Genomic DNA, 144179 nt, shown 5'->3' on the forward strand with positions numbered 1-144179 from the left:
TAAGGTATAATTTATGCACACTAATACCTATATAAAAATATTACAAATTATGAAATTGTACGTTTAAAATAATTAAGTTAATAAGTTAATTTCTTTTGAACTATTTTTAAAAACGCACCAAAGAGGAAAATAATTTATTCTTTTATCATAGATTCACAATGTCATTCACATTGTACTAACTGTTCATTATTGAGAGTTTTAATCGATTTAAATATTCTTGTGAGATTCAAAATACAACACGTTAGGCATAGAACATTTTACTGCGACAGATGTCATAATAAAATTTTGATTTAAAATATTTGAAATTAATAATAATAATAATATTTGAATAATTACATTCTGTTTACTCATAATGGAATTGCGTGTTAATTGTTTAAATAAATAAATAGCAAGCTCTACATGTAATATGCGCCGATAAAATACACATATATTATTATAAGTAATATGAATTGAATAATAGGATACGTGTCATTTTCACAATAGGCAGTGACGTGATTACTCCAAAGTTATATTTTTGATAACAAACAAACAAGTAATAAAACATTATTTATTTTCTCAATATGCAAAGTAATATATAAATTTCTTAAATAAAATCAGTAATACATACATAAATAAGACTTGTTTACATAAAAACTTAGATAAACGAAATGGAATGTTTTCTACTTTTACTATTCCCCTTTGAGACTATTGGGACCTCTGACGACATTTACTTGATGTGAAGACTTCAATAGTCAGTAATGTAAACCTTTTGACTTTGACAAATTGATTATCCGTCTGTGACAGTAAATATCTTTAATTTTTGCATATACAGTCCCGCTAAATTACCACGAGACCAGTTGAACCAAATATGTCTATCTTTTTTCTTTCTTTTTCATTGATGCTACCAAGAACATAGTAAATATAATTAAATATTACGCTTATCACTACTGGAATGAGCCAAAAATATATAAACAGATCCGGAGACAGAGATAATTTAGTGTTAGAACTAATCAAAAATTCACTTTAAGATTGGCTAAATTACTCAACGCTGTCACAGACTTCAATTCATGTTCGGCTGAAGTGATAAAAACGTTGGCAACGAAGAGATCGAAGCTAAGTTTTGTTTATAATCTAGCTTACTCTCCCGTGCTTAAGGATCATATCTAAAACATCTAAGAGCACTCGATTGTACACGTAATGAGACAATAAGAATACTTGTTCAACTTTATTACACAATATCTTGTATTATTTATGGGTGTGTCTGATGTCGAAACGATGTAAAAGTTCCTTTTGAGTGTCTAGGTGTCAAGTTTGTACCAACGTCAGACTTCATACGCTGCACTAAGAACGTTAACTGTAGCTAATCATCGAAATTTGTGTTAGATGTATATTCTGTATTACTTTAGTATTAATCAATCGCTTTGGCACAATGTTTAAGAATAATAGTTTAAATGAGTGTTTTTTATATGTAGCTAAACAAAGTATCAATAGTATCATAGAATCAAAAAGTAAATTGACGTCTTTCTTCAATGAAACCAAGAAGATGATTAGGTCCCAAATCTTATTTTAGAAGTATTCATAAAAAATACAATACATTTATAAAAAAATTGAATTTGGAAATTGAATTGAATAAGGAATCTTATTAACATTTGCTAATTTCCTGATCAATAATAATGCCATATAATTGCAGTGTGCTTTGGATATAATAACGAACAACTATAAAATCAATACATTTTTAAATAAGTGATCCAGTACAAACTAATAATAAAAACGCATTTTTTATATCTCAGCCTCTAAAATCAACACAATAGATCAATGAAACAAGTTCAACATATGACAATAACATTTCGCCACGTTTAACTTGATTTGCTCTTTGTGGCGCATGCGATGTGAGTTTCAGATCAGAGAAAACAGAGTATGATTAGAAAAGATAAATATTGGAGAACTGAATCATATTTTATAATCGTTCGCGGCGGCGGTAAAATGAAATTACTCAGCGGCTAAGAGCTGAGTAATAACGCCATCATGGTTGTTATTTCTCTCTAAAACTCAAATGAGGCAAATAAAAAAACACATTTTTCTTTAATTATTCATATTTTCTACATACGAGAACAAAGCTCATTGTATAATCGTTGTATTGTTTCAGAATTACAATGCAGTAAGTATAATTTTTTTTAATATTTCCACTGTATATTTGTATTTGATGTGTGGTTAGAAATTTGAAATCACATATATAGAGATTTAGAAGGAAGCTCAGCTCTGACGCAACACTTGAGGCTACGATTGCTGCTCAGTGAACACAGTGACATGAGAACGAACGGGTGTCAGGAGACAGGAATGTGTTACAGTGTAACGTGATATGTATTGTATTTCTTTTATATCTGAGAAATGTTTGTATTCCTGGTAAAAAAGTCCTTCTCATATTTATTTACCGGTTGACTCTTACCAATAACGTATTTATATTACTGTTACGTTTTAATAATGGGTCAATAAATATTTTGTTATTTCTAATGGTATGGTTACAGAACACTAATTGAAAAGAATATATTAAACGTGAAAAAGGGTTACAAATAATGTTTTACAAAACTATAAATTAACATAGTGAAATTTATTTTAATATTTTAATGAGTTTGTGTGAACGTCTATCAAGCCCTACATATTTTAACTATGTTTTTTCTATGTACTGTCGATGTTTTTTTTTGTATTTTAAGTGTTTAAGAGATTAAAATTGTAGGATTAGTCGTGGAAATCAATAAGTAATTAAAACATGTTTTGTAAAAATGTTTTTGTAAAAAAAGAAGAAACTGTTTTTTTCTTCAATTTGATTGAGACATTTTTTATAACTCATCGATGGTCATCTACCCCAGAGTCGGTGGAGGTTTATTAAATTGATGGGGGTGAAAGGGGTAAAATATAAAACATAATTCTTTTATAAGATTACATATTTTGTAGCTTGACAGTCTAAGCCTACCAGCAAAAAACACAAATAGTCAGCTTTAGATATGGGGATAAAAACAATAATACCACTAATTACAAAATAAACGTTGTTGGCACATTGCGTTTATTTAAAATATTTAATTTTGGTAATTGATAAGTCCTAGGATCAACTTCCTAAAATTTAAGATTTCACTTAGGAATAATTCTTTAACATATTAGGAAGAGAATTTTAGATGGCTTAGTAGTTTTTTTATATACGCATAGGCATCAGTCAAGTGGATTCGTTTTAAACAAAGAATGCGCTAGTAACGCTAGTAAGTTAGAAACTAGTAACAGATCTTCTGAAGTGACGACGTACCTCCGCTAGAGTTTGTACTAAATTTATACGCACGTTTTATAAAAAAGTATGTATACTTTTTATTCAAATGTTTCTTTTCAATATTTTACTGATACAACTAAAGGAACTTCTTTTTTTATGAACTGATATGAAATCGAACTTTTATATAATTTCTAAAACTGTTGATATATTATTTTAATGCGAATGACTATAATAATTTCATTATAGTTGTCCTTCATATACTATAACCATAAAAAACTGGCAATTGTCATTGGAATTTACAACAAAAGTATTTAATAATACATCAAAAGTAAGTAGTTTTGTTTACCTGAGCTTTTTAATTCGTATAAAACAGTGCGGTGTAAAAATAAGTTCTATAGTAAAGTGTACTTTAAATAAATGTATTTTTATCGCAGGCTATATAAAAAAGACAATTGAAACGGTTTGGATTCATGAATATGAATGAACCGACACAACTCTCTTCATCGCAAATAATATCACTGTGAAGAGCAACAGAACCGATTAAGTTCAGCTTGGTGAAGAGATCTGTAAACACTTCAAAAGGGAATGTCAATATTTCGCCAGCCTAAACTCTTCTGAATAGATATCCATTGAATATTTCTTATAACCCTTAATGCTTTTCGGGTTTATAAAAGGCTTGTAAAAAATAGAATGGCTTCAACAAGAGTTTTGATTCCCTTTCACACATTAAACAAACCTTATATGACACCTTTTTAATTTCTGTTTAATAAACTACAAAATATATCCAAACTTTTATATTGATCTAATTAACATGAAAGAATTTTTTTTTGTTTTCAATGCTGTAAAACTTTTGTACTGAATAACATGTTTTTATTGGAAAACTTTTAGGTAGCAGAATAAAGCTAGCTCATATTAATAGCGTGAAGATTCTTATTTTATGTAAGAAGTCAATTGACAAGTTGAGAATAAAATAGTATTTAATCTCTATTTTATAAAAACGTTATCCTTTGGACATGTACCCCTGGTATTTAAATGTAATATTTTGTAAAAGTCTATACTCAATTTAACCTCTAGCTATATTCTCACTCTTCTACTCTTCAATACATAATGCTGATTGGAATTGCATATGTATTTATTAGTTGACTTATAAAGGTAATCGTATTCAAATTGTTCCTGAAGGTTTATGAGAGGAAAGCGTATCTTCAGAGATTCATGAGATCCAAAACTTGAGTTAAATTTTTGATTAAAGGTATTTAAATCCCAAGTGATCAATGAGGTTTGGTGACGAATTTCAAAATAAACGTTTTGATGACAGAAATCTCGAAACTCGGTGTCTTTAATGCAGTGGCATGTTTTAAGAAAGATAAAACCGTGAAACGTGTGTTAAATTTGTGGGTATTAATACTGTAAAACAATAAAGAAAATTAGCAACACCTGAAAAAAATGTATGAAAGAAATTGAAGTTAGAACCACCAGAAGTTAACATAGCCACGAAACATTTAGAAGACTTGTATGAACAGAAGGAAGATCCGTATAACCACAGTTATGGTATGCACGGAGTTTATTAAGGAGCATGTAATCTTTTAAACGCGTTTCTAATACTATATATATTAAAAAAGAATAATATAGTCATCCGAAAAAAATAACTACAAAACGTCAAAACTAAGACTAGATGAAGTCCTAAAAATTAAGGACGCCAGTTTTTTGTACTGTTTGCATTTAAATATTAAATATACCTGATGCCGCCTATCGCATTAACTGGGTGCTCCAGTTGGCGTGTTTTGGAACATGATATGGAGTAACGTGAGAGAGAGAGAGAGAGAGAGAGAGAGAGAGAGAGAGAGAGAGAGAGTGAGAGAGAGAGAGATAGAGAGAGAGAGATAGAGAGAGAGAGAGAGAGAGAGAGAGTGTGTGTGTGTGTCATCGAATCCAATCACTGAGTAGGCTGACTCTATTTATGCCTTGTCTACCGGAGGGATGTAATATTTTTTTGTATGATTGTCTGTATGTCTAACGGTGCGCAGGACATCTCGGAATCAAAATGACCTATGCGTTGATATTTTGCATGCATCATCGGTGTAGCCTTTTACGAATCACGTGATGTGGAGTAAACCTTCTTGTATGTAACAATATCATGGCAGGTAATAGGCAATATCATGGCAAACAATATCATTGCTGGTCAAAATATGTCAATTCTATATTCAACATACGTAATAACAATGTACCTTAAACAAACACATAGTAAAACAACAAAAACGACAAGTAAACATATTGCCTGTGTACATCTAATTTGTCCGAGCACGACAGCGTAATAAACTGGAGAATTATCAGAGCGTGTTTTACTACTTCCAACTAGGTCACATGTTGTCATGTTTTTAACCGACTTCAAAGAGGTGATGTTATACAAATCGACCAGTTTTTGTATTTTGTTTTATAAATTCCACTTATTTTCCGAAACTACTGAACCGAGTTTGATGAATCATTTCAAACTACAGAGGAGTGCTCCAGGGTGTTTTCACATTGAATTTCGCGAATTGGACAATTGATTGGACCAGGAAATCACTTTGAAAGTTTTACATGTATGCAGGTAAAGCAACTTGGAGATGTCTTTTGCCCACTGTTACTACAACTTATCTAAAACACATTCTACGAAACGAAATCTTTCATTTTTGACTTCGGAATGAAGTTTCAATTTTAAGAAAAATAAATAATCCGCCCTGAAGCAAAGATATTTGATGCGAAGATTTGAATTTTTCTAATTCCTATAAAGCAACCTCAGAGTTGTTGCATGGAGTTTATGATTCTACACCAGGGTTCCAAAAGTGCTCCAGTTGGAGTGTTTTGGAACATGATATGGAGTAACGAGGTGTAGTTTTTTTCGAATAGTCATACATTTCCTCACAGGTGCTAGGGAACATATTGCTATTAACTTATATAGTTTGAGTGACATACCTGTTGGAACAAGTGTAATAAATGTGTTCCGGACCAAGGCCTGTAGATTGAATACGGATATTGGATTTTTTTAAATATATTTGATAAGAAATAAGTGATAAGAAAAATATTTCTAAATCACTATAATTTACCCAGATTTACTGTGAGAAGATTACTAATATACATCAGGATTGCAGAAAAGAGTGATGTAGGAGTCCCCTGATATAAGAGGGCTGTTGTCATGGAACCATGAGACGGAGACAGATACCCGGATTGAATTTATTTCAATAACTAACTATAAAGTACCTCATATAACTTATGCTATGAAACATATCGTTGTTTATAATAATGTTAGGAGTACAGTCCTTGTGGGTAGCAGTGTGCAATTATTTTTGGAGAAATTAAACAGGTTTGTGCGAAGATTAAAATTGTTTTAAATCACTATATGTTGCCTCAGAATTGTTATAGGAATCTTTATATTGTACATTACGTTTCAGCTAACACTTTGAAGTTACTTTGAATGTTCATGATATCATCTCTCTAGGGTAAATTGTGAATGTGAAATGGACTAACGAGACCGAATGAGGCGATGAAGAGTATTTTTCTTTCAACTTACCATAACTTACCTGACAAATTGTAGGGAATATAATATATATATTATAATATTTTATATATATATATATATATATATATATATATATATATATATATATATATATATATATATATATGAAGCGGTGCAGTGTTTCAATGCTGATCTGCGTAGGGTTAAAGAGTGGTCGGAGGGACATGGCCTAAAGTTGAATGCAGATAAGTGTTCTGTGGTGCATTTTTGCTCACCATCCATTAAAGAGACCATGAACAGGAGTATTCTCTCTGTTTCTGTTGAGGGTATTTGTTTGGAGGATCGTGTTTTTGTTAAAGGCTTGGGAGTTATAATTGACAATCAGCTAAACTTTCTTAAAGATGTTGAATTGATTTCTCAACGTGCAATGTGTAAATTGAGAGTTTTGAATAGATACAGAGCGTTAATTCCAATGCTTTCAAAGCTGCATATTGTAAATTCTCTGCTATTTCCATCAATATATTACGCCCTTCCAGTGTTTGTTAGCTGCTTAACTCAAGAGGCAAATGTCATCCTTGCACGGATACAGAACAGTGCGCTGAGGTTTGTTTATAATCTAAAAAAATTTGACCACATCTCACCTTATCGCAAAAGGGCAAATTTACACTCTGTTCAAGATATTTGTAGGCTCCAAACTGTGACATTGGTGCATAAGGTTTTGGTAACTGGTGAACCCTCTTACCTGAGACGGAAACTAGTGGCGCGAGCGACTCTAAGAGAACGGCACACTCGACAGGACGACAAGCTGCAACTGCCGCGTGTGCGGTTGGAGGCTACACAAAAAGGTCCTTCTCGTACTTTGGACCCCAGGAGTACAATGCCTTACCACCAGTTATAAAGACTTTGTCTGTTTAAAACTTTCAAAAAGGAAGTTAAAACTGTATAGGTACCTTAATGATGTATTGTTGTTTAAGTATGAATTTTCTATGTAAATTACCAGCACGCAATATTTGGGTGTCACAGATTTAAAATACGAATTGTACTGTTATGATTAGTTTGACGTGAGTCGATTTGTAAAACAGATTGTAAACTGAAATCCGCTCAATAATAAAGGCCTTATTTATTTATTTATATATATATATATATATATATATATATATATATATATATATATATATATATATATATATATATATGGAATCCTTTGTAAGATGTAATGTTTCAATTAAGCGTAACTCACCATATAAACATTTGGGGAATATTTCCACTTAAATCACGTCTTCTCTAGGATGCCTTTAGATTTGGAAAGAAGCAACGGAGCGGAATATGCTTTTTCTAGTAATTTTCCTGTGGGAGGAGAAACTTTTTACATAAGAAACCCGCAGCCCGTGCTGGTAGATAGTATCAGATTCTTACTGACTAACTGAATAAAAACCTCCCCCCTCCCACTACTCTACCCAAGACTGGGACTGCTTGACGCATTACTTCATCCTTGTAGTTGCGGGCTATTCGACTACACCACTAAGCTCTTCTTTAATCTTAGCTTGGAGAATATCTGTCACCTTGTTATATCTATTAATATCTAATGTTACCTTAATAATCAAAATTGCCCTAATGTTCCAAAGAAATATTTTACTTGGGGTGACAAATGACGTAATTTGTAAGTTAGATGTGGATCGGTAACCGATTTAGCTAGAATAATGAGAAAGGAACTAAAATTAATTTGATACACTTTTTATTTTTCAAAATAGTCTCCTTGTATGTACACACACTTAATCCAACGTTGTTCTAGCTGGTTGACTCCTGCCGAATAATAGGATTTGTCCAAGGCTACAAAATAGCCAATTTTTTTTTTTTTTTGTATCACCTCTAAGATTGAATGAAATCTTCTTTCCACCAGCCATTTCTTCCTATTAGGGAACAAGTAATAATAAGTGAAAAAATATTTTAAGAAACGAATTGTATTGCAATACGTTTCTTAAATACAATAATATTGTATTTTAAGAAAAGAAATGTATTGCAATACGATATGCACTATAAACAATACCAATTCCACAATTCCAAATGTGATTTTCAAAACCCAATTATACATAATCTAAAGATGTAAAAAAACAAATGGACTGAAGGAAACTCGAGTCACAAAATCTAGGAGCTGCAAAGAAATGTGTTTCCAGTTCAGTGGCTTGAGAAATTAGAATAATTCCCATTTCCAGACTTGGACCAAACAAAACAATCATTTCTCATTTCACTACTAGACCTGAACCAGAATAGTTGAGTAAACGTTTTATATCATATAAATTACCTGTTTACGGATCTGAAAATAGTTCTTTGAAACAACGAAAGTGTTATAAAACAACACAAGGAAACAACTACAAGGAATATAAAAGATTTCATTACTGAACAATTTTTTTGTAGGATGCTAAAAGAATATAACAAAGGAAATCTCTGTCTCTGTCCGTTTTATTAAATAAACTTAACGTTCTTTAAATCTTCCGAATATCGGACATAATTGTTAATAAATAGTATTAAAATATGCGTTACAGGTATAAACCATTTATTTTAAACCATTAAGTTGTCTGTTTAAGAGGAATAATATTTTTCTAGAAAAATATACTATTTAATATTGTGATAGTAGAAATATATTCAAATGAAGGCCTACATAGACAAATGCTATCAATATCCACCATATGACTCTGCCATTAAATAACTGCTATGATTTACTCACTTAAAATAAAACCTTGACATATTTATGAACTAATGAAATACAATGACTGGATTACAATTTTTACTATAAGGAATACTTTTACTCAAATATGTTCTTTTATATTCACCGTCGTAAGTTACATTTGTTTCAGGTGCTCAATTATCTAACGTTACTTAAAGAGTCAGATTTAATGACATTTTTCTTGTGATCTAATTAAAATCCATCCATTAAACTAAAATACTTATCAATACTATAAGCTGTGTTAATATATACTGCATTCTCTTCCAATTCTCTAGCATGTAATAAATTTGAACAACATCCATTTATCATGCTTTTATGAAAATAATTTTGTTTTCAAATTTCTTCCAGTGGGTTTAATCAGTTGGGATTGAATAAATTCGTATTTAAAATTTGAAGACACACAAAAATTTACATTTTAAACTAAGCTACAACAGTCACTTTATGGCTTAGCTTTTCCTTAAGTTTCTGTGCTGCAACTTGGATTTCATTTAAAAGTTCCTATTCGTTATTTACAGCTGTTTCATACACCTCAGTCTTAAGGAATCCCCACACAAAACAGTCCATGGAGTTGCAGTCAAAAGATCTTGCAGCACAAGATACAGGTCCTTCTCTTCCTATCCAAGTTGGATAGTTATCATTTAGCCAATTTCGAAAGTCAATAGTAAAGTGAGGAGAAGCACCATCTCGTTGATAAATACTACCTTGGAAGTGCATATCCAATATATGAGGCAAATTGAGTTCCTAAAATTCAACATACGTAACTCCAGTTCAACAACCTCGAAAATTGTGAGGTACCAAGAAACAATCGCCAATCACACGTTCTGCCCAAAAATTAATACTAAATTCCTGTGAAATTACTGCTCTCTTGTAACTTTTGAGTTTTCAGTAATCCATGCACGTTGTGAAAGTTAAATACTCATTGTCTTGTAAAATGAACTTTGTCTGTCCATAAGAAGTTTTTGAACAATGTATATTGTTTAGTTTGAGAATTTGATAAATAGCGTCAAAGTATCGTCTAATAGCATGATAATTAGGTTCAAGGGCGTAAAATTGTGTACAATGATAAGTATAGAATTTATTTTTCTATAAAACTTTTTAAACTATATTTGTATTCACTCTAATGTCACCTGCAAGATCCCTGCTACTAATCTCTAGGTCTTGTCTAAGTCTGTCCAATATTTGCTCTTCTGTGTTAAAATCCAACGCTGCTGCCCCCAACTCACTCTGCCCCTTGTGCACAGATCCACGTTCTACTAAACGTTGATGCAGCCAATTTTGGTACCACCAATAAGAAATTCATAGTAACAAAATACTTTGTAAACGGTAAAGTGCACGTAAATTTAAGTAGTAGATATGACAGATTTTTGTTATTGTAAAATATTGACTAACGCCTATCCTGTGTAATAGCTAAACTTAAAACTAAATACCATCAAGTAGGTCAGCTTGCTATCATTTTAATTTCTACAAAATTAATTGCTAGTATCTTTAAATTGGCTACGTGTACACACCTTGAGAAGTTCTCTGTCAATAGTTATGAGTTCATGAGTTTAAATATCGGTTTTAAGTGCATCAGGCTAGAAAAAATAGATTCAGAGAGAATTTTTAGTTTCGTATTTGGTTTCCCCTCCACCAAAACTAGCGTTGCTGAGGGTCGATTTCTGAGGGAAATTCGTCTATCAAGGATAACCAGATTTTGAACTTGTAATATGCAAATTAACTCTCGGCTCCTAGCTTTACAAGACGGCTTGGGTATAAAAAATGTTGATGGAACTTACCGGACCGGAGAGTGGAGGTATAAACAAGAGATCGCCAACCCTGAATGCTGATCAGTCGATTGTAATTCTCTACCGAACTCTAGACTCCCCTGGCCTTATCATAAATCTGCCTATAGCCTAATGTATAAATTATGAATATTTCTATATTTATAATAAGTAATATATTGTTAACTAGTCTTTACCCGTGGTTTCTCACGCACTTTAAAAAATCTTTATTGAAAAAAGTGTGAAATACCGTGTAAAAGCACTTTTAATGTAATATGTATACGTAAGTAGGGAGACAAATTATTATTGTTCATATTATTTAACTGTTTATGGTTAAGAGTATCCGAATTTAAACTGAGTCTTACGTAATTTTTGGAACGTATAGAGCTTTTCTGGATCAAATGAACTACATTTTTAACGTCACAGCTTAGTTTGTCTTGATCAAGTTAATATGCAGATCTGAAAACCCTATTTTGGTAAAAAAGCGTTTACTACTAGCCGTTGTCGTACAATTCCGTTTTAAGATATGTTATATACTATAGTAGAGTCTGTCTTATTTTCGTGATAAAAAAAAAATATAAAGGAGGTAAATTTTACACGTGTGTAAGCCCTCAGAAGTATACTTTGTACAAAAAGAGTCTACTTACGGTATTTGTAATCTACTTTAGTGTAAAACATTTTCAGTGCTATAGTTCAATTTGTCTTCTTGTTCCAATGAAGAAAATATATAAATACATAAGAATACGTAAGAATTAGACTCACATTAAAGCCTAGGGGGAAAGCCTGCCTACTTGTTATCTTACTCCGGTATAACGGGAAAATCCTAATCAAGTTCAAACAACATTATAAGGTTTTGCTATTTAAAAGTATCGATTTTTTCAAAATCTAGTGTGGAAAATAATAAAGCGTTGAGGCATGTTTATTTTTCATTTTGATAAAGCCGCTTTTTAAATGCTATATCACAATGTTCAAGGAAGCCCACGAGTTCGTGAAAACATTCACATATTTGTTCATTAAGGTAGGTTTTGTAACAGCGTTTAAAAAAGTATGTTAAACTCATTAGATGTTTTAAATTTGTTACTAACAGAATCCGGGAAATTGTAGATGGATTACCCATATTTTATACAAACATAAATTTAAGTGGATGTTTTAGCCAACAGCTATTTAGTGCCAGTTAAATTTGGCTTATTATACGTAAATACCACCAATTTTCTTAAATTTAATGTATTCCAGTATTATTTTCAAATTTTTTCTAATATAAACCTAACTTGATTATAATAAATATTTTTTTAAACCAATCCTCTGAATTTGTCCAACTGTTCTCAAGATTACAGCTTAGCACACAGATTGTCCAATAAATTTTTATTCACATAATTTTAAAACTTATAATTTAAGTACAAAATAATTAAATTGTATAACAAATCTGTTTAAACACAGAAAGGGGATTAAAAAACAGAATAACATCTTTTAATCCAATTAAAATTTTACTGAAATTTAATTATCACGAGTTTTAATAAATGCAAAGATACCTGTTGCATAAAAAATACGTGGATCGTAAATTATTGATTCATGAATAATCCCAAACCGTGTTACACTCTTACTACGATGGATTTGTGAATGTTGGTTATTGTTCAATTTCACCTTCGGCTCAATGGAGCGGAGTCAGAAATATGACAATTGTGCACCTGATAAAACAATAAGAACACCTCTTCATCTAAATTACACTGCGGCGTGCCTGAATTGAACTGCTTTCATTTATTACACAATATAATTGTTTTTCTGTGCAGTCACGTAAAAACATTCAATACATAAAATACAATATTTTTAACAACTCTAATCACATAAAAAAATTATTGTTGCCTGTAAAGTCGGTTTTACGGGCGAAGATTTTACGTGACAACGTCTTTTTCTCGGTAGAATATTTATTGATATGAATATTATTAAATTGCACAATAGGAACAAGGAATTGAATGAAAATAAGAATTGCACAAATTTTAACTATAGAAATATATTTTGTTTACTAAAACATTGTACATAATTTGAAATTAATAAAAATTTGTTATTGTAAATGGTAAAGTTGAATAAAACATTTACTAAAATTGGAATTTGAAATTCTTGCTAAACACAGTTAAATTCTAACTCCGCGCGTGGTGATTGGTCGGTTTAGTTCGTTTGTTTGGTCGCACTGTTATGACAGGTTAGAGGTTATAATTTGTTATTTTAAATTTTTGACTAGCAATACGCGCTGTTTCTTCTCAATCGACTGAATTACGATTGATTGCAGAGTGATTTAAACTAATAATTTACTTAACACTATCAACATTTGTCAATAGTATGACATAACCTATAAACTCAGTTTCTCAACTTTTGTGTCAATCTAACAATTAATCAATCAATCATAGTTTACGATAATGAAATATCAGTGTACAATTATTTACCTTTATTGTTGTAGTTGTTGTAAATGACGAATCTAAGCACTCCACATTTTCACGAATAAACATAGTTAGCTGCTTTATCCCGTGCGGCGGACCCACAGTTATCTGCTTTATCCCGTGCGGATCCCGTGCGGCGGACCCACTGGACGGGCATCGTCAGGTATCATCAGCAAAAAGTGTAAAGGAATTGAATTATTACAAAGTGAGGACATTATAAAACTGGGTAAATCTTAAATATATATAAAAATATGAGGGGTTCTAGAATTGAACCCTGAGGTACACCTTTGTTAAGAAATAAAAATCAGACACTCATAACCTTCCATTACTTTGGATTTAAATTTAATATAACAGCCCTTTGAGTAAAATTAAAAAAAAAACCTAAGCAAGCAACCACGGTTTCCGTGCCATTGCAGTTTATGTAAGAGAATGAAATGGTCAAAAACGTCGAGAGCTTAGCTAAAATCGCAAAAGAGGCCAACTGTGCGATTCACAGAATAAGTAAGGACTGAAACCGTACATCGCCGCTCGCACACCCACAGCAAACCATCAGGGAAGCGCGCGCCCATGGTGGCGAACGGGATGCCGGATCAAAACAAAACTAGGTAAAAAAGAACACCGTGGTCAGTATACTCAGGTTCATTTACTAAGACACAGCATAGGCCTATCCAGTCAATATAAATATATATATATATATATATATATATATATATATATACTATAAATAAAAAAAAATAAAAAAAAATAAAAAGTGCCTGCAGTAGTATACCTCAAACAATCCTTGTTAGGTGCACCTGCATACAAAAATTAGAAACGCCATAATTTGAAACAAGATATGCCAATTCCACCCGGTATCCTTCGGCTAAGGGCGGGCTCCTAATGAAATCCAAGAAATAACTAAATAATATCTAAAAACTAACTTAAAATTAAATAACAAAATATAAACTATATAAATGGCAACAATAACAATAACAAATAAATAAAGAATATGAGCAGGGTATCACAGATGTTGACTAGTAGAAATGTCCATCATGGTGACCGTCCTTCAGCAGAGCGCAAAAAGCGAAGGTTCTCTGCGACCACGCATGATGGAGAGATGACAGCAGAAAATCAACTCATCTCCTGGACCCTGAAACCAGGTTTCAGCCTAGTACCCTTTTAAAGTTAATAATAATTAATAAATAGTTGCCAAAAAATATAGATTTTAATAAAAGTAAAGTTGCCAAAAGTTATCTATCAAGAATTTTAAGTTAAGTTAAATTACCAAAATTTCAAAATATCACAGACCAATCAATTACTGATAAAAATTAAAATAAACCTTAATATAGAAGCTGGTAACATTAGAAAACAATAAATAAACAAGATATTCCATTTAAAAGACTAAAACAATAAGTTATAAAGAAATTTATTTGAGGTATACGCAGTAGCCTACCATACATAACAATTTGGTTAAAACATTTTTAAAACAGGCATTTATTGACAGAATTGGCTCAAAATTGGTGAAAAGCAGGGGAAGGGCATCCTGCACTTAAAATAAAATTCTCAACTCAAAACAACAACCCCAAAGAAAGTTAGTATGAAAATCCCCTCTGTCACAGAACAAAAATTTAAGCGTTTTTACTCTTAAAAAAAAAAAATTAAAATTATTAGAAAAAAAACTGATGGCCATAAGTAGCAGCCTATTAACAGGAATCTAAATTTAAAATTTGATGGCAGAAGGCCTTAAATTAACCAAGTAGGCTATAAGGGGGAGTTATGGGCTAAAAGACCCGAAGAACGTTACATCTCTCAGAAAGGCTTAAAAATTTAGTAAAATGAACCTTCAGCAGTCTCTCTGGGTTTGTTTACAAAAACTACATAACAAGTTACACATAACAAACAATATTGGCTGCAGAATAAAAATGAACTGTAACATATAGCCTAGGACTGGTCCTCACTGAGAGACAGAAAATTAATTTAAGCCGAATAGAAAGGGTGAAAACTAATAAAAGTGTAAGAGAATTAATTTGAAAGCCAATTTAAAAATTAGTTAACAGCCAGAAGTACTAAAATTTAATAAAAGGCAAAACTACAATTTGGAAAACCATGTGCTCTTAACCTTCACAGTTTGAAAAATAAAAATAATCACTAAAATTTAAAAGAAAGCAAAACTTACTCATCAGTGAGGGGCCGTAAACTTAGCCGCACATGTCAGAAGGAAAACAGCTCAGCAAAAACTAACAAACACTTAATTAAACAAAATATTAAACTGGAGCTACTCCTAACTTGTACACCACGGCTCGGAGTCTTGACGCCACTCTACCGGAAAGGCCAAACGCCTTCAATGGTCAGTGGGCTCTGCAGCCAATAAACCACACACACACATACACTATATAAAACACACGAGCCGGGGAGATATAGGTATTGAACCGGCTCAGGACCCTCCTTTAAGCAAACGAAGTAGCATCCGATGTCTTTAAATCTAATCGAAAATAAAACTGGCATGGGGACTGTACATTTTTCATACACCGAAAATCAATAACGCTTTTATTGTTTCAAATATATTTGAAATTGTTGAAAAAATATAGGGGAAAATCGCTCCAATTGATCACAGAATAATTTAATATAACGGAATCAAAATTTTAATTGTTCTCAAATTATTTAATTTTCAGATCGATAACTGTTCATACTTTCATAAATTAAATATAAATCAAATATACAATAATTTTGGATTTTCTATATTTGTCTGGTCAAAGCCACAATCATGTTATTAAATGCCAATATTATTATTGTTAGTTAACAACAATACTATTATTGTAACACGATATCGCATTAAAAGTGTTTTCCCAACTAAAAGATTCTTTAATGAATGCATTGCGAAAATGACTTTTTTGAGGTGCCTGCTACATGCTGAGACCAATCCATCTTAGATTTAATAAGTACAATAAATCTAGAATTTAAGTAGTACGGTATAGATTTCCGTTCACTGTTACGTTCTGTATGTTGTTAATGTCAATTATGTTCTGTAATTTGAGGGTGGACAATTAATACAGGTTTATTTTATTCGAGTTAAGTCCATGATTTTTGTTTATTTTATTACATGCGCAATAACCTCATTGATACCATCAACGGCTATAATAAACTAAAGTTGCATATTAATTATACATTATAACATTCAGTGGATTTAAGAAGAGATAAAATGTTAGAACATATAAGTTCTTTTAAAGGCTATATCTAAACTCAAATTGGCATGGCAAATATATTACGTATGTTCAGATAATGTTTATGCAATGTAATGTACAATGTTTGAAATTTAAAAGACCGTTTACTGGTGCATACCAATTAGTGAATAGGAAAGTATTTGTTACTCTGTTTAAATCTTCAAGGGAAATAGGCAATAAAGCATGCATGTAATATGTACCAATTAAAAACAAATAAATATATTTCCTTTCCGTTTTAATCAAAGAGGAATTGATTGAAAGTACATTCTATGCCGTTTTTATGATAGACAGTGACGTGATTTTACTCCAAACTCATCATATATTCTGTTTCTCTACTTGAAATGTTCGCCTTCGATGCAAATGTGAGTCTCTGACGATCTCTAGATGTCAAAATTCGAATATTCAATAATGTAAACCTTTTGATTTTCACAAGGAGATTATCCGGTTATTACGGTGAATATTTTCATTTTTATGTTGAAATATATAACTGATGTCGTTTTGTATTTCTTCATTCAAATATTGTTAGGAGTTCCGTAAGTCTATAATTTTTTAGCTATGTTTTTCAATTATGTTATTAAAATATACTGAATGTCCATACCTATAAAGGCCAGCATTATGATAATCATAAAAAGGTACATAATTAGATTGATTAGATTGAAGACATAGATAGTTTACCAATTGACCATTATTTTCTCCAAGATGCGCTAAATTGCACATATATCCCCACCCAAAACTTTAATTACTAGTGAATTATTCATTCTTTGGTTTTTGATGCATTGGAAGAAAGGGGAATTATTTACTTTCTTCTTTTCCAAAGATCGTAAAATTTAAATTTTCTTTTTAAGGAAATTCTGTTTTTTTTCGGCCGGAAATTAAAGGTCGTTCTCATGAGTGAGAATATTGTCAAACAGAATAAGATGGAGGTTCGCCAAAATAAAAATATTTGTATTATCTAAAAAAAAACTGTCAGAGACAGGATTTAATTTTACTCTATTTAAAATTCATATTCAAAGTTTAACACCTTAAATTGTGTAGAAACTATCCCACCCGGTTTATTCACCTAGTTTGTAGACTTTATTTTCTTATATGCTTGCGAGCTGATTTATACACTTGAACTTTGATATATTTCATTGATTATACTCTGTTCGAAGGACCATAGTCTCTGAAGAATTATAGACACTTAGACTCCCTCAGTTAATCTTCATACCTGCTCTGATTAAATTTGTATCATTGGGCTTGAGAGCTAGGTTCTATCTTCTTATATTTATCTTAGATCTTCATGAAAAATCTAAATCTTTTTTCAGTCTGCTAAGAGTTAAATCTGGGATATCCCTACTTCATCGTTCTAGGATAACGGGGGGTTTCAAAATTACAGTATTTCTAGGGATTGTAATCTTACTTTATCCCTTCTTCGTGCTTGATCTTCATGAAAATGTTTTATTTTTCTTTTGAGAGCATGACGCAAGTTTGTCAAAATTACATCATTCTAGGATAGCGGGACCTTGGTCTTTATAGGCACGTGATTGAACTTTTTTATTTATATTTACGTAATGTGACGGTTAAGTGTATGTCAAATTTCATTTTTATAGGACATCGGAAAGTTTTTTTTAAATTTCATCCGTAACGGTTGGTTGATCTGCAAAACAAATTTTATTTGTCTGTTACCACCTTTTATTATTTTACTCTAGAAGTTTTATGATTCTATGGGTTCTTCAGAAAGTGCTTTAGTTTTCCTAGTATAAGTCCAAAATTTTTATCTTTATATGCGTTTCCTGCACTGTTTTGAATTATTTCTCGTATATTTACATTCATATTTTGCTAGGTTCACGGGAAAAATGAAGATAAATGTTGAAAATACTGCATACAAGCTTCGATCAAATGAGTGCTGTTATCTCCAGTATTGATCGCCTACAAAATTTCACCAAGATATGTTATTAATCTCAACACGATGTGCCTCATCTGGTTACAAGAACAGCGATTTTTCTATCGTCTGGTTACATGCACAGCAGCTTACATCTCCACAATTAGCATACTCCATACTGCAGTTTAATTTCGGTTTAATCACGGTTATATATGTAATAGACCTTTTCAAATAAAAAATATAGTTCCGAAGGGTTATTTATAATACAGTTACGAATTTACACGTTTTTGTAACCAATAACATGAACGTAATAATATAAATTAAAAAAAATTAAATATATCACAATAATGTTTCGCCACTTTTAAAGTTAGTTTTATAAGGAGCTCTGTTTGTTATGTATAAATTGTGAGTTTACTTCCTGAGAAAAGACAGTATGATTAAAAAGGAGAAATGTTGAATATTGAAACATGACTGTATAATCGTTCACGGTGGCGTGTCTCCAACAGTAGAATGAAAAACGTCAGCAACATTGTTATTTCTCTCTCAATATAGGTGGTCTCTTTCTAAAAGATAAAAATTAAAATAAAACAATTCTTTTTTTTATTCTTGCTATTTTCTAAATATGAGAGCAATGTTCATTGGCTTTATCGTTGGACTATTTTAGATCTAACTCTTTAAACCATCAGAAAACATAGGTCCTCTGTATATGTTCTTTTGAAATGTCGTTAGAATTTTGAAATGAATACATCTGGTAATTTAGAACGTTTTTTCTCTCAATCCAATGATTGAGGCTACGATTCTTGTTCAGCAAACACAGTGACATGATAACGAACGGGTGTCAGGAGACAGGAATGTATTGCATTGTCACATGGTATGTACTGCAATTATTTATTTGTATCCAAGGAAATATTTATAATTCTGCGAAACGTTTCTCTCGTGTTTATATAACGGTCAACTATTACCTGTACGTTTTAATAAATCTATTTTTAATGTGTCAGTATGAATATTGTTCTTTCTAAAATTGTGGTTTTAAAACTTTCAGTGAACATTTTATTTACTACAAGGTATCACTGTTGGAATTTCCCACCTATATATTAAATAATCATCAATGGCGCAGTGCAGCGGATACACTGGTTATCGCAAGATAATCGGATCAAGCAACGTCGAGCGTGGCTGCTGTTTGGATGGGTGACCGCTGAGCAATCCTGTCCTTGCAAGCAACTCGCCTGCCCAGCCGTTGGTGGTGGTTTGGAAGTCACCTTTAAGCCGTTGGTAACCAGGTTAAATGTTAGAGAGGGTTTCTTAGCCATAACTTCGCCTGGTAAAATCCAATTTCTTCAATTCAAATACATCAGCCCTAAGAAAAAAGTTTGGAAATAAAATGTAACAAAATAATTGTACTTAAACATTATTTTAACGAACATAAGCAGCTTTAATAAACATAAATTGAAAGGATTTCGAATCATGAAGATGAATGAACTGACAGTTACTCTCTTAATTGCAAATAATACAACGGTGGAGAGCGACAGAATCGGTAATGTTTAGCTTGGTTAAGAGATTTGTAAACACTTGAAAAGGGAATGTCAATATTTCCCCCATGCTTCTGAATAAATGTATATTGTATATTTCTTAGAGTTCCCTAACAATTTTGTATTTTGTGGGGAAGGTTTATATCAAACATATCAATGTTTACTAAAATAATAGTTTAAAAACTTTAATTTTGAATTTCCTCTTGTTTCATTTATTTTCATTCATGTATATACAGTAATATATCAATAAACTAATTGTATTTAAGATTTTAAAATTATTTTAAACTTAGGTAATAAATTATATGCACAAAAAGTTTTGAAATCTTAAAAAAAAAACAAAAAAAAATTAATTTTGACAATGGAAATTTTTTATATGCACGCATTTTTATTCTGAAACACAAACGCCTCACAAAACGAGATTGCACTGTTCACTATGTTTACTGTGATATAAAAACAATATTAAATATAAATATATGGTCTGAGTAAGAAACATTAAAAACCAAACACTCTACGACACAGGTAACTAAAAAGGTCTTCTCAGAGAAAGTTTAAACGGGAAATTCCAAAGCCTGTCTATTGTTGGCTACATCCCAACCAATACTGTGGAAAATGTTTCCTGTCACGTTTTCCCTCTCAATGTTAAACCATTTGTCTTCAACATGTTCATATGTGAATTACAACCAATACGACAAACAATCCATTCATAAGTAAGATGTATTATGTGTGTAATGTTCTCCGTCTTTCATATATACTTCCATTGAAATACATATTAAGCCGGACATTACGTAACTCTTTGATATGTGTAGAATTTTACACTCCAAACACATGATTTAGTAAAACAGTTCCTATGCGTATTACTTCCCCAGAAACCCAAACAAGGTTTTGGAAAAGTGTGTTAATACCCTTATATATTTTACCACCTTATTCAGAAAACAGCGGTCTTAGCATATCTTAATAAGATAAAAATCTCACCCGCCTTAATTCCTATTTTCTTAAATTGATAGTCTGAAAAATATCAAAAACTTCGATTTTGTATCCAATTAAGTCATACTTCCGGGATAAAATTTAGGTTTCTTGGATAATTGAAAATATAAGGCATTTCCATTCTTGAAAATGCTCAATAAAACACGTTAATATTTCTAATAGTGTTTTTTAGCGAACTCACTCCAACATTAAGTGCCAGATACACATGTAATATCATCTCCACTTATAACAATGAAAACCTATCGATGAAGCTCAGTAAAAAAAAAGAAATTAACGGAAAATCCTTAAATTGAATGGTCAAAAGTAACTTTTTAAGTATTTATTTCGGATTAGCTTTGTATTACGGTGTATTATCTAACTGTACTCTAACAATTGTAAATACCTACTTATTACTCTCGCCATATAATTAATGTCTATTTTGAATCAGTCTATCTATGTCTCTATCTTAGATTTTCGACCTCAATATTGGCATTGGTTGTCACCATTTATACTTTTAACGAATTAAAAAGAGTTATTTACTTGTGGTACTTTTTTCATAAAAAGTATTTTGATATCCAAAAAAACCCCGTTTTGAAAAAGGGATGGAGTTGCAATATTCACTAAATATTTTACTTTATTAGGTTATGCTAACTTTAGTTTAACTGATTGAAGGGGTGAGAAAGGTTATACAGGCTTTTAAATACATTTTCCAGACGATTTGTAAGACCATAACTCACATATGCCCGTGATTAATACAAGTAATGCATTTGTCTCGATGTTAAACACAGTTACTGCAATACGTATTTAGGACAGCTTGAATAGTAATTTGCGTTCACTCCAGTCAATGGTAGATTGTACAATTAGTGATATAGTATTTCACGTCATAACACCAATGATAGAAAAAACTGATTATAATTACATTTTTACACATAAATATTTCACACTCCCAAGTTTATATTTTAATTAGCCTATACATAAAAGACTAATATATTATAACCATGTGGTTTAACTTTAACAATCAATTAAATAACATTAATTTCTATCACAATAAAGTTGCAAAATCCGTATTGATTTTAACGCTCAAAATATTTGCAGTGAAGTTAGAAATGATGCAATACTGTTAATCCTTGCTCCTGTGATGACGAAAGGTAGTTAATAAACCATACAAGGGTATCATATAGGTGCCAGTATGGCATTGTGGGTTAATACGCTATCGCTCCTCCAACTGTTGATTGCAACTGAGAAATGAAAAACACTTTTAATGAAATCTAGATTGATAAAATAGAAAATCCTGTCCGATTGAATTTCCCCTCTACAAACCCGCACCCAACATTGTTGACAGTTTTACATGTACTGAGAATGACAGATTCGTCTCAATATCTCCTGCAATAAACAAACGCCATCAACCGTTACCGTTAAATGTATATATTTGATTTCATAAATGATTTGCACAGTACATGTATATCAAGAAGTGAGTTATACAATAGTCACCACTCTGGCTCATTCTGACCTTTGGGAAATTCGGACGCGCGCGTGCGCGTTTATGTGTATTTATGCGTGCTTTCTGCCTGCCTGCATGACTGCCTGTCTGCCTTTCTAAATTGATACGTAACATGATACAAAATAAATTGTATACAAATTAACACATACATTATAAAATTATTAAAATATTTTAAAATTTATTAAGACCTCTTTATTTTTTTCTACATCGTTGTTGGCTGGTATCATGATATCTAAATTTTCTGGCTTGCACGAATTCGAAAATTCATCATACAAATACAATTTTGAGCTGTATCAGTACTTTTACTTGTTTTAATTTTCTGTCATTGGTCAAAATATCTTAAACTGAAACTTCATATATTTTGACTGGGAAAGAACATTTTAACTTTAAGTCTTAAGAGAGCAATAAGTAATTACATACAAAAACATTAGACTCGACTTTAAGACTCTCAAAATATTTCACCTACTCAAAACATAAATACTTTACGAATAATAAATGTAGCTATACAACTTATTCTTCTAAGGTTATAGAAAGAATGTTCCGTGAACATTTTGAGACTGGCCACATTTAAGCCAATATTGCGGAAAGCAATTCCCATCACGTTTTTCTCACTTTCTCCGGCTTCCTTCGACACCTTCTTGATATTGAGCAACCTATCTTTAACACTTATATGTAGGTTTATAATTTAATAAGTTATTATAACTGATTATGATGTGTTTTAAAAACCCAAACTTAGTTTCTGCGAGTATATAAAAACACAATAAAAGTATTAAGATTGCTTTATACACGATACATATTCATTATAGGGACTACGCATTGAGCGTAATTGAAGAGAAAATTGAATAAAAATCTCTTATTAAAAGTGTTATTTTTCAACACGAAGTAAAAACGACTGTAACATTATTAGTTATTAAATAAATTAATTCTCTGTGGAAACGAAAGAAATGGATTTTGATATTGTTTTTACTAGGTGTACAATGCCACTGATTATAACCTCCAGTTTAGTTGACTATCTGATCGGACAACTTCCGGTTCCAAGGATAAGGGACTGAACAAAAAATACGTTTCGTATATATATATATATATATATATATATATATATACGTATCAAATTTATTGATTTATATATAATTTATTGATATATTATATATATATATATATCAATATTTTATATATATATATATATATATATATATATATATATCAATAAATTTTATAAAACTCATCTAATGCAATGACATCTAGACATTTTCATTACTTCGACTAACATATTATTAAGTTATTATATTCTTCATAATATAACTATTTAATTTTTCCTAAAATAATCTCGGTGTTTGTAACTAGGCAACAGTTTTAACGTCTTTACAAGATGTGGAGCAAACTAGTTGAGAAATGTTTAATTTGAAATATAAATTCCGATAAATCATATTTTAGATTAAGTTAAATATAAAATCTTGTTAAATTCAAATACAAAGTGAGCTTAAGGATCATAAAACGTGATTTAAGAATTGCAGATCCTGATGAACAACCGTATTGCTTTCAAATTTACATATAAATGAAAGCCATTTAAAGGTACAATATTTATCTTTACTATGTCAACAACAAGTGTAACAAATTCTCTATTTATCTCCCAGTGTTTGTGAACATTATCCATGTTTCATACGTGAACTCGTCACCTATAGAACCAATTCTTGTTTTTTGAATATCTAAGTATAAAGGTCATTGTTGTGGTTTGAAAATTCCTGAAATATTGTTGCGTAAGTATTTAATTGACTATATTCAAAGTAGTAATTACCTACTCAATCATTCTCTTCTCGAAACATGAAGTGACATAATAAGACGACACGAACATTTGAGCACAAACTATGTAAATTAATATGAAATGTATAATTATCTTTGATTCTTTTACCTTATTATCACTATAAAAAACATTAGTAATTTAAATATAATTATTTATATAAATGTATAAATATTGGAAACATTGTTTTCCATCTCATTACACTTCCAAATTTTTAAATCTCTGTCTAGTTACACTAACAGGCTCATCCCCAGTAGCTTACACTCCACAACTATAACTGGTTTGAATAGAAGTAAGATGTATTCAAATTCTGAAGCATAACTTTATAATCGTTTGCATGAATATCTCGTGCAGTAAAATGAAAATATTCAGAGCTGGAGAACGGATTGTTGTAATGATGCCTGCAACATTGTTATTTCTCTCTCCCTGAATCCCACAGCCCCTTTCTAAAAGTCAAATGAAGTCAAATTTAATATTTTTTACAAATTTTTTGTTCTGTATAAAAGAGGGCAGATATTATTGGTTTGGTAGTGAAAAAAAAATTAGTTAAAATTAAATTAAAAATATAATAAATAAAATAAAATTATTTAAATTAAATATCCAAAAAGTTTAAAATATATACTGTTTGGATTTTATTTTGAAATTATTGTTATATCTGGTGTTTTAAACCATGTTGAGTTGTTAATGCAGCGCTTGAGACTGCTCAGTGAACACTGTGACATGAGAACGAAAGGGTGTCAGGAGACAGGAATGTGTTGCAATGTCACGTGATATTTTCTGTGTTTCCTATATATCTAACAGATATATTATACTTCAGAGGAAAATTTTCTCGTATTTAGGTACTAATTGAATATTAATAAAACGCTTCTATAATTTATTAATAAAAAAATTGTTCTTTTTAATGTATTGGTCAAATTCGATAAATCAAAAACATTTTAATTATTTTTAAATCTCGATAAAATATAGATTGATTATGTTGCAGTAACTTTAGTAATATCATGCCTTCTTGTATGAAATTCCTTTCAGATCTTCGATATTTTGACAATATATTTTTTCCTTTAATCTGCCAATTTTAGTTATTTTTTTAATTTTTCAGTGATTAAGAAATTTTAAAATAATTGATATATAGATATATCTTGTTTCAGTAACTTCGTATTTTATTCGTTTTACCACGGATAGTTAGTAAAGCACGGGATCTATTCCAATCAAGTAATTGTGACTTATAGCGAAATATACTGATGTTAAGATTTCGGTTTGACGGAAATAGTGGTATTAGTAGTAATAGCCTACTATATACTGGTCTGGGTCTTTCTACGTAACAGTGGATATTCGGACCTACTAATGTCGGAGGGTATGCCGTCCCAGTCTACAGTGGTTAAAGTTAACCAACTTACTTGTATTTTCGGGGGGGGGAAGCAAAGCTAGGTAGTTTTTCTATATTTTTGTTATCTCAAAGCACAGTCCTACCCATCTCACAATATATAACGTAAAATAAAATGTTACTTTTAAAACCAAAATTAAATTTTACCCATTTTTGTAATAAGGAACAAACATAGATAAGCTGATGTTTGAACTATAATGTAATAAATTATCAAAAGAAAGATTTCAAACCATACCATGCACTAAGTTGATAAGCAAATATTCATGGTTTATGTGCATTTTACAATCATAGTATGATCTATGCATAAAGGTTTTAAGTATTGTATGATCTACTGTATGTCAGGCATGGGTACATCAGCAAAAATAATATGTAACGGATTTGGATTACAATAAAGATTTAAGCGTTTACAAAAATTGTTTAAATTATTAAATAACCAATGCAGTAGTTTCCATCGTTACTAACCACATATTTTAAATAAAACAATGATATCTAAAACACTGTAATTGGTAAAGATGCGATATTTTAACAATGTCTTATTATTTAAGGAAACTTGAACATAAACGTGTTAATTAAGAATCCACCTTTAAAGTAATTGCTGATCCAGGAAAATGAAGAAACATTCATTGATATTTTCAAACTGGGAATATTTCACTTAATATTGTCAAAAGTAATTATCCTCTCAATTTACCTTTATTTCGAGAAACATTCATTAAATAATATTGGACTATAATTTACATCAGCTACATTAAAACGTTTGTTATACCATATATAATATATAAATAGAGGCCAGCCTATATATATATTCACTTCGAGTGTATAAAAGCAGAATTGCTCTGTTATATCAATTATTAGACATCTTGATATAAATTTCGGCTTTTTGCCGTTTTCAAAAAGGTATAATAAGGTATAATACAAAATAACAAAACAGCAACAAGATTTACAAAAGTAAAATAAATAAAAACTGACATAAATAAAAATTAAGTTAAAAACTAACGACAAAACTAAGTCTGAAATGAGCGAAGAAATAGATAAACTCTTAACAAAAAATCCGAAAAATATCATTGATGTCGAAGTTTTATCCTCTATACACGGTCTTTTCAAGCAATACATTTTAACAAACTTGAACGACAATTCCATGTCAATTTACAAATATCTATCAATTATGAGGCCAGAAATTAAAAGTTTAATAGAAAAATTTCTAGAGAATGTGAAAAATATGAAAGGTTATCTATCCTTAGAATGCGAATATGAACGAACTTTAAGTTGAACGGTGAAACACAAACGTGTCCAATGTACTTTACTATAAAAGCAGACGAAATCTTCGACGTAAACGACTTTATTACTAAGCAATTTAATAAATTAAACACATCGAGAACAGACAAATCATCCAAATACAGGTTCTGGATGGACATTTAAAAGCTGTAAAACAACTAGTTTTGAGCATTAATAAACACGAAATAATGAACGCAGGATCATATATCGATTTACCAAAGAAAATCAAAGATAAAAAAGCTTGTATAAATATAAAAAATAAAGATGACTATTGCTTTATTTATTCTATTCCGATGCGCTATTGAAAAACCCGAAAGAGACTGTGAAAGATCAAAACAATACGAAAAATTTGTAAATGACGAAAATATTTTCGGAATTTTAGTATCCAATGTCTTTAAATGATATACAATTATTTTGAAAAACGAAGTCACAATTCCAAGTACAAATACCAAAAATGTCTATAAATATCTATACTTATGACGAAAAACTCAACATTGTACCGTTGCAAATTTCCGAAGTTTATAATGCCGAGTTAGAAATCGATTTATTGTATGTTAAACAAGAAGACAAATCTCATTACGTCTTGATAAGAGATTTAAATAAACTCGTGAGTTCTCAGTTATCCAAGCATAAGGAAAGAAAATTTCTTTGTAGAAGATGTTTAAAGCCATTTCTACAAATCTGGAGATTTAACAGATCATTTAGAAATTTGCAAGCAACATGAAGTTTGCAAGCCAATTATGCCGTTTCCTGGTCAAACAACTAAATTTACTAATAATCAAAAGAAATTTAACCATCCGTACGTAATTTATATGGACTTTAAGAGCATATTAGAAAAAATTCCGACATGCAAGAACAATCCTCTAAGATCGACTACAACAAAGATTCAGAAGCACATTCCTTATGGTTTTACTCTATATTTAGTGTCGAATGTGACCAATCGCATGTATAAAACCGATATGTTATCGAGCCAAAAAATGAAGAAGATTAGCCAAATGTTCCTACAAAATTGTTTGGAAGAGCTCAATAAAATATCAAAATACATAGCTACAAAATATAATTCTAAGAACAAAAAACCTATGAAATTGACTGAAGAAGAAGAAATTTCGTATCAAAATTCTTAACATATGCCATATTTGTGAATGGTCTGCTTATGATGTTCAATATGTTTTACTCCTGATAATTGGAAAGATAAGAGTTATAATAAAGTACGAGATCATTGTCATTTTAACAGGTAAATTTAGAGGTTCAGCTCATTTATCTTGTAACTTGAATCTAAAATTTCCTCAACATATTCCAGTTTTCTGTCACAATATGTCAAATTACGATACTCATTTGTACATAAAAGAATTGGCTAAACAATATGGAAATGTTGATTTGATCGCAAACACAGATGAAAAATATATAAATTATTCAATAAATTCAGGATATGGGTATGAGTTTGAAGATGATAAACCAAGAAAGTTCATCAAGTTTTCTTTCGTAGATACGTTCAGATTTATGGCATCGTCTATTGAAAAAGTTAGCTAAAAACCTCAAAAAAGATGATTTCAAGCATACAAAATCATTTTATACAGGATGGAAGAATATTGAATGAAATTTTAACAAGACTGCCAAAATGATGAAGACGAGATTTTTAAAATATTGTCTGGAAAAGGCATATTTCCCTATGAATTTATCGATAGTATTGAAAAAACTTGATTACACAGAAGAGCTGAAAATTCAAGATTTCTATTCACTTTTGACATATGAGAGCATTATCTGAGAAAGATTATCAACACTACTTGAGCGTTTGGAACAAATTAAAAGAGAAAAATCTTGGAAATTACTCTGATTTGTACAATATCCAAGATGTACTATTGCTCGCTGATATATTTGAAAATTCAGAAACATTTGTCTAAATTGTTACAAACTTGATCCAGCTCATTATCTTAACTGCTCCAAGTCTCGCATGGGACGCTATGTTAAAATTAACGAAAATTATAATTACAATTGATTAGTGATTATAATATGTATTTAATGATTGAAAAAGGTATTCGTTGAGGTATTTCTCAATGTATTAAGCGATATGTTAAAGCAAATAACAAATATTTGAAAGATTTCGATCAGACAAAGCCCGAAAAACTATTTACTTTATGTCGATGCAAACAACCTTTATGGTTTATGGTCTTATGCAAAATTTACCATATGGTGATATCAAGTGGATGAATCCTAAAAACATATACAAAAGAAGAGTGGCAAGAAACAATTTTAGAACTCACTGGCGACGAAGATTATGGCTATATTCTCGAAGTTGATCTAGGATATCCAACAAAATTTACATGAACATCACAAGGATTTGCCTCTTGCTCCCGAACATTATAAAAACAAACTTTGCACAACTTTACTGGATAAAACTGAATACGTTGTTCATTCAAGAAATTTGAAATTTTACCTCGAAACAAGGGATGGTGTTGAAACATGTGAATAGAGTTTATAGCATTCGATCAGAAGCCTTTTATGAAAAAGTACATTGATTTTAACACAAACATGAGAACCAAAGCTACAAGTGACTTTGAGAAAGATTTTTACAAGCTGATGAACAACTCTGTTTTTGGAAAATCTATGGAAAATGTGCGAAATAGATGCGATATCAAACTAGGAAATGAAGAATTTTCAATGAAACAAGCTAAGAAAACAAATTTCAAATGTTTCAATATCTTTGACGATAACTGTATAGCGAGTCACATGTACAAACAAAAGGTTAAATTTAACAAACCGATCTACATAGGATATTCAGTTCTTGACCTATCAACATTGTTAATGTATGAGTTTTATTACGATAAATTAAAGAAGTTTGACCCAGATTTGAATCTGTGTTACATGGATACAGACAGTTATTTCCTAGAATTGAAACGAGATCCTTTTAAAATGATTAAAGTAAATATAGATGACTTTGATACGAGCGATTATCCAAAAGATCACGAATGTTTCACTACTAAAAAATAAGAAGGTAATAGGGAAATTCAAAGATGAGTTAAATAGCGAAGTTTTAGAAGACTTTTGTATACTGAGATCGAAAATGTACTCGTACAAATATCTAGACAAAAATCCAGTAAGATGTAAAGGAATTAAGAGAAGCGTTGTAAATAAAAAACAATAAAATATCGAAAAACTTGAAGAGATGTTTGTTCGAAGGTAAAGAAGAATTTAGAGAGATGACTTGCATTAGAAGATATAAACATGAGTTGTACACAGTTACCATAAACAAGTTAGCACTGAGCGCTAAAGATGATAAGAGAATTATCCTAGAAAATAAGATCGATACAGTACCGTATGGCTATAAAAATGAAGCGAAAATCTGATATATTAGACGAATTAAATAATAAACTTGGAAACTTTGAAAATTGAGAAATAACCGGAAGTTTTTACGAATATGAATTGAGAAAGTCAAAGCTGTAATTTTTTCTATATAAATGGAGGCCCAAAAGAAATGTTCCCATGTGTCAAGATTTTAAAGATTTATCAAAGTTTTGTCAAGATAAGACTAGAAAAGATGGATATATACTATTATTGTAAGGATTGTAATAAGAAATATAGAAAAGAATTATTTAATAAAATGGAAAAATTAACTTTAGAAGAGAAAAGAATGCACACGGTGTAAAAAAGTTAAGAATATTTCAGAATTTTATAATCTCCATTATAGTAAAGACAAACAAACAAGCATATTGTAAAGATTGTGCTAAACAAATCTTTGCTAGACCAGTTCATTGCGTATGTGAAAGAGAAATTCAACATTTCTATAGTCTTAAAAGACATTTACAAACAAAATATCATAATTCGAATGTTTAGTAAAATTTATAAACATTTTCATCGTGTAATTTAGATATTCTATAAATCAGTCGAGATTCTGCCATATTTGTAGTAAAGTGATTTCCGTTGTATAAAATATTCAAAGATTCTTTCATTTGGTTGTAGAGATTTATACTATTTGGATCTCCATATCTTAATAAAATTTCCATTTCTGGGTAATCAATTTCAAGTTCTTTCAATCTTTTCGGTATTTCTCTCTTTTGAGCTCTGATAACGTAATAAGGATATTCCCACATGTGATAAGAAGAATCATGGTGTTTTTTTCTTATCCAAATCCTTACAAACAAGGTCTGGTTTCATTAAGTCAATTTTTACACTTTGTTTTTGCGATTATTTCCGTTTTTATTTCATCTTTAATTTGCAAGTGTTTAACTTCGTCCTCTAAATATTTAATCTTGTTTTCAAGTTTGTACTCACCAAATTTTCTAATGGAGGGTAATACTTCTTCTAAAACCCAGTCTTGAAATAATTCTGCTTTCTTCATTTTAGATTTTAATATTAAAGAATATATTCCCGGTTCATTAATGAAAATAGTGTTTTCTTGAAAATTTGAAGGTAGTAACGATTCGTTACCCCCTTTGTAAATGTTTTTCTGTACTTTTCTTTAACATTGTCAATAATAGCTTTATTCGTATTTTAAAATTCTAATATTTCTGCTACATCTTTTGCTTTGAACCAAAATTCATTATTATCATCCACAATTGTAAAGATATGTTTGTTTTAAAATCTAAGTTGATTATTGAGTAGGTCTACAACTGACTCCATTTAGATAGAAAAGAAATTTAACTAGTAATTTTTATTTCGAGAATAAAGGCCAGATTCATTGATAAAAAAAACAGTGTCGGGATGAAGATTGTTAAGGGGCCATTCGAATAGCCCCTTGTTTTTTAAGTAAAAATATTGAATTTTGTCATCATCATCAACTCATTTTTATTCCTTTTTCAATCTTTATATATTGTTGTTTTACTCTCATTATTTAATAAATTTCCCTCAGAGTCTTGTATAGTTAGAACGATTTTTTGATTTCTTTTTAATATTTTTTCTAATTGGAATATAATCGATTTCATTCGGTTTTTCACTGATTTTTGATCCATAAGCAACATTTGGTAAAAAAGTGTACAAAATTTCAGATTCTTTGTGTAAATGTTCGGTATGATTTTCAAAACTAGGTTCAACGAGATTACAATGTACTTCAATTACATCGAACGGTCTAAATTTTGGCGTTTTATTTCCTAAATATACCTGATTTGGCTCAATAGTTTCTTGAACAAACCCTAACAAATCTACAATAATTGCTGAAAAAATTATTCTTACTGGTGATTTTATTTGAATTTTATTAGAGAGATAATTTTTTTTGCATTTCAAACTTGTTTTCGTCAAAGTTTAAAGATTTATCTGATTGTTTGAATGTTTTCAGATAATCTTTAAGGGAATTTTTTATTTGATCGAAGGTATAATATCCTTTGTTTAAACCATAATATTTTGTTATGTTCTTCTCACTAAATCCTATACAATAAGGAGAACTTTCACTAATATTTATTACAAAAATTGTCAGAATAAAAAACCGCTTAAACCGATAAAATAATTTGATTCTTCCTCTAAATGAATAGGATGTTCCAAGTTTTAAAAACTAATTTAGAGCTTTCTGAAGTCAACTTGTACAGCTTCATTTTCGCTATTTAAATGGAGAAATTTTTAAAGCAAAAAGATCAGATAAAACTTCAAACGTTTGAAGAAAATAAGAAAGATCAACCAATCAGATTGTTAATGTTGGTTCAAGTGGATGTGGAAAAAACAACTTTATTATTGAATTTTTATCTACAATAGGTTGATTCCTTATTCCAATTTGTATGTTTTTAGTAAATCTTTAGAACAAGACGCATACAAAAAATTACAACAAAGATTCAAAAATATTGAGAAGAACTTAAGCAAAGAAATATCACATTTTTATAATGCTTCTGAGGACATAGTTCCGTTAAGCGAATGTAAACCCAATTCGTTAATCGTTTTTGATGATTGTAGTTTGGAAAGTCAGGACATTATTAAGGAATATTTCGTAACGTCTCGTCACACAAAAACATATCTTGTATCTATCTTTCCCAATTGCTTTTCAAAGGTTGATAAACAAGTTATTAGAAATAATTTGAATATGTTGTGTGTTTTTAAGCAAGACGATCACTATTCGAGAAATATTTACAACAATTATGTGGGATCTGATATGAGTTTTAACCACTTTAATGAATTATTGTGATAAAATTTGGAAAGAAGACTATGGATTTTTTAACTATTAATCTAACTTTGAAGCCTAAAAATGGTAAATATATGAATAAATTTTCTAATATAAGTGCTGCTCAGTGGTCTGACAAGTCTACTTGATAAAATATTTGTTACAATTATTTTTTACATTATCTTTACTTTTTATTTACATTATGAAAACAACTGAAAAACGGTAAATCTGTTCACGTTTTACGTTCCACGTTTCACGTTCACGTTCCACGTTCACGTTTTACGTTCCACGTTCACGTTTTTACGTTCCACGTTCACGTTCACGTTTTTTACGTTCCACGTTCACGTTTTTTACGTTCCACGTTCCACGTTTTACGTTCCACGTTCACGTTTTACGTTCCACGTTCACGTTTTACGTTCCACGTTCACGTTTTACGTTCCACGTTCACGTTTCAAAATTGTTCTAATTAAATGGGTGAACGTAACTTCTGAAGAAGCGAAAAAACTTGATCAAATCGAAAAGAAATTAATCGAAGAATTTAAAGAACAGATTCGAATTGATGAAAAAGAACAAGAATTTATTCAAAAAAATTAATCAACCTGTAACTTCTGCAATTAAAAAATGTTGAAGGTAAAATTGAAAACGTTTTAAGCGATAATCAAAATATGATGAATTTGGTTCCAGTTGTACGACAATTTGCTGATATTTCGATTCCAGAATCTGAAGTAAAAGAGTTTGAATTGCCAAAATTACCATCTTCAACACCTCGAATCATTGAAGAATCTACAATAGTTGAACCAATAAGTCCTAGAACAATGGATATAATAGTTGGTCCAATTGGTAGAAAGGTTCTTTTTAGAGTAAAAGATGATAAATTTGGTTTGTATTAGGATAAAAAAAAGAATTGTTTTAAGATTGGAAATTTGCCCGTGAATTTTGAACATAATGATATCATTATTAATGAAAAAACATATGAAGGCACTCAAGGTTTATGGAGATTATTAACAGGACTATGACGCTCCAAAAGATAATTTATATTCTGAAGAAGATTTGAAAAAAGTATAGAGAAATTTTAAGGGAATCTGACTCAATTTACAAAAATAATGATCCATCTACTAAGAAGCCTAAGTCAAGTAGAGGTAAAAAATATATGAAATTAATTAAACCAATTTGGGAAAAACGAATCGAAGGATCAGGTGTAAGAAAATACAGTGATAATAAGATTGAATACAGGTATATCGACGATTTGACAAAACTCGATGGAATTATGAATTATATGTATGCTCAAGAAAAGGCAGGAAACAACAATTTTTTGAACGAAAGGAAAGCGATTAAAGATTTTATTTCGAACAAACTTGATGAGGTGATTGAAAAACCTGATGGAATTAAATATTTAAAACGAATTTTGCCGGCAATAAGTTCATCTATGATTGAGGGTAGCGGACTTTTGAATGATTTTATCAACAATTTACCTTTTGAATTACACGTACCAACTTATCAGTATCTGGGGCCTGGCACAAAACTCGAAAAAAGACTAAAAAGAGGAGATCCTGGTGTGAATAAATTAGATCAAGCTGCAATGGAACACGATATTTTTTATGCAAAACATAGAGACACAAATTCCAGACATATAGCAGATAAAGTTGTGCAAGACAAGGCAATGAATAGATTTATATCAAAAAGATGCTAGTTTAGGTGAAAGATTTGTTGCGCTTCCAACAGCTGGAACAATGTTTTTGAAGAGAAAACTAGGAATGGGAATCGAAGAGAAACTTGAAATTTTTAACTATATAAATGGAGGTGAACGTAAATTTCAGCAAAAATCAGAAAGAAAAAATAAAATCCGCTTTTAAGAAAAAAATACCCGTTAGTATTCAATTTAAAATAGATCAACTAAAAAAATGGCGAAGATAAAATATTTTTAACAAATAGACAATACAATAAACTCGAAAAACCTAAGAAAAACAATAAAGGAACCAGAATAGAATTTTCTTATAATCAGTTGAAAGAACTTAAAAATGGACTTTTGAAAGATTTATTAGATTTTGGAGAAAATATTCCAGTTGTTAAAAATTTTGTTCCTTATGTTAGTAAAGCTGCTCCAATCGTTAAAAAAGATGTGATTCCTATTGTTCGAAACATTTTAAATTGGTTTTAGATAAAGAGTTGGAAGATGTTACAGGATCTGGATTAGATGAAAAAAAACTTTGAATTACGTGAAATCAAACATTGAAAAAAAAATGTAAACCATTAACATTCGGGGAATTGGAAGAAAATCTGCAAAATATTAAACATTTTAGAGGAATCTTCATGAGAGATACATTACCTGAAAAAGTTAAGCAATTTGAGTGTGGAATTGTGAATTTAGACTCGATTATGGGAAGTGGAACGCATTGGATTTGCTATTATAAAAATGATAAGAATGCATGTTATTTTGATTCGTATGGAAGAATTGAAGGACAAACCACCTATAGAATTGATTAAATATTTGAAAAAATCAAGCGTCTACTACAATGACTCTCAGATTCAAGACTATAAAGATCCCCCAATTTTGTGGACATTTGTGTGTTCTTTGTTTTGAATGAACTGAGTAATGGTAAAGATTTTAAAGAAGTTGTTAACAAATTATTGCTTAATAAATATGGATTCACAAAATATTTTTGATGTATTTGGAACACAAAATTATTCAAAATGTAGATAATAGTTTGAATTTTGATAGTTTGAGAAATGAGTTTGATAACAAGTTAGAAAATTTATTACAAAACCTTCCAGATTCAGATATGTTTGCTGTCGAGATTGAAGATTTTAAAGCAGAATATGATAACAAACTTGCAAATTTCATGAGTTCAAATGAAGTTGCTGATAAAATAAAAACATTGAAAAAAAGAATTTGATGATGATGCAAAACAAATATTTACCAATTTAATGTCTCATATCGCAAAAGCTGATAAAATTACTGAAGCGATCAAAGTTGAAAAGAATTATGTTAGTTTGGCTAATAAAAAAAGAATTGTCGGTGTTCGACCTGGTATTGACAAACATGATGTTGTTGTTAAAGAACAAATTTTAAAACCTCTAAAATTATCAGAAAACATCGATATTTACATGATCCGAATGTTAAAAATGCCTTAGATTTTAAAGGAAAAAGACTTAGCAGCGTTAGTAAGGGAATTTATCCGTTTGATGTTTGTTGTAATGATTTAATTAGAAGATCATATTAAAATGTTTAATGAACTAAAAACAAAATTATGAGAATCATAAACAGCATGTTAAAGATTTTTACAACAGAATTCTATGACAAGTTAGAAGTCTATGAAAACATGAAGAAAGAAGTAAAAGATCAGTAGACGATGTTGGTGAAATTGCTGAAAAAAGTTATACAATTTGAGCAATATTATAATTCATTTACAGATTCTGTTAATGAGCAGTTGAGAGAAATTGCGCAAAGTTATCATACATATGAAGATAAACATCATGAAAGTGTTGAAAAAAATCGTGAACTGCTTCAAAGTATAGTTGATAAACTCGATAAAGTAAATAAACTAGAAGAAAATTTTAATACATTTAAAGAAGATGTTAATAAAAACTTTTGAAAATATTGATAACAGATTTAATGGATTAGATGGTTATGATGACAAAAATTTCTCCTTTATAAATGGCGCTCATATATTGTGTGAGGTGTAAGGCAAAAACTGAAACAAATGATATAAAATACTATGCAAATATCAATGGAGTTAAAAGAGTTTCTGGAAAATGTGCTAAATGTAACGCTAAAAAGAGCCAATTTATAAAAACTTGATTTTGAAATTTTTTCTTAAGAAATAGAGATGGCGGGACATTACAGTGCTTTAAAAGATCAATTCAAAGATCATATTAAAATGTTTAATGAACTAAAACTAAATTATGAGAATTATAAACAGCATGTTAGAGATTTTACAACAGAAGTCTATGAAAAGTTAGAAGCCAGAAATAGAAGATCAGTAGACGATGTTGGTGAATTACTCGATAAAGTAAATAAACTAGAAGAAAACTTTAATAAATTTAAAGAAGATGTTAATAAATCTTTTGAAAATATTGATAACAGATTTAATGGATTAGGCGGCTATGATGACTAATTTTCCTTTATATAAATGGCGCTCATATACTGTGTGAGGTGTAAAGAAAAAACTGCAACAAATGATATAAAATATTACGCAAAACATCAAAGGAGTTAAGAGAATATCTGGAAAATGTGCTGAATGTAACACTAAAAAGAGCCAATTTATAAATATTTGATTTTGAAATTTTTTCTTAATAAATAGAGATGGCGGGACATTACAGTGCTTTCGATCTTTTTATAATGCAACACGAAAGAGATTTGAAAAAAATATGGTTGCCTGTAAAGTCGGTTTTACGGGCGAAGATTTTACGTGACAACGTCTTTTTCTCGGTAGAATATTTATTGATATGAAATATTATTAAATTGCACAATAGGAACAAGGAATTTGAATGAAAATAAGAATTGCACAAATTTTAACTATAGAAATATATTTTGTTTACTAAAACATTGTACATAATTTGAAATTAATTAAAATTTGTTATTGTAAATGGTAAAGTTGAATAAAACATTTACTAAAATTGGAATTTGAAATTCTTGCTAAACACAGTTAAATTCTAACGTGGTGATTGGTTTAGTTCGTTTGTTTTGGTCGCACTGTTATGACAGGTTAGAGGTTATAATTTGTTATTTTAAATGTTTGACTAGCAATACGCGCTGTTTCTTCTCAATCGACTGAATTACGATTGATTGCAGAGTGATTTAAACTAATAATTTACTTAACACTATAAAACGTTTGTCAATAGTATGACATAACCTATAAACTCAGTTTCTCAACTTTTGTGTCAATCTAACAATTTAATCAATCAATCATAGTTTACGATAATGAAATATCAGTGTACAATTATTTACCTTTATTGTTGTAAGTTGTTGTAAATGACGAATCTAAGCACTACACAATTTTCACGAATAAACATAGTTATCTGCTTTATCCCGTGCGGCGGACCCACAGTTATCTGATTTATCCCGTGCGGAACCCGTGCGGCGGACCCACTGGACGGGCATCGTAACGTTACCGGGCGTTACACTTTTTTCATGAGTGACTCCGAGCCGCAACCTAATTTAAGAACGTTGTCACGTCAAAAGAACATTGGGATGATATTTCTCAAAAAATATGAATTATCCGAAGATATGATGAGATTATAGGTAAAACAAATTGAATTGGTATAACATTGCTAAATATCAAACTTTATCATCAGAGTTTCATTCAAGAAAATATACATTATCAATTAAAAGATCATATGTCTGTTCTTTGTCTCTATCAACACTTGAGTGTAAAGTTTTTGGATGAAATAAAGATACAGTTGATTGGAATAATAATTATAGATAGTGGTTACTATCCTGTGCAGATTTTATTGAAATATGTGACCGAGATCGCAAAATTTAAGGAAGTAGAATCCTGAATATGACGAAGTAGATCATTAAAAAATTACTAAAGTCTTTTATTATCGACTTATACGTGATTAAAATTTTCGTAAAAAAATCTTGAAATTTTTTCTATATAAATGGCAGACTATAAAAAGTATTCAGGCGATATTGAAAGGGCGGAGTTTAAAAATGTCTATCCAATTAGTAAACAACATTTGAATGAACCGAATAAAAGAACTGAGTTTAATATTGATTTTGGAGATAATTTTTGCTCGTCTAACTTCCAGTTTTATATTTCTGGAACTTTAACAAAACAAGATGGTCAAGCATATCTTGGAACTGATAATGTTAGATTAATCCATAATTTTATACCGTTTTTATTTTCTAAGATTGAAGTAAGAAAACACAATAAATTGATAGAAGAAGTCGAAACTGTGGCCAATTAAACACTATTAAAGGAACCATTTGTTATTCAAAAAGTTATGTTATTTCTCAAACTTCTAATGGCTTTGAATCAGATTTTTTCATCAGATTTTAAATTTGGTGTTTTTGAAGCAGTTGGAAATTTATCTCATTTTGGATTAGGATTTTTTGAAAATGTTAATATTCCGATCTATAAAGGAGGATTTTTATCTAAGTTTTATAAGAGCAGAAGACGATGATGTGATTCTGAAGACTGCAACTGGAAAATGTTATGCCTGTTGATGGAAAATAACAATTACAGATTTTTTTATTAGAGTTCCAATGATTGATTATAAAACCACGAGTAAAATTAGATTGATTGATGAAATTACAAAAAGTCAAAACATTATGTTTAATTTTCTAGATTGGCAATGTATTGAACAAAAAGGTATTTCCGGAACAACTTATTCGTTCGATATTACAAGTATTTTATAGAAATATCTTCAATCCCAAGTTCGTTATCATAGGTTTTCAAACAGATAGACAGAATAATCAAGAAAAAAATTCCTTCAAAGTTTGATAGTTTGGATGTAAGAAATATCACAGTAAAATTGAACGGTTCCTTTATTATCCAGATGAATTACAAAATTTAAACATTTCAGGAGGTCTTTTCAGAATCATGTATCAGATGTATCAAGATTTTAAGAAAGTTTACTGTAATAATAAGGAAATGTATTACAATCCTAAAGAATTTTTAGCGAATAGACCTATTTATGTCATTGATAGAACAAAGAGTTTGACAAATATTTCTGGTTCAAAGAACGATATAATTATCAATATGGATTTTCAAAAGCTGTTACAAACGCGATTTGTTATGTGGTTGTGGTTTCTGAGAAATTTTTAGCCTATGATGTGATTAAGAACGATATTAGAGAAATTCGGTAAAAATCGCTTTATTTTCACTATTATTCATCGGATAATTTTAAAACTTTACAGAATTGTTAAAGACATTGATAAAAGTATTCATTTTTAAATTGCATTAAAAAATTTTGAAAAATAGGGGATGATATTAGGAAATAAAAAACTATTTCAAGGTCATGGACCGGAAGTGGTGATTTTCAAAAATACTTTAATATTTACTGATCCTATATACCAAATTTCACCAAAAAGCTCCAATAGTTCTCTAGATATAAGAGTTTAAAGATAAGGGATGATTGGGGTCGATTTTGAACATTTTGTTATTTTCATGAAATTTTAAGTTGAACTCGCTTGTTTTTGAATTTTCCTTTTTTTCTGATAATTTTTTATATTTTTTTATGAGTATTAAGAAATAGGGGATGATTTCACCCTTATGGATAAGTTAAGTCGGAAGAGTTTAAGTATTTACTATATGTGTACCAAATTTCATTAATATCGGTTGAGTAGTTTTTTAGCAACAAGGTTTGAAAGAAATATTGATATTCACTTATTTAATATACATTGGAAACTATAACAGTTCTATGGAATTGAGACATTTCATTTTAACATGTTGGTAAACACTACATCTCGTCTTCATCTCTTGCTGGGCGTTGGCCACGTATAGCTAGCCATGTGTGATCCTCCTCTATTTTAACGAAATTTAACAAGATATATCATCATTTAGAAGATTCTAATGTATTTGTGAGTTGAAGAAAGAAGATATAGACTTTATATGAAGTAAGAAGATTGTGTGATGTTCTGTGTTTCTTGTTAAAAGTGAAGTGAAGTGTTCCACTGGGCGTTGCCATTCATAGTGTTATTATATTTTATAAGTTACTTTTATATTTGCGACTAAAAGAAAGGAAAATTGCAAGAAGATTGTTGAATTTGTGTAGACATTCTAAACTGTGATAAAAACATTGTGTGAAATAGTGTTCATAATAATAATGTTCATTTGTAATACAGAATTAAGTGTTTTTACAGTGATTTCACTGTCGCACACGGTATGGGTGTGAGCAAACCAAGGTCATTGTGGTGTGAGCAAAGCAAGGTCATTGTTCACGGCGGTGAGCAAACCAAGTTCATCGTGGAACGCCGACGTTACAAAAATCTAGAGTTGATTGAAATAAAACATATGATACCTTTCTTCTTCTCCCATTCCCAATTTCTTAGAAGTTAAGTAGATATCGCAAAAACACGCACACTAACAACACTCATTTTGTATGTCTTTCATTATATCGTAATGAATTGCTGAATGGCAAAACGTTTTCTCTTTTTCTTCGTCAGAATCACACACACACAATATATCTGTTTCGTAAATGTTTTTTCCATATAATTTATCCCAATCTACAACAAAAGCGTGATCTCTTATAAATTCCTTTGATAAATCTTGTTGTTTACAAAGAATTGTTAAAAAAACTAGCTGTATGCATATTCCTTGGCCAGTATGGATATTGTCTTCTCAAGATTTCAACAAATAAACAATGAAAATTTAGCATAAAAGCGATGAAAAATGTCAGATTGTTGGTGTTATAGTTTATTTTGTAAAAATCGGAATATTTTTCTTATTTTTTCTATTATTTAATTTAAAATCTCCTATTACATTTAACATATTTATACTATCTAAATTGTCTGTAATAAATTGCATTGAACACTTTTTAGTACTTAAAAGTTCTCTGAATTCGTTTTCATTTAAGGATTCGTTTTCACTTAAGGAAAATGTCAACATTTGTTTAACATATTTAGGTAATTCAAAGAAGTCTTTATAACTATTTCCTGTGGTAAGTTCTTTAAATGCTAGAAAACTGAAGTGATTTTGGAGAGTTCATGTTGTTTGATGACTATTTAGTAGAATAGATTTTTTATTTAAGAAAAATAATTTGCTTAATTCATATTATTATCTTTCATTCCTTCTAAAACTTCAAAAATATACTCTTTCGCTGATGAAAAAATCTCGATTTCTTCCGGAATAATCTTTGTAATCATAGACAAAAATATCCTAAATAGTTGTACAATAGAATGAAATTATTTTCTATTTATCTCTGTTGTAGAAATGTAAACACAAACATTTGCGCTGAAAAATTTATATCTCGGCAGACTTAGTTCCATAATCTCCATTTATAACAAAAAATCTTTCTATATTAAATGAATGAAGAGTATAATGCCAACTGTTACAAGTGTTATAATAGAGGAGAGAAATTATTGATAAAAGATATTTAGTTTGTAGAGAATTGTAATTTAATTTTGTATGAAAGACCTAAACCTAAGAAATTTCGAAATAAACTAACACATTTGAATAATCTGCTTATAACATTACAACACGGAGGTGAAAAACAAACAAAATTTGTTACAGAGTTTAGGAAAATAAATAAAAATTTTTACTTATCTCTCATAACCCTTGAAAAAATTATTTTCCTTTTCAAAGAATACATTAGGTTTGTAGGTATCGATACACACGTTTATTATGAGAAGATTTTACCTGTATTTTTTCATTATCTGGATGTTTGAATTTGTCTACGATTTTAAGCCAGAAATCCTCGATGATTTTATAGTACACTTGGAAAAGATAAATAATGAAACCTAGTGAAAAAGATGTGGTTTTACTCACAATTCTCCCCAACTTCTCGAGTGATTGTTAGCAAATTCCATCATTTCCGTCGTAGCAGACCAATAGATTGATTCTAAGGAGATTTTACATTAAAACTGCTCAAGAAAGTAGAAGCAAACATCTATAGATTCGGTAATTTTTCATTCGTGGTTTACAGATTCGTTTATTGTCCTTTAAACAGTATTTTCCATTGATTTTCGGTTGGCTCCAAAAGTGCGCTAAGAAAACCATATTCATATCTACTCACGAGTATAATATATGAAAACTTAATTTAACAATCTCTCTACGAATTATAATTTTGGTATCAAGTTTTTAATTAAAGGCAGCATCATAGAAGAATTAAAAAAATGTAATACCCCTTGGATATAAAGTTAGTATATGTGTACTTAATTTAAATGATTTATGACTTTATGAACTTATATAACTGCCATTACGAATATATTTATAATGTAAACTCGATTTGAAAAAGCTTAAGATTTTATTTTATCATGCAAAATAAAAATATAAATACAGTACACCAATCTTAATAGAACAGTAGATTGTAAGATTGATTTTGAAATAAATAATAAAGTTTTCGAATGATAAATTTGGCAAGAAACTTACAGACGACATTTAAAGTACTAGTAAATTACCCAACAACTAGTGGTCTAAGTCAACAACTAAAACAGTGCAGTTAAAAAATGAAAGAATATGGCATTACATATAATTAATATTCAAATATTTATGAAAGAAAAATCCTGAACTACAAAAGTAATACAGGATTATTCCAGGAGCCGAGAGCCGATTTGCTTAGTGTAATCACACAACCCGCCTCTGGGATTAAAAAAAAAACAAATTAATCGATTAGCAATACTATTTTGCTACAGGTTGAAATAATAAGAGCCCAAATTATGAAATAATAATTTTTCCTCAAGTCAGACTAAAATATTTGTATTTTGTTATTTATCCTACGCAAAACAATGTTCTTTTATAAGCACGTTTAAATTCACCTTTTATTCAAATTACATTATTTCCAGCATCCTATCCATCCATTAACATTTACTCATAATATGTTTTTATGCAACCCTGACTATTTCGCCAGCATATTTATACGGAACAGCTTATTTTCCCAGATTATGTGAAAACGTTTTCAAAACGAAAACAGACTTTTGTTGTATTTTATTTATGGCCCAAGCATTAAGCAATTGATGTTTCATTTTACACTCCATTGTATTATTTAAATACGCCTTCTAAATATAACATTTTTGTGTACATATTTAGGTTATCTCTCTTCCATAAAATTTACACAACTTTGACTAAAGTCTTAAGATTAGTATATTTATCAACTGACAATGACTATACCTCGTTACCATGAAAACACAATTTGAAAAACTAATATTTTTAACAAATATTTCAGTACAGTGGCATCTTAATATATATTGCTTCAAGTTGATAAGGACAACCTTAGCTGCGTTCGTGTTGTCTTCTTCCGACCAGTGACCCTGACACCACGATTGACCCTCTGTCGTTTAGGCTGCAATGTTCTTCAACTGGATAAGTCAAAACATCCAATTTTTCTTGAATATAACCCACATAGATGTTTTGCATGTATGGCTGTAGATATTATCTGAATATGTTAAACAATTAAGGCTTGAGTTAGATTTTACGAGTAGCAACTCATGAACTTGGATTATTATCTGTAGAACAGCAGAACTACTATAACATACTTCTTTAATGTATAGCTATACTTAATTAGTGCATCAAATTCAGCCACTACGCTACATACTTTTCAGTTATTATCAATACCGCTGTGGCAGTTGACTAAATAATTTCATAAATTTAAAACATAACTAATCACTCTTACACACTTACCAATAAAGTTATACACGCGATTGTTTTACATTATTTTCCATTCAAAACTCACTTGTATTTCCTCAGAGGTAATTAATTTTGACTTTTTGACTTTACCAAAGTGTGTATAGTAACATAAACAGAAACAAAGGAAATTAATAACGTTGCGAGTTTACAAATCTAATAATACACGTATTTAAGTGACAAATTTTGCTATAAAATTTTGTTGCTAGAACTTGTCCGAAACTTTTATTCCTGTGATATTTACATTGGAAAGTATTCCTTCACTTGTTTATTTCTTAAAGTGGTGTACGTTTAATAGCTCAGAGCTAATTTTTATAGTTCAAATACACAACCTAGTTCTAGAACGTTATACTAAATTTTATCTTAGGAAAACATTAATTTACATGTTTGCGAGTAATGTTAGAGGTAAAAATGGGAGGGTATAATAAGGAACTTGGATCAACGTATGCTACCATGCAAGCTACAAAACGGAACACAAATGGAGTAAGTTCTTTATTTATACAATATTATTAAAATAGCAACTGAGAATCAAATAAGTTTTCTTTTTATTTCAAACGTCTTTTAAATATACTCTTTTCTTGTTTAAGTTTACTTGCACTACAGTAATTATAAGATTAATACATAATCCAAAAACCCAAAACGCAGTATTTATACTGTAAATTTCATTACGTCACGGTGAGAATTTAGAAAGCTACCTAATTTTCTTGTCGTCTATAATTTCTCCGGTAGGTAGCAGCACACGTGACGTAAACAGCGATATACCTAATATCCAACCTAAATAATGGAGGGGAGTATTGCATGGTAAAAGGGTGACAACCTGCCCAAGGACTGGCCCTAGAACTATGTAATACTCTAACCTGGGTTCGCATAGCAGTGTCACTGCAGCCAATGCTGTTGGTTCTAATAACAGTAGTGAATGCAAGGCAACTGTTTTAAGCACAGGCAGTCCCAATCCCTGCCAAGGATAGATTTTTAAAGTAAGTTTTTTAATAGATCTCATAGACATTTTTTTCGTAAAATATTTTCCTGAAGAGGTTTTTGGATTTTTACCATTAATAAAGCGCTACGAGAAATACATGGTGAAATTGAATAAACTTTTGTATAAAAAACACAACATGGCCGAGAAAACATGTTGCTTGGCTTAATATCTATACAATTGTATATTATTTTTTACTGTGTTAGGAACGTATTAAAATATACCAACACAATCCATCATCATCTACATCCATTAAAATTGTCTCAATAACCTATTTTTAATTTATAATTTACTTAACTCAAAGTAAAATATATGCTCTTTATTCACGTTTTTTATCCACACAAATTATAGATTTTATTCTAATAATTTTGTAAATAAGTATTTGCTATTTACAAATTTAATAAATGCGATATTAAAACCACTCTTGTACAATGTAACACGGTCCGTTAGTCGTACGAGAGTAATTTACATGAATAATACCTACATAAACTGTGACCTCAAGGACATACAACGTTCCGACTGCGATAATACTCTGCACATGACGTCATTATGACGTCATGAGCCGTTCTACTCAGTGACAAACTATGACCATTAGGGGATGTTACAATGGGCATAGTATTGCTGCGATGTAGTCAAATTAAACTGCAGGTTATTTCCTGTATATTACTATGCATTTCCGCTCGATATCATGAGATAGAACTGACTTACAAACTTGAAATTTTGCATGAATCTTTATTTTTATATGCAACATTGAGTTCAGTGATGGTGCATGTCACTACGTGGAATGCGGCTGAGTGTAGATGAAAATATTTAAAAGACAAATATAGCAGTATAATACAATTTTAACACCTGAGTAATGTTACACTCACGATATTTTAACATGTGAAATAGTAAAAGATAGTTTATTGAAGTGAGCAATAAACTCTGAATTCTGCGTATAACCTCAACGAAGCCTGTTACGTCACAGGTGGTGTGGCGTAATCCTAAAATGATTTAAATATTATACTATTTCTCTCCGTTAGCACAGACACTAATCTTTGGCAGCTCATTTCGTTTTGAGAGAGGTTAGAACAGGTCTTACGTTTGATCAAGCATTGATTCTGAACTGTAGGATTGTTATCAAAGATCTTCCTTGGCTATTGATAAACGGTAGTTGCCTACTGTAATAGCAAGTGATTAGCAAATATTCTGTCTACTTTAAAATATTATACGTACATTTTAAACGTATTTAATGAGTATATATTAATAATCTATTATGAACAGTTTTGTACTAAACTATTGATGTAACGTAGTTAAAATTGAATAAATTATAAAAATATATCGTATTATTAAAATTTTTTTTCTATATAAACTACCAGTCTTTGTACCGTAACTTATTTTGTTGACTAAAACAAAAATGGCCAGAAACAACTTTTATAGTTTAAAAGTCAAATTATATATAAATATATCAATAAAATATTATAAACAATTTTTATGATATAACGTAATTTAAATAGAAAATTATAGAAATATCTGTTGTTTTTACTCTTATTGGTAAACTACCAGTCTTTGCACAGTAGCTTATTTTGGTATTTTGTAATTCATATGACAGTTTTCAAATAAAATATTTAGTACAGTGTAGTTTTTGAGACCTGTTTTATTTTTATGCACATGGTAGCCTCATAGTAACTACAGACAAAAATATTTGTTATAATAACGTTTAAGTTTGGATGGCACACGTATTATACAAGATTAAATCTATTAAAATATTAACACAAATGAATTAAAACTTTTCATAATATACCATCATTGCTGTGACTCATAATATAAGTTATTATGTTCATCATAATATACCGATTTAAAATTTGTTTCCCGCATCATCTCTTGATGACTGTAACGCAATAAGTTAATATGACTAATAAAATGCCAATAAAACAATTTAAGGATTTTAAAGTCCAATTCCAATGAATTATATCCTACCAAATCATAATAACTTCCAAACTGAATTTAAAGTTAGCTTAAGCACGATAAAATTAATTTAAAGAACTGCAGTCCTTGGTAAATAGCAGTATCGGACTTATATTTACATATAAATGAAAGCCATTTGAAACGTACAATATTTATCTTAACTATGACAACACCGAGTGTAACAAACTCTACCCCTTTCTCTCGTTGTTTGAACATGATCAACGTTTTATATATGAAGTGGGTTGAAATATACTTTTAACTTCAAAATACATAAAGCATGTTTGTTGTGCATTTCCTATGTAAACTTTACAAGTAAATAAAAAAAATCTAGTCAATAAAAATATTATAATTCATTATTGGCAAATGAACTTATAGTACAACAAAATAAGCCACTTTATTTTATGAAAATTTCCAATAAACAAGTGTATCAAATTTTTTCATCGTTCTATTAAATTAAAATTCTTATTTACCTGTTATAGTTGTATATTATTGGTACGATTTCCATATTAAGCTAGTGTGTAGATAAGAGTATTTCCTTAAATGAGAATAATAGAAAGTGGCCTTCTTTTGGACACATATCATACAGATAAAGGTGATTTCTGTTGGTGCAATTTGCTTCTAGCTCTGTGGGTAGGCAGACACCATAGGGTGCGTGAAGTTCAATTACAATTGTAACGCCATACAATTATAATTATTGACACCTCGTAGGATAGTGCGAAATCGATGAAGATTTTAATTCTTTACTATTTCCAAGACGCCTATGAATTTCCAAGCCTATTTCAGAGATTTGAGGTGAATTATGCTCTTGATCGCTATCGATGACATTAGCACTGTAAGCAACTCATTAAATGTCAGAATAGTTTTACCTTGTTAAAAAAACTGTTGCTTTTTGTTGGAAAGCTGACTGTATTTATATTAGCTCGCTGTCTTTGAAAAGTCTTTTATTTATTTCTGTATGTAGAAGACGAAGCAGTCTTAAATCTCATTCCTATGTTGAATTTCGGTGGCACATGAGTGTTTTAAAATGTGTTTTTCTTACAACTGTACTCGTAGATAGGTAAACACTACAAGAGAAGTTTGAATCTACATTTCTTGATTGTATTATAATTTTATTATGTAGGGTATTTTTAAAATCTAAAAGTTTCGAAACTTATTTCACTCTAAAGGACTTCCTATCGGTTTACAATCCGTAATATTAGTAGTATTATTACTATAATTAAATGAATGAAGTATAATGAAAGTGTAAATGTATAATAAAAAGAAACTTCATATGTTTTGGATATAATAAATGCTAAGTGAGAGATCAAAGTTGCGTTAGCAGAATTTTTACCGATTTACTGGTTTCTTAACAAAGTTTAAAATATTTGGGAATGAAGAATGAGATAGCCGGATGGAGGAAACAAAGACGGGTGAGAACATAAGTGTTATAAGTGGAATATCGTAAAATGTAATATGCTATCCATTCCATTATATTTTTTAGCGTTACATATTCAACCTAGCAATTAACTTAAAAAGAGGAAGTAAAATAAGTTAAAAAAGTACAAAGGTTTCTTAAGTGACTACACGGTACTGAAAATTAAATTTTACTTAATCTAAAGGGATCAAAATATTATAGTACAAAATACAAAAGTGTGTAGTACAGAACATAGGATACAACTCATGAAATTTAAATAACCGGGCTCAGTGTTCAACTTATGTGGGTAATAAATTGTGGTTTAGATTTAAACAGGTTCTTTAGTTAATTTAATTTTAAAATTTTATGTGTTTCGATAGTTTATCTGATAAACCTTGGAATTTCTTTTTAAACATAATCGGTGAGAGAATAATTTAAATACTTTAAAAGTATACTTACACAGTGAAGATTCTTGGAGCAAATGGAAAAATGTTATAAATAATACTAATTGTTAATAAACAATACTATTCGAAATGGATTATTTTTTTGGACGAGGTTTTTCGAAACCAAAGGTTTCATCATCAAGCGACTCCATAAATTAATATAATTATTTTTTTTGGGGGGGGGGGGTCGCCTGATAATGAAAATCTTTGGTTTCGAAAGGCCTCGTCTAAAAAATAAGCCATTTGGAAAAGTATTCTTTTATTAACATTTAGTACTATACTTACACAGGTATATTTGGCATCAAAAATCAAGGCATAGCAAAAATGAGTGTTCGGACGCCACCCGTGGAGTATGAGGTAAGGTAACAAATAGCTGAACGCAAGGAATAACAGTAACGTGGCGCAGTCTAACGTCGGACCTCTGAACTAAATGAAATAATTAGCACACTTCTTTGTGTATATGTTTCACCTCTTATATAAATAATAGGTTTGAAGATTATTTTAACAATGGAAGGATTGTAAAGGAAAAATGATTTTTCCGGATATTTGCCATCGTTTATTGATACAAAAAATCAGTAACACTACGTTTCGAGATCTGCAATTGGATCTCTTAAAAAATAAATACAAACTAGTTAAAATTTAAAAAAAAAATTATACCAGGGCGTTGTGACACGCCTAAGACAGGAATAGCACCCACCATGTTGTGTGTCAACTTCACTATCTTTAATCTATCTTTATGCACTTAATAAAAAACTAAACACATCACAGAAAACCTAAGGATAGTTATGTACCTGAAGAAGAGACCAGATTGCAGATCTCGAAACGTAGTGTTACTGATTCTTTTGTATCACGGAACGATGGCAAACGTCCGGAAAATCCTGTTTCTTTCATATATAATAGGATTAAAGGCAGTATTGATTAATTCAAACTTAAAATTGCCTAATTATACAATTTTAAATGGGTTCGAATAAAAATATACATCTCCTTAGCGTAAAAAGTCTCGCCAACAATTATGATTAATTACGGAATTGTTGCTGAACCACGAGTAGGTTCCGTTTATTAGATCACTAGTTTGTAATCGACATGTTATATTTAGTTATATTTATAGCTAATTAGGGTTATAGTTGTGTACACTAATTTTTTATTTTACGTAAAAAGAATGAAATTGACAAAATCACTGTACGTCCTGCTTGTGGCCCATCCCACTATAGTCAACCGATTGTATTAGTTCACTTATTTATTTTGCATACTCTCATTTTAAATTAATTATATCATTCAATTGTGTATAAATAATTTACTAAATATTTAAATAATTAAGGAATACATTTTCCACAGTTCAGTGATAAAAAAAATTAGTAATGGCTTTGGAAATTTTAAATATTTTAAGAAGTGTGTGAATAGCGAAGTAAAGATTTCTTGGAATGTTTTTCATTATACTAATAACGGTTAAGAAATACTTGTCACCAAAAGACGCATTATCATAAATTAATATTTCCTTTATGAAAAGATGTTTAAGGAAATCTTCAAAGTGCAACAACGTGGGTTCAGAATTCTATTACACTATTTTCACATCAAAAATATTATTTCACATCCTATGAATATCCAAGTTTTATTTGTCAATCCGTTATTAAGTTGTTCATAAAACACCTTTGTTTATATTCTCTTAAATTTTTTCAATGGAAAATTAAGTTTTTATCCAAATCGTTAATTTAGTTTTTTAATGTTCTTTCAGCCTATTGTGACATGAATACGTACATATTCATATAGCTGTTTATTTTGCTAAAAATTATTCAAAGGGAACTTATTTGTTTAACTACAACGTGAGTATTCCGGAGCGATGTAGTGATTTAAACATTTCTACACCTAGAGAATCAATTCTTGATTGTTGCGTACCTAAATTTAAAGTCCATTATTTTGGTTTGTAAATTCCTAGATATAGTGTTTTGTAAGTCCTTAATGACTATATTCAATGTATTAGGTGCCTATTCAAACATGTATTGCTAGGGAAATGAAGTCTCAAAATTAGACAACACAAGTGTCTAAGAACAGCATTTCTTAAGAAATTGTAATTTCCATATTTAAAATCTAGAGATCAGTTCAATATTAATTTGTATTGAATCTTTTAAATGAAGTTGGACTTTGTTGAAGGGGAAAACGTTACTTTGAACGTACTTTTCAAACTATATGAATTTGGTAAGTTTTAGTCGTAAGTAAGACATTTAAAAACAACTGAGGAATGTTAAGGTATTCTTCATATGATTTCACTATACACACCATAAATAAAAATTAGTATTTTAATTTAATTACTACAGATAAAAAGTTATGAATATTGGATATATTCTTTTACATCTCATGAAATTTCAAATTTTAAAATCTCCATCTAGTTACACTAACAGGTGGTTGCATTCCCGTCTGGTCACATCGACAGCAGCGTATACACCTAGAATTACAGCTGGTTTATATGAACTCAAGGATACTTACAAACTACATCATGTGTATAGTAATTAATTAAGGGCAAATAATTACTTGTAACAAAAATAAATTATATTCGATTTGATATCCAAACAAATCAAATCAATGCAACAGTAAGTAACACTGTAACAAATAAAATATATAACAGTTGCATTTTGTCTCTTTTATAGATAAACTTTGCAAAGAAATGTATTTGATGCGTATAAAATGCGGAACTCGGTTTTGAGAGTTTCATTAGAAGTAAGAAATATAGAATATCTGGAGCATAACTTTATAATCGTTTTCCATTGCGTCTATCCAGCAGTAAAATTAAAATATTCAGCGGTGGAGAGTGGATTGTTGTAATGACGTCAGCAATATTGTTATTTCTCTCTCTCAATATCACCACCCCCTTTCTAAAATTCAAATGAAGCAAAACAAATTCTACATTTTTTGCAATTCATTTTATTTTTTTACAATACGTAAATGTCATTTAGGTATGTATTTATATTGTTTTTATATCTATTCAGACCAAAGCAGGTAAATATATATGTTTAGATATTATTTTGAAATTATTGTTATATCTGGTGGTTTATAAGCATGTTGCGTTGTTAATGCAGCGCTTGACACTGCTCAGTGAACACAGTGACATGAGACCGAACGGGTGTCAGGAGACAGGATTGTGTTACAATCTCACATGATACGTATTGTACTTTTTTATATCTGGTGGTTTAAAAGCATTTTGCGTTAATGTTGAATTCAACGCTAAACACTGCTCAGTGAACACAGTGACATGAGAATGAACGGGTGTCAGGAGACAGGATTGTGTTACAATCTCACATGATACGTATTATACTTTTTTATATCTGGTGGTTTAAAAGCATTTGGCGTTAATGTTGTATTCAACGCTAAACACTGCTCAGTGAACACAGTGACATGAGAATGAACGGGTGTCAGGAGACAGGATTGTGTTACAATCTCACATGATACGTATTATACTTTTTTATATCTGGTGGTTTAAAAGCATTTTGCGTTAATGTTGCATTCAACGCTAAAACACTGCTCAGTGAACACAGTGACATGAGAATTAACGGGTGTCAGGAGACAGGGATTGTGTTACAATCTCACATGATATGTATTGTACTGTTTTATATTTGGTGGTTTAAAAGCATTTTGCGTTAATGTTGCATTCAACGCTTGAGACTGCTCAGTGAACACAGTAACATGAGAAACGAACGGGTGTCAGGAGACAGGATTGTGTTACAATCTCACATGATATGTATTGTACTTTTTTTATATCTGGTGGATTAAAAGCATTTTGCGTTAATGTTGCATTCAACGCTAAACACTGCTCAGTGAACACAGTGACATGAGAATTAACGGGTGTCAGGAGACAGGATTGTGTTACAATCTCACATGATATGTATTGTACTGTTTTATATTTGGTGGTTTAAAAGCATTTTGCGTTAATGTTGCATTCAACGCTTGAGACTGCTCAGTGAACACAGTGACATGAGAACGAACGGGTGTCAGGAGACAGGATTGTGTTACAATCTCACATGATATGTATTGTACTGTTTTATATCTGGTGGTTTAAAAGCATTTTGCGTTAATGTTGCATTCAACGCTTGAGACTGCTCAGTGAACACAGTGACATGAGAACGAACGGGTGTCAGGAGACAGGATTGTGTTACAATCTCACATGATATGTATTGTACTTTTTTATATTTGGTGGTTTATAAGCATTTTGCGTTAATGTTGCATTCAACGCTTGAGACTGCTCAGTGAACACAGCGACATGAGAATGAACGGGTGTCAGGAGACAGGATTGTGTTACAATCTCACATGATATGTATTGTACTTTTTTATATTTGGTGGTTTAAAAGCATTTTGCGTTAATGTTGCATTCAACGCTTGAGACTGCTCAGTGAACACAGCGACATGAGAACGAACGTGTGTCAGGAGACAGGATTGTGTTGCAACTTCGCGTAGGCCTGATATGTTCTCTGTTTCCTATATATCTCACAGATTTTTATACTTCAGAGGAAAGTCTTCCTCGTATTTATATACTACTTGAATATTATTAGATCGCTTTTATAATTTATCAATAAATAACTGTTCTTTTTAATGTTATGGTTCAAATTAGATAAATAAAAAAATGTTAATTATTTTTAAATCTCCATTAAATTATAGATTGATGTTGTGGAAGTAACTTTATCTTTATCATGCCTTTTTTATGAAATTCCTTTCAGATCTTCGATATTTTTACAATATAGTTTTCGTTTACTACTCTTGCCAATTTTGGTTCTTTTTTTTATTTTTCAGTGATTATAGTTCCAAAACGCTAAATAAAAACCTTTTTTATTGTTTTTAAATCAACAGATATTTATGGATTCATACTGTTGAAGTAATGCCTTTTTTGTTGAAATTCCTTCTACTTTTTGTCAGTATAGTTTTTCTTTACTATGCCAATTTTTTGTTTTCCATTTTTCAGTGTTTAAGAAATTTTAAATAACTGATGGTAGCTAATTAGTACCTGAAAGGTTTCAGTTAATTAGTATTTTATTTGTTTCGGCTCAGTTAGCGATTCAAGTAAGGGATGTATTCCAATTAAGAAACTGTAACTGCTAGGGTAATATAGTGATGTTTAGAATGTATTTTAATGGAAATAGTGCTATTAGTAATAATGGTAGTAATAGTGTACCATGCAATGGTCAGGGTCTTTCTATTTAACAGTGGTTATTGTCAGCCCGACTAATGTTGCAGGAAACGCTATGCTAATATACAGCGGTTAAATTTAAACAACTTACAAATGTAGGGGGAGGGATGCACAGTTAGATAGATTTCCTATAATTTTTGTTTTTCTTAAAGCACAGGATATCCTTAAGCGTGTTATTCCTTAATTAAATTAGTCCAAATTTTATAATAAGAATTAACCATTTGTTTGACAAGCCTGGAAAGGACACAAAGTACAATTTGTTGATAGATAACCTAAAGTGATCAATGAAGGTAAAGTTCAAACTACAATGTAATAAATTATCAATAGAAAATTTTAAAGTCATGCCAAGCACCACATTATAAAAAGTAATACTCATGTGCTTTATGTACATTTTGCAATCATAGTACAGATGCAAAAAGGCTTTGAGGACAAGCTAGCAGGTATTCGAAATTTAGATCGTTTTCGTTGCTGTTTGACAAGTGCAACGTGAATTATAAAACGAAATTCCCAATCGTCTTTAGCTTTTAAAAGCTAATTCAGTGAATTTTGAGGTACAAAAACATCAAACTATCAGCGTCCTTAACTTTAGGCAGCGGAGAAAGGAACGGGTAGTCGTTAGATCTATAATGCCGTGAGCAATACGATATTAGTTGATGGTATCGGTTTTGAAGTACAAATGAGGTTTCCGAGTTGGAATTGTGGTTTAACTTACATCAGCCGGGCATCGTACAGTTAGCCAAAATACGCTAACATTCTGGATTAAGTCATAAATATTAAATTTTTTATTAATTTCCTATGATTAAATAAAATACATGAGTACTTTTTGAGTGATAAATAATCGCATTGGTCAACATTAGTATATTTAAAAGTACTCTGAATATACGAAATTCACAAAAATGTAGGCGTCTGATTTATATGCAGTGAAGAATAAATTGTAGGGCGTTTGCAATCCTGGAGTTGGACTGCTGAGTACTAGTTCAGACAGTCAGCTTTGTGTATTTAAAGATTTTCTATGTATAAAATGTTATAAATTCGCCATATTTCTTATTTTTAAATTGTAATGTATTGATATTTGTAAAAAACGATTTTCTAAGTATAAAACAAATATTCAACGTAAATCGTACAGGACTATTTATTAATATGATCAAGATCGTTAACTATCAAAATTGTTATTTTACACCAAATAAAATGAATATCCTTAATATCAATTAAGACAACTAAAAAACTACGTTTAAAAACTTATTTTGTTTTCAGTGTATATTTGCATATGTTTTTATACAGTGTGTTTCCTAAAGGTGTTCCAATATTGTGGTATTTTGTTCTAGACGTGAAAATGAGCAAAAAACTTCATATGGAGATATGTCCTAAAACTTTAAGTTTTCCGTCTATCTGTCTGTATGTGATTTTTAACAAAAAAGTTATGTCTTTTATACCAGTAAAGATAAAGTTATGAAACCTTGCAGTTGTTTTGGCCTTTTTTATGCCCATTTGAGAAAGAAATGTGAACAAATTATCTTTACCCTTTTCAAAATGGCAGCCAATCATACATTTTGATGTTAAAATACGCAAAATCGATACCCTGTATGAAAATTTTACAAGAATATTAAAATGTTGTAAACTTTATTCTAAATCTAACAGTGGTTGTTTCATTCAAATCGGATAACAAACAACTGGTTAGTACTATTAAACATGATACCATGTTTTACACACTACACAACAGGAAGTATAGTTTTCTAAACTGTTTTACTCTGAACAGCTGATTTAAAGTCAATTAGCTGAATAATGTAAACAGCTGTTTATTTAAGCTATTAAATTGAATTTAAATCAGCTGTTCAGAGTAAAACAGTTTAGAAAACTATACATTACTGGTATAAAAGATATAACTTTTTTGGTAATAATCACATACAGACAGATAGACGGAAAACTAAAAGTTTTAGGACATACCTCCATATGAAGTTGTTTGCTCATTTTCACGTCTAGAACAAAATACCACAATATTGGAACACCTTTAGGAAACTCCCTGTATATAACTGGTTTGTATTACAATAAAGACATAAGGAAAAACATCGTCATACACGATTTACATCCTAAAATATTTTATTTCATTGTGGAGGGGTAAGTTAAAATGTCTTTCATTTTTCTTTGAGGCATCGGAAACACATTTTAATCGTTTAATCAAAACATTTCTCAGTTTATTTGTCTATGTTACCACCAACAAATAAGTTCCTTTCGCAATGAAAGTCTACTGTGTTTGCCCTCTAAAAATAATTCGTCTATTCTCAAGGTGTGAATGATTTGATTAGAAAATGTAGCTTTACAACTGTTGCATAGGAGAGGCTTCATTTGATATGATAGAAAGAGAAGTTCTGTGAACATTTTGAAACTGGCCATTTTAAGCTAATATTGCAGAAAGCAATCTCATCACGTTTTTCTCATTTTCTCCGGCTTCATTCAACATCTTCTTAATATTGAGCTGCCTAACCTTAACAATTTTTCATGTAACTTGTAATTTACTAAATTATTATTACTGACATATGATATGTTTTAGAAACTAAACTTAGTTTCTCAGAGTATTTAAACACATTAAAAGTATTAATATTGCTGTAGACACATTCACCATCAGGACTATGCATTGAGAGTAATTGAAGAGAAAATAAAAAGAAATTGTATTAAAACCTTTATTTTACCAAGACGAAATGAAGAAGTCTTGTGATATGACTAGTTATTAAATCAATTTGTTTTGTTTTGATACGAAATAAGTGGAGTATAATATTGCTTTTACTTGGCGAAACATGCCACTGATTGTAACTTCCGGTTCAGTTGCCTGTCAGACCCGACCATTTCCAGTTGGAAGGACTTGTCATGATTGAGACACAACAGATGATTGAGAGAGAAATAGAAGTTCACTACTATTTCTTTGCTTTAGTCTTTAGTTCATATTTATTTAGTTTTTATCATGTAAATTTACTCGAATCAGTTCCGAAAAGGTATTACCTTTTCATAGTCTCGATTGCTACTTCTTTGTAAACACCAGACAACGGCTGTATACTTAAGACCAGGAGAAGGACATTAAGACACAGGAGGAGGACAAGGTAAAACACAAGATTTTGTTATTTTAAAATGAAAAGCAATATATTTTCATAACTATAGCACAGTGTTTTCAATCAGCACTGCTTACATGTTAAGAGGACGTCAGCTTGCAGTGCGCAAAAACTAGAAAATATGAAATGCTTTGTTTCTATAGCAACAGTGTTATAAAAAATCATATATTTTATAAAAATATTCCTGATGTTAGGTACATGAGGTTTATTTCAGCTTACTTTAAAGGAAAGGCAGTAGCTGACTATAAAACTATAATTTTGATCAAGAGAATTTATAGCAAGAAAGATAAATGTTTTTTTCTAATGTTATAAATAAGTATTTACTATTTCCAAAATTACGACATTCAATATTAAAACCACACTTGTACAATTTAATACTGTCCGTTAGTTACACGAGAGAATTTACATGAATGATACCTACATAAACTGTGGCCTCAAAGACATACAACGTTCCGACTGCGATAATACTCTGCACATGACGTCATTATGTGTGCGTCATGAGCCGTTCTACTCAGTGACTCAGTGACAAACTGTCTCCATTAGGGGATCTTACAATGGGCATAGTTTTGTCTGTGATGTTGTCTAATTAAACTATTTCCTGAATATGACTTGTAACACTCCTAAATTCCACATGAATAAAGGTTTAGATACTTTATAGTAGACTGGATGGCTATGACCTATATGAATTGGTGCCTAGAAGTATAAGTCCATATGCATGCCTCATATAGAATGTACAATAAGGCTAGGCTATTTCATAAGCGCTTTAATCTTATTCTTGAAAGACTTTTCATTTTCGTTGATAAAGTCAACATGAGCCGCAACTTCACTCTCAGTTCCTAGAAGACGAGGATTACCAATATAGTAAGAGAAGCAACTTCACTCTCAGTTCCTAGAAGACGAGGATTACCAATATAGTAAGAGAAGCAACTTCACTCTCAGTTTCTCAGAAGACGAGAATTACCAATATAGTAAGAGAAGCAACTTCACTCTCAGTTCTCAGAAGACGAAAAGACCACTATGGTAAGAGAAGCATCTTCACTCTCAGTCCTCAGAAGGCGAGAATTACCACTGAATTACAAGAACTGAGAACAGTTCTCAGAAGACGAGAAAGACCATTATGGTAAGAGAAGTGGGTTGAACGGTAGCATCTTCTAAAGACGGTCATGGATCTGGTTCCTCTTGGTATGCTGATATCAACATTGCTAAGAAATTCGGGACAGTTCAGAGAGCGATTAACTAGTTTGAAGAGGATTAGGAGATCAGCATGTTGACGTCTAAGATGCAAAAGTGGAAGATTAGAAATGGTATCCCATTCCACCACATGAGTAGTCAAGTAGGATTAGCGAAAGTTCTACCAGTGAGAAAGTTATCGAAATGTTTAAAAAGAAGGTAGTCTGTTGGCGAGAGGTCCGGGGTTATGGGGAATGAGGTACATCTTCAAAGTTCAATTAGTTTAGTTTTTGGACCGTAGTTTGTGGAACGATCGGATGGGCGTTGTAATATAGCAGGATTAAGTACTTGTATTTTTACGATTTCTTCACAATAGGACTCTACTGTGATGATCTGGGTAGGTTCCAAAAAAAATTGTATGTGACCGCAGCAGAACACCATTCTGTAATTATATTATTCTTTTGGTCGGTTTCTACTTTTGGAAGGTGCATGGGAGGATGATCGGATTCCGACCATTGTATAGAACGTCTCCGGGTATCGTAAAGGATCAAGTTTTCATAGCAAGTCACGATGCAATCCAAAAAATGGAATGTTTGGTTTTGCAAAAACATACCTCGAAACGGGACAATTTCTGTTGATCATTACAAGTCGACGATACAAGTCGTGGGGCATCCACTTTTAGAGTTCTTTTACCTTTCTAATACGTTTTAAACCATCCAAGGTGACTGAAGCCTAGTTCCTGCACAATCTCTCGAGCCGCTGGCGATGGGTAAGCTTCTATCAGAGTCCTAAGGTTGTTAAAGCAGTAACACAAAACCCTAAGAAATTTTGTGATAACCTAATACAATGATGTTATACCATGATTCTGTATGTATTATCGATGTAATGACAACCAACTGACCTAAAGACTAAATAAATGTTACATTAATACTTAAAATTTTGAAGTTGCCAAGTAACCGTAAAAGAAAGTGGTTCGAAAACGTGCTGTCTACTTTAAATTATAATTAAAATTTTAAGCATACAAAATGGCTATGTTCTTATATCAATAATCTGTTAGGGAAATATTTACCCAAGTATTAATAAAACGTATTTTAACGAAAAATAATGGAAATACCTCTTACATACACCTCCTTTTAATAAAACACCACTGCTCACACTGTAACTTATTCATACTATATTCACTGCATTGTAATTCATACAACAACATCATCAATCAACGTTTAAAATCAAATATTTAGTACAATGTCGTTAGTTAGAGAAATCAGTATCGATTATTCAACAATACAGAAGATCAATATTTCAACTCAAGCCAGTTAACGTATTCAACTATGGTTTAATTTATAGTCCCTCACTCATGGAGCTGAAAAATGTTATTTATGTTTTCCTGTCTGTCGATCTTTTTATATTCCCAATGTCATGAGAACGAACTGACCTAAAGACTATAGAAATGTTGCATGAATATTAAAAAAATCGTAGTTGCTAAGTAACCGTAATAGAAAGTGATTAAAAAATGTGCTGTCTACATTTTATACTTAAAATTTGAAGGATGTAATATGAGTATATTCTTATATCAATAATCTGTTAGGTAAATATTTACCGAAGTATTAATAAAACGAATTTAAATGCACAATAATTGAAATACCTCTTATAATATACCTCCTATTAGTAAACCATCAATGTTTGTATCGTAACTTATTTTGGTCTTGTAATAAATTCATATAACAATAATATTAATTCATGTTTAAAATAAAATAATTATTACAATTTCGGTTTTTAGACCTGCCTTATTTTTATATTCCTTGCAGACTCATATTTACTCCAGAAAAAAAATCATTTAGATCGATAGTTTGGGTAGCACTCGTCTTATACAAAAATCATATGTATTAAAGTATAAACATAAAATAGGTACTATTTTTCATAATATCATTATTATTGTAACTCATATACGTTATTATATTCATTACAATATAGCGGCTTATAATTTTGCTTCTCGAATCATCTCTTGGCGTTTGTAACGCAAAAGGTTACGTGACAAAAACAAAAAGTCAAAAAATATTAAGATTTTCATTCTCAATTCCAATTAGTTTTATTTCTGATCCTGACAAAACATAAAATCTTGTTAAATTTAAATATAAAGTGAGCTTAAGAACCATAAAACGTAATTTAAAGAATTGTAAATCTTTGTAAATAACAGCATCGGTTCAAATTTACATATAAATGAAAGCCATTTGAAACGTACAATATTTATCTTAACTATGACAACACCGATCGAAACAAACTCTACTTCTTTCTCTCGTTGTTTGAACATAATCAACGTTTTATATATGAAGTGGGTTGAAACATATTGCTTTACATTTCAAATAGATAAAACATACCTTCTATATATATATTTTTATGCAAATATTACGAGTAAATAAAAGCACTCGTAAATAACAACTATAATATATTAATGCTAAATAAACTTCAAATATATCAAAATAAGACTATTAATTAACAATTTTATTTCATCAAAAATTCCCACAAGCTAGTATAACGAATTTTATAATCTTATCATTATTAATAAGTATAAAATTTGTTTTTGACGATGGAAGAATTGTGATGGAAACAATACTTTTTGAAAACTTTTCCATTGTTTAGTGATACAAATCAATAACACTATTCTCTGTATATAATAACACTTATCTTTACCTGTTATAGTTGTATAATATAGATACCTTTTCCAGATTAAGCTATTGTGTACGTAAGATATTCAATTATTATATCTGAAACTCCAAAACTCCTGCAACAAGAACTTTTGTAAACAGCTTAAATAATTGTCTCGGATGAATTTATTCCTAGAAGCGTTCACTTCCGGATTTGTATCTTCCATTTCAACCTAGACCTGGTACAGCAAAAACCAACGTGTCACTTTTATCTGACCAACCCTGGGATCGATAGTATAGTCTTCTGCGGAAGTGACTGTTGGAGTGAGTGGAAATCTCATAGTGTTAACATGATGTAGTGCTATCACCTAACAGCTTTGACTGTAGAGGTGGGAACAGTCTTCTACCAAATTGACGTCCTGGATCCCCAACGGGGTCTCGACAGGAAGCGGCTCCTATCCCCAACAAAAACCATACTGAATATCCATTCACTAAGGTTATAAGTGCAAAGGTCCTTTTATGACTTTTAATAAACATCAAAACTATCACTAATAATGTGTAAATGATATTTTCGCAAGCATTATGACGTGAGTCACAAATTCTTTTTAAAATCTACCTAAAGCAAGATTCTGCATCAGTTGAAGTTAAGTACAATGTATAATTTGTATGCTTACGAAGCAAAGTTAACACAAAGACTACTTATCCCAAGAATTGGTCAGTTTTTGGCGTGCAAATAACTTGACGCTGGAATAACATTGTAAACTAGCATTGAATAATAGTTTGTTTTGTTAAATGTGCTTTTTCAATATAGTAGAAATAACCAGCATAATTCCCTTCGTCTCTACTTGTTATACGGTTATTCCTTGTATTTGCATCTACATTTATACTCTGAAATCAACTGAGTAGTGAAAAAAATTTAACATGTCTTAAATGTGAAATGAAAAATATTTTCTATTCCTAGACTCTTTCGTGAAATGATAGTTGTTATCACCAAAAATCTGTAATGTACTATAATTATTATTATTGCATATAAAAATAATTATTTAAGTAATAATTTAACTGTAATATTTAAGAATTTTATATAAATGTTGTAATTTTGTACAGAGAACTCTTTCAACTAGTTTTAATGTTTGAACTTCTACTTAAAAATTTATTAAACATCATGTAGATTTTGGGATTGAATAGTCACATATTTAAGGATACATAAATATGACATATATTTTTAAAGAGAAAGAATGAGATTCTATTTACTGTACCGATTGTTTTAAATAATAATTCTGAGGTAACTGGATTATCGGTGGAAGGAGTAGGCCCAGATGAATGATAAGGACTGAGCTGTACAAAAGAGGCTGCTATCGGCGAGGCGCGCATCGCAGATGGCAGTGTTTGATAACGAAATTGAGAGGTGGGGTGAGGTAGACGTGCCGTACCTCCGTCTCAGTTCATCGGAAGTGATTGCAACGAGTAGAGTTTGGAAAGTGCTTAGAGTAAATCTTTTTGCTAATCGTCATCGAACCTGCGGGTAAGTCAACTTTTAACTGGAGTCCATTCAATATTCATTCTAAGTTACTTTGAATAATTTTGGGAAATAAATATTGTAAAAATTAAATTTAATGGAAATTTAGGAACTTGTCCTTTTGATCTGTGCAACATAAAACTTGTTGGTGCAGTGAGCACATGTATATAAAATTTTATGTAAAAATACTAAAAGAGTTTTGTGGTTGTTATAGATGCTTTCAGCATTTTTTTGATTTATTAAATCTCTAACATTGAAGAATAATTTTTAAAGTAAAGTAAAGAAAAAAAAAGTAACAAAATAAAAATTGAATTTTGAAGATAAATTAAAGTGAAGAATTGCCAGATCAGATTAGAGTGTGAAAGTTTTGAATTTTGAAAATTGAATAAAAAGCTGTAAGAACTTTGTATAGTTTTTGGGAGTGAAGAATATATTACAAGTTTGAATTTAAAAGTTATCAAGAAGTTTTTATTTTAATTTTAATTCCAGTAATTATTTTTTAAGAAGTGTTATTTTAGTTTTAACTTTATTTATTTCAGAAGATTTTCTTTTATTTTGAACCTTCACAAAAGTTTTTAATTTTGAAGCTAACCCCTCATGTGCCAGTAAAACGGTACATAAAAATTGCTTAATTGCTTAATGGCTTAATACTCCTACAACATGTAACGCATTAACGATATATCATATTACAGTTGTTCAACAGCATTTCAACAGCAATGTGAATATAGAAGTAGTGTAGTGTTTAGACTGCCCTTTTAAACTTTTTCTGTAGTTTTAAATATTTGCAGTAAAGATAAAAATAAAAACCAAAGTCTCTCCTGTTTCTTACCACGACAGGTCCTCCGGGGCTGTATTTCTTTGTTATCTACCTCCAGTTGTTCCGCTTCCACACTGCCACACGTTACGTTCACCTGGTACAGTACGTGTGTTTTCAAAGAAATGTTACTCACATTTAGCATCTGCAACTTAGTTTATAATCTCAATTATATTTTCAAGTAATCACGGAAGAATAAAATATATTAGTGACCGCTACATCTTTTTCTACATATTTTTTCCAGCTGTATTGTTTAAAAAAAATTATTATTACTATGTTGATAATTGTCAGTATACAAATTTACAAAACACTAACCTTCTTTTGGTATAACATCATCTAGCTGAAGATAGTGATTTTAACTCTTTTTTGAATAACTTATTTAATATATGAGGCAAGTTTTATGAAGTTTTCATTAGAGCTCTCTTCTCATTAAGATATTTAACAAAGGATATCATACAATTTGAAATAAAACATAGGTTTTATCAGTTTTATTTTTCAAATTTGTGTTATTAATTTTATTTATATTTATGTTTTTAAATTTTTCCGAAACATTTTATAATTAATAAAAAAGTGCAATGAATTCATAAAAAATTAATATAATCAATAAATAAATTATATTTACGAATTCTTAATATATTCCCGTATGGATTCCTTACCATGTTAGAATCTACTATAAGCATTGGTAACGCTTTAATGTAGTATATTAGTTCTATGACTGAATTCATTTAGGACATTTTGAAAGAATAACAGGATAATATAAATTATTGTCCTTTCAACTGATCTATCATAAATAGTGAGGATTAGACAAAAATCTTTGATTATCAATAAATGAACTCAAAATTTCCACCTATTATTATATTAACACCTTAAATAACTTATCATAATTGCACATTAATAGGACACAATAAATCCCTTAAACGATTTTTTACGATCACTCCTTTCTTCAGTAGGAAATCCAATAAAATAACCCTCATACTGTCATGATTGCTCAATCGAGCGTAACTTCCTCACTTACCATTAGCTTCCGGCATCGGAGAGGACATTTTAACACTTTATACTATAGTTCAATTTAGTTACTACACAGTAAAAGTTATAGAATAATGGTTTATCACTTATCTTGCACTGGTTTTGCGCTGACTAGCTGAAGGAATATGCGTAAAGGGGGTGATAAATACCTCAAGAGTAATCAAAAACCAAAACAATCACATGACATATGAGACGCGTCTGCCGAGCAAGAATTCAACTTGAAAAATATTTGCACTTAATAATTTATTTTTAAAGATCTAATCAAAATATTTATTCGAATAATTGTACTAACTTAACGCCTCCAGAGAATTAATTAAACAACTCAAGATGTAAAAAACTGATCTGTGGTGTTGTTTCTTACAAGAGCCTTAATCAACTATCTTGAAGGAATTTGTAACCGAATGTTTTTTAGAGTTATAATTGCTTTTATAAAAAATAACATAAACAAAATTTATCTTTGATTACAATGTTTGTATCTTAATGTTTTCGTAAGGGCATGCCTGTAACGCTATATTTACTTAGTAAATAAGAAACTATAAATTTATCAAAGGTATTCATAATAGTTTAATTAACAAAGTAAACCAGGATTTGAATTTAAAAATTGAGCTTACCTGTGTTTGCATGTCACATTAAAATTTTATCATTTTTTTCAAGAGTTAAATATTCTTTGGAATTTTGATTGCTTGTTGACACTTGTTCAAATTGCTTAATATATACATACGATGGTATTAGTGTTATATATTTAAAAAGAAAGATTAGCTTCAATGATTCCATAAAAATAAAATATCCCTTTCTTCTTGCAAGCTACTTAAAGGCAGTTCGGCGCTAGAGCCAGTTCCATTATCGTTCACCGCGCCATAGTCTCAGCTCTTGGGCCCGGTGGGACTTTGTTTCTTTGTTGTCTACCTTACACGTTCTACTTTTACCGCTGATCACTACTGCTTGCACTCTCCATTTACTTCCTTGCAAAATAGAATAGAACTCTATAAAGGTTTACTTGCATGAAATATATTAATATTCCTTCTAATATTTTTAAGTCTAAGTAAATCGTAACAACATAGTTATGCATGTAAATTATGCATAAAGCTATACATGTATTAGTTGTGTTTAAATCAATAGTGATGGTAAGTTTTTGTGCGATACGTATACTGATACAGTCTATACTAAATATTCTTGATGAAGTAGTTTTAAAATGTTTTTGTTTAGTTTAGAGGATTTATAATGTTGCCATAGACGTTTTTCTCTTATCTATTAATTAATATTTAAATTTATAATTTTTAGTAAATTATTTACAAATGAATTGTCTCTAATTAAACTGAAAATAATGGCTTGGTGGTTCCTTGTGATAACACAGTTATTAAAAATTTGATTATGATGTTGTTTTAAAGCTGTGGGTCCTATGTGTGTCTGTAAGAATCAAAGTGTGAGCAACTTCAAACGCTATTTTCGAAAGATTATATGGATAGATAAATGAACTGGCCCTTCAGTTCTACAAGCGTGGCATTGCAAATACAGTATATAAAAACAAACTGAGATGACGCCATTATTTAACTGTGTATAAGAAGAAATAAAAACTAATTTCATAAATAAAAAAGAAACAAGCGGCATTAGAATTATTTATGTTAATGCACTGAACTAAACTAATAGAACCACGGAGAATAAATTAGTCAATCTCAGAAATGAAATATTAATCTCCGTAATGTACCGTGGCTAGTCATATATTGGTAGTATAAAATATCAGGCCGATTATATCACATATGGTTTTTAAGAGCCAGTCGCCAAGATAAATTCTTAATATGGATGGACTCAATGATTTGAAATAGCGATCCATTCTAGGGAGAAATTACAGCCAAAATACCATATCAATCTAAGGAAACAGTATCTGGATTGCCAATTATGTGATAAATCATAATGTCTTCAAACGATCCTATCTCATTATAATAGGTTGAAAAGATTTTTAAATACAAGTGTTTCATGGAGAAATTTGAACTTTATTTAAAGATTTCTGGCCTATTCCTAAAATTGGGAATGGTTATGTAAATAATCAGAATCTTTCTATCATGTACTAGACCTTAATCTCTGAGTCACTATGGTCTGTTGGGTAACATTGATAACCCTTACATACATGGTAAATTGTTTTCAGGCAGAATTTAGGTATAAGCATTTGGCAAAGCTCTATTCTTATGCTAATCCCTCTGTTCATTGAATAGAGAATTATAATCGTTACTTGTAATCTGGAAGGTAAATATATCCAAACGTGATATCGAAGGGAATATTTACAGTGTCGTCATTTGCATAGATATATCTAATTATGTATTTAGTCACACTGAGTCTAACTACATAATAACTAATCACACACGGACATACAAGACAATTATGGAACCTAAATATATTCCATAATTTCCATAATTTAAGTTATGTTCACCTCAGAGCTGCACTACGAGAATGTGATCAGACGCCGCTTCATGTTAAAATATGAAATATTCTGTAATCATTAGACTGTTTCATTCATAACATATGCGAAGTTTAAATCAGCATTGTGTTTTGCTTTAAACTAAATCTGCGAAAGATAAAGCAATGATAATGAAGTAATTAAATAGCAGTATTTTTTGTTTTATAACATTTCAAACACTAAGCAATGAGTTTAAAATAAGTAAACGAACAAAATGTATTTGAGAAATATTGATGTTCTGTGTTAAATACATGAAGTTGTTTGTACAATAAAGGTCAGTGTTTCAGAATATTTCAATCACACAACCAACCGACACAATGGAGTTTCCTAGGATCTGGAAGAGCATCACGAAAATGCCCCCCCCCCCCATTAAGAGTTATTACAGCTCCTTATATTACACAGAACGTAGAGAAATTTTGGGAAGGGTTGATTTTATAAGAAAGTTAAGTTCAGCTCCAGTTCACCTTCGGTTTTTACCTTCTTCTTTGTCACCGAATGTTATGGATCTCTTCAGATCGATGTTGATTCCATATTACAGAAGTCAAATATGTCACAGCGTTAGACTTCAGACTCTGCAGCAATAGGTGGAAGGTGAACTGGATCTGATTTTAACATCCTTATTAAATCAACCTTTCCCACCACTGCTCTAAGTTATGTGTAGAAAACTCGGTTGCTTCACCTCAATTTGAGATCGTCTCTGAAAAATCGTAGTGCACTCAATTGTGTACCTGATGAGACAATGATAACACCACTTCATCTTGATTATCTTTATCTTGATTATATTTGTTTGTAGTCCAGGTGTCTCTGATGTCGAAACAGTGTTCGCTTTGAGCTTCTTCGTCCAATAGAGTTCTTCCTTGCACAAAGATGAAACTTGTGCATTTTAATACATGCTTATTATTATGGCCGTCTTTATTTGTTGCCAAATCATTATTTCAACCTCATTTCCCTTAAATTAAATACGAAAGGTATGCTAATGGAGAAAAATTGATACTTTTTATTTATACTTAAATTTCTAAACAATAACTAAACAGTTCACCAAAAGTACTAAAACACTTTCAATATTCATGTTTAAGCTCTTGGATTTTAAAAATAAACATTGAAATAGGGTTTTCATTCCTCTATTCACTAATACAAAAACATTATTCCGCAAAGTTATCTAAAACCTAATTAAATACCAAAACGCTTTATTCAAAAACAACTCCATATTTAGTAAAACTTTAATATTCCTTCCGATTCAGTCGGAAGAAAGGTAGATTTTAGCTTAAGATAAATTATTAGTTTATAAACTTAACCCTGTGTTTAAATGTGATGTGCGAGACATTGGTAGTTAAGGGTAGAGCATATTAATCTCCAAAGATTCTCTCTTGTATAAGTTATGTAAAAATCTATTTGGTTGAATTCTGACAATATTTTACCCACAGCAAATTTATTTCTTTGGTAAAAGATTATATCCTCGGTTATGTTAATTATCCAGTAAACGCTACCTTTGATGATTCAAGCCGCCTGGTCTACTTACTCTTATAATTGACTGGACTCTCTCTAGGTAAGAAGTGCCTGTTATTTTAACCCACGTTAATCATATACTCCCTTTAATGACTTATAGATGAAATAAAACAGCCTTACCATCTCATCTGGCTGGTACACTGCCAAGCCCTACTTCCTGATATACTGGAAATTAAGCACTACTATATCTACTATAAAACACCTGAAAGCTATAACTGTTTTTTCTATGAACAAAATTTAAGGATATGAGGATTTATGTGAAAAATTGAATTAGGAGGTGAGGTTTGCCAGGCATTTAAAAGTAAACCTTTGTGTTTATTTATTATGTGGATTTCAATAAAGTGTTGACTTTGAGGGTGTTTGACTTTGGCCGTTGGAGACACCAAAAGATAAGACAGACCTGTTATGCAGAAAGTTTAAAACGAATCTAATAGTAGATTTGAGCTAGATACTCTGATTCGACCGAACACAGCCTAGGATAAAACACTGCACAGGTCAGCCATTGCGCATGTTTATGGGGTAATATAATAGCAGCCACCTTGAAACTATATATTGGTTAACAATGGCTAACGAACTCGACTAAGCTATATACAATTTTTGTTCACGTAAAAAGTTTGGTCTGAATTTATTGCTAAATACCGCAATTATCTTATTCAAAATTATTAACTATTTGGGAAGCCTACGTGGAACCAAAAAACTTGTATAAAGAAATAATTGTAAACGCCCCTTAGGGTCTTACAATTATTTGAAAGTCTTAACTTTCAAAACACTTTTTGCGTTGTAACAAATAATAACTGATATACGGTATAGCCATTTCTTCACCAAATTTTGAATTACTGCCATCTTTTAACCTTAAGAGATATATATAAAAAATCTTTATATTTTTTTTTCTTGAGGCCGACTAAAGAACTCATCCAAGCTATATGCATATACTGGCTTTGTACCAAGCTAAGTCTAAATATTTCGAAAACTACGCCAGTTATCGTGTTTACAGTCTCGCTATATATTATATAAAACACACACATATGCATTTAAACATTTTTGGATTATGATGATTTTGGAATCTGGGGTTATAACCGGAGAAAATTCAAAGATCTATTTAAAATGTTGTCATGAGGCCGATCGCAATATGCAGATTTCAATAAGGTCTGCCTAAAAGAATGTTCTGATTAATTTTGTACACTTATCAATTAGTTCCATGCCAGATAGTCGTAATAATCTTCATACATAGTCGGAAAAAAAATTCATACGTATGGACTGGTCTTAACCTATTTTAACGTATTGATTAAACATATAAACATTAGGTCCAATGACCATCCTAAGCTTTAATAATCACTACTGCGGAGTATTTAGTAATGGAAAAACTCCTTAGCTCTTTAATCTTTTGTTCAACAGCGTTTCGTAATTTATTTCCGTAAAACAGTTAAAAGCTCTTACACTTGAATTGAACCGTGATAAACGGCCGCCCTAGTCCTAACTTCGTTCAGTGGGAAATACCGATGATTGGAAATTGAATAAATGTCGCAATTTGAAGGGATATTACACGTTTGTAACGAGTTAACAGTTGTTTTTGCAATAAACTTTTAAACTGGAATTGAGCTTTTACTCGAAGTTAATTATTTAACGTTAAAAATTTTGTGAAGGAAACAGGATTTTTTCCGGACATTTGCCATCGTTCAGTGAAACAAGAAATAAAAAAAACATGTTGGTTGTGATTCCTGACTTAGGCGTGCCACAACGCTTTGGTAAGATTTGTTTATTTTAACCTAGTTTGTAATTATGTATTAGGTTAGTTCTTTACCTGAAGAATAGATCAGATTGCAGATCTCGAAACGTAGTGTTACTGATTTCTTCTTTCACTTAACGATGGAAAATGTCCGGAAAAATCCTGTTTCCTTCACAATCCTTCCATCGTCCAAAATAACCTTCAAACAAAGAAAAATTTTGTCCTGATGATTATTTTTGCAGAATAGTTCAACGACTACTTTTCATCCATTTTTAATCTATATTTGTATGCTGTATTAAATTCAAAGTAAATATTCAAATATTATATACATGTGACATACTGACATGTATTGATTGCCTAATGTTTAGAATAAAATGAGCTACATATTTGAGGTTTTTCGTTCAAACTCACGGAACTTTTATACGCGATACGTAGTGCATGTACCTCCTATCTCTTATGAATATGCAGGAAAACATATTAAAGGATATTAGAAATTAATATGGATATGAAATGTTTGCATTTATTTACACTGCAGCTAAGGAAAACACGTATCTAAAAAGTGTAATAAAGAAAAAAAAATATCGCTCTAATCTTCAATGAAACTACTGCATTTACACTTATGCACCAAAGGTCTATAATGTACTATAAATATTATTACAACCTTATACGATTTCTTCTACAAGAATTTTAAAGTCTAGTTCTCAGATCCAGAGGAATCCCCTGACGAGTTCAAATATCTCAATTTTGTCAAGTAGTAGAACATTAACAACACAGTCCTAAGAACATATTTAAACTTTGTTATAGCCTAACAGAAAAAGTGAAGTCACTGAAATATATAACAATCTCTTAACCCATTTTATATTTAAGTTTTACGATGGGTCTCTGTAGATGGAGAGTGAAACTATTTTTAATGAGTACCTCTGAAATGTCTCCAACTTCTCTATTCATGCTATATTATTAAATACGCTCAATAATTTCAATAACAACTCATCTATTTTAATCCTGTGTGGAGGAAACCTAATTCTGATGAGAGACCAAAGTCCTTAGCTTTTCATTTCATATTTATGATGTAATTAACGATTGGAAATTCCTGTATTTGATTACAATATCAATAAAAAACTTAGGAAAAGAAAAGCTTATGCTATTACAATGGTACCTGTAAAGTGTCTTTGACAGATGGAAAACATGAAACATTTACTATCACATGTTTCATTATGTATACATTATTATACTTATTACTTATGACTTTGACAGGTAATACAAAACATTTACCGTCTGCTAATTAAGCCAAAAAGGGAACCAGTAAGGAGTAGGCCGAAAGGATTCTTAGAATGAGAATATTCCTATATACGAGGGGTATTAGAAAAATAAGGTTCCCATGATTTTTTGAAATAGACAGCTCTATATTTCTGCTTAGTGTTATACATCAATTTAACACGTAAAAGTTTAGCTATTTTTCCACATAATCACCGTTTCTGTCCAAACACTTTTGTAGACGATGCTCCAACTTTTCTATCCCCATGTGTAGAATTCTGCCGCCAATCCTTTGAGTAACCTCTTCCTTGACTTCATCATCGGTAATGAAGCGTTGGCCACCCAAGTGTTCCTTTAATTTTGGGAATAAGTGACAATCACTTGGGGCTAGGTCTGGGCTGTAGGGGGGATGGGGCACAATATTCCAGCCAAAATTTGTCAGCAGTTCTTGAGTTCGACGTGAGACATGAGGTCGAGCGTTGTCATGGAGAAGCCTCACACCACTGGACAATCTTCCTCTCCGGCGGTTCTGGATCGCGCGCCTCAGTTTTCGTAATGTGTCGCAAAATCTGTCAGAGTTTACTGTTGTTCCTGTGAATGGTGATTCTCCGATCTTCAAGCAGTATTGTCTCAACCTTTTCAACAACTCCATCTGAAACTGAAGGCCGTCCACTTCGGTTTTCATTGTGAATTTTCATGCGGCCTTCACTGAATTCTCTACACCATTTCCGAACGTGTTGAACAGATATGCCGTTTTTCCCCATAAACTTTGATTAACTGACGATGAATTTCAATAGATGAAATCAGTTTAGCATTTAAAAAACGTATCACAGCACGAATTTCGCATCTGGCGGTAACAACGACAGGGAGCTACATCTTCGAAGGCAGCTAGGCCGGCACTGTTGGACGTAGCGAGGCGCGAGTGGTATGGATAGAGAGAGGGACATTTGATGAGTAAGACAGTGTTGCCAGATTTCTCCCAACATATCGCATTCTGTCTCGGCGGCATTGGGAACCTTATTTTTCTAATACCCCTCGTATTAATCAGGGACCCTAAACATATCCATGTGAAGTTTTAGTACATTCGGTCCACTAGTTTTACGTGATTCAATAACAAACACAAGAGACCATTAGATTTTTTTAATCCTAGTAAAATTGCCTTTGATGGTTTGTTTTCTTTTCACACGTAAACTATTCAACCGATTGTACTAATTTTTACATGGAATTAATTTAGGCCTACTATTAGTTCAATAATCTGTCCAGGCTACGCATCATTGGTCTTTAATGTATCAATAAAAACCCATCATGGTCTCTAAAGTTATGAAATATGTCAATTTTAAGCAACTATAAAAATTGTTTACTATTTTTACTTTGTTTATATAGTGCATTTTTTAAGAAATAATCATTACTTTTTTCGCGGTTTTAGATTTCAACGAATAGGTAAGTACTCATCTATCTTATGAAATGTAATAAAACTTAATACAGTCAGAATTTAACTCCGAAGACTACCTTTGAAGCAACTATGTTACATGAAAGTTCGCTGGACGTTATTTCTTACGTAACGTACCAATACAAATGTTCTAAAATATTTAAAATATAAAAGAAACAAACACGTAAATAGTTTCATTGTTAATGAACTTTTAACTGTTATTTGTTTTAGCAAATATTAAGTATTAAATATAAAAGACAAAGTTACTGTCTAACTTTTACTATAAATTTAGACTGCTATAAAACTAATCTTAGTTATATTTTGGCAGAAGTAGACTTCTTTGATCTACGATATATATTTTATTAATCGGAAACCAGTTAAAATCAATTATAGAAAAAAAATACTAAGGACGGAGTAAACTTAAATGGTCATAAATATGCACTTTTTGACGTAAATTATTATTGATCGCGCCACAAAGATAAACTCAATATTAATCTAGGAAATATAGTTCACTCTGGCCAGCAATGGTCATACAAGTGCAACGCCTACTACATTGCGTGCAAAACAGTGGGAAACCACTAGCAGTGTAGATATAAAATGAGTCTAACATTTAATATACATTTAAAGACTCTTCTGGAACATATCTTAGTTGTCTTTTGACAGAATTATGCTTTTCAGAGCTTTGCATCCATTTCCTTATCAGAAGTAAGGCCAAAACAACTATCAAGCAAAATATACTAAGACGTTTACAATAGCTATAAAAACACACACTTAAACCTACTTTCTTGGTCGTGGCAAGAAAGTAAACTCAACTTTTGCGTCAGAAATATAACTCTCGAACCAGAAGTGCTCATATATGTGGGAAACCTACGAAATTGAGAGTGAAAACTCGGGTACTACTATAATACTGTTATATTATATTATAATACTGCTGGTATTAGTATAGCTTACACTATACTTGTGTGAGACATGGGTTAAACAGATAAGTTAACAGTATACACGTTTTAGAACATGTTAAGCCGAAAATAATATGAGAATGGAAAGAATGAGGTGAGTTCTGTAATAGACTAATACTCATATAATAAATAACCTGTATTAGGAACATATCTGTTACATACGCAAAGAAACTACTAGCGATCTAATATTCAAACTGTTCTTAAAAACGTTTCTTGTGGTTTTAAATATTTACAATAAATGTAAAAGGAAAACCAGAGTCTCTGCTGTTTCTTACCGCGGAAGGCCCTTTGGGGCTGTTTCTTTATCGGCCCTCTGTTGTTTCGTTTTTGCTGTACTGCCACGCGTTATGTTTACCTACAGGGTGTGTTTTCAAAATGTTTACTTGTGATTTTCACTTCCAATTTGAGTTACAGGAGCAAACTTCAATGAGAGACAATATTAGTAGCCAACAAATATTCTTTGAGAGTGTGTTAATAAAATTATTGTTGTCATAGTTATACATTTTAATGCGTGTAAATATCAAAGAAATCTAATAATTATTTCAAATAAAAAATGCCCCATATTGACTACAAGTATGTGTAAGGTGAAAAGTACATATCTTAGTCTATTCTTGAATTGAATTTCTATAGTATATTTTTAATTAAAATTTACAAAACATTGGTTTAAGATTTCACAAAATAAATTACTGTTAAAAATATAACTTTACATACATACATATAACTATATATATATATATATATATATATATATATATATATATATATATAGATATAATTTAAATAAACATTGAATCACAATAAGTACTTGCTCCGCCGGGAGTCGAACCCGGATCTCTCACTTGCCGGGTGAATGTGCTACCATTACACCACAGAGCGCTTACTTTTTCTGATTCGATTATTTTGCATTTGGCCGTATCTGTCACATATGCGTTTAAATAAGCAAACTAAAATATGATCGGACGACCAAATACCTGTCAAACGACTTTTATTGACATTATTAAATTTGTATAAATGGCAATAGCCGAATTTAATTTAAATAAACATTTAATCACAAAAAGTACTTGCTCCGCCGGGACCCGAACCCGGATCTCTCACTTGCCGGGTGAATGTGACATTAAACGCATATGTGACAGATACGGCCAAATACAAAATAATTGAATCGTAAAAAGTGAGGGCTCAGTGGTGTAATGGTAGCACATTCACCCGGTAAGTGAGAGATCCGGGTTCGAGTCCCGGCGAAGCAAGTACTTTTTGTGATTCAACGTTTAATTAAATTAAATTCGGCTATTACCATTTATACAAATGTAATAATGCATATATAGATATAGATATACATACATTCATTTTAGGCATATTGCTTAGCCACTTAGCGGAATAATAATAATTCTCATATAGACAATAATCTTAAATTATTTCCTTATATCAGGCTTCAAAATAAATTATTTGTACCGCTAACAAATCAGATCCTCTGCAGCATCATCACCCAGGTTGAGCAGCCACTGACCCACTCTACGCTTGTACTCGACAACACTTACGCCCTCAACCTGCAATATGTGCTCTGGTGGATTTTTACAAAGCAGATGAGCTATATGAAAAAATTAAAATATTACAATGGAACCATTCTTTTAGGTATAAGATATCCAAACTGTATTCTATGTCAAGTAGTATATTTGTGGTGAAGCTCTAATAAGATGCATTATTAGCATGTTCGTATATGCAGTAAAAGAATTTTTAAATAGTTGCCTTAAGACTTAAGACGGAAAATCATAAAATTAGAGATTAGAAGGATATATGTGGCTTCTCCTCAAAATTATAGTAGAATAGAAATAACTTAGGTAGTCAAAATGTTCTTTATATATATGTCCTTCAAAATGCTTCACGATCTAAATTATCATTTTCTGAGCTAGTATGCTAAAAATATCAATTATTTATTTACCATAATAAGGAAGGTTTATACAGTTTAACATTATTCTCGCTTCTCACGCCGATGACTAGCAGAGAGGATAAATAAAATAAAAGGATAAAATTTTGTATGTTTTTTATGTTTATGATCTGAAACAATATGTATCTAAATATGTAACGGTATTTATTTAAATTAAGAGTGCATATTACGAAAAATAGTGACTTTAATCAAATAAATACGTATGGGACAATGGCTCTGATTTATTTTTATATTTATGTTCTTCTTGTTTATTTTAATCATTCGTTAAATCAATTTTAGGATAGCTCACTCTTGTCAGGTAACAACCGTTATAAGACGCATAGCCAATTCTCTATTGATCATTTGCCTAATTTAATATTTAAAGATTGATAATTGGAGTACTTAATATGATGGCTATCAATTTTCGTGATCTAGCTAGCTTACAAATTATCCGTCGCAGCAATGAAGTATAAACGATGACAGACTAAACTGATTACGGACTGAAACCAATAAACTTATCTATACATTTAAAAAGTGTATAATTTACAACGACCAGGTCTTAGACAACCTAACATTATTGCACAATTGTAGGGATGAGGATGTAACATCCAAATAACATATTTTTAATACTCTTTTCTACAGTAGGAAAGACGAGTAATACTATGTTCTAAATCTTCGATTCAGAAAAATATTATCTTATTTTCATTAGCAGAAATTCTCTTGAATAATTTTAAATCTAAAACTAACAAAATAAGAAACCTGCCTGGCACATTTTGGAAATAAACCATATTTTTCGAATATTTAAATGTTTAATAATACCTCAATAAAGTTATATATTCAATCAATCAAATGACTATTTCTACCATATTCATAATGTACAAAAATGCGAATCTAGGAGCATAAGGCCCTGTATTCCAACTAACCCTGTACAATAATACTTATTGAGTCAAATAAAACAACTATATTTGAAAATAAAACAAAAGTTAATAATAAAGGTCCCATTAAGAATTAAATACGAATATTTATATTGGCAATTATCTAAGTTGTACAATAACATTATTAGCATACTAACAACAATTAAAAACACAGCTGATGCAACTTCAGTGATCATGGAACAGTGGCCAGTTCAAAACCGTGCTTTTTATTATAGTTTAAGAATAATGAAGCTATGACTGCTACGTAACGGTTATTTAGTGACAATTTCTATGTTCCTCGTCACAGAGGTGTTGCTTGTATGAGTACTATGAAAAGTGGGCAAACAATTTCAGAAATGGTGCTTCTGCATTAAAAGTGAAACCACCGTAAGGCATATAGCTCTACGTACTCTAGAAAATGATGGCAATGTGCGTGTATTCGTTCTGCAAATCCCAAATCGATAAACCCAGAAGCAATCTGCCGCGAAACGATTTGCAGCATTTAATGATGCCTGATTAAGCTCATTTTGAGCCTTATGGTCATTTAAACATCGTTACAAAATTGTCGTTACTAGTCAAGAGAGAATCTTAGGGAAATCCATCAACGCCCCATTACATATTGAAAATTTGACTGCATAGTGGGATGACGCACGTTTTGGTGTTTTTGGTTCTTCTGAGCATGGACATGGGTAAATGTTTAAAATATACGTCATGTTATATTGCCTATGTAAAAATTATATAACTAAGTACATACTTAGAAGAATTAATTAGTTTGTGTAAGTCGCTGTCATCCAACAGAAGCAGCATACCTCAAAGTCTTCATTCACTTTCATCTGAATACATACTGACAACAGGGCCTAACTAACTCACTTGCTACTAGGCTGCGACACCGCTATTAACATTTTACTACTTTTAAGATTAGAAAATGTAATTAATATTCTTAAAATTTACAATGCTCGTACATTGTTTTTACGTTGACAATCTGAAGGACTATGCGTAATGAGGATGATAAAAATACCTGAAGAGTTATCAGAAACCAATATCAACCACAATGCTATGGTGTATACGTTTTTCAGCGAAGAAATTTGACCTGAAAAAAAGCTTTAAGAACATTTATATTTAGTGATGTAACTAAAATTTTTTTATAAACTGTATACATTAAAATAACGACTTAGGAGACATATTCATGCAACTGACTTAGTTTAAACCTGATATATTGCCATCCTTAATTATAAAAACCTTAAATAATCATTTTGAAAACACTCATTAATTGTGTCTGATTTTGCTCGAAAATAATACAAATAACAAAGTTTAATTCCAAAATACTACTTCTTAGACATTATTTTTCGTGTAAGGGCTTCAAAACTATATTTACTTTTTGGACGGTGATTAAAATTAAATGAAATATTTAATTATAAATTTATCTTAATTTTTAAAAGTAAGAATTTAAATTTCGAAAACTATGTTTGTAGTTGTCTAAAATTGTGTAAATTTACATTTAAAGTGTACACTTAATACAGTTATTAATATATTACGTAGATTTGTTATATGTTCTTACTGTACACGGTAGAATTAATGTTTTCATGTTAATGTACACTTAATACAGTTAATAATATATTACGTAGATTTGTTATATGTTCTTACTGTACACGGTAGAATTAATGTTTTCATGTTAAAGGAGAAAGATTAGCTGCAAGAAAAAAAAATACCCGTTTCTTACTGTAAGCTTATAGAGGAACTTAAAGGCAGTTCAGGACCAGAGTCAATTCCATTGTCGTTCACTGCGCCATATACTCAGCTCTTGGGCCCGTTGAGACTTTGTTTCTTTGTTGCTTTGTTGTTTACCTTCCACATTCTAATTTTACGGCTGATCACACACGACCTGCAAACTCCACTTACTTCCTTGCCTACTTTTAGTCCTACTTCCTCCTCCAGCGGAACTAACCGCTTCTCCCGAGAAAAACGAAACCACAACTACTGATGATTCGACAGCCAGCTCTCTCCCACCTCAAAGTACGGGTCTTGATTTCAAGTCAGCTATCTAAATACACTTAGGTAGTAATAAATTGTGTAAATGTTATCGGGGATTTCTGGAAACTGTTGGAATCTATAAACATAACACCACAATAATCTATACAAGGACAACAATTATGCTAGAACTCCCTTAGGTCTCTTAGTTTGCAAAATCCAGTTAAATTATTCCCTTTATTACAGTTAAACTACTTTAACCTTAAGTAAAGTTAAATAATCACCATCGTTGTACCCTGAATTGGGTTGTATTGATTTTGGCGCTGAAATCAAGATGCTCTGTGCATAAATTAACACAGAAATTAACTTGAAATTTTTTTATATGTCCTAAAATTAACGTATATTTAGGGTAATATAATTAATAATATTAAATAACATCTATTAATTAAATATATTTTTCTACAATTTGAATTACTAACTGGTAACTCATTTTCAGAATTACCAACAATTTTTAAATACAATTTGACCATTGTAATTTACTGCGATCTATCATTTCTGGTGCCATAGCTCAGTTTTCTTGTCTTCACGATCAGTAACAAAATAATAACATCATCGGAATCTACTTCGAAACTTCCTTGTTTTTGATACTTTCATATCTGAATTACATCACAGATTTATGTACTGCATAATTCATGAGTAAATATGGATTATGATACAGCCCATCGATTGCCACTCATTTTCAATTACACCATCTTCTGTGCGTCATCTATAGATCGAATTCAGGCGTCTAGTTTTGAGCGAGTTTTTTGCATGTTGTGGAAACAGTCCTTATAGTAATCTAGAATTCTGAATATCAATCCACTCATTTTCTTCTCTAATTCTTTCCGGCCAGTGTGTTACTATCTTGATTCATCTGAGATACATAGTGGAACTTGAGATATCAGTGATAGAAAAAGCTTACTAAAAATAGTAAGGTGGACAATGAAAACCCAGGCCTGAGATGTGGTAGGATTCTATCTGTTTTGAGGTCTATATTTTGTTGTAGAACGAGTTACTTAATCAAAATGCTGAGCTCTTAAATTTTTTAATTGGTTAAATTATACATACTTAACAAATTAATACTGTTAAGTATCACTTTAAGTTTAACCATCTAATAAATAATTAAACACACTCACGTAAACCAATCATAAAACCTGAAATAGGTCACAATGTCAGGATTCCTCGACTACAATATAATTAGACGGGTTGCATAGTGAAACATTAATATCTTGTAATCAGACTCTTTCATTCATAACTTATGTGAAGTTCCAATTAGCATTGAGCTTTGCTTTATATTAAAACTACACGAGGGGTAACAGAATATGATAATGTATGTATTTGAAATGTCTGAAACTAATGTTTATTGTTTTTTTTTTTCTTTTACTATTTAAAGTAAACTAAATTCGTTTTGTAAAAATATTTAATATTCCTGATTTTATGAATAATCCAGGATACTAATACAATTGACTACCGTAGGACCTGAAAGAACGTAGAGAAAAACTTCACCTATTTGCCACTATTAAATACAAGCGCCTTACATCAGGTACCCGCAACATCACATGTGTACTGTACTGCGTACAGTACATAGAAGTTAGGCCATTAACAATCTTACTTTTTAAAGGAAAAAAGTTTAGTTCTTTGATCCTTTGACGCTAAAATCAATAGAGTTCTTCTTTAGACCATGAGTAACCTATATACCAAGAGTAAAATCTTTAGAACCTTTTTATCAAAGCTTAAGGAACAGACGGTGGATGTACGGACAAGGACATCAAATTGATAAGGTCCTGCCAGGTCCTTAATAATGACTACAGATATTATATGACTTTTTTTAGTTATATTTACAGCCATTTTTATCTGTTTCCAGCCCACTGTGTACCTCCTTTCATTTACATGATGGACGTACTGTGTTAGTGGCAAAAAGGGTTTTTAAAGATTCCTAACAAATACGAAATTTAATTTAACTGTGATCCTTTTATAATGGAATACATCAAAACTGCTGAAAAGCTTTATTGCAATAAAATATGTAACAAAATAAATTTTTATTTATGTGAAATATTAAAAGATTAATCGATTTGAACCTTGGCCATAGTTATCTTTTACGTAATATAAAAAATCTCTTACCTGCATACATTAATAAATGCTACAAATTGGGAGAGAGAGAGAGAGAGAGAGAGAGAGAGAGAGAGAGAGAGAGAGAGAGAGAGAGAGAGAGAGAGAGAGAGAGAGAGAGAGAGAGAGAGAGAGAGAGAGAGAGAGAGAGAGAGAGAGAGAGAGAGAGAGAGAGAGAGAGAGAGAGAGAGAGAGAGAGAGAGAGAGAGAGAGAGAGAGAGAGAGAGAGAGAGAGAGAGAGAGATGCATGCACAACACTCACTTATAAGTCTCGTGATGTTCAAATTATATTTTTATTCTCTTTTTTCACTTTCTCTTTTATTTGTTCTTGTAAGTTATTGTTATTTTTAATTTATTTTTATACTTTGTCATAGTTTATTCTTTACACAGCCCATTTCTAGTTCATTGTTTAGTTTTGCTCTAGCCTACTAGCTCTTTTTTTATTATCTCTATAAGATCTATTAGTTGCCAATCTGCTTAATTACTATTATAATAGTTTATGATCTTTTACTCATCTCTAATTTTTATATTTTTCTTATATTTACCTTACCATTTATTTTTTATCATACATGTATTGGCACTACCGTTGGAAATAAAAGTAAAGTAATAAATAATGAGAGAGAGAGAGAGGGAATTTTTATCATACATGAATTGTATATATTAAACCTTTTTCTTTTATATAAATTAAGTTCATATTACTGTTATTAATTTATTAATACCGCCATTTGAAGTTCGTTTTAAATTTTGTACACAGCAAATAGTGTTTCTTTAAAGAAATGAATATTCATTTATTCAAAAAGTGCTCTTAAAATTTGGAACGTTTTTGAATAACCATATTGTAGATAGTAGGCTCAGTCACCGTGGTAAACTTTATTAGTTACAACTTCGAGAGCACTTCTAAGAGTTCATCAACTCCTTAATTTCTTTTTTTTTAACATCTGGTAATTCATTTACTTAAAACAGTTAAAAGCTCTTACACTTGAATTGAACCGGGTTAATGGCAGCCACTGCCCTAGCTTGGTTTATTGGGAAATAACGATGAATGGAAATTGAATAAACGTTTAAATTTGGAGGGACATGACAGGTTTGAAACAAGTTAAGAGTGATTTTCGCTGACAAACTTTGTAAACTGTAAGTTTTTACTCGGAGTTAATTATTTTAAGTTTTAACACAAATTTGAACTATTTTCTTTTCGCAGAATAATTGAGGAACTGAATTTAATTCATAATTGCCGTGCTAGTTTACACTTAATTCAATTTCTAGGCTGATGAGGTGAAAAATACGTGAATTCTAATGAAATATTAACTATTTGCTAATGCATTCATAACAGCTTATCGTCTAGGTTGATTATGCTTTAATACAATATTAATATTTGGTAATAATAATATTTTATTTTTAACAATAGTGTGTAGTTTTGTTATATACAGATATTAACAGTTCAGACAGTTATCTCTAGTTACTAGAAATGGTAATGATAAGGCACCATAAGATGTGGAGGATTACGAGTCCTTAACGCAATAGATTGGCATACGCTATTTTTCCTAGTAATAAATACAATATGAAACGGTTTTTATAGCATTTAAATCATCCTTGTGATATGTAATTGTGATTATTTGATATAAACATCTGAGAAACTATTTGCAAATTTTTGGGATTGTTAGTTTAAAAGTTTGTACTTTGGATATTTTATTATGTTTAATTAGTTTTATAATGAATATTTTCTTATTATATAGCCGAGAAATTTAATGTTTGTTTACATCTGTTTAATCGTGTTTTAGTTCTATTTAAATTAAAATATAATTCTTTATGCCAATGTTCTTTACTATTAATTTCTTGTTGTCTAATACTAAAAAAGACAATAAGCGACAACTCTAAAGTAAATAAACAGTTTCTATTTTCATAATTAGATTCAGAATTTTATTTGACTTTATTGAACCATCAGAGGCCAATGGGGTGATTACTGGCCATTGTAGATCATAAAATGTTTTCGTGATCACATTAAAGAAACATTCAAAGCCATTTGGTGACGTGGTTAATTTATATAATTTCAAAACTGTTTTTACATTTTATAAAGATAATGATTCAAGCTCTAATATTTTATATAAAAACCATGTAAAAATGGACTTTTTTAGTATAAGATAAATTTCTAAGCCAAATCTGATAGATTCACGTCATTCTTAATTTGGATACTGAAAATTAACATACAATGTAACATTAATGTAACATACAACGAAAGAAATCAGTAAATCATAAAAAATTGTTATGATAAAATTATAAAAGGTTAAATAATTAAAATGTTTTAAGGGTATTATTAATAATATATGGCCTAAATTTAATTTGTGTTATGATTTATTCATAATTAGCAATGTATTCTTTCACTTAATAAAACATTTTTCAATAAGGAATTATTTTAGTTTTTTACATTTCACTTTTACTTCTTCCTCTAGCTCCAAGTTTTGAGACATACAATATGTGGAATTGAATTTAAAGAGAGGCATTAAGATCATAATGACTCAACTACTTCCAACCCAAACCTTATTGACAGTAAAAGGTCAGCAGTTACTTTATTGGCTGGAGCATTATGAATCATGTTAGAAGTTATGTTTTGACCGTGAGCATTTTGAGAAAAAAAACTAACCAATAATACAACGTCTAGAATGTTTACAGAGAGACATACGTAGTTAGAAAATGGGATAATTTTATAAAATGTGATTACCAATCATAATCGGTCGTTCTAGTTTATATATTTAATGTAACATCTTAAATTTTTAAAGTTTTGTTTCAAAGATGGTGTCCTTAACCTTTTTTAATTGTAAAAATAATTACATACAAAATAACTAGACATTACTTTTTTATGTAACTTTAAGTTCTAGTGTTTCAACTAGTTCTTTGTGTTTTATCATAAATGAACTTTGAGCGTATAAATTGAGTAAGGAACACAAAATATTGATCTTCGAAGAAAAATAATACTTAGATGAACATGTCTTTAAATTAAAAAACTAAAAATATATGAAGTATACTACCACGCGAAAAATATCTGAACTGTATATATGACATGACTCATACATAATAGATTTTAAATGAAATACAATCACACTTTTGGCTTATTTTAGGAAAAAGGTAGGACTATATATTCCTCTATTACCTCAAACAAACTTAATACATAATATATTTTAAAAAACTATCGGTTGTACTTTATAAAAATAATATATTAATATCGAATGAAGTTTTCATTGTAAAACTATTTCCCCAATAATAAACCTTTGCCGACAAGTGAAATAGAAATTTATTGACCAATAAACGCAGCCGACTGTGAAAACTTAAACACAGAATTCAAACTCAGATTTCCGCACCAAGTTTCTAACTTTATATTGAGTCATTAATTATATCGCGCTACAGTCTGTGCGGTAATTATAGTCTTATGTAGGGTTATATTTCACTGTAACTCACAATGATATATTAATTTATGGTATTATGTAACCGCTGCTATTTTATATCGCCTTTTAACTTGATTTGATATGATGTTTCAGTTACGACTATAGTATTAAATGAATACTTAATTAGTAATATAGAACTGTAAATGTAATGTAAGGTAATACAATTAAATGACCTGGGGCAATTAATTTCAGAATGGTAGTGAGGAATATTTCCTCTGTACAAGTTATATCTTCCCACACCTTCCAATATTGTTCATTACATTCTCAGAATTTTCTAGTTAGACTGAGATCGATTACTAATAGTACGAGACGTATCAATGCAAGCCTGGGTTGTGGCGCGGTGTTGCCAGGTTTAACGAAGAATAACTTGTAATGGTATAATCGATTGAATTTAACAATCGAGTTATCGTTATTGCTCGTCAATACCTCTCATCAATCTTCCCGAATCATTTACCTTCACGGTTTAAACTAACTAGTATATACACTATGACACTGAACGTAAGAAAAGATAACATCAGAATAATCGAACGCCGAAGAATATATCGAATTTAAACAACCGGAACATAGAGGGATGTCGTCGATTGTAAGAAAACAGCTGATGTGACAATTTGGCAACGCCGCATGGTGAGGGGGGAAGTGGGGTGTGGTAACCGCCCATGCTCAGGCTTGCAATGATGTTTCTGATGCTGTAGATTAGGTGGATGAACCAAATTGCAACATTCAAGGTTAATTAACTGAGATAAGGTGGACTGGTTTAGAAGGTCAAATTAGATTGAAGCGTAACAACACTTGTCATCGAGTAATTTTATTAAAAGAGGCGTAATGAGTAATCATTTGAATGTTCTTTTAAGAAATATATTTTTCTTCTTTTCGTTTAACACAAAGCCCATCACTATCTGATCCTGAATTTATTAAAATCAGATACCATGAGCGTACAAAAATTTTATATTGTGGAATTTTTTTAAATTTTTGCCTTTAACCTTTTACATTTTTTTTTGCGTCGTTAATAATAAAATGATAAAAGCTAATAATAAGAAGCTAATGATAAAAGCTATCCATGTATCGCAAATAATTTCCTGTAAATTTATACAATGAAATACAAACGTATATGATAACATAAATATTAGGATCGTCCCATAAATACATGATTCAAAATATAGGATCTAACATTACATTTTTGTGATTTGATTATCAGATTTCTTTACTTTACAAGGAGTTGGAGAACTGATGATAAAGGAGTGTGGGAATTTCTTCTAAAGTACTCCCTTCAACATTTTATTTTGCTTTTGAACTGTGTAGTCTAAGTACAAGTTCATCCATAAACAATGGAGTTGACTCTGAAACATTAGATATATTATATTGCAAATACCTATTTTGAGAATAGTTTGTACACAGTTTCCAGTACTAAATTTACATATTATTTTTGTGAGTTTAAAAAATTCAAATATCGGCACAAAAACATTGTAAAAAGTAACAATTTTTAAAGAAAAGATTTGACATAAAACAGTTTTTCGAGTTTTAATAGGAAATGGAAGTTGCTTTGTTTTTAAATTGAGGAAGTAAATAAGAGACATTTCAAAGACAAATAGCCACAGTAAGGACAGCCAGCTTTCTTAGATTGAGGCTTTAATGAAACCATAAATCAACGAGAAGTTATTAAAGTTGTTTAATGCTTTGACGGACAATAACACTCTTTAGTTACTTAACGTATATTTACAGTGTTCTACCAATCCCTATATGCCTGTATACTAAGTAATCTTTATTATATATACTATGGATAATTTTATTTGTTTTCAATTAACCAAATCCTTTACTCACTCATCAAAATAGAATTTATAAATAACCTATGAGCAAGGCATGTTTCTTGCTGCATAATTGAATAACTGACATAAATAGGATATAAATATGTCCTGTTCTGTCACACTCCTCTTTTAAAAACTTTAAACTTCGCTTTATCCGTAGACATTAACTTGTATTAGGACAACACATTAACTTTAGAAGAATTTAAATATCTATCTAAGATGCAGCTTGATTAATAAAGGTGCAACTATAGTTGATAACAATGATATTACAAAAGGTTTAGTGTGGAGAACACTTTGGGAGCCCTCCTTCAAAGTAAAAACTGTAGAGCTTAAAAAAGGTAAACGTACCGTAGGTCCATACCTTAAAATTTCTTAATGCTTACGCTATAAACATTGCCATTAGGCCATCTCATTTAATCAGTTTAAACGTCTCTATTCATAACATCTGACCGTATATTCAAACCTTAAATATATACACTAAAAATGGTTCCAAAACAGACATAAAATGATAAGTTACTTGTCACAACTGTTTTCATTGACATCTGCTTTAGGAGTATTTATGATGTCTTATAATGTTTTACTTATATTTAAGTCCACATATTCTTAAAACCCGACGCATGAACTTTTACTAAGATATGTCAATAAATGTAACTAACAATGCAGTACTTGGGCTAGTGCTTTAGATCTAAACTAGAGCTAGGGGAAAAATAATCATTTGCCTATTAGTTTGTACACGGTACCTAGTGTAGACATTCAGTATGTCATTCACAAATATTTTTCATATAAAATATAACCTTATTATATTATTAATTTTTATATTTCAATAGCCAGTTACAGACGGACTTATGAATTGCCCGGGAAATGTTTAGTTTTGAAAAGCCTCGTTAAAGAATAAAATGTATGTCTAACAATAAAAGTGTCAACCCCACCAACACTGCTGTAGTTGGCTTTACTAGGAAAACATCTGTTGAAGGGTATTGGTTCATTCCTACTGAGTCTTACATTTAGTTAAAGTCGGAGGTTAAGTACCTGACCGTGATCCTTGATAGCGGCCTAAACTGGGGGCCTCATCTGGAAAGGATCATCGCCAGAGGGAAGTGGTCTTTAATGCAATGCAGACTTGTGATAGGTGGGTCTTGGATACTTAAGCCGAGGATTTTGTATTGCCTCTATGTCTCCGTGGTCAGACCTGCACTAATGTTTGTAGCCGTTATCTAGTGGCCAAAAACGGAGGCCAAGATGGCGGTAGTTGTCTGGATGGCAACCAAAGGATGGCTTTCTTTGCTATCACTGGGTCTTTTCCAAGTGCGCCGGGCGTCTTGGCCCCGAAGAGTGCCTGCTGTCTTCAGTGGGCGGGACTTTAGTTGGCCTCGAGCTTCAGCATTGGGCACTGCAGAATTAGCATCCTTATTCAAGGGAATGTTCTGCACATGATCTCTGATCATACTCCACAAAGAGTTTCCTTTGAAAAACTCTTTAAGATTGTTATACCTTCTACGGAGGATTGGTTTGAAGGAGAAAACCTCTTCCACCAGCGTAGATTAATTGGCTTACAGACGGATTTAAAAAAAGTGGCACCGGTGCTGGAATTGTGGGGGTGAGACCATGTGGAGAGCTAGTGGTCCCTATGGGTTTTCATCTCACAGTCTTTTAGGCAGAAGTAGCAGTCATTATAGAGTGTGCACGTGAGAATCTGTAGTATGGGAGTAAAATGATTAGCAATTTCATAGATATCCATGCAGCACTGATGGTGTGTTCTTGTATGTTCAATTCCAAACTTATCTGGAATTGCTATCGAGTAGTTTCTTCCCTTGCCAGAATCGACAATGTGACTGTTTGTTGGGTTCCTGGTTATGAGAGAATAACTGGGAACAAAAGAGCTGATACCCTGGCCAACCTTTGCTCAGTATCCAATATGATAAGATCATAACTGTACTGTGGCATTAATAGATATAAAGCCTTTGGGGCTGTCTCAAGATGGGTTCTTGCCGTACATGAGGGAAGGTACAGATTGTATCCGGATCTGAGAATGAGCAGAATGGTTCTACAGTCGCCTTCCCCTAGGGTGGTATCTGAACTTCGCTCAGTAAATAGATTGCCTTCACAGAGTCGGCATCCTTCGGGAGGATCCGCTCTTTATAATACTACGAGGCAATAGGCCGCCCCAAAAAGAAGATGAAGTAGAATAAGATGATTAAAATAAAATTAGAAAATAGTTTCTATTACTTACAAGAAATAGGTTATCATATCAATACAAATTCTTAGAATGTTCATTGAAGTCTGATGTATGTGAATTTTTCATTATTTTATTCTAGATTGTGTAAATAAAAAGCATTGAATAAGCCAATTAATGAATGCTTAACGAAAGAAATCAGCCCGTTTGTTAAAATGTTTTCAGTAAATGAAAAAGTTATATAATTGATGTTGCCTCCGTGGTAAGAATTATTACATTAGAAACTATTAAAACATTTGTATTCTATAACTTATATGATTTATAACCAGAATAAAAATTGTGCAAAGGTAAACTTACTCGCTGGTATGGCAAAATTCAAAGCAATTTATTAATATTTGACTAAAATTCCATTTCGCGAACGATTTAAAATACAGAACGTTAAGTTTTAATCTAAAGATCAAAGTACTCGTAAAATAACCTTCATATTCTCAAGTAATTGCTTTTTTGATTGAACCCACTTTTATTAACATTCCTTTCATTGATGTAAAACTATGCAAATAAGACTTTAAGGGCTAAACGTGTCTCATATGTATTTTAAAACTATTTATATTTTAGAAGGAAGATATTTTAAATAATGATACCAATAAAACTGGATTGTATTGTTTTCAAATATAATCTTGCGTTAAAGCTGAAGAAAGAGGTCTTACCAAATCTCAAAAAGGATTATCATAGAATATTTTTGAGTGAAAAAAAAAATCTACAATTTTCCTTTTAAACACGGTCATTTGTAGATTTAAAGCAAGAAATTGACTCCGAGTTAAGAGAAATATCGAATGCCAATAGACCTAATAAGTATCGTATACAACAATTAATAAATGTAAAACATGGATTTAGATGAAGCAATGTTGATAGTTTTAAAAGTTTTTCTGTAGATCTATTGATCTGCGATTAATTATTTTCGTACTCCAAAGTTGTACTAAACTATAAACAATTTAACAATAGCTAACCAGTTAAACTGTGCAACAACTTTAAATGTCATGAACCATTATTCAAAGGTTATAATATCGCAACAGAACCATGTGCTTAATTAATCTAATAACTATTTACATTTATTTCCTTACATCTGTATTCTTGAAAGTTTCAAGTACGCTTAAAAGTTATAACACTACTTATTTCGACCTTTTCTTTATTCAATGTTAAGCACAGAGATTAACCATACAATAAAATTTACAGTTTTATAAAAAAATATACTTTTTATTTTACATTTTTGCAAATACCTAATGTGCATTTCTAGATCTGCAATAATTTTTGATACAGATTGAAACACTGGTATAAAATCCAGTATACTTCTTTATATCCCATAGAACCCAAGTAAACTGCTATCAATCTCAGTGATGATCACGATCACTTACCTCAGAATGTAAGAATGTGCCAAACCCAAACACATGAAATATTTTGTCTTTACATCAAAAATACAAAATTTACATCAGGGAACAATTTTAAACTTGTAGTTGTGTAATATGTTGTAGCTTAAACTCTATTTTTATCATGGCACGGTAACAATACTGCGACATAACTAGAATGTTTTGATGATCCTGTGAGGAATGCTAAGCACAAAGTCAATGATTGTGATAAATATTAGAAGAAACATTATTAACAAAAACAATAAATGTACCATGTATTGATGTTTACTTTAAACACAATTTCAAATAAGACTCAAATGATCTAACATCTACAGTTAGTGGTATGCATATGTGAATAATAAAATATTTGAAGAAAGAAATGAGGTCTACATTTTAATTAATACACATTCGTACTACGATATTAAACTGTTATATTTATAAGTAACCCTATTAATATATAACTGCATAGAATACATGTTTCATGGCATATATTTTTGAAGGCGATATTTATGTTGGAATAGTGAAATGCTAATTATGTTTGAAGCTTGCAAGGGGAAATATTACTCGTCATTGTCGACATAGGGATGCTGAATACGTTACAGTTGTCTGTTTCTCGTTTGTATGCAAATTGAGAACAATATTATTTTGCAGTTCCACGATGTGTGGAAACAAATCATTTTGTGGTGACTACACATATTGAGTTTTATTAAGTATAGAATTGATGTTTTATAAATATTTTATTCATAGAGTGTACAATCATCCAGACGTTAACCAAAAGAACACTATTTTTCCTTTTCACACGTCGTAAGGTAGACAGACCTATATATTAACTCAACATTTCTCGAGACAATGATACATCCACTAAAGTAAGTTAGACATATTTTACTAAACAATAGATAATACATTTTAACTATTACATTAATGATTGATATTTAATAAAAATTTGTTGTAGGAATGTATACAATAATTATCATAATGTAAATTTTTCATGACATAATTAATGTTTAAGTCTCTTTTATGTTTACAAACACATTGAGACCCCACAACCTCAATCTGGGGATAAATATAGAAGCGTTTCAGGGAGCCAACATGTCCATAGTAAAATAACGAAATTTTGACATCAGAGGCCCTTATAAATAGGTGAAGTGGTAGTCTCATTGTCTCATCAGGTACAATTGAGTACACTACGATGTGATAGACACGATCTTTAAGCAGCGATCTCATTTAATACAGTATCTAGGAACTGAGTATTAAATGTTAATTTAATTTATTTGAAGAACTTTCATAAGAATACTTTTAAATAGTGGTCCTGTAACCAATTATTGGATTAAATTTAAATATTTGAAAGGATTTATAAAGATTATTGTATTAAATACTGGTTTGGAATTTTGAACTTTAAACTGTGTTTTAATAAACAATATTAAAAAATTTGAGAAAGTAATTTTCTGTCTATCTTCACTAATAGTCCATATTATATAATCGTAAAACTAGAAACAGAAGTGCAGATAAGCTTAAAGAAAATAATTTATGTACTGGTTACATTAATGTTTTACAGTGGTCAGTTGTACTTTAAAAGTAATATCAATATTCGAGTTATTTATTTGAGAATTTTAAATTATCAGACTATAAGTATGGTGATATACAAAAATGATTGTCTACCCTATTTATAAATCTCTCACTGCATTGAACTGTGCCATTCTGCTACTGTTTGTTCAAAAGACTCAAAGGATCAAAATAATAAAATACATAAAAAAATAGTTCGATGTGAACAAAGCGCTTTCAACATATGTATAGAACATTAAGTAACATTATATTTTAGCAAATAATTATTTCTTAACTTTGTCTAAAATCACTGTATCGCTTTTCTTTAGGTCGGTCGATTTATTAAGTAAATCAGTCAGAAACTTATGTGTTTTTGTATTACTCAGCCAAACCAATTTTAATTTCCCACACATATCATGTATGAGTTAATAATAATGAATGAAATTTTAATCTACATATAACAGAATTGAGGTGAGACTGCTCAATATTAAGAAGGTGTCGAAGGAAGCAGAACAGAGTGAGGGAAACGTGATAGGAATTGCTTTCCGCAATATTGGGCTAAATGTGGCCAGTCTTAAAATGCTCGCAGAACTTTCTACTTTAGTATTCTCAAAGGAAGCATCTCCTCTGCAAAAGTTGTAAAGCTGTATTTCTTAATCAAATCATTCACACCTGGAGAGTAGGTGAATAATATTAGGAATGTTAAAACTGTCGTATATTGTATTAATGATCTTACTTGTTTTTGTTCAATTAGGAGAATAACCTAGCAAATATCACAGGCAAATGGTCACCATATTTTTACCAAAGGGAAATATGACATCAAGATAAAGTGAACGGCTTTGTTTAAATTTTGTCCTCCACAGTTAGGGAAAATAGCAAAATATTTTGCTCGTCTAATTTTCAACGGTGCTTGAGCCACAAAAAGCTCAGGTTACAGTCGTAATACCGGTTAAATTTGAATAAGAAATAAAATTTTTAAAAGATCATTCGTATCGTAAAAATGCCTGCCATTCTGCCATTGAAATGAAATGAAAAATGTCTTTATTTACAGAGGCGAAGTTAGGACTTAAAAGTCCTCTCTACCACTTAACCTCCATTGGTCTCTGAGATATTATGAATAACTGATAATATGACGTATTATTGCAGCTGACGTAAATTATACTCCAATATTATTTGAGGAATCCTCCTCTGCATTAAGTAAATATTGAAAGATGGTCAGAACGAACAAGGAAAGCGTGATGAGAATTACTTGATATAGCCAGTTAAGTATCGCCAAAATGGCAATAATTAATAATATCCATGGAACTTCCTCCTTCGTTCTGTCACAGCGATCGCCTTTCAAGTCATATCCTTAACCAAGTAATTTATGTCTGAGTTGACGATAAGTATCAAAATCGATCCTTGCCGTGAAAGAATTAGGATTTCATTTCATTATATAAAATGTGTGGGCGGTGTCGTTGGAAACCCTTGTACGGTAAAATATGGAATTAGTAAGATTGAAAACTCTAACCACAACATGGTAAGATATTTAAAACAACGTAAGTAAGTTAATTATAAAAGTTATTTAACATTTATATGATCATAAAAACTAACTTGGATATAAATATCCACTTGCTAGACTTTTAATTAATATAAAGGAAATCTAATATAAAAAGTATTGCTGGTTTATTAATTTATAAAAAAAGCTAAAGCTTACAAATTATCTCGGTTTTTGGGCAAACAAGACAATATTCATCATGTTCTTTCTGTATAAAATTGATATCTCAAATATATTATTTAACTGTAAAGATTATAAATACATATTAAAGGTGCAATGAATGTACGGTTATAAATTTATTGCTGCTAAAGTCTGACGTAAAACTCAATTAATGACGATAATCAGTTTTGTGTTGTTTGTTGTAAGACACAAAAGTAAATCAAATGAAAGTGTTGGAGAAAACCTTTACATTGAAAATTAAGGCGTAACATGAGATGGTTGGCCACGTTAAATTTATGTTATATGCCTTTTCCACGTTAAAGAGTTCCAATAAACATTTATTTAGAAGCAGTTAGGCTGGGGAAATATTGACATTATCTTTAGACGAGTTTACATATCTCTTCACTAAGCCAAACTCAACCGATTTTGTTGCTCTTCGCAGTGATATTATTTGCAATGAAGATAATTGCTGTCGGCTCATTCATATTCATGCTTCCAACCGTTTCAATTCGTTTTTTTTTAAAGCCGGGTTCAATAAATTTTATTATATTTACGTTAAAAACTGTGTAGTTGCTTTTTATTTCCGAACGTCATAAGTAGTAATGCTGTTTACTAGTTGAAAATAACTAATATTAAATCAAAAAATATATGAATTGTGTATTTTTACGTTATTATATATGTTTTTAATACTTTTTATTAAAAGTTTTGGGCACTTCATGGAATCGAGCGTTCGCGATTATTGTTACATTAGTGGAATGGGTAACCACGATGGCAAAGAGAAAATACAGAACACATAAATGTTACAATGATGGTATTGGTTAATCGTTAATTTTATCACTGAATTTGGAAGAATTACTGGGCCCTAAAATAAAACAGTGAGGTACCTATCACAATACAAAGGTGGACATGTTTTTCAGAGCAAAAACGTGACCTGAAAAAACAGCTTTAAGACCATTTGTGTTTAGTTATGTAACTAAAATGTTTTTCCAATTTACTTGCATTAAAATAACGACATCAGAGACATATTTTTAAAACTGATTTTGTTACACCCTGATATACTGATATCCTTAAAAGTCTTATATAATTATTTTGAAGAAACGTTTAGTCAGGTATTCCTTTTGAATTTCTGTCTAGCATAGGGCATACCTATGCTCACTGCGGCACGTATAAATATCAAATATACCTGTATAAGTATTCTTTTAAATTATTTAGAAACTATTATTTCACTTCTAAACTGATAAAGTTAGAAAGGAATTTCAATGTGTGTAGGGTAAACTGTTAAAGAACATCACATCCCGAGATTTGATAGACTAAGGTACTACAGAACCAAATTCAAGTTAAACCAGAATTTACTACCCACATAAATTGAAAACTAGCATTTTCAGACCTGTTTTGTAAAATTTAAAGATAGGCTCAGCAAACTTAATTGTGACTTTTCGAAATCTACGAATAAATGTGTCATAATTTGTAAACTAGTTCACCTACTACACACATTTGATCCCTTCAAATTTAATAAAATATAATTTTCAGTAGCTCCTACTTACTCAACGATACTTTTTACTTATTTAACTTGTTTTACTTATCTTGTTTAAATTAATTTCTATCTGGAATATATAAAGCTTACAAACAGTTAGGATAGATAATATATAAAAATTTACAAACAAAATAAGAGCTTATACTTGATAACTAAAACGTAAAAACTATTCCATTCATAAAAAAATGTGTTTTTCCTCCCGCCTTCCTTTACACTAGTTATCCCATTCTTTATTCCTGGAAACTTTTAAAATTTGTTGATTACTTTGTAATCAGAAAAAATCCGGTAGTAAGACTTTGATCTATTACTTAACTTGTATTACATTCAAAACATATGAAGTTCCTTTTAATATACATTTACACATTCACTACGATATCAAATACTACTATTACGGGTAATAAACCGCTGGCAAATTCTTTAGATTGTAATAAGTTTCGTAACTTTCATATTTATAAACTACCCTACATAATCAAACTATAAAACAACCAAGAAATGCGGATTCAGAATTCTCCTGTAGCATTTCTCAATCTACAGTTGTACCACTGTGATTTGTCAAAGGAATGAGATTTAAAGCTGATTTGTCTTCTATTTACAGAAATAAAAAGTACGTTTCAAAGACAAAAAGCCAACGTAAATACAGTCAGCTTCCTATGCTAGGGGTCTTAATGAACGCTTTAATCACAAAGAATGTTTCCACAAGTTATTTAAAAATAATTTATGAATTGCTTACACTGCCAATCTATATCAATTTTTTTGAAATAGGCTCAGAAATATGAGGCGTATAAAGTGATTTAATAAAAAAACTTCATTGATTTCATGTCTTCCCATGTGACAGTAATTATAAATATGCAAGATTACAATCACTGCACCCTAAGCTATCTTCAGACCAACAGACCTAGAAGAAAATTTTACCAAGAGACAACACAAAAAATCATGTTTAACTGAATGATTATGTGTCCACAAGAAGGCCGATTTCACTTATTCTAATTTAAAGAGAATATATTATGATCCACAAAATAGCTTAATGTGGAACTCGTACCAATATTATACAACTATAACAGGTAGAATTTAAATTTAAACAGTTTTTTAGTTTTTTTTTAACTTTTTTATTGGAAATTTTCATGAAATAAAAACAATTATTTTGGTGTATTTAAAGTTTATTTAGCATTAATATGTTATAATTGTTATTTAAGAGTGTTTTTATTTACTCCTAACGTTTGCGTTGAAAGATATATAGAAAATGTGTTTTATTTATTTTAAAGGTAAAACAATGTTTCAACCCACTTCATATATAAAACGTTGATTATGTTCAAACAACGAGAGAAAGAAGTAGAGTTTGTTACGCTCGGTGTTGACATAGTTAAGATAAATATTGTACGTTTCGAATGGCTTTCATTTATATGTAAATTTGAAGCCGATGCTGTTATTTACCAAGATCTACAATTCTTTAAATTACGTTTTATGGTTCTTAAGCTCACTTTATATTTAAATTTAACAAGATTTTATGTTTTTTGTCAAGATCTAAAATATAACTCATTGGAATTGGGAACGTAAATCTTCAAATTCTTTTTTACCTTTTGTTTTCGTCACGTAACCTATTACGTTACAGCCACCAAGAAATGATTTGGAAAGCAAAATTTAAACCGTTATATTGTGATGAATATATTAACGTATTTGAGTTACAATAATGGTGATGTTATGAAAAATAGTAATAATTAATTTATGTTTATATTTCAATACATATGAACTTTATATAAGACTAGTGCTACCCAAACTATCGTTCTGGGTATACAAAAATACAACTGGACTCAAAAACTACATTGCACTAAATATTTTATTTTAAACGTTAATTGATAATGTTTTTGTATGAATTACAAGACGAAAATAAGTTACAGTGTGAACACTGGTGGTTTATTAAAAGGAGGAGTATGTAAGAGGTATTTCCATTATTTTTCATTCAAATACGTTTTATTATTAATATTTCGGTAAATATTTCACTAACAGATTATTGATATAAGAACATACTTATTTTACATTCTTAAAATGTTAAATATAATATTAAAATTTGACAGCACATTTACGAATCACTTTCTGTTACGGTTACTTAGCAACTACGAATTTTTAAATATTCATGTAACATATCTATAGTCTTTAGATCAGTTCGTTCTCATTACATCGAGAATACAGGAATACAGATTGACAGACAGGAAGACGGTAATGAAATTGTTCAGCTCCATGAGTGAGAGGACTATAAATTTACACCATAGTTGAATACGTTGAACTGGCTTCAGTTTAAATATTGATCTTCTGTATTGCCAAATAATCGATATTGATTTCTCTAACTATGATATTGAATTAGCTGAAATAATGTTGAATAAGACTTTTGTTAGGCAACCGCAGGTTAACAACTGATCATATCTACTACTGATTTTTCTAGACCCTCAGCAACTGATTATTTTAAATTTTTTAACACAAGTGACCAAACACGACTTTTTCCATTAACAAGTACAAATAATTCTATTACATCTAACAATACAATGGAATACAATAATAAAATATTATCATAAGATTTTGACAGGAAATAAATAAGATCAGCAAGAATAATGTAACATCATTGTATTAGGTTGGCACGAAATTTCTCAAGGTTTTGTGCTAGAGTGTTTATGACAAATTTAGGGCTCGGGCGGAAGGTGGCCCCTCGCGAAGGGCTCAAAGGAATTGTGCAGGAACTAGGCTTCAGTCACTATACAGTCTTGGATGGATTAACACGTATTAGAACGGTGGAAGAACTCGAAATCTGTATGCCCCACGACTTATAACGATCGACAGAAAATGGTCCAGTTTCGAAGTATGTTCTTTGTTTCTGGGTAACCAAAACTTCCCTTTTTGGATCGAATCATGACGTGCTATGACAATTGGATCCTCTAAGATAACCGGAGACGTTGGAGACAGCGGTTGGATGCTTAAGAGCCTTCAAGGCACCTCCAAAAAGTGAAAACCCACTAAAAGAAGACAATGGTTACAGTATGTCCTGTAGCCGGTGTGATCGACAAAAAGTTTTTTTTGGGGACCTAGCCAGATCATCACAGGAGAGTCCTATTGTAAGGAAGTCGTCAAAATATACCGGAAATTTCGTCAGCAGCAGCCGCCACTGGTCAATTGTAGAGGTCTGATCCTTCTACGTAACAATGCATGACCAAAAGTTGCACAAGTTACCGTCCAAAAACTAAACTAATTGAACTTCTAAGTTCTACCTTATCCCCCATAACCCCCAGACCTCTAGCCAAGCGACTAACACCTTTTTAAACACTTATATAACTTTCTCACTGGTAGGACCTTCGATAATCAGGACCAGTCAAAAACGGTTTTCGTCAAATTCAATGAATCCCAAACACCTAACTTTTACGCTTACAAAATCGATAGAATTGTGTTGGACACATTTGCTGATTCTGCTGGTGCTTATTTCGACTGAATCGAGTATGCATCTCTGAAGTTATGTCACTTTGAACTTTACTGATTAAAACCCTGAGAAACTTGTACCAATCTATTAGAAATGGTCGTGCTACAAAATTTGAAAGTGATATAAACCACAACCTGAAGAATTTTATAAAATACGTTCATTACTTTCTGAAGGGGTTTTCCATCTCTCATTGTTTATTATTGGTCTTTTGATGCTGCATTTTAAAATCGTAAGCACTTGAATGGTGAATCTAGAATGATTTACATAGTAACTCGCCCTATTTCTTAATCACTGACGTAAAATACCAGTCATTCAAATTTACTTGTACGTATAGGCACCATTTCATACAAGTCATAGCCATCCTCTCTAAACCTTTATTCATGTAGAATTGAAGATTGTTACACGTAATATTCAGGAAATAGTTTAAATTAACTATTTCGTAAGATTATGCCAAATGTAACATCCCCTTATGGTCACAGTTTGTTACTGAGTAGAACGGCTCATGACGCACACATAATGACGTCATATGCAGAGTATTATCGCAGTCGGAACGTTGTATGTCCTTGAGGTCACAGTTTATGTAGGTATTATTCATGTAAATTACTCTCGTGCGAGTAACGGACGGTGTTACATTGTACAAGAGTGGTTTTAAAATAGTCATAATATTAGAAATAGCGAGTACTTATTTAGAAAATCAGAAAAAACTTATTTTATTTTTTCTGTTATTATTTCTCTTGATCAAAATTATAGTTTTGCAGTCAGCCACTGTTTCTCCATTGAAAAGAGCTGAAATAAACCTGATGCTCATAAGCTCAGCAATATTTTGATTGTGTGATATTCTATAATAAACTGGGGCTATAGAACCAAGAAATTCCATATTTTCTTGTTCTTATCCACTACAAGGTGACTTCCTCTTAATATATAAACAGCGCTGAATGAAAACTAAAAGACAATTTGCTAGCAGGTATGCAAATTGAAAGCCATTAATTTTACAACTACAAAATCTTGTGTGATGCCATGTCCTTCTCCTGTGTCTTAAGTATGTCACCGTTGTCTGGGATAGAGGTCGAGGTTACCGAGAAGTAGCAATTGAGACTATGAAAAGGAAATACCTTTTCGGAACTGATTCGAGTAAATTTACATGGTAAAAACTAAATAAATATGAACTAAAGACTAAAGCAAAGAAATAGTAGCGAACTTCCATTTCTTTCTCAATCATCTGTTGTGTCTCAATCATAACAAGTCCTTCCAACCGGAAATGGTCAGGTCTGACAGTCAACTGAACCGGAAGTTACAATCAGTGGCATGTTTTGCCGAGTAGAAGCAATATTATACTCCACCTATTTCGTATCAAAACAAAACTATTTTTTTTAATAACTAGTCGTGTCAAAAACTTCTTCATATCGTGTTGGTAAAATAAAGGTTTTAAAACATTTATTATTTGCTCTTCAATTACTCCTAATGCATAGTCATGATCATGAATGGGTATTGTGCCTACAGCAATATTAATACTTTTAATGTGTTTAAATACTCAGAGAAACGAAGTTTAGTTTCTAAAACATATCATATGTCAGTAATAATAATTTAGTAAATTACAAGTCACATAAAACGTGTTAAGGTTAGGCTGCTCAATATTAAGAAGATGTCGAAGGAAGCCGGAGAAAATGAGAAAAACGTGATGAGATTTGCTCTCTGCAATATTGGCTAAAAATGAAAAGTTTCAAAATGTTCACAGAACTTCTCTTTCTATCATCTCAAAGGAAGCCTCTACTATGCAACAGTTGTAAAGCTGCATTTCCTAATCAAATCATTCACACCTTGAGAATAAACGAATTATTTTTAGAGGGAAAACACAGTAGACTTTGTTTGCGAAAGGAACTTATTTGTTGTTGGTAACATAGAAAAATAAACTGAGTAATGTTTTGATTAAACGTTTAAAATGTTTTTCCGAAGCCTGAAAGAAAAACGAAAGACATTTTAACTTGCCTCTCCACAATAAGATATAATATCTAAGGATTTTATTTGTGTATGACGATGTATGGATTACAATATTCAGATAACAGTCGTGATTACAGTTAAATATTGCCAAAAATAAAAATTTTCTTATAATGTTTAAAAATTTTATCTGTATGATATAAAGTATTTGAACATAATTGTATGGGGTATTAAGAATGACTATACCTATATGGTATATTTAACACCTTAATGCAACTGATGTAAATTATAATCCAATATTATTGAAGGAATGCTACTGCTTATACTGCAATTATAACAGGTAAATAAGAGTATAAATTTAATGAAAAGATTACAAAGTTCGTAAAAATTGTTTATTGGAAATTTGTATGAAATAAAATGGCTTATTTTGGTATATTTAAAGTTCATTTAGCAATAATATATCATAGTTTTTATTTACGAGTGTTCTTATTTACTCGTAAAATTTAATTAGGAAATACACCAGAACTATTAGTTATGTATTTTAAAGTAAAGCAGTATGTTTCAAACAATATTATTTATAAAACGTTGATTATGTTTAAAACAGTATGTTTCAAACAACATTATTTATAAAACGTTGATTATGTGAGACAAAAAAAGAGGTAGAGTTTGTTAAGCTTGGTGTTGACATAGTAAAGATAAATATTGTACGTTTCGAATGGCTTTCATTTATATGTAAATATAAGTCCGATACTGCTATTTACCAAGAACTGCAGTTCTTTAAATTACGTTTTATAGTCCTTAAGTTCTCTTTGTATTTACATTTACAAGGTTTTATGATTTGGTAGGATATAACTCATTGGAATTCGACTTTTAAATCATAAAAATATTGTTTCTGGCCGTTTTTGTTTTAGTCGACAAATTAAGCTACGGTGCAAAGACTGGTAGTTTATTAATAAGTTATTTTTTTATAATACGATATATTTTTTTATAATTTTCAATTTAAATACGTTACATCAATAGGAAACAGGATTTTTCCGGACATTTGCCATCGTTCAGTGAAACAAGAAATCAGTAACACTACGTTTCGAGATCTGCAATCTGATCTCTTCTGCAGGTAAAGAACTAACCTAATACATAATTACAAACTAGGTTAAAATAAACAAATCTTACCAAAGCGTTGTGGCACTCCTAAGTCAGGAATCAATCACAACCTACATGTTGTTTGTCAACTTCACTAAATCTATACATGCACTTAATAAAAAACTATACAAAACACTAATCATTAAAACAGAACTACGGAATAGTTTGCAGATCTCGAAACGTAGTGTTACTGATTTCTTGTTTCACTGAACGATGGCAAATGTCCGGAAAAATCCTGTTTCCTTCACAATCCTTCCATCGTCAAAAATAACCTTCAAACAAAGAAATACATCAATAGTTTGGTAAAAAACTGTTCATAATTATGATTATTGATATATACTCATTAAACACGTTTAAAATGTACGTATAAGATTTTTAGGTCGACAGAATATTTGCGGAATCACTTACTATTACGGTTACTTGGCAACTACCGTTTTTCAATATTCAAGGGAGATATTATTTAATAACAATCCTATAGTTCAAAATCAATGTTTGACCAAACGAAAGACCTATTCTAACCTGTCTTTTAAAACGAAAGGGGCTGTCAAAGAGCAATGTGTGTGCTAAGGGAGAGCAATTAATAGTATAATGTTTATCTTATTTACAAGATAGGAGTACGCCATACCTTTTGTTACGTAATAGACTTCGCTGAGGTTACATGCGGAATTTAATATTTATTGCTCACCTCAACAAACTATATCTCTTACTATTTCACATGTTCAAATATCGTGATTGAAACATTACTCAGTTTGCTTACGACTGAGTTGAACTCAGTTTTTTTTTTTTTTTTCTTTTTTTTATTATACTTCCATATTTTGCCTTTTAAATATTTTACTTATACTCAGCCAAATTCCACGTAGTAACATGCACCATCATTGAACTTGATATATTACTAAATGTTAATAAAACACTACATTTTTCCAAATTGTTTATTTTTTGGACGAGGCCTTTCGAAACCAAAGGTTTCATCTTCAGGCAACTCCACAAATAAATATTTACACATTGTTTGTTTGTGTAATATTTATTTGTGGAGTTGCCTGAAGATGAAATCTTTGGTTTCGAAAGGCCTCGTCCAAAAAATAAACAATTTGGAAAAAAGTAGTGTTTTTATTAACATTTAGTAATATTTAAAGAATTTTCCAATTGCTCCAAGAGTCTACATTGAACTTGATGTTGCGTATGTATAAATAAAGATTCATGCAAAGTTTCAAGCTATAAAGACCCTTCATTCTTATGATACCGAACGGAAATGCATGTTAATATTCAGGAAATAAACTGCAGTTTAAATAGACGACATCACAGACAAGATTATGCCCATTGTAACATACCCTAATGGTCACAGTTTGTCACTGAGTAGAACGGCTCATGACGCACACATAATGACGTCATGTGCAAAGTATTATCGCAGTCGGAACGTTGTATGTCCTTGAGCCACAGTTTTTGTAAGGACTATTCATGTAAATTATTCTCATAGGGTTTTAGAACGGTGTTACACTGTACAAGAGTGGTTTTAATATCGCATTTATTAAATTTGGAAATAGCGAATACTTATTTGAAAATTAGTAAAATAAAATCTATTTTTACTGCTATTATTCCTGTTCATCATAAATATATTTGTGCAGTCACTGCTTCTCCTTTAAAGTGAGCTGAATTCAACCACATTCCCCTATCTCAAGAATATTTTGATAAAATGAATGATTTTTTTTTAACTAGGGTTATAGTAATTCTCCAGCCAATGTACCCGCTGCCAATGGCGCAGTTTAGCGGGTTCAGCGGTTATCGCAAGATAACCAAATCAAGCAACGTCGAGCGTAGCTGCTGCTTGGTTGGGTGACCGCTTATTAATCCTGTTCTTACAAGCAGCCCGCCTGCCCGACCGTTGGTGGTGGTTCCGGAAGTCACCTTTCAGCTGTTTGGGTCTCCTCGTTAAGTGTTAGAGAGATCTTCTAAATAAGATAGCAAAATAAGACATCTTTTACTGTACTTGACTTTACTTGCTAAAGAACCAAGGAAATGAACAAGGTACTGTATTTCAAATTTTCTAGTTCTCATACACTCCAAGCTAACAACCTTTTAATATGTAAGTAGTGCTTACTCTACTGTGAATCTAAACTAAGAGAAATAATGTTATAATTCTAAAAATGTATTGCTGTTCAATTTATAATAACAAAATCTTCAGTGATACCTTACATGTCCTAGTCCTTTGTCTTAAGTATGTTTCCGATGTCTGGAATAAAGATCTAAAAGTAGCAATTGAGACTATATAAAGGAATTACCTTTTCGGAACTGATTGGAGTAAATTTACACTATAAACAATTGAAAAGTATGAATTACAAATCAAAGCAAATAAATACTAACAACCATCAATTTATTTCTCATTCATCGGTTATTTCTCAGTCATGTCAAGTTCCTTAGTCTTCAACCGGAAATTGCCAGGTCTGACAGTCAACTGAGCCGGAAGTCACAATCAGTAGCATGTTTCTCCACGTAGAAACAATATCATACCTCACCTACTTCGTATCCAAACCAAACTAATTTATTTAATAACTAGTCATATTACAATATTATTCAATTCGTTTTAATAAAATAACGGTGTTAATAAGAAATTCTTAATTTTTGCTTCAATTTATCTCAATTGATGATAAATGGGTATCTTGGCTAAAACAATCTCAATACTTTTAATGTGTTTAAATACTCACAGAAACTAACTTTTGTTTCTGTGAGTTATAAACTCACCATATGTCAGTTATAAATAACGCAGTAAATTATAACCTACATATAAAAGTGTTAAGGTAAGGCTGTTCAATATTAAAGGTATCGAAGGAAGCCGTGGTAAAAATCTGATAGGAATTGATGTCCGCAATATTCGCTTTAATGGGTCCAGTCTCAAAAAGTTCACTGACCTTCTCTTTCTATCGTCTCAAAGGAAGCCTCTCCACTGCAACAGTTGTGTAGCTGCATTTCCTAATCAAAGCTTTCACATCTTAAGGATAGACGAATTATTTTGAGAGTGGCAAAACGTAATTTAGCAGTGAGTCCAAAGTTTCTAAAGATTTAATTTGTGTGTGACTCAGTGTATACTTTAAAATTCAAATGACAGTCGAGATTAAAAATATAAAACATGCTTAATACTTTAAAAAAATATTAACTGTATGATATAAAATTTTTACCTTCTTGCATGGGATATGAAGAACTACTATTATACCTATAGGGTATAACTAAAGTTTTAATATAGCTGATGTAATATATAGTCCAATATTATTGAAGGAATGCTCCTCAGAATAAATTAAATTTTTAAAGGATCATTACTTTTTACAATATTAAGTAAAATATTCCCAGTTTTGCACATATCAATGATTTTTTTCTTCATCTTCCTGGATCAGTAATTACTTTCAAGGCAGATTTCTAATTAACAAATTTATATTTTGAGTTTGCTTTAAAAATCATACATTGATAAAATTGTAAATCTCCGCCAATGAAAGTATTTCCGATATCATTGTTTCATTTAAAATATTTGTTTGATAACGTTGGAAACTCATGCATTGGTATTTTTTTCCAATTCATCAAATTTATGACGACACCAATATACATTATTTTTTTCCGATGTACCCATGCTTGATATAACTTATAAGATCTTACTATCTAAATCGAATGACTAAATTGTAAGTAAATTTCTTATGTTACAAATACTTTTAAATATTCATTTTTTTATAAATAGGAAAATAATTTTTTATCAAAACCTTTTGAAAACTGTTATCTTGACTTTGACCCAGGCTCAGGTGAACCTACTCCAATACTTATATTTTCAAATAACATCACGCTTATAATAGTAAAAAACTATTATTATCTTTTAACACGCCCTTTGCACTTTAGTCGAACAGCAGCGAATACGATCGTATATTTCACTAGCAGACAGTTTCTTGATTGGAATAAATCCCGTGCTTTACTACCAATCCGTGCTAAAACGTAGAGAATACGAAGTTACTGAAACACGACCTTTCTATACCCTCAATAGTTATACAATTTCTTAATCACTGAAAAAAAAAACAAAATTGGCAGAGTAAAGTAAAACTACACGGTCAAAATATCGAATATCTAAAAGGAAATTTCACAAATAAATAGCATGAAAATATTAATGTTACTTCAACAACATCAATCTGTAATTTTCTGGAGATTTCAAAGTAATTAAAACTTTGTTATTGATACATTATAAAAAACCTTTCTACGAGTATTAATATTCAACCAGAATATAAAAAGAAGAGGGGCTTTTCTCTGATATATATCTCTGAGATATAAAAGAAAAACGTAACATTGCAACACAATCCTGTTTCCTGACACCCGTTCGTTCTCATGTCACAGTGCTCACTGAGCAGTCTCAAGCGCTGCATTAACAACTCAACATGGTTTTAATCCCCCAGATATAACAAAACTTTATAAATAATATCTCAAAAAATATATTTACTTTTAATACTTACTTTTTTCTAACTACTTTGTGTCTAAATAGTTACATCTAAAACAATAAAACGACAAAGCCAACTATATCTGCTCTCTCATATACAGAATTAGAAAAGCAAAACATATTCAATTTGCATACTGTTTGCTTTGTTTGATCTTTAGAAAGAGACTGGCAAAATTGAGAGAGAAATAACAATATTGCTGACGTCATTACAACAACCCTCTCTCCACCGCACAACCAGCTCTCCACCGCTGCGTACTTTAATTTTACTGCTGGATAGACGCAATGGCAAACGATTATAAAGTTATGCTTCAGATATTCTATATTTCTTACTTCTAATGAACCTCTCAAAATCGAGTTCCACATTGTATACGCATCATAGCTTTACCAGACTTTTCTTAAAATTATGCAACTGTCATGTATTTTATTTGTGACATTGTTATTAGTGTATTTGTTTTATTACTTTAGGTATCAAATTAAATATGTTTTATTTTTGTTAAAAATAATTATTTATACTGAATTAATTATTTAATACAGCTGCTAGGGATGGGCAACAGCCTTTTGGACAACTAGATTGAGATTTAAAAACCAGGAAAGGTAAGGAGATGAAAAAGAATCTTTCCAATATTAATAAATTTTTATCTATAATTTAATTTATATTTCTAATTTTTTATAGTGTGTATAATGTTGTAATCAATGATGAATAACAATGTAATATTTTAAAATACCTCAAATATTTTTAATACATTAGATAAGACCATCATTTAACAAATTCCTTTCATCCCAAAAATATGTTCAAAGGGATATTTTCTTTAAGTAGCATAGTTCCATTTCACTTCAAGATTCAATACAAATTACTACTGAACCGATCTCTAAAGCTTAAATATGAAAACTACAGCAATTTCATAAAATAGTGAAAGATTCACAGTTAATTGTACATTTCATGTTAATTTACAGTGTTTGTGGTCAGATATTTGTGTTCTCTTATTTTGTCACTTCATGTTACGAGAATTGAATGTTTGAGTAGTAACTACTACATTGAATATATTCATTTAAGGACTCACGCAACAAAATGGAATTTTTAAACCGAAACAATGAACTTTAAAAGTAGATATTCAAAAATCAAGAATTGGTTCTATAGCTGTAGATAATTCCTAATCACTACCAGCAGAGTAAACAGCTATATTATTATTTACGTGTTTATATCATACAATAAAACTAAAAGATCATTACCAACGTCTAAATCAACAATGTTTTATTTTTAATAAAAAGTTCATTTTGCAGTATTATAATATATTATAATGTATTCACAAATAACAATTAATTATATGTAAGAGTTCTAAAGCAATGTTCATTACTGATAAAACGAACATGAAAAATTAATAAACTGCAATATTGAACTACAACTGGTAAATAAGTTAAATTTTGTTAAAATTCATAACATACGTTTTGCTTTTCTATTGGAAATTTGCGTGAAATAAAGTGGCTTAAAAATTAATATAATTCTTTGCATTACAAAAATATTAATAATAAAATGTATTATTTATAGTGTTTTTTCTTACACATTAAGTTTTAGATGGGAAAAAATATATAAATATTTCTAAAATTATGCCATCAGAATAGCAAAGAATAGTTTAAAACAAGTTCAAATATAAAACTTAGATAAAGTGTTTACAAACACTAAGAGAAAATTAAAGAATTTGTTACACTTAGTGTTGACATAGTAAAGATAAATATTGTACTGTATTGTAAATGGCTTTCATTTATATGTAAATTTGAAAGCGATACGGTTATTTACCAGGATCTGCAATTCTTAAATCACGTTTTATGATCCTTAAGCTCACTTTATATTAAAATTAATTAAGATTTTATATTTTACTTAATCTAAAATATGATGTATCGGAATTTATATTTCAAATTAAATATTTCTCAACTAGTTTGCTCCACATCATGTTAAGACGGCAAACTGTTGCTTACACAAACACGAAGAGATTATTTATGAAAAATTAAATAGTTATATTATGAAGAATATAATAACTTAATAATATTTTAGTCGAAGTAATGACAATGTCTTATAAAAGTTATTAATTTATTTATGTTTATAATAAATAGTAAATATGTCTAGACATCTAATACTTTGCATTATATGTAGCTTAGACGTAGTTTTATCAAATTTATTGATTTTGATATATAACATATTTTTTTGTTTAGTCCCTTATCCTACGAACCGGAAGTTGTCAGATTTGATTGTCAACTGAACTGGAGGTTATTATCAGTGGGATTTAATAACTACTAATGTTACAGTCGTTTTCAATTCGTGTTTGCTAAAATAAATATTTTAATAAGACTTTTTTATTTAATTACTCTCAATGCATAGTCCCTATGATGAATAGGTTTCAAGTCTAAAGCAATCTTAATAATTTTATTGTGTTTATATACTCGCAGAAACTAAGTTCGGTTTCTAAAACATATCACACGACAGTTATAATAATTTAGTAAATTACGTACAAAAGTTTTGAGGTTAGGCTTGCTCAATATTAAGATGTCGAAAGAAGCCAGAGAAAGTGAGAAAAACATGATGGGAATTGCCTTCCGCAATATCGGCTTAAATGTGGCCTGTCTCAAAATGTTCACAGTACATTCTTTCTATAACCTTAGAAGAAGCAGTTGTGTAGCTAAATTTCCTAATCCTAAAGTATTTATGTTTTGAGTAGGTGAAATATTTTGAGAGAATTAAAGTCAAGTCTAATGTTTTGTATGTAATTACTTATTACTCTGTTACGACATAAAGTTAAAATGTTCTTTCCCAGTCAAAATATATGATGTTTCAGTTTATGAAATTTTGACCAAAGACAGAAAATAACAATTAAAGGACTGATACAGTTCAAAATTGTATTTTTATAATGAATTTTTCGACTTTGTGTAAGCCAGAAAATTTACATATCATGATACCAGCTAACCACGATGTATAAAAAATAAAGAGGTCTTAATAAATTTTAAAATATTTTAATAATTTTATAATGTATGTGTTAATTTGTATACAATTTATTTTGTATCATGTTACGTATCAATTTTAAAATGCAGACAGACAGACATGCAGGCAGGCAGAAAGCATGCATAAACACACACAAACGCGCACGCGCGCGTGTCGGATTGTCCAGGGTCAGAAAGACCCAGAGTAGTGACTATTGTATAACTCTCTTCTTGATATACATTTTCTGTGCCAAAAACTAATAGAATAAAATGTATATATTTACGGAAACGGTTGATGGTGTTTGTTTACTGTAGGAGATAATGAGACGAATCTGTCATTCTCAATACATGTAAAACTGTCAACAGTGTAAGGCGCGGGGAGTAGAGGGGAAATGCAATCGAACTACCTCGGCGCGGGCAATCTAGATTCACAGAAAAATGTTTCATTTACTCAGCTGCAATCAACAGTTCGAGGAGCGATACCATATTATCCCAAATTGCCATGCTACCAGCTATAAGACACTCTTGTATGGTGTATTAACTACCTTTCGTCATCGTAGTTGCATTAATCAGTAACATATGTAATTTATGGTATTATAAAGAGTCACAAAAATATGATATATTCTATAACTTATATGATTTATAACCAGAATAAAAATTGTGCCAACTCGCTGGTAAGGCAAAGTTCAAATCAATTTATTAATATTTGACTAAAATTCCATTTTGGGAACGATATAAAATACAGAACGTTAAGTTTTAATCTAAAGATCAAAGTATTCGTAAAATAACCTTCATATTCTCAAGTAATTGCTTTTTTGATTGAACCCACTTTTATTAACATTCCTTTCATTGATGTAAAACTATGCAAATAAGACTTTAAGGGCTAAACGTGTCTCGGATGTATTTTAAAACTATTTATATTTTAGAAGGAAGATATTTTAAATAATGATACCAATAAAACTGGATTGTATTGTTTTCAAATATAATCTTGCGTTAAAGCTGAAGAAAGAGGTTTTCCCAAATCTCAAAAAGGATTATCATAGAATATTTTTGAGTGAAGAAACAAATCTACAATTTTCCTTTTAAAACGCGATCAATTGTAGATTTAAAACAAGAAATTGACTCCGAGTTAAGAGAAATATAGAATGCCAATAGACCTAATAAGTATCGTATACAACAATTAATAAATGTAAAACATGGATTTAGATGAAGCAATGTTGATAGTTTTAAAAGTTTTTCTGTAGATCTATTGATCTGCGATTAATTATTTTCGTACTCCAAAGTTGTACTAAACTATAAACAATTTAACAATAGCTAACCAGTTAAACTGTGCAACAACTTTAAATGTCATGAACCATTATTCAAAGGTTATAATATCGCAACAGAACCATGTGCTTAATTAATCTAATAACTATTTACATTTATTTCCTTACATCTGTATTCTTGAAAGTTTCAAGTACGCTTAAAAGTTATAACACTACTTATTTCGACCTTTTCTTTATTCAATGTTAAGCACAGAGAGTAACCATACAATAAAATTTACAGTTTTATAAAAAATATACTTTTTATTTTAGATTTTTGCAAATACCTAATGTGCATTTCTAGATCTGCAATAATAATTTTGTTGCAGATTGAAACACTGGTATAAAATCCAGTATACTTCTTTATATCCCATAGAACCCAGTAAACTAACATCAATCTCAGTGATGATCACGTTCACTTACCTCAGAATGTAAGAATGCACCAAACCCAAACACATGAAATATTTTGTCTGTTACATCAAAAATACAATATTTACATCAAGGAACAATTTTAAACTTGTAGTTGTGTAATATGTTGTAGCTTAAACTCTATTTTTATCATGGCACGGTAACAATGCTGCGACATAACTAGAATGCTTTGATGATCCTGTGAGGAATGCTAAGCACAAAGTCAATGATTGTGATAAATATTAGAAGAAACATTATTAACAAAAACAATAAATGTACCATGTATTGATGTTTACTTTAAACACAATTTCAAATAAGACTCAAATGATCTAACATCTACAGTTAGTGGTATGCATATGTGAATAATAAAATATTTGAAGAAAGAAATGAGGTCTACATTTTAATTAATACACATTCGTACTACGATATTAAACTGTTATATTTATAAGTAACCCTATTAATATATAACTGCATAGAATACATGTTTCATGGCATATATTTTGGAAGGCGATATTTATGTTGGAATAGTGAAATGCTAATTATGTTTGAAGTTAGCAAGAGGAAATATTACTCGTCATTGTCGACATAGGGATGCTGAATACGTTACAGTTGTCTGTTTCTCGTTTGTATGCAAATTGAGAACAATATTATTTTGCAGTTCCACGATGTGTGGAAACAAATCATTTTGTGGTGACTACACATATTGAGTTTTATTAAGTATAGAATTGATGTTTTATAAATATATTATTCATATAGTGTACAATCATCCAGACGTTAACCAAAAGAACACTATTTTCCCTTTTCACACGTCGTAAGGTAGACAGACCTATATATTAACTCAACATTTCTCGAGACAATGATACATCCACTAAAGTAAGTTAGACATATTTTACTAAACAATCGATAATACATAAATACATAAACTATGACATTAATGAATGATATTTAATAAATATTTGTTGTAGGAATTTATACAATAATTATCATAATTTAAATTTTTCATGACATAATTAGTGTTTAAGTCTCTTTTATGGTTGACAAACACATTGAGACCCCACAACCCCCATCTGGGGATAAATATCGAAGCGTTTGCGGGAGCCAACATGTCCATAGTAAAATAACGAAATTTTGGCATCAGAGGCCCCTATAAATAGGTGAAGTGGTAGTCTCATTGTCTCATCAGATACAATTTAGTACACTACGATGTGATAGACACGATCTTTAAGCAGCGATCTTATTTAATACAGTATCTAGGAACTGAGTATTAAATGTTAATTTAATTTATTTTAAGAACTTTCATAAGAATACTTTTAAATAGTGGTCCTGTAACCAATTATTGGATTAAATTTAAATATTTGCAAGGATTTATAAAGATTATTGTATTAAATACTGGTTTGGACTTTTGAACTTTAAACTGTGTTTTAATAAACAATATTAAAAAATTTGAGAAAGTAATTTTCTGTCTATCTTCACTAATAGTCCATATTATATAATCGTAAAACTAGAAACAGAAGTGCAGATAAAGCTTACAGAAAATAATTTATGTACTGGTTACATTAATGTTTTACAGTGGTCAGTTGTACTTTAAAAGTAATATCAATATTCGAGTTATTTATTTGAGAATTTTAAATTATCAGACTATAAGTATGGTGATATACAAAAATGATTGTCTACCCTATTTATAAATCTCTAACTGCATTGAACTGTGCCATTCTGCTACTGTTTGGTCATAAGACTCAAAGGATCAAAATAATAAAATACATACAAAAATAGTTCGATGTGAACAAAGCGCTTTCAACATATGTATAGAACATTAAGTAACATTATATTTTAGCATATCATTATTTCTTAACTTTGTCTAAAATCACTGTATCGCTTTCTTTAGGTCGGTCGATTTATTAAGTAAATCTGTCAGAAACTTATGTGTTTTTGTATTACTCAGCCAAACCAATTTTAATTTCCCACACATATCATGTATGAGTTAATAATAATGAATGAAATTTTAATCTACATATAACATAATTGAGGTGAGACTGCTCAATATTAAGAAGGTGTCGAAGGAAGCAGAACAGAGTGAGGGAAACGTGATAGGAATTGCTTTCCGCAATATTGGGCTAAATGTGGCCAGTCTTAAAATGCTCGCAGAACTTTCTACTTTAGTATTCTCAAAGGAAGCATCTCCTCTGCAAAAGTTGTAAAGCTGTATTTCTTAATCAAATCATTCACACCTGGAGAGTAGGTGAATAATATTAGGAATGTTAAAACTGTCGTATATTGTATTAATGATCTTACTTGTTTTTGTTCAAGTAGGAGAATAACCTAGCAAATATCACAGGCAAATGGTCACCATATTTTTACCAGGAAATATGACATCAAGAAAAAGTGAACGGCTTTGTTTAAATTTTGTCCTCCACAGTTAGGGAAAAATATTTTGCTCGTCTAATTTTCAACGGTGCTTGAGCCACAAAAAGCTCAGGTTACAGTCGTAATACCGGTTAAATTTGAATAAGAAATAAAATTTTTAAAAGATCATTCGTATCGTAAAACTGCCTGCCATTCTGCCATTGAAATGAAATGAAATGAAAAATGTCTTCATTTACAGAGGCAAAGTTAGGACTTAAAAGTCCTCTCTACCACTTAACCTTCATTGGTCTCTGAGATATTATGAGTAACTGATAATATGACGTATTATTGCAGCTGACGTAAATTATACTCCAATATTATTTGAGGAATCCTCTTTTGCATTAAGTAAATATTGAAAGATGGTCAGAACGAACAAGGAAAGCGTGATGAGAATTACTTGATATAGCCAGTTAAGTATCGCCAAAATGGCAATAATTAATAATATCCATGGAACTTCCTCCTTCGTTCTGTCACAGCGATCGCCTTTCAAGTCATATCCTTAACCAAGTAATTTATGTCTGAGTTGACGATAAGTATCAAAATCGATCCTTGCCGTAAAAGAATTAGGATTTCATTTCATTATATAAAATGTGTGGGTGTTGTCGTTGGAAACCCTTGTACAGTAAAATATGGAATTAGTAGGATTGAAAACTCTAACCACAACATGGTAAGATATTTAAAACAACGTAAGTAAGTTAATTATAAAAGTTATTTAACATTTATATGATCATGAAAACTAACTTGGATATAAATATCCTCTTGCTATACTTTTAATTAATATAAAGGAAATCATATATAAAAAGTAGTGCTGGTTTATTTATTTATAAAAAAAAGCTAACACTTACAAATTATCTCGGTTTTTGGGCAAACAAGACAATATTCATCATGTTCTTTCTGTATAAAATTCATATCTCAAATATATTATTTAACTGTAAAGATTATAAATACATATTATAGGTGCAATGAATGTACGGTTATAAATTTATTGCTGCTAAAGTCTGACGTAAAACTCAATTAATGACGATAGTCAGTTTTGTGTTGTTTGTTGTAAGACAAAATTAAATCAAATGAAAGTGTTGGAGAAAACCTTTACATTGAAAATGAAGGCGTAACATGAGATGGTTGGCCACGTTAAATTTATGTTATATGCCTTTTCCACGTTAAAGAGTTCCAATAAACATTTATTTAGAAGCAGTTAGGCTGGGGAAATATTGACATTATCTTTAGACGAGTTTACATATCTCTACACTAAGCCAAACTCAACCGATTTTGTTGCTCTTCGCAGTGATATTATTTGCAATGAAGATAATTGCTGTCGGCTCATTCATATTCATGCTTCCAACCGTTTCAATTCGTTTTTTTTTTTAAAGCCGGTTCAATAAATTGTATTATATTTACGTTAAAACTGTGTAGTTGCTTTTTATTTCCGAACGTCATAAGTATTAATGCTGTTTACTAGTTGAAACTAACTAATATTAAATCAAACAATATATAAATTGTGTATTTTTACGTTATTATATATGTTTTTAATACTTTTTATTAGAAGTTTTGGGCACTTCATGGAATCGAGCGTTCGCGATTATTGTTACATTAGTGGAATGGGTAACCACGATGGCAAAGAGAAAATACAGAACACATAAATATTACAATGATGGTATTGGTTAATCGTTAATTTTATCACTGAATTTGGAAGAATTACTGGGCCCTAAAATAAAACAGTGAGGTACCTATCACAATACAAAGGTGCAACCGATTTTGTTGCTCTTCGCAGTGATATTATTTGCAATGAAGATAATTGCTGTCGGCTCATTCATATTCATGCTTCCAACCGTTTCAATTCGTTTTTTTTTTTTTTAAGCCGGTTCAATAAATTGTATTATATTTACGTTAAAACTGTGTAGTTGCTTTTTATTTCCGAACGTCATAAGTATTAATGCTGTTTACTAGTTGAAACTAACTAATATTAAATCAAACAATATATAAATTGTGTATTTTTTACGTTATTATATATGTTTTTAATACTTTTTATTAGAAGTTTTGGGCACTTCATGGAATCGAGCGTTCGCGATTATTGTTACATTAGTGGAATGGGTAACCACGATGGCAAAGAGAAAATACAGAACACATAAATATTACAATGATGGTATTGGTTAATCGTTAATTTTATCACTGAATTTGGAAGAATTACTGGGCCCTAAAATAAAACAGTGAGGTACCTATCACAATACAAAGGTGGACATGTTTTTCAGAGCAAAAAAGTGACCTGAAAAAACAGCTTTAAGACCATTTGTGTTTAGTTATGTAACTAAAATGTTTTTCCAATTTACTTGCATTAAAATAACGACATCAGAGACATATTTTTAAAACTGATTTTGTTACACCCTGATATACTGATATCCTTAAAAGTCTTATATAATTATTTTGAAGAAACGTTTAGTCAGGTATTACTTTTGAATTTCTGTCTAGCATAGGGCATGCCTATTGCCTATGCTCACTGCGGCACGTATTAATATCAAATATACCTGTATAAGTATTCTTTTAAATTATTTAGAAACTATTATTTCACTTCTAAACTGATAAATTTAGAAAGGAATTTCAATGTGTGTAGGGTAAACTGTTAAAGAACATCACATTCCGAGATTTGATAGACTAAGGTACTACAGAACCAAATTCAAGTTAAACCAGAATTTACTACACACATAAATTGAACACTAGCAATTTCAGACCTGTTTTGTAAAATTTAAAGATATGTTCAGCAAATTTAATTGTGACTTTTCGAAATCTACGAATAAATGTGTCATAATTTGTAAACTAGTTCACCTACTACACACATTTGATCCCTTCAAATTTTATAAAATATAATTGTCAGTAGCTCCTACTTACTCAACGATACTTTTTACTTATTTAACTTGTTTTACTTATCTTGTTTAAATTAATTTCTGTCTGGAATATATAAAGCTTACAAACAGTTAGGATAGACAATACTATATAAAAATTTAAAAACAAAATAAGAGCTTATACTTGATAACTAAAACGTAAAAACTATTCCATTCATAAAAAAATGTGTCTTTCCTCCATCCTTCCTTTACACTAGTTATCTCATTTTTTGTTCCTGGAAACTTTTAAAATTTTTTGATTACTATGTAATCAGAAAAAATCCGGTAGTAAGACTTTGATCTATTACTTAACTTGTATTACATTCAAAAAATATGAAGTTCCTTTTTAAATATACATTTACACATTCACTACGATATCAAATACTACTATTACGGGTAATAAACCGCTGGAAAATTCTTTAGATTGTAATAAGTTTTGAAACTTTCATATTTATAAACTACCCTACATAATCAAACTATAAAACAACCAAGAAATGCGGATTCAGAATTCTCCTGTAGCATTTTTCAATCTACAGTTGTACCACTGTGATTTGCCAAAGGAATGAGATTTAAAGCTGATTTGTCTTCTATTTACAGAAATATAAAGTACGTTTCAAAGACAAAAAGCCAACGTAAATACAGTCAGCTTCCTATGCTAGGGGTCTTAATGAACGCTTTAATCACAAAGAATGTTTCCACAAGTTATTTAAAAATAATTTATGAATTGCTTACACTGCCAATCTATATCAATTTTTTTGAAATAGGATCAGAAATATGAGGCGTATAAAGTGATTTAATAAAAAAACTTTATTGATTTCATGTCTTCCCATGTGACAGTAATTATAAATATGCAAGATTACAATCACTGCACCCTAAGCTATCTTCAGACCAACAGACCTAGAAGAAAATTTTACTAAGAGACAACACAAAAAATCATGTTTAACTGAATGATTATGTGTCCACAAGAAGGCCGATTTCACTTATTCTAATTTAAAGAGAATATATTATGATCCACAAAATAGCTTAATGTGGAACTCGTACCAATATTAAACAACTATAACAGGTAGAATTTTAATTTAAACAGTTTTTTTTTACTTTTTTATTGAAAATTTTCATGAAATATAAACAATTATTTTGGTGTATTTAAAGTTTATTTAGCATTAATATGTTATAATTGTTATTTAAGAGTGTTTTTATTTACTCCTAACGTTTGCGTTGAAAGATATATAGAAAATGTGTTTTATTTATTTTAAAGGTAAAACAATGTTTCAATCCACTTCATATATAAAACGTTGATTATGTTCAAACAACGAGAGAAAGAAGTAGAGTTTGTTACGCTCGGTGTTGACATAGTTAAGATAAATATTGTACGTTTCGAATGGCTTTCATTTATATGTAAATTTGAAGCCGATGCTGTTATTTACCAAGATCTACAATTCTTTAAATTACCTTTTATGGTTCTTAAGCTCATTTTATATTTAAATTTAACAAGATTTTATGTTTTTTGTCAAGATCTAAAATATAACTCATTGGAATTGGAAACGTAAATCTTCAAATTCTTTTTTACCTCTTGTTTTCGTCACGTAAGCTATTACGTTACAGCCACCAAGAAATGATTTGGAAAGCAAAATTTAAACCGTTATATTTTGATGAATATATTAACGTATTTGAGTTACAATAATGGTGATGTTATGAAAAACAGTAATTAATTTATGTTTGTATTTCAATACATATGAACTTTATATAAGACTAGTGCTACCTAAACTATCGATCTGGGTATATAAAAATACAACTGGACTCAAAAACTACATTGCACTAAATATTTTATTTTAAACTTTAATTGATAATGTTTTTGTATGAATTACAAGACGAGAATAAGTTACAGTGTGAACACTGGTGGTTTATTAAAAGGAGGTGTATGTAAGAGGTATTTCCATTATTTTTCATTCAAATACGTTTTATTTTATTAATATTTCGGTAAATATTTCACTAACAGATTGTTGATATAAGAACATACTTATTTTACATTCTTAAAATGTTAAATATAATAAAATTTGACAGCACATTTACGAATCACTTTCTGTTACGGTTACTTAGCAACTACGAATTTTTAAATATTCATGTAACATATCTATAGTATTTAGATCAGTTCGTTCTCATTACATCGAGAAAACAGGAATACAGATTGACAGACAGGAAGACGGTAATGAAATTGTTCAGCTCCATGAATGAGAGGACTACAAATTTACACCATAGTTGAATACGTTGAACTGGCTTTAGTTTAAATATTGATCTTCTGTATTGCCAAATAATCGATAATGATTTCTCTAACTATGATGTTGAATTAGCTGAAATAATGTTGAATAAGACTGTTGTTAGACAACCAGGTTAACAACTGATCATATCTACTACTGATTTTTCTAGTCCCTCAGCAACTGATTATTTAAAATTTTTTAACACAAGTTTCAAACCAAACACGACTTATTCCATTAACAAGTACAAATAATTCTATTACATCTAACAATACAATGGAATACAATAATAAAATATTATCATAAGATTTTGACAGGAAATAAACAAGATCAGCAAGAATAATATAACATCATTGTATTAGGTTGGCACGAAATTTCTCAAGGTTTTGTGCTAGAGTGTTTATGACAAATTTAGGGCTCGGGCGGAAGGTGGCCCCTCGCGAAGGGCTCAAAGGAATTGTGCAGGAACTATGCTTCAGTCACTATACAGTCTTAGATGGATTAACACGTATTAGAACGGTGAAAAAAATCGAAATCTGTATGCCCCACGACTTATATCGATCGACAGAAATTGTCCAGTATCGAAGTATGTTCTTTATTTCTGGGTAACCAAAACTTCCCTTTTTGGATCGAATCATGATGTGCTATAACAATTGGATCCTCTAAGATAACCGGAGACGTTGGAGACAGCGGTTGGATGCCTACGAGCCTTCAAGGCACCTCCAAAAAGTGAAAACCGACTAAAAGAAGACAATGGTTACAGTATGTCCTTTAGCCGGTGTGACCTCTAGCCAAACCGGCTACCGCCTTTTTAAACACTTATATAACTTTCTCTTTGGTAGGACCTTCGATAATCAGGACCAGTCAAAAACTGTTTTCGTCAAATTCAATGAATCCCAAACAACTAACTTTTACGCTTACAAAATCGATAGAATTGTGTTGGACACATTTGCTGATTCTGCTGGTGCTTATTTCGACTGAATCGAGTATGCATCTCTGAAGTTATGTCACTTTGAACTTTACTGATTAAAACCCTGAGAAACTTGTACCAATCTATTAGAAATGGTCGTGCTACAAAATTTGAAAGTGATATAAACCACAACCTGAAGAATTTTATAAAATACGTTCATTACTTTCTGAAGGGGTTTTCCATCTCTCATTGTTTATTATTGGTCTTTTGATGCTGTATTTTAAAATCGTAAGCACTTGAATGATGAATCTAGAATGATTTGCATAATTACACGCCCTACTTCTTAATCACTGACGTACAATACCAGTCATTCAAATTTACTCGTACGTATAGGCACCATTTCATATGTCATAGAACTCCACTCTAAACCTTTATTCATGTAGAATTGAAGATTGTTACACGTAATATTCAGGAAATAGTTTAAATTAACTATTTCGTAAGATTATGCCCGTTGTAACATCCCCTTATGGTCACAGTTTGTTACTGAGTAGAACGGCTCATGACGCTCACATAATGACCTCATATGCAGAGTATTATCGCAGTCGGAACGTTGTATGTCCTTGAGGTCACAGTTTATGTAGGTATTATTCATGTAAATTACTCTCGTGCGAGTAACGGACAGTGTTACATAGTACAAGAGTGGTTTTAATATGGTTATAATATTAGAAATAGCGAGTACTTATTTAGAAAATCAGAAAAAACTTGTTTTATTTTTTCTGTTATTATTTCTCTTGATCAAAATTATAGTTTTACAGTCAGCCACTGCTTCTCCATTGAAAAGAGCTGAAATAAACCTGATGTTCATAAGCTCAGCAATATTTAGATTGTGTGATATTTTATAATAAACTGGGGCTATAGAACCAAGAAATTCCATATTTTTTTGTTCTTATCCACTACAAGGTGACTTCCTCTTAATATATAAACAGCGCTGAATGAAAACTAAAAGACAATTTGCTAGCAGGTATGCAAATTGAAAGCCATTAATTTTACAGCTACAAAATCTTGTGTGATGCCATGTGCTTCTCCTGTGTCTTAACCCTTTTAACCCTTCCAAAAAATTTTTGGGCATACTGAAAAATACTAGACATATATTGTAAGGGACTGCGAAAAAATACTGGGCCAAAATTCGCGTTTTTGTAGATATATTTTTTTAATATCATAACATCTTTATTTTATGACATAGGATCATAATTCTTTTTTTATTTTCTTACAAAGTAAAAGTTGTTTACATAAAAAATACTTAAAAAGCTAAATTAAAAATAATAAAAATTTACAAAAAAATAAATAAGTAATGTAAAAAATATTTTGTAAATTTTTTTAATTTTGAAGCATAAAAACTAGTTTTCATGAGCACATTTCATTAGACAAAATTATATTCATAATCCATCACAATGTATTTCTAAGTCCACATACAAAAATTCAGACACCTACCTTCTAAAACTTGGAAGAACGATGAATTTTTTTTCCAAATTGTGGTAAAATCAACAATTTTTTTCCATTTTACAAGTCAATAGTGGTTTCTTTGTCTTTGATGTACTTTTATAGTAAATAAACACAAATTGACTATTGCAATAAAAAATGTATGTTTATAAATCGTAAAATAACGAGAAAAAATTAGAGTTCATATCTATTTACATAATTTTACGGTAAATATGTTGGGAATCTGTAGTAGACCAGTACATCTTTATTCTGAGTTTTGGATTGAGTCCCCCTTGTTCAAGAGAACAGGAATAAACGCTTTCATTTCCGGTAAAGTGACTGTTTTTTTCCACATTCTTGCACTTGAATTTGGAGCTAATGTGTCATGTTTACTAATGTACTCCCTAGCATATCGGTTTGTTTCATTTACAAATGTGGGTAAGAACATTTACTGTAAAAAATTATAAGTAATAATCAATGGGTTTTGAATTATGAGGAGGGCAATGCTTTGGCCCGGGTGTCTCAAAGCATTGAATATTATTATGGTCGTAGCCTGGGTCATTTGTGTTCACCACAAACAGTCCAATCAATCATTGTCATCATTATTTATGATGATATTTACTAAATTATCATCATTTACATTTTCTTGACTAGCAGGTAGGTCTAGGTTGTCTGAATTGAGCAGCAATTACATGTTCAATTGTATCACTAAAATTGTCATGAGTCATATTTACTGGTATGTTTACAGTTTTACATAACCAACTCACATCATAAACAAAAACTAAACTGCAATCTAGTTTTGTTCACCAGCTGGACAGTCAGGTGAGTCATGTAGCCAGCTGACAGATGACAAAGCAACTTTCAAAGTAGTCTGCTACCAAGACAAAGTCTTCTAAAGCCCCGTTTTCCATTTAAACAAATTTTGTATCGCAACACGTTGCGCAACATGTGCCTCCGAAACTTTTTTAAATGTAAACAGTCTGCAAAAATTTTGCGCAACATGTGCCGGGGACAAAATTGTTTCAGGCCACCGTGAAACAAAACATGTTGCGCAACTTGTATCACGAACTATTGGAAACAGGCTGCAACAATTTGCCGGGACTTGCGCATGCGCAGTACAGTACTGTTTACTCGCTTGTCAACCTAACCTCAACGTTAACCGACACGTGCTCCTTGTTCAAGTCGTAGACCTTTACATTTTTTTAGTTACGGTAGAATCTATTATATTGCAATTATAATAAAATAATTATTTATAATATTTATTGCGATGGAGTGGCCAAAGTGCAAAGTGGCAAAGTTAATTGAATTGTATGAGGCAAGAGACAGTTCTTTGGAACATAAGAAATTCAAAACGTTATGAACGTTATGGAGAAACCTATTGAAGAAGTCGAGAAGAAGCTTCATTGTATAAGATCTCAGTATATGAGAGAAAAAACAAAAATTGAGAAAAGTAAGAAAAGCGGAGCTGGCGTTAACGATATTTACGTGCCTAAATGGCAGTATTTTAGTTTACTGAGTTTTTTATCATCAACTACAGAAATAGTTGCACACTCGAGCTCACTGAACCTGGTAAGTATATTAAGACAAGGTAGTATCTTTTATAACATTTTACTTAGACTCGTTAATAAGTTTGTACAAATCGGAATACATATAACTATATTAGAAGATTTATTAATAACTGAACAATATTATTTTGAGAGTCCAGTATCACACCCCATGTTAATGTTACCACGGTATGTATTTTTATTCTGCACTTAAAACTAAGGTTTGCTATTTTTTGTACACTTTATGCAAAAGTACTGTAAGGATGGTTGTTATAAAGCCTATGCTATATGAAATATATCTCAACGTCAGCTATGTAATTTTTAAAATTAAAATACGGCACTTATCGGCCTGCGTTTAAGAACAGTTCTGAAACTGTGTCTTTTTAAGGCTTACAGCATGTGATAGATTGTTCAGCACTGTATCATAGTAGTTCTGAAAAAGTACATTAATACATTAATTAATTACCACAAGCCCTTGGAAAGTTGGTATTTAGATCTAGTAATTTAGAAAGTAAAATATAGAAAATATTACAACAGGAAACCAATGTAGCTGGGCCGGAATCCATTATTTACAATGTTGTGAGAATTTTCAGACCTTATTTTAAAAGCTGTGTAAGTAAATAACAACAGGAAATCTACTTTATAAAAAAAACCCATATATACTATAGTCATTGTTGACTGTATCAGGTTGTGAAAAAAAAAATTACAGGTTCCATGTATGGATAACATTTTTTAAATTCAAACAGCACTTTATTGTCTTACAGTAAATTAAAGCAAACAAAATTGTGAAAATGTTTCAAACATTACTAGGGGTTATTTCATATGTAATAAATTCACAAGTTTAATTTCATATGTACATAAAACTCTACAAAATTACTTACTACTTACAATTATAACATTTTTTATTCCAAGATACATAATTTCCTTAACTAGAATTAACATAACAACATGTCGGTCCTGAGATGTAACTTCATGCATTTATGCATATCGAATTTTGCCACAAAAGTGTGGCTGACTGTGAAAGAAGTGAGCTAGTTCTTGGCGGACGAATATTCCGGGATTTTCTCCTCTCTGCTTACACCATTGAAGTCCACAAAGCTCCACGCCTTCATTTTTCCATGTTTCCGGGAATAACATTTCCACTGTCATCCTCTGAGTCAAATACTTGAGCAGAAGAGTATGTCTCAGCAGACGAGTTCTGTCTCAAGAAGTTATGCAAATAAGCACAGCTTAACGTTACCCACTTTGCTGATTCAGGTTGCAGTAACATTGGTTTCCTGAGAACTCTGAATACACTGCTCATTTATACCGAAAACATTTTCGATGACCCTCCTAGCTCTAGAATGTCTATAATTGAAAGCTCTTTTCAATGGATCCTTGAGTATGTCTGCCCACAAATGGTTTCATAATACGCTCGGACATAGCAAATGCATCGTCAGCAACTACTACAAAAGGCATGTCCACATCACGTCCTGGTAAAGGCCGTTTCGCTGGTATTTGTAGTTATTTTTGCTCAATAGCGTCATACAAATCTGTATTCAAAAACACCCCAGCATCACATTCACGTCCTTGTACTCCTGCGTCAACATACAAAAAGTTGTAATCTGCGTCACATAAAGCCATGAGCACAATACTAAATGTTCCTTTATAATTATAATACAAACTACCACTTTGTGCTGGAGCTTGAAGAACAACATGTTTGCCATCAAGTGCACCGATGCAATTCGGGTAGTTCCACTTAGAATAAAATCCTTTTGCTACATTATCCCATCCTTTTTTCATCATTCGGTACCTAAAACCAATTGACCGTTGTTAATGGATATGTTATATTACTTTTTAAATACATATTTTTTTTTAAATTTTACAACGAATTGTAACATATGAGCAACATTTTAATTCGATGGCGCAGTTAAGTAGCACCTCATTTAAGAGATCTAGATAAAATGTCTAAACAAAATTAAAGTTCTTTTAAACTTGTCAGTTCAACTATTTTTATAGTTTACCACAACTACAGACACATGCTCAAACATAAAAGATCGCCCTCGCGACTCGCCCCAAATTTGCCAGGACGAGGATGTCCTTGACGAACCACCTGCAGAAGACACCATTAATGATAGGGAAGCAGAAAAAATCAGCGACTATTATAGTGTTTGGAATCTTCAGCAGGACTACCAGAAAAAATCTTCAAATGTATCTCAGAAACCAGAAAAAAAAAAAAAAAAACCAAGCAGTAGGAAACGCGAAATCGCACGTCCTGTGAAAGCTTTCCAAATATTCAAAACTGGAACAAAAGTTCAATCACGCATATGATGTATTTACATCATCTATAAATAAAAATAGAGACAGTGACACCTTGTTTTGGTGATTATTTAGGCGAGTCTCTGAAAAAAATTGAGGACAAGAAAGTAAAGGCTTGGGTTCGTCACAGCATTTCGAACATTTTATACCAAGCTGAATGTGAAGGATTAACAGGTCCTTTTCCTCCAATAATTAATTATGGATTCAGCAACCACGTGCACCCCATCCAACATCCTCCCCTCATATGTATAACCCCCCTTATGCCAGAAATTCGTCATCCAGCTCTCAACAGTGCAGTTCCCAGGGATCATACACTTCTCCTCAAACAAATCCCAACCAAATCAACCTCGCTAGATCAAGAACACGAACTTTACAGTACCTCGATTTATATTAAACAGGTTAAACGTTAAAAGTGTCTTAAAATGTACTAAAGAATACTTGCTTATGTAATATTACACATACTTAAATTTTGTTACACATAAATATAATTTCATGTATATATATAGACTAATAATGTTTTAAGTTCTGGCAATGCATTTTTTTTTACCGTATTCCGATTCCAATTAGTTATTATCAGAGGAAGTAACATGTGCTGTGGTACTGATACAGTTTTTTTTAGTAAAAGTTCTCTCAAACGATCTTTATTTACTATGTTTTCTCTATGTGCAATATTATAACATTATTACACTCATTTTTTAATTACATATTATTTCTTTATTAACGAATGTACATTACTAGTATAGCTAAAATGTTACGTGTTAAATGGGTAATTTTTTCTAACAATTATTCTTACCTTGATGCAATCCCTTAAAGCCGAAACAATGGCTTTACAAACTTCAGGTATAAATCTTGAAACGGCTGATTTTGGAAATCCTGTGTAGGTACATCAGGGAACTGTAGCTATCACCTGTAGCTAAAAAACGGAGGGTTGTCGCTCACATTTCTCCAGGAGTAATAGGTTTTTCGATATTTAAAACTTTTCATGATTTTCGGTGCAACAAGATTAAGTAAAGTTTTCAAAATCAGAAGCTTTCATTCTCAAAAAATTATAAAAAACCGCTTTGCATACGTAAGTCTCTCATCAAAGAGTTATATGCTCCTTCCGTTTCTCTATTTGCTAAAAAGCTTCGAATATCCACCATCCTTTGGACGTTTACGCTTTCTTTTTATAAGTTGGAAGTAAGCGCCTGCCCATAACCACGAAAGCTGAGGTAGAATCATTGCTCATATTCACACTCACGAAATTAGTAGTTAAGAACTTAGAAAACACTATACTGTATCTTTAATTCTCAACGCTGTACTGTTGAAAACTCTACGCTTACAAAATGTTGCAGATGTTTCAGGGAATTTAGCCGGTCAAATTGTATGTGCCACAAGTTGCGCAACATGTTTCAGCAACTTGTGTTAATGGAAACGCAACCTTCCAAATTGTATGTGCCACAAGTTGCGCAACATGTTTCAGCAACTTTTGTTAATGGAAACGCACCTTTAGACTTACAAATTATATATTTCCTTGTTTATAATTTCATTACCTAACAGCTGATATAAAATTGGTTAGATTTAGGCAAAATTAAAATACCAATAAATAAAAAAAAGTGAAGGTCCTATATAAAGGACGTCGGTATTTTTAGCAGTGATGAAGGACGTCCTACATATAGGACCTCAGTATTTTTGGAAATAACTCAACGGTCCTATATATAGGACGTCAGGGTGTCACCGTTGTCTGGGATAGAGGTCGAGGTTACCGAGAAGTAGCAATTGAGACTATGAAAAGGAAATACCTTTTCGGAACTGATTCGAGTAAATTTACATGGTAAAAACTAAATAAATATGAACTAAAGACTAAAAAAAAGAAATAGTAGCGAACTTCCATTTCTTTCTCAATCATCTGTTGTGTCTCAATCATAACAAGTCCTTCCAACCGGAAATGGTCAGGTCTGACAGTCAACTGAAACGGAAGTTACAATCAGTGGCATGTTTTGCCGAGTAGAAGCAATATTATACTCCACCTATTTCGTTTCAAAACAAAACTAATTTATTTAATAACTAGTCGTGTCGAAAACTTCTTCATTTAGTGTTGGTAAAATAAAGGGTTTAAAACATTTATTATTTGCTCTTCAATTACTCCTAATGCATAGTCATGATGATGAATGGGTATTGCGTCTACAGCAGTATTAATACTTTTAATGTGTTTAAATACTGAGAGAAACGAATTTTAGTTTCTAAAACATATCATATGTCAGTAATAATAATTTAGTAAATTGCAAGTCACATACAAGTGTTAAGGTTAAGCTGCTCAATATTAAGTAGGTGTCGAAGGAAGCCGGAGAAAATGAGAAAAACGTGATGAGATTTGCTCTCTGCAACATTGGCTAAATATGAAAATTTTCAAAATGTTCACAGAATTTCTATTTCTATCATCTCAAAGGAAGCCTCTACTATGCAACAGTTGTAAAGCTGCATTTCATAATCAAATCAATCACACCTTGAGAATAAACAAATTATTTTTAGAGCGAAAACACTGTAGACTTCTTTGTGAAAGGAACTTACTTGTTGTTGGTAACATAGAAAAAAAACTGAGAAATGTTTTGATTAAACGTTTAAAATGTGTTTCTGATACCTCAAAGAAAAACGAAAGACATTTTAACTTGCCTCTCCACTATAAGATATAATATCTAAGGATTTTATTTGTGTATGATGATGTATGGATTACAATATTCAGATAACAGTCGTGATTACAGTTAAATATTGCCAAAAATAAAAATTTGCTTATAATGTTTAAAAATTTTATCTGTGTGATATAAATAATTTGAACATAATTGTATGGGGTATTAAGAATGACTATGCCTATATGGTATAATTAACACCTTAATGCAACTGATGTAAATTATATTCCAATATTATTGAAGGAATGCTATTGCTTATACTGCAATTATAACAGGTAAATAAGAGTATAAATTTAATGAAAAGATTACAAAGTTCGTAAAAATTTTTTATTGGAAATTTGTATGAAATAAAATGGCTTATTTGGGTATGTTTAAAGTTCATTTACATTAATTTATTATAATTGTTATTTTTGAGTGTTCTTATTTACTCGTAAAATTTAATTAAGAAATACAACAAAACTATCCGTTATGTATTTTAAAGTTAAAACAGTATGTTTCAAAAAATATTATTTACAAAACGTTGATTATGTTTAAACAATAAGAAAAAAAAGAGGTAGAGTTTGTTAAGCTTGGTGTTGACATAGTAAAGATAAATATTGTACGTTTGAATGGCTTTCATTTATATGTAAATATAAGTCCGATACTGCTATTTACCAAGAACAGCAGTTCTTTAAATTACGTTTTATAGTCCTTAAGTTCTCTTTGTATTTAAAATTACAAGGTTTTATGATTTGGTAGGATATAACTCATTGGAATTCGACTTTTAAATCATAAAAATTGTTTCTGGCCGTTTTTGTTTTAGTCGACAAATTAAGCTACGGTGCAAAGTCTGGTAGTTTATTAATAAGTTATTTTTTTATAATACGATATATTTTTTTTTAATTTTCAATTTAAATACGTTACATCAATAGGAAACAGGATTTTTCCGGACATTTGCTATCGTTCAGTGAAACAAGAAATCAGTAACACTACGTTTCGAGATCTGCAATCTGATCTCTTCTGCAGGTAAAGAACTAACCTAATACATAATTACAAACTAGGTTAAAATAAACAAATCTTACCAAAGCGTTGTGGCACTCCTAAGTCAGGAATCACAACCTACATGTTGTTTGTCAACTTCACTAAATCTATACATGCACTTAATAAAAAACTATACAAAACACTAATCATTAAAACTGAACTACGGAATAGTTTGCAGATCTCGAAACGTAGTGTTACTGATTTCTTGTTTCACTGAACGATGGCAAATGTCCGGAAAAATCCTGTTTCCTTCACAATCCTTCCATCGTCAAAAATAACCTTCAAACAAAGAAATACATCAATAGTTTGGTAAAAAACTGTTCATAATTATGATTATTGATATATACTCATTAAACACGTTTAAAATGTACGTATAAGATTTTTAGGTCGACAGAATATTTGCGGAATCGCTTACTATTACGGTTACTTGGCAACTACCGTTTTTCAATAATCAAGGGAGATATTATTTTTAATAACAATCCTATAGTTCAAAATCAATGTTTGAAAAAACGAAAGACCTATTCTAACCTGTCTTTTAAAACGAAAGGGTCTGTCAAAGAGCAGTGTTTGTGCTAAGGGAGAGCAATTAATAGTATAATGTTTATCTTATTTACAAGGTAGGAGTACGCCATACCTTTTGTTACGTAATAGACTTCGCTGAGGTTACATGCGGAATTTAATATTTATTGCTCACCTCAACAAACTATATCTCTTACTATTTCACATGTTCAAATATCGTGATTGAAACATTACTCAGTTTGCTTACGACTGAGTTGAACTCAGTTTTCTTTTTAATTATACTTCAATATTTGCCTTTTAAATATTTTACTTATACTCAGCCAAATTCCACGTAGTAACATGCACCATCATTGAACTTGATATATTACTAAATGTTAATAAAACACTACATTTTTCCAAATTGTTTATTTTTTGGACGAGGCCTTTCGAAACCAAAGGTTTCATCTTCAGGCAACTCCACAAATAAATATTTACACATTGTTTGTTAGTGTAATATTTATTTGTGGAGTTGCCTGAAGATGAAATCTTTGGTTTCGAAAGGCCTCGTCCAAAAAATAAACAATTTGGAAAAAAGTAGTGTTTTTATTAACATTTAGTAATATTTAAAGAATTTTCCAATTGCTCCAAGAGTCTACATTGAACTTGATGTTGCGTATGTACAAATAAAGATTCATGCAAAGTTTCAAGCTATAAAGACCCTTCATTCTTATGATATCGAACGGAAATGCATGTTAATATTCAGGAAATAAACTGCAGTTTAAATAGACGACATCACAGACAAGATTATGCCCATTGTAACATACCCTAAAGGACACAGTTTGTCACTGAGTAGAACGGCTCATGACGCACACATAATGACGTCATGTGGAAAGTATTATCGCAGTCGGAACGTTGTATGTCCTTGAGCCACAGTTTTTGTAAGGACTATTCATGTAAATTATTCTCATAGGGTTTTAGAATGGTGTTGCAATGTACAAGAATGGTTTTAATATCGCATTTATTAAATTTGGAAATAGCGAATACTTATTTGAAAATTAGTAAAATAAAATCTATTTTTACTGCTATTATTCCTGTTCATCATAAATATATTTGTGCAGTCACTGCTTCTCCTTTAAAGTGAGCTGAATTCAACCAGATTCCCCTATCTCAAGAATATGTTGATAAAGTGAATGATTTTTTTTTTAACTAGGGTTATAGTAATTCTCCAGCCAATGTACCCTCTGCCAGTGGCGCAGTGTAGCGGGTACAGCGGTTATCGCAAGATAACCAAATCAAGCAACGTCGAGCGTAGCTGCTGCTTGGTTGGGTGACCGCTTATTAATCCTGTCCTTACAAGCAGCCCGCCTGCCCGACCGTTGGTGGTGGTTCCGGAAGTCACCTTTCAGCTGTTTGGGTCTCCACATTAAGTGTTAGAAAGGTCTTCTAAATAAGATAGCAAAATAAGACATTTTTACTGTTCGTTTTTTGATGGTTATTTTTGACGATGGAAGGATTGTGAAGGAAACAGGATTTTTCCGGACATTTGCCATCGTTCAGTGAAAGAAGAAATCAGTAACACAGCGTTTCGAGATCTGCAATCTGATCTCTTCTTCAGGTAAAGAACTAACCTAATACATAATATTACAAACTAGGTTAAAATAATTATTACTGTACTTGACTTTACTTGCTAAAGAACCAAGGAAATGAACAAGGTACTGTATTTCAAATTTTCTAGTTCTCATACACTCCAAGCTAACAACCTTTTAATATGTAAGTAGTGCTTACTCTACTGTGAATCTAAACTAAGAGAAATAATGTTATAATTCTAAAAATGTATTGCTGTTCAATTTATAATAACAAAATCTTAAATGATACCTTACATGTCCTAGTCCTTTGTCTTAAGTATGTTTCCGATGTCTGGAATAAATATCTAAAAGTAGCAATTGAGACTATATAAAGGAATTACCTTTTCGGAACTGATTGGAGTAAATTTACACTATAAACAATTGAAAGTATGAATTACAAATCAAAGCAAATAAATACTAACAACCATCAATTTATTTCTCATTCATCGGTTATTTCTCAGTCATGTCAAGTTCCTTAGTCTTCAACCGGAAATTGCCAGGTCTGACAGTCAACTGAGCCGGAAGTCACAATCAGTAGCATGTTTCTCCACGTAGAAACAATATCATACTTCACCTACTTCGTACCCAAACCAAACTAAATTATTTAATAACTATTCATATTACAATATTATTCAATTCGTTTTAATAAAATAACTGTGTTAATAAGAAATTCTTAATTTTTGCTTCAATTTATCTCAATTGATGATAAATGGGTATCTTGGCTAAAACAATCTCAATACTTTTAATGTATTTAAATACTCACAGAAACTAATTTTTGTTTCCAAAACACATCATATGTCAGTTATAAATAACGTAGCAAATTATAACCTACATATAAAAGTGTTAAGGTAAGGCTGTTCAATATTAAAGGTATCGAAGGAAGCCTTTCGATGGAAAAAATCTGATAGGAATTGATGTCCGCAATATTCGCTTTAATGGGTCCAGTCTCAAAAAGTTCACTGACCTTCTCTTTCTATCGTCTCAAAGGAAGCCTCTCCACTGCAACAGTTTTGTAGCTGCATTTCCTAATCAAAGCTTTCACATCTTAAGGATAGACGAATTATTTTGAGAGTGGCAAAACGTAATTTAGCAGTGAGTCCAAAGTTTCTAAAGATTTAATTTGTGTGTGACTCAGTGTATACTTTAAAATTCAAATGACAGTCGAGATTAAAAATATAAAACATGCTTAATACTTTTAAAAAAATGTTAACTGTATGATATAAAATTTTTACCTTCTTGCATGGGATATGAAGAACTACTATTATACCTATAGGGTATAACTAAAGTTTTAATATAGCTGATGTAATATATAGTCCAATATTATTGAAGGAATGCTCCTCAGAATAAATTAAATTTTAAAGGATCGTTACTTTTTTACAATATTAAGTAAAATATTAACAGTTTGCACATATCAATGATTTTTTTCTTCATCTTCCTGGATCAGTAATTACTTTCAAGGCAGATTTATAATTAACAAATTTATATTTGAGTTTGGTTTAAAAATTATACATTGATAAAATTGTAAATCTCCGCCAATTAAATTTTTTCGATATCATTGTTTCATTTAAAATATTTGGTTGGTAACGATGAAAACTCATGCATTGGTATTTTTTATTCATCAAAATTATGACGACACCAATATACATTATTTTTTTCCGATGTACCCATGCTTAATATAACTTATAATATCTTACTATCTAAATCGAATGACTAAATTGTAAGTAAATTTCTAATGTTACAAATACTTTTAAATATTCATTTTTTTATAAATAGGAAAATAATTTTTTATCAAAACCTTTTGAAAACTGTTATCTTGACTCTGACCCAGGCTCAGGTGAACCTACTTCAATACTTATATTTTCAAATAACATCACGCTTATAATAGTTAAAAACTATTATTATCTTTTAACACACCCTTTGCACTTTAGTCGAACAGCAGCGAATACGATCGTATATTTCACTAGCAGACAGTTTCTTGATTGGAATAAATCCCGTGCTTTACTACCAATCCGTGCTAAAACGTAGAGAATACGAAGTTACTGAAACACGACCTTTCTATACCCTCAATAGTTATACAATTTCTTAATCACTGAAAAAAAAAAAAATTGGCAGAGTAAAGTAAAACTACACGGTCAAAATATCGAATATCTAAAAGTAAATTTCACAAATAAATAGCATGAAAATATTAATGTTACTTCAACAACATCAATCTGTAATTTTCTGGAGATTTCAAAGTAATTAAAACTTTGTTATTGATACATTATAAAAACTTTCTACGAGTATTAATATTCAACCAGAATATAGAAAGAAGAGGGGCTTTTCTCTGATATATATCTCTGAGATATAAAAGAAAAACGTAACATTGCAACACAATCCTGTTTCCTGACACCCGTTCGTTCTCATGTCACAGTGCTCACTGAGCAGTCTCAAGCGCTGCATTAACAACTAAACATGGTTTTAATCCCCCAGATATAACAAAAATTTATAAATAATATCTCAAAAAATATATTTACTTTTAATACTTACTTTTTTCTAACTACTTTGTGTCTAAATAGTTACATCTAAAACAATAAAACGACAAATACAACTATATCTGATCTCTTATATACAGAATGAGAAAAGCAAAAAATATAAAATTTCCATAATGTTTGATTTTTTTTATCTTTAGAAAGGGACTGGCAAAATTGAGAGAGAAATAACAATATTGCTGACGTCAATACAACAACCCTCTCTCCACCGCACAACCAGCTCTCCACCGCTGCGTACTTTAATTTTACTGCTGGATAGACGCAATGGCAAACGATTATAAAGTTATGCTTCAGATATTCTATATTTCTTACTTCTAATGAACCTCTCAAAATCGAGTTCCACATTGTATACGCATCATAGCTTTACCAGGCTTTTCTTAAAATTATGCAACTGTCATGTATTTTATTTGTGACATTGTTATTAGTGTATTTGTTTTATTACTTTAGGTATCAAATTAAATATGTTTTATTTTTGTTAAAAATAATTATTTATACTGAATTAATTATTTAATACAGCTGCTAGGGATGGGCAACAGCCTTTTGGACAACTAGATTGAGATTTAAAAAACCAGGAAAGGTAAGGAGATGAAAAAGAATCTTTCCAATATTAATAAATTTTTATCTATAATTTAATTTATATTTCTAATTTTTTATAGTGTGTATAATGTTGTAATCAATGATGAATAACAATGTAATATTTTAAAATACCTCAAATATTTTTAATACATTAGATAAGACCATCATTTAACAAATTCCTTTCATCCCAAAAATATGTTCAAAGGGATATTTTCTTTAAGTAGCATAGTTCCATTTCACTTCAAGATTCAATACAAATTACTACTGAACCAATCTCTAAAGGTTAAATATGAAAACTACAGCAATTCCATAAAATAGTGAAAGATTCACAGTTAATTGTACATTTCATGTTAATTTACAGTGTTTGTGGTCAGATATTTGTGTTCTCTTATTTTGTCACTTCATGTTACGAGAATTGAATGTTTGAGTAGTAACTACTACATTGAATATATTCATTTAAGGACTCACGCAACAAAATGGAATTTTTAAACCGAAACAATGAACTTTAAAAGTAGATATTCAAAAATCAAGAATTGGTTCTATAGCTGTAGATAATTCCTAATCATTACCAGCAGAGTAAACAGCTATATTATTATTTACGTGTTTATATCATACAATAAAACTAAAAGATCATTACCAACGTCTAAATCAACAATGTTTTATTTTTAATAAAAAGTTCATTTTGCAGTATTATAATATATTATAATGTATTCACAAATAACAATTAATTATATGTAAGAGTTCTAAAGCAATGTTCATTACTGATAAAACGAACATGAAAAATTAATAAACTGCAATATTGAACTACAACTGGTAAATAAGTTAAATTTTGTTAAAATTCATAACATACGTTTTGCTTTTCTATTGGAAATTTGCGTGAAATAAAGTGGCTTAAAATTAATATAATTCTTTGCATTACAAAAAACTGATTAATAAAATGTATTATTTATAGTGTTTTTTTCTTACACATTAAGTTTTAGATGGGAAAAAATATATATAAATATTTCTAAAATTATGCCATCAGAATAGCAAAGAATAGTTTAAAACAAGTTCAAATATAAAACTTAGATAAAGTGTTTACAAACACTGAGAGAAAATTAAAGAATTTGTTACACTTAGTGTTGACATAGTAAAGATAAATATTGCACTGTTTAAATGGCTTTCATTTATATGTAAATTTGAAAGCGATACGGTTATTTACCAGGATCTGCAATTCTTAAATCACGTTTTATGATCCTTAAGCTCACTTTATATTAAAATTTAATAAGATTTTATATTTGACTTAATCTAAAATATGATGTATCGGAATTTATATTTCAAATTAAATATTTCTCAACTAGTTTGCTCCACATCATGTTAAGACGGCAAACTGTTGCTTAGACACAAACACGAAGAGATTATTTATGAAAAATTAAATAGTTATATTATGAAGAATATAATAACTTAATTATATTTTAGTCGCTAATGACAATGTCTTATAAAAGTTATTAATTTATTTATGTTTATAATAAATAGTAAATATGTCTAGACATCTAATACTTTGCATTATATGTAGCTTAGACGTAGTTTTATCAAATTTATTGATTTTGATATATAACATTTTTTGTTTAGTCCATTATCCTACGAACCGGAAGTTGTCAGATTTGATTGTCAACTGAACTGGAGGTTATTATCAGTGGGATTTAATAACTACTAATGTTACAGTCGTTTTCAATTCGTGTTGCTAAAATAAATATTTTAATAAGACTTTTTTATTTAATTACTCTCAATGCATAGTCCCTATGATGAATAGGTTTCAAGTCTAAGGCAATCTTAATAATTTTATTGTGTTTATATACTCGCAGAAACTAAGTTCGGTTTCTAAAACATATCACACGACAGTTATAATAATTTAGTAAATTACGTACAAAAGTTTTGAGGTTAGGCTTGCTCAATATTAAGATGTCGAAAGAAGCCAGAGAAAGTGAGAAAAACATGATGGGAATTGCCTTCCGCAATATCGGCTTAAATGTGGCCTGTCTCAAAATGTTCACAGAACATTCTTTCTATAACCTTAAAAGAAGCAGTTGTGTAGCTACATTTCCTAATCCTAAAGTATTTATATTTTGAGTAGGTGAAATATTTTGAGAGAATTAAAGTCAAGTCTAACGTTTTGTATGTAATTACTTATTGCTCTCTTACGACATAAAGTTAAAATGTTCTTTCCCAGTCAAAATATATTATGTTGCAGTTTATGAAATTTTGACCAAATACAGAAAATAACAATTAAAGGACTGATACAGCTCAAAATTGTATAATGAATTGTTCGACTTTGTGTAAGCCAGAAAATTTAGATATCATCATACCAGCTAACCACGATGAATAAAAAATAAAGAGGTCTTAATTCATTTTAAAATATTTTAATAATTTTATAATGTATGTGTTAATTTGTATACAATTTACTTTGTATCATGTGACGTATCAATTTTAAAAGGCAGACAGACAGACATGCATGCATAAACACACATAAACGCGCACGCGCGCGTGTCTTATTGTCCAGAGTGAGAATGAGACAGAGTGGTGACTGTTGTATGAACTCTCTTCTACATTTATACATTTTATTATTTATACATTATTATTATTTATATATTTCTGTGCAAAAAACTAATGGAATAAAATATACAGGGTGTTTCCTAAAGGTGTTCCAATATTTTGGTATTTTGTTCTTGACGTGAAAATGAGCAAAAAACTTCATATGGAGGTACGTCCTAAAACGTTTAGTTTTCCGTCTATCTGTCTGTATGTGATTTTTTTATTCAAGCTTAAAATTTGTTTAATTCTGAGTTGGTAAAATTGGTAATATCATTATTTGCCATTTCCGTTGCTAATGAAAAGGAACTAATTAAAACAAACAATACATTATACTAAAGTAATTGGAATGGAGGCAAAACGACTTTTACATTACAGAGGAAATAAACATCTGTTCACGTTAATCAGCTCATTGACTTTAAATCAGCTGTTCAGAGTAAAACGGTTTTAGAAAACTATACTTCCTGTTGTGTATTGTGTTAAACATGGTATTATGTTTAATAGTACTAATAAGTTGTTTGTTATACGATTTTAATGAAACAACCACTGTTAGAGGTTATTCATTTTTTGCGGATCACGATTTTGCGGAATTTACCATCAAAATTTATGATTGGCTGCCATTTTAAAGCGGGTAAAGATAATCTGTTCATATTTTTTTTCTCAAATTGGCATAAAAACGGCCAACACAACTGCAAAGTTTGATACATTTATCTTTACTGGTATAAAAGATATAACTTTTTTGGTAAAAATCACATACAGACAGATAGACGGAAAACTAAACGTTTTATGAAGTTTTTTGCTCATTTTAACGTCAAGATCAAAATATCAAATATGGAACACCTTTAATATACATTTTCTGTGCCAAAAACTAATGGAATAAAATGTATATATTTACGGTAACATTTGATGGTGTTTTTTTTACTGTAGGAGATATTGAGACGAATCTGTCATTCTCAATACATGTGAAACTGTCAACAGTGTATGGCGCGGGGAGTAGAGGGGAAATGCAATCGAACTACCTCGGCGCGGGCAATCTAGATTCACAGAAAAATGTTTCATTTACTCAGCTGCAATCAAAAGTTCGAGGAGCGATACCATATTATCCCAAATTGCCCTACTACCAGCTATATGACACTCTTGTATGGTGTATTAACTACCTTTCGTCATCGTAGTTGCATTAATCAGTAACATATGTAATTTATGGCATTACAAAGAGTCACAAAAATGTATTGAAACGCATATCTTTCTCACCCCTTCAATCAGTAAAACTTAACTTAGCGTAACCTAATAAAGCAAAATAGATACCTTTTAGTGAATGTTGCAACTACATCCCTTTTTCAAAATGGGGGTTCTTTGGTTATCACAATAATCTTTATGAAAATTTCCCACAAGTTATAACTCTTTTTAATCTAACAGGGAGAAAATCTAAGATGGAGATATAGACTGATTCAAAATATAGAGTATATTACGAGAGCTATAACTAGGTATTTAAAATTGTTAGAGTTCCATTAGATAATATAAAGTAATACAATGTTAATCCAAAATAAATGCTTAACCTTACTTTTTGGCCATTCAAATAAAGGACTTTCCGTTAATTTATTTTTTTGCTAAGCTTCATCGATAGGTTTTCATTGCTATAAGTGGATATGATATTAAATGTGTATCTGGTACTTAATATTGGAGTGAGTTCCCTAAAAAAACTATTAGAAATATTAGCGTGTTTTATTGAGCATTTACAAGAGTGGAAACGCCCTTATATTTTCGCTTATCCAAGAAATCTAGATTTTATCCCAGAAGCATGACTTAATTGGATACAAAAACGAAGTTTTTTATATTTTTGTGACTACCAATTTAAGAAAATGGGAATTAAGGCGGGTGAGATTTTATCGTATTAAGATATGCTAAGACCGTTGTTTTCTGAATAAGGTGGTAAAAATATATAAGGGCATTAACACACTTTTCCAAAACCCTGTTTGGGTTTCTGGGCAACTAATATACATAGGAACTATTTAACTAAATCATATGTTTGAAGTGTAAAAATCTACACATATCAAAGAGTCTACTAATGTCCGGTTTAGGATTTCTTTTGATGAACGTGAATAAAAAGGACGGAGATCATTACACACATACTAAATCTTACTTATGATTGTATTGTTTGTGATATTGGTTGTATTTCACATATAAACATGTTGAAGACAATAGTTTAACATTGAGAGGGAAAACGTGACAGGAAACATTTCCACAGTATTGGTGGAATGTAGCCAACCATACACGGCTTTCGAATTTTGCGTTTAAATTTTCTCTGAGAAGATCTTTTTAGTTATCTCAATTCTAAAATGTTTATTTTTTTTAAATTTAAGTCCATATATTTAACATTTAAATTTAAAATTAATTTTAAATTACATTAGTACTTAGTGAGCAGTGCAATCTAGTTGTGTGAGGCGTTTCGTGTTCAGGTTTAAAAATGCGTGTAGTATTGAATAATTGCCATTGTTAAAGTTATTCGTTTTATGTTACCTTTGAGGATTCCTAAAATATTTGTGCTTATATATAATTTGGTGTAGTTAAAAATATTTTTAAAATCTCTCTCTCTCTATCTCTCTCTCTATATATATATTATATTATATATATTTTTTTTTTTTTTTTTTTTTTTTTTTTTTTTTTTTTTTTCTTATACCCTATTTATATTTTTGTAATTTCCTGAAGACTGCTTAAGCCGAAATATAGAAACTGTTTAATTTAAACATTTGGAGATTTCTTATTGAAGATTATTATATATATATATATATATATATATATATACTTATTTACATATATATATATATATATACATATAAATTTATGTATATATATATATATATACACATACATAAATGAAAATAAATGATAAAGTTCCTCAAACAAGGGAATTCATAATTAGAGACTCACATAAACTCATTTTCTTGTAGCCATTTAAATGTATGCTATAAACCTTCCCCACATAACACAACATCGTTAGGAAACTCTAAGAAATATACAATTGACATTTATTCAGAAGCAGAAGGGAAATATTGACAATCCCGTTAGAAGTGTTTACAAATCTCTTAACCAAGCTAAACTTTACCGATTCTGTCGCTCTTCACCGTTGAATTATTTGCGATTAAGAGAGTTCATTCGTCCGTATTATTCGAAACCGTTTCTACTGTATGTTTATTAAAGCTATGACACAATAGTTAAAATAACTCTTAAGTACAATAAAATGTGTCATTACATTTTATTTCTACACTTTTTCTTAGGATTGATGTATTTGAATTGAGAAAAATTAGGAACTATACATTTGTTACATTATTTAATATAGTTGTGGTAAATTTCAACAAAAAGTTATACTTGTAATAAGTAAAATATTCACTAAAATTTATTGAAACCATAAAGTTATCATTATAAAAATAACATTCGTACTGCCACATTTTAAACATAGTTATCAAAACGTACATGTAATAGTTGACCATTATATAAACATGAGAGAAACTTTTCGCAGAAGTATAAATATTTCTTTGGAAATAAAAAATCACAGTACATACCACGTGACAATGCATTACATTCCGGTCTCCAAACACCCGTTCGTTCTCATGTCACTGTGTTCACTGAACAAGAATCGTAGCCCCAATCGTTGGATTAAGAGCAAAATCGTTCTAACACGATATTTCAAATTAAAATTTACAGAGGAAATGTGTTTTCTTTTTGTTTAAAGAGTTCATTCTTAAACAGTATAAAGATAAAGCCAGTGAACTTTGATCTCATATGTAGAAAATAATAGTTTCAAAAAACAAAATATTTTTTTATTTGCTTTATTTCACTTTTAGAAAGAGGTTACCAATATTGAGAAAGAAATAACAATGTTGCTGTCGCCATTACCCCGCTCTCTACCGCTGCGCTTTTCATTCTATTGTTAGAAACACGCCACCGTGAACGATTATACAGTTATGCTTCAATGTTCAACATTTATCTTTTCTAATCATATTCTCTTTTCTTACAACTGAAGATCACAATTTATACATAACAAACAGCGTTCCTTATACATTCCTTGTACAATTTTAAATAAAAAAGTGGCGTAACGCTATTGGCATATGTTGAATTTGTTTAATTTATATTATTATTTTAATGAAATTGGTTAATAAAACGTGTAAAAATGCTTAATTGTATTATACATAATCATTTTGTACCAAATTTATTTTTTTTAGGTATATTTCATGTATTACGGTAATTAAACCAAATTAACTGCAATACGAGCATCTAATTGTGGAGATTTAAGCTGCTGTATATGTGACTAGACAGCAGAGCAATCGCTGTTAATGTAACTAGATAAGGGCAAATCGTGTAAAGATTTAATAACATATTCTCATCACTATTGAGGAGGTATCATGAGGTGTGGTTGGTTCGGAGCAAACTACCAGACGTGAAAGAAATCGCTCTAATTAAAACCAGGTAGGGGCTCGTCGTGTTCATATAAAAAACATATTGTTATCATATTGGTGAGCTTTTGTAGGGGATCACTACTAGAGACACCAGCACTCCTTTATATAAGCTTATATTCCTGCGTTGTAGTATTTTCACCAGTCATCTTCATATTATCCGTGAACGTAGCAAAATATGTATGTAAAAAGACGAGCAACAATTTACGACAGTGCAGGAAATGCATATAAATATAAAAATTCGGGTCATATAATAAAAGAACTAAAACACTCCCAGAAGAACCTCTGGAATCATAAAACTTCTAGATTAATCTGACCCCTACTTTCAATGTCTAGATTTCATAAAAAGATGGTAAGAGACAAATAACAAATTTGTTTTGCAGATCAAACCTTAAGGGATGATATTTTTAACACTTGTCCCATAAAAATGAATATTGACATACACGTAAATATCACATTACTTAAATATAAATATAAAAGCATTTTCGTGAAGTTAAACCACTTACCTATAAGGATAAGAAACGTTTTCAACTTACAACTGTCCTAGAATGATGAAAATTTGACACACTTGCCTCATGCTCTCAACAGAAAAATTTAAGATTTTTACGAAGATCAAGCACGTAGAAGGGATGAAATAGGGTTGCAATCCCTAGAAGTACTGTAATTTTTAAACTTTCCGTTACCCTAAAACGATGAAATTTGGCGTTCCCAAACTCAACTCTCAGCTGACTGAAAAAAGATTAAGATTTTTCATGAAGATGTAAGATAATAAGATAAGAAAATAAGAAGATAAAACTAAGCTAGCAAACGCTCAAGATCCCTAGGTGTTCTTATGCATATGGAAGAGGGGTTGGAACAGGAAAGCATTGTTCAGAAGATCTCATGGTTTTGTAAAGGCCTGGGATTTGATACAGCTTAAACCGGGGAGAGGTTGCAAAATAAGCCGGATGGCCGAGAGGCAACTACCAGGCCTAGAAAAGCTGGCCCTGTTACAAAAAAAGCTACCAAACCCAATGACAGAAGTTAAATCGGAGCAGCTATAAAGATTAACTGTGGGAGTCTATAATTCTTCAGAGACTATGGTCCTTTGAACAGAGTATAATCAATGACATCTATCAAAAGATCAAGTGTACAAACCAGCTCGCAAGCATATAAGAAAATGAACTCTACAAACTAGCTTCTACACAGGTAAAGGTGTGGGACTTCGAAAACGAATTTTGAAATAGAGTATGACTGTATTATTATTATTATTTTTGGTAGATAATACATAATTTGTACTTTGCTGAACCTTCTTCTGTTTGACAATATCCACACTCACAAGAACGGAGAGGATATGGCTAAAAGGAAGGGCAGAATTTCCGGGTCTTTTTCGTTTAAGGTCCAGCACCTTACAAACATATTATACCTGACTGACAGTGCATTTAATCGTTTTTTAGGTGTTATTAGTTCGTAGGGCAGTAGTCCAGGTACTACTTCTAGTATAAACTCGTCTTATCTTATCAGTGATAAACGCGCGCGCTTATCTTTTGCCTGTAATGAAACCTGCGTAGTTTTGTTTGTGTAAGCAGTCATGGCGTTGTTCAGTTTAGCTAGAGAGGTTATTTCTAAGTTTTGTGTGATGCCATTTGGAGGGATATCAATTGGTAATGGCCTCCAGAACAATAAGTTTTGCTCTTAATTACTTCCATTTTCTTACGAGTGAGTTATAATTAGTGTTTTTGTTCAATAAAGCGTGGTGAGTTGATCTGGGCTTAGACTTTGCAAGCTCGAGTTAATTTTTTTTCTAAAAGAGCAAGCAGCGCAAAGCGCTGCGCAGCGGGCAACCATCGCGTGATCTGAGTTTTTAATATTCGAGCTAGGGTCTTTTGTGCTGGCCCTTAAACGAAAAAGACCCGAATTTCCTTAAAAAGAAAATTTAAACTTTGAAAAAGAAGAAAATAAGTAATTCCCCTTGCTTCCAATGCATCGAAAACCAAAGGAATATTTTACTAGTAATAAAGGTTTTAGGATATATGTGCAATTAAGCTCATCTTGGAGAAAATTAATAGTTAATTGGTTAACTATCTATGTATTTGGAAATCTAATCATGTAATTTTGGTCATTATCATATTGCTGGCCGTTATAGTTAAGGAGGTTGAGCATATTTTTATAATGTCATAGAAATCCATAGCTAAAAAAATTATAGACTTACGGCACTCCTAAATTTATTTGAATGACGAAATACAAAACTATATGAGTTATATATATTTCCACATAAAAAATTAAGACATTTACCATAATAAATAGATAATCTACTTGTGAAAATCACAAAGTTTATGTTATTGAATATTCGAATGTTGACATCTAGAGATCGTCAGAGATTCCCATTTGCATCAAAGGCGAACATTTCAAGTAGAAAAACAGAATATATGATGAGTTTGGAGTGAACTCACGTCACAGTCTATCGTGAAAACGTAGAATTTACTTTCAATCAATTCCTCTTTGATTAAAACGGAAAGGAAATATATTTGTTTTTAATTGGTACATAATACATATATGCTTTATTGCCTATTTCCCTTGAATATTTAAACAAGTAACGTATACTTTCCTATTCACTAATTGGTATGCACCAGTAAACAGTCTTTGTTTTAAATTTCAAACATTGTACACTATATTGTATGCACATTATCTGAACATATGTAATATATTAGCCATGTCAATTTGAGTTTATATGTAATCTTTAAAAGAAATCAGCTATAATTTATATGTTTTAACATTCTATCTTTCCTTGAATCCCCTGAATGTTGTGTATAATTAACATGTGACTTTAGCTTATTATAGCCGTTCAATGCTATCAATGAGGATATTGCGCAAGTAATAAAATAAACAAAAATTATGGACTTGACTTGAATAAAACAAACCTGTAAAAATTGCTCACCCTCGACTACAGAACATCACTGACATTAATAAAATATAGAAAATAACAGTGAACGGAATATCGATACCGTACTACACAAAGTGCAAAAATTTAGGGACTTATTAACTCTAGGATGGACTGGTGTCAGCATGTAGCAGGTACCTCAAAAAAAGTCATTTTCGCAGTGCACTCATTACAAAAACTGTTATTTGTGAAATCATTTTAAGTAAAGCAATATCGTAATTAATAACATGAATGTGGTTTTGAGCAAAGAGCTCTAGAGAATCCAAAATTATTGTGTTTCATTTATTTTTTATTTACGAAAATATGAACATATCACGTCGTTTAATATTCAGACACTGATATAAAAATTAAATAATTTGGGAAAAATTCCAATTTTGATTCTGTGTATTCCATTCATAAGAGCAGGTTTCCCCAATATTTTGTCAACAATTTCAAATATATTTACAACAATAGAAGCGCAATCATTACCCAAAACGTATCTATACTGTGGATTCAATATTATAGAACAGCACTATTTTATAAACCCTACATTGTTAGTGCATGCAGAGCTTGAAGTTCTCTTCCAGACAGCATACAATACTGAAAAGCCAGGAATGATTAAATTCGGTTTTGAACAAATTCTTCTGAGATCGGATGGCCACGGCTGCCGAGACCTACACATAGGTGTAAGAGAGCGGAATAAATGACTGATAGTATGATTTCAAAATATACTTTATTATGTAACGTCCATTAGTTTGCAAAGTAATATTTAGTTCAATTTTAATTTTAAATTTATTCCAATACACTATTCAGGTCTAAGTTATTTTTCTGTCCACTGTTTTGTTAGCACACCAAAATATGTCGTGAACCGTGCACAATACACACTCCTGGCTTGTGCAGGAAGGCGTTATTCAATTTTAATGTTGGGTTCAGCTCAATTTCACCTTCCGCTTATTGCAGTGTCTTAAATCTGACACTGTCACCTAAAAGCTGACTCTTGGAACTTGGAGTCCATGTTTCTCTGAAGAGATCCAAAAAAGTACACGACAAAGACTATAGACAAGATCTATTTGCATTATTTCGACACCACTTCAGTCGATGAAATGTTTTCTGCATTTATAAATAAATCCATAAGCTTTTTCAATTCCTGTTGTTGTTTTTTTTTTTTATTGTAAAAAATTAAACCAAGAATTCTCGACGGCATAAGTGGTTAACGAAGGAGTCATTGCAAGTCGAAGAAGGATGCGAGATGCTTATATCTTACAATTGGAAGGCGCTCCTTCTTGGAAGGGTTTCTAAACATTTTTGAGTGGTTGTCATCGTTTGTCATTCGTATC

Source organism: Homalodisca vitripennis, chromosome 7 (genome assembly GCF_021130785.1).
Source record: "Homalodisca vitripennis isolate AUS2020 chromosome 7, UT_GWSS_2.1, whole genome shotgun sequence".
NCBI classification, from domain to species: domain Eukaryota; kingdom Metazoa; phylum Arthropoda; class Insecta; order Hemiptera; family Cicadellidae; genus Homalodisca; species Homalodisca vitripennis.